The sequence below is a fragment of the Plectropomus leopardus genome, chromosome 22 (genome assembly GCF_008729295.1).
Source record: "Plectropomus leopardus isolate mb chromosome 22, YSFRI_Pleo_2.0, whole genome shotgun sequence".
NCBI classification, from domain to species: domain Eukaryota; kingdom Metazoa; phylum Chordata; class Actinopteri; order Perciformes; family Serranidae; genus Plectropomus; species Plectropomus leopardus.
Window position 1 is genome coordinate 25,061,178 of NC_056484.1, and position 144,179 is coordinate 25,205,356.

The window sequence follows — 144,179 nt, forward strand, 5'->3', positions numbered from 1 at the left end:
TTATGCCCTCCATTTGAGCTACCCTGAGAAGCTAAGTGGCTTCTTTGAATTCACCCAGCTTGTCCTCTTCGATCTTAATGATGGGAGAAAGCAGCTCAAACCTAAGTTACAGGCTTTGAGAAATGAGCTGGAGTAAAGTTGTCAATGGGCTTTATTGTTGAAGGTCAACAGTTTCCAAAAAAATTACTCTTGGCTTGCATGCCACTTGCCAAAAACTGTTTTCTCTACACATAAAAATACCATTGATTGTAATTTTATTTTGTTCTTCATTCTCATTTCTAAGATGTATATGTTGTTTTAGTCACCAGCTTTAGGTTGGACATTGTAACTCGATAAAAACAATTGATCAAAATCTTCGAAACTGGGTAAAGGAAAACTGTTGAAGTATCCTCCTCAATGCACAATTTCTGAGTATGGGCACAGTAACCAACTTAGCTAACGATTGCTGTATATTTACGGTGAAATTCTACAGCCCACTCCCGTTTCTGTGGAATACGGCAACTTGCTGCAAGGAAAATTGCATTCTGGGAGCCTGTGTGGACAACCCGCGCCGATATTTGAATCCACAGCAGAATGCTGTAATGAATTGCAACGTCACAGCTGCTGAAAGCCGTGTAGCCAATCCAGTCTCAAGGAACGCATTTCCCTCCTCCCCTTTGCTTTGGCGTTCGGTCTCCAACCTGGCTCTACCTCCGACAGAGACACTTCCTTGCTCGAATAAAGATTCAATTCAGGTAAGAACCAGACTAATGTTGATAACAGCCAGCATAAAGGCGAGCCTTATGCTACGTTCATTCGGGAATGCAGGAAGCCGCTAGCCTTATGCTGGTTATCAGCATAAGGCTAGCGCGACTTCCCGCTTTATGCTAACGCTTTTACGCTCGCGACAGACTTTCTAGTGGCTTCGACGCTTCATTCACGTCGCGTCTCCTTATACTGCCACACAGCCCGCCTGAGCAGAGTGTGTGCGTGGCGTTGCTGAGCTGCTGCGTCTCTCGCGCGTGTTCCTGTCCACATATACTGCATCTCAGCTGCGTCTCAGCTGCGTGGCAGAGAAGCGCTGTGCCTGCAGAGCAGGTCCTTTTACCGAAGTCTCCACTTGAAAATCACCACATTTATATAATATGTCACTATAACCGTGATTTATATTTAATTTAGGCATTTAATGGGTGTAGTAAACCCACACATATCGGGAAATATTTCTACATTTTAAAGCCTTGTTGAAACAACTGAAGCGACTCAGTCCGTATTTGCAAGGGCTTTTAATTTGAAAAGCATACCGGAAGTGTGTCAATGTTTGTAAACAAGATACGACGTTAATAAACGCTGATAATGTTGTTAAAATGACTGTATACGGGTCGTTTCCGGGTCTGTTTATGCCTGGAGCCGCGCCTCTCGCGCGGAAAAAATCGGCGAGACCTGGAATCTCTAGATGACGCGCCGCAGCAGCTACGCAGGACTCGCGCGACTGTTGCGCTGCTCATGCCGGCTATGTGGACACTCTAACCTGTTAGTATGGACGCCGAAATGAAAACAATGCCGTAACGCCACTCATGCTCTGCTCAGGCGTGCTGTGTGGCCCGGGCCTTAACATCGTTATACTGATCCGGTACAAAGCAAAGGCATGACCGGCACCCATATAGCTTGTTTCAATGTATTTCAGTGGGGTTAAGTATCTTTGGATTTTGTCAGATCATTCATTAACATGTTCCTTTTTTTCCCCAGGATGTAATGCCTGTGGTGTTTTGAGTGACTGTAAGTACACACACACTGCAGTTCAGTGTTGTCCAATCTTATGTAAATGTCCTGTGATGTTGGTCAAGTTTTTATCCTCTGTGTTTGTGTCTTCCCACAGAGCCTAGTGGATCCTGTGTGAGCAGCTATCCAAGACACTTCAAACAGAGAGCGCAAGTTCACCAACATCCCATCAGTTTCAGTGTGTCAGACTCTACTTTAGAGGCAGAGTGAGTACACATGGTACTGACATTGTGGTCATCACTCACTCACAATGACAAGTGCACTGTCATTCAAATTTTCTGGCGAAGTCCGCTCTCCTCTCCATCTTACTGACTCCAGCTTTAATTGGGAAAACAAACCCTGGCATTCTGCGCAGGCGTCAAAGCATGCACTTGTGACACGCTCAGTTGATAGTTGTACATGCATTTTGGAACTTCATAACACACACAATGTCAGAGGCAGTAGAGGATATCGGATTGCTAAGTGCATGTATTTATTTAGTGCATTTTTTTGTGTTTTCCATCTAAAAATTTCAGACGGTTCATCAATATAAATCCTGAGAGGGGTACGAGAGCCAAACAAGGAAAAGTGGTGTCAAAGAAGACTGGAAGAGAAGTGCAAAAGAAGCCACACAATGTCAATCCACACGTTGCCACACACTTCTGCGCAAGCTTATGGATTACAAGTGGGACTTTGTAAATTAGTCAACACGTACCCCCTCTCACACACACACACACACACACACACACACATAGGGAAGAGTTGAGAGGGACAGAGGAGCAGGAAAGGGGAGAGAAAGAAGAAAGGGATGGTGGTGTGAGGAATGTTTAGTTCGTCTAAAAAAATGGTCTAATAGAATGTTTTATATATTAAAAGGGGCGGAGGAGCAGGAAAATGGAGAGAAAGATATCTTATAATAATATCTTAATATGTTCTAATAGAATGTTTTATAGTAAAAGGGACAGAGCAGCAGGAAAAGGTGGAGTGGGAAGAGAGGGAGGAGAGGGACGGCAGTGTGAGGAATGTTTTGTTGGTCTTAATATGTCCCAGCTGAAATCCCTTTTTGCATTTGTTCTAAAATGCTAGAACATTGTCTGTTCAAAAAATGTTTGGTCAGTCAAATAAAATGTTTTATACTAAATTGCATTTGCTCTGTTTTTAAGTAGCTAGATCAAATGTAGTGCTGCCATTAGATTGCTATATTGAAAGCCAAATACTGTGAATTAAATTTACAAGACAGGGCTGTAAATGGAAATGAAAATCACAGAATAGTAGTGTAATAAAAATTACAGTGATAGTAGATATCAATATGAAATTGCTGTAAATGGAAATAAAAATCACAGAATAGTACTGTAATAAAAATTACAGTAATAGGAGATATTAACATGGAATTGCTGTAAATTGAAATGAAAATCACAGAATAGTACTGTAATTAAAATTACAGTACTGTTTTGTAAATGATATTTACAGTAATACTGCTGTAAATTTACAGCAATTAGCTGGCTACTCTGCTGCCAGTAAATTACTGTAAATTTACAGTTAAATTTTTTTACAGTGTAAGATCGCTATTTCTCTAGTATCATTGTCATCATTGACATCATTACTATAGTTCAATTAGCAATTAAAGCAACAAATCTTAAATTGTCTCTCTGACTCCACATACTACAGTGTTCATACATATATATGGGAAATTTGACTATGCATTTCTCAATTATTATTTTTTTTTTTTTTGTAGTGTATTTTATTTTTATTTTTAAGTGTAAGTAAAAGACAAAATGGTCTTAAACTGTTAAACAGTATTAGGATCTTGTTTCCGTCGGCAGTGTCCAAAATGTACACTTAAGCTGGTAATTAAAATGTCATAACAGATCAAAGAACTATTTGTGTTCCTGATGAATACACATACAATATATATTGTTTTATGTCAATTTAATAGACTTTGATCAGAGGCTGCACATAGTGATATTAATGTGAGGGTGAAGTCTCTTTTGATGGGGTGTTTTTTTTTTTCTGAAGACTTTATCGATATAGTTAAAGAGAAACAAATGTGGAGAGAGGAGAAAACTACCTTCTGAGAACTGAACTTTGAAATGTTTTGAAATTGAAGTGTTATGTCTTCAGATATGAATGTTAAGCTTTCAACAAAATAAATGGTTCAAGTTGTGTCAAATATCTAAAGTTTGTATTGTGTTAATCCAACAAATGGTTTAAGGCAATCAGTTTCCTCAAATGAACTGAGCTACACATTGTCAGAACTAAAATGTAATAATTTACTTTAGTAGAAGAAAACGGAGTAATTTTAACTTACTTGGTAACATTTATGTAAAGAGATTCCCTTTAAGTTAGTGTTACTTAATTCAGAGCAATTCAATTAACACATTTTTAATAAGTTGGTAGAAATGTTACATTTGAGTGTAACATACTTATTAGTTTTAAGTTCCATTAACTGAGTGGAATGGTACTATTAACTTCATTTACCCAAGTTACCTTAACAATAAATACTTGAGTAACCTGAACTTAAATCAAAGAATTTTTCATAGTTGATTTGTTTAAGTTAATAAACTTAAATGGTTTAAGGCAGTCGGTTTCCTCAAATGGTTTGAGTTGAACTAACTCATCGGGTTTTACAGTGTACAAGCAACACAAGACTTAAACAGTTAAGGACATTTTAGGCCAGGGAGATTTAAACACTTTGGACTGATTGCAAAGATCTTTACATTTTCACACTGTTCTTTTAAATTCACATTGTAATGTGTATGTTTAATAGAGAACCCTAGAAATGAGTCCTAAAACCAAGAAATGAGCTGACATTTCATCACCTCCTCGTCTCTGTCAGTGTGTTGTTTGAATGTGTTTTTGGTTGGAAGCCTGAAATAAGGTTAACACAAGCTAAAAAGACTTTCACATTTTGTTCTATGACATAAAATATGTCAGTAAATATTCCAATGCGAACTTTAAAGCTTTTATGTGTCTTAACGTTTGTGTCATAACATGCTGTAACATAAATGCATGTAAACAATATAATCACGTTTTGTATTCTGGGACAGACTAAGTTCTTGTGACGACACGCCCTTCAGGTGTGGTCTGACACTGATATATTGTAAATCACATAAAGGTATGCAAAAACTGACACTTTTTTTAGTTAATTCTGTCTTTTTTTTGGTCTATTCATTCCCTCATATTGATGAATTTATTCCGTTGTTTTGGTTAATTTGTGTGCTTAAGTGCAATATTATTAATGTTAACAGAGAGTCAGCACAACAGATCAGCCTTTCTCCCTGAAGCCTGAAGTGGAGTACACCTGCTGGATCAGATTATCCCAGAGAGACTAGCTTCTCTAAAAAAATCTAGTCCAGGTTTGACATTTCAAAGTACAGTGTTTTTTTAAGAGAGACCTGGTCCATTGTGGTCCACATGTGAAAAACACAGTGAAATCTACCTTTTTGCATTTTTTCACAAATAGAAAAAAGATTTCATAAATGTGAAAGTGGGTTTCAGACAACATTGAGGCTTTACTTAAGACATCTAACATGCTCTTAGTAGGAGGTGAAAAAAAGCTGAGAATCAGTTGTTAGGCTTTGCAATTACATTTCCCTTAACTCTTCCCTTAACTGTTGAATCTGAAGCTGCAAATCAGACGCTAAGACCAGCATGGTTTACTTGAAGCAGGTGCACAGCACTTCAGGCTTCAGGGAGAACAGCTGGTCTGTTTTGCTGGCTCTCTGTAAAGTTATATAACGCAACACTTATCTGACAAAAAATGACGTAATCAATTAATCAAAATGAGGAGACGAAATGAATCTCGAGGCCACGCAATAGCATGTTGTGAGCTTAATTTAATAAAACGTGGCCTGGATTTATTTATTTTTTTATCTCAGCATGGCGCCCTCCCAGGTCCACCATATAGGGGAGAAAAGTTACGAGGATTCTAAGGGCCTATGATAGACAGGGCCCTAAATAGAAAAGTATTAAGAAATGTTTTTTAAGATAAGATTATTAACCTGTCATCATTAACAAACATTTTTTTTAGAATGTTCTAACTAATTTTCACAGTAACTTATTTACTTTCATGTTTTTCCCCTGTGTTTTCATGAAATGGTTTCTCTGTCTGTAAAGTCATTTAAAGCGTTGAATGGGTTAACTGGGTTCTGCAGGTTTGGTTACAGTATTTGTGCAGGATTTGCATGGCATGTGGTGGGGGCCAATGAGATATCTTTTAATTGGGCCCAAAATCCCTGGCAGGGCCCCTGCTCCCAGGCTCCAAAGCAGAGCCCATCGGAGAGAGAGGTCACTGTGATTGGCAGGTCCGCTCGGCGCATGAGACAAGAAGTGGTAAACAGTAAAAGAGGAGCTACAGTCAAGAGCATGTGAGATCAAAACAGAACTTTTAATTTTAGGTAAGATTGTTTTTCTTTTTTGAGCGCTTAAGCAGAAACTGTATTGTTTTTGTTAATGTGCTCATCCACAGTGATTATGCTTTGTTCCTTCAACACTGGGTTGTGTTTATGTGCTAACAAGCTAACTAGCCTTGAATCTGTCCCTCTGTCTTCCTGTTTCTCCATTAAACGATGAATTCGGATGACTGGAACTGCTGCTATGGAGAGTTATTTCCTCTCATGCAAGTGTTGGCTGTAGTCCTTACCACGTGTTCAGTGCAACTTTTTGTCAGAGAATCAGATGATGTGAGGTGACACAGCAGTCAGCCTTATCACCACTGTTGTTTGATGTCAGTTTGGCGTGTCTGGCCGTTAAGGCTTTATTCAACAGTTGAGAAACAAGACATGGGATTACTTTGGTCTTGAGGAGGAGCAGTGATTGTTTTTATAAACCAACCAAAACCTGAACTGTATATTTACTACCACTTGACTTGAACTTTACTGTAACCTCCTCTCTGCTTCGATCACCAACAGCTGTCTCTCTCCCTCTCTCTCTCTGGCTCAACCACACACTCGCTGTGCACACACTACACACTGATCTCAGGGGGGTGGGGGTGGGGAAGCCCTGCATGGTCTGCAGTTAGTTGAGTTTGCTTTCACATCTCGACCTGTGTTGTGAAAACACAAAAATAAAATGGTTAGTGAAGCTCAGTCACAGAACTGTTGCTTCGCATCCTTGCGCACGTTTAAGCTTGTATACATACATTCTGGAGCTTTTTTGGTTGATTCAATGCCTGAGTATCATACAGACAACTGCACTGCCCTCTGCACCATCCCCACACAGTGTCACCATGACTCAGGTTAAATGGTCCCGGCAGCAAGTTATTACAGCTCACAGGTCACAGCCCCCTCTGACTTTATGCAATGAGGAAGTGATACAAAAATAAAGAGCACACAGTCACATGTTGCCTGGAACACTGAAATGTCACAGCGGTGTTAACACATTAACCATGTTGGACTTGAAGCTACAACACAGCTACAACTCGTTTATTGACAGCAAATCATTATTACATCCATTTTCCAAAGAATACCAAGTCTGTAGATCATAGGCGGATCACCGCATGGGCAAAATGGGCAAGTGTCCGGGGCCCTAGCGAATAGGAGTCCTTGGCCTCAAAATTTATGATCATTATTATTATTATTATTATTATTATTATTATTATTCATTCATTCATTTTCCGTAACCGCTTGTCCTCGCAAGGGCCATGCAATAGTCTGGCGACAACCTTTCACGCTCACAGTCACACCTACAGGCAATTTAGAGTCACCAATCAACCTAACCTGCATGTCTTTGGAATGTGGGAGGAAGCCGGAGACCCCGGAGAGAACCCACACAGACACAGGGAGAACATGCAAACTCTGCACAGAAGGGCCCCCGCACAGAAGGGCCCCTGCCCGCGGACCGAACCCAATTCCAATCCAGGAACCCTCTTGCTGTAAGGCAACAGTACTACTACTAACTTATTATTATTATTATTATTATTATTATAATTATTATTATTAAAAGACTACTAAATGTGATTTTGAAAATTTAGTATGATTATGAAATTATTTGAATGTTTAAAATCATATAATGTCTAATGACGCTGTTGTCATCACCTGTCGCGTGAAAGCTGTTGACAACAACAGCTGTCAACCGTCGCCGCTGTTGACCTGCATTTGAACTGATGTCATTTTCGCCACGAACATGGAGGAACACTCACTTAGCGGCTCGGCAAAGCGTAAACTTAAAAAAGAAAAAGAAGCAAATGATGTCGCTTACCCTCAATTTCAAAAGTTTTCGCCAAATATCAGGAACATCATGTTAGCAGTGCAGGTGCTACAGCCTTGCCCAACCTGGATGCTAATGCTAATGCCTGTGTGGCTAGCCCCAGCGAATGATACAAGCCCAGGCACAGAGGGCCTGTCGTTGAGGAAAAAGATAAAATGTCGGTGGCTGAAAATGAACCTGACCAGAGTGCAGTGAATCAGACGGGGGAAGAAGACTACTCATGGTGTGAGAGACTTTTAAGGGATCCTGTGCTGTAGGGGAATATATCTAGTGACAAAATAAAAACTATTCTCATTGAGCAAGGGGCTTCTTCGTTTCACAACAATATCCTGCATCAGCAAGAGACTGTTGTGTAGGTGGTCAGGCTCGTTCGTTAAGGAATTACATGTTGTGCAGTCGATTGCCTAATGGACAACTAGCAACACAAGAATGGCTGTTACATTAACCATCATCTGGACATGTATTCTGCTTCGCCTGCAAACTTCTTGGGACAAAAAATAATGCATTTGTGGATGGTTTTTGCTACTGGAAACATCCCCACTGCATTTCTGAGCATGAGAGGAGCCAAGAGCAGATGTTCAACATGCTAAGGCTGATGAAGAGGTCAAATGGTCCTAAGACAATTGACTGAGCCCTAAAAAAGCAAACTTTGGATGTAAGGCAATATTGGAGGGATATTCTACGATGTGGTGTGGCAGTGATAAAGTTTTTAGGAGAAAGAGGACTGGCATTTAGAGGAAAAGACAAGCTTCTGGAATCGCCACACAATGGAAACTATTTGGGGATTTTAGAGTTAATTTCCCAATTTGACCCCTTTCTGGGAGAACACATCAAAACATATAGTCAGAGAGGCAGAGGGAGCATCTTGCACTTATCCTCAACAACAAGCGGAAAGTTGATGTGAGAGAAAACATGGCAAGCAATTGCTTCATGATGTGAAATATTTCTGTTATTGTTGATTCAACTCCCGACCTATCTAATGATGATGAGTTAACATTTATCTTTCGATTTGTTAGCAAGCAAGGTAAGACGGAGCATTTTCTGGCTTTTGAGCCAATTCAGAGCCATACAGGACAAAATTTGGCAGATTGTGTTGTTGCCATGGTGGACAGGCTTGGGCTGGACTTACCTAATTGCAGAGGGCAGTCATTTGATAATGTCAGTAACATGTCAGGGCGGTACAATGCACTACAGGCGCACTTGAAGCAAAGACACCCATTAATTCCATTATGCACCTTGTGCTGCCCATACTCTAACTTAGAGGCCAGCAGTCCAGAGTCCCAGTACACATTCAGCTCTGCATCTACACATAGATGGGAGCAAGTTTTTTACGGAAATTTGATATACATATTGACTTAACATTAAAGTCACTATCAAACACTCGGTGGAGCTGCTGAGCTGACTCAACTAAAGCTCTTTAGCAAAACTACTCTGAAATAAGAGAGCTCTTATCTGCAGATGAAAATGAAAAAAGAGACACCCGAAGTGAGGCCAGCAGACTCGGTGTGAAAATGGATAAACTGGAAACTGCATTTATGGCTAATTTCTGAAATACTATTCTTGCTCAATTCCAAATGATAAGTTTGCAGCTTCAAAAAGTGGACATAAACCTCATGTCAGCAGTGCAGCTTCTTTGGTCTCTGCATGATTTTGTGTCAGCACAAAAAGATCGTTTTGTAGACTGAAAGGGAAGCCATAGCTGTACCAGGTGTGTGCCAGATGTCCAAAAACGATATCCAGCGCACCAGCAAGCACAAAAAATTTGAAGATGACAGTGCAGAAAATTATACTTTATTTGATGGGTAAAGTAAAGTAAATTCCAAATAGAAACACTTAATGTTGTTATTGATAAGTTAGTAAGCTGTCTTGGCCGCAGACTTGATGCATACAAGCACCTATGTGATCTGTTTGGGGTTCTGTTTATGCTAGAGACTGCATCAAACAGTAAATAAATCAACAAAGTGAACAGACTTTCCTCTGCCTATCCATCTGATTTGGACAGAAGTCTTGAGGATGAACTGATTCATTTCCAATCTTTCATTAGACCTGGACAGCACAGGCCTCCATCTAAACTTCTGAAAACAATGCTTAATTGTGGATTACAGTCAACATTTCCCAACGTATACGTTGTGTTCAGACTGTATCTTTCTGACACTTGACACTCTCTGTCAGCATCAGAAAAATTCTCTGAAAAACAGAGATCAGACAGTAAAAGAGTAAGCAACTATCAACTATAAAACAGGATTTTGTTACTGAGTTGCATATTTCTCTCCTCAAATGTTTTCAGAAACATGGTTTGGTCTACCTTTCAACCATAATATGAGATCTGACCACCCACTGTTGTGTCACACAGAACATTCCTTTTTTCCCCTTTCTTTTTAATTTTCTTTTTATTTGTGATTTTTACAACCACAACCACTTTTTTACAATACTTTCAGTTATAACGCCTATGTAGTGCATATGTAGTACAATTTACTGGATAACTGCATTTCTTTTTTCCCTCTACTTTCATTTCCTTTGTCCTCATTGTTTTAGTTAAAAGAAAAAGCAAATGCATAATACTTCCATATCTACATATTTCAATTCAAAATCACATATCACATGGATCATTCTACATTATATTAGGTGCAAAGCATTCTGGTAGTAGTAGGTTTTCTATCTCTTGGGCAAAAGCTTCCTTTCTGTGGTCATCTAGCACCAATTTCAAAAGTAGTTGTGTCTTTCTACGGCAGAGACTACTTAGTTTTATGTAAGGGCCTTCTTTATATCGGTGAATTACTTCTTTAAAGCTCTGGATTTATCGAGGTTGGTTCGGGATCAGAAGCAGAAGCTGCTGCCACAATGGAAGCAGAGTGGCTCGTAAAGATAAGACAGCATCCAAAAAGGACTTTTACTGACCTGCTCCACTGTCCACTGCTGATCCTGTGGGAGCCTCAGGAAGCTCACTTACTAGGTGGTACACACACACTCAAACACACACTAACAAACACACATACACACACACTCCATCCACTTATGCAGATATACCCCCAGACTGTCCTGAGTAAACACTTCACCAGCACAAGCAAAAATCTAATCTCTTAGCCTCTTCCTCCTTTTCCCAAACACGAGCAGACACATACCAACACATGTCCTCACATATACAAACACAGGGCCAACAGCCATTTGAGTTCCATCTTTTAACAGTGAAGACGCCCCTCTGGGAGCAGCACAGCTGAGTGTTTATGTGTTGCCTGCATTTCTCCCTCATGAATATGAAATGAGCTCAATTAGGGCAAGCGCGCTGCATGGGAGCATTCCTTGACATGGCTCTAATTGAAATCAACAGCAGCTTGGCCTCCCTTGCTGAGGCCTGCCTAATGCCATTAGAGGGGATCTGAGGGCATGGTGTGTGTGTGTGCATGTGTGTGCGTGTGTGTGTGTGTGTGTGTGTGTGTGTGTGTGTGTGTGTGTGTGTGTGGTACTTCCACCTCACTATTCCATCATACACTGATCCACATTCACACCCGCAACAACAGCAAGGACACTCAATGAATGACACAGCACAGACACATAGGGTGCACATGCACTCATCCACTCTGAGGACGAGACGCTGCGAACATGTTGAACAGGAAGAAAAGAGCATGCCATGTGCCATCAGCACCAAAGACAACACCCTAACCATCATGCATCCCTCATCAACACCTCACTGTACAGAAGTCATAATGGGCTCTTTCTGTTATTTGCACATTGTTCCCATCCAGTGGAAATTACACAGACTGCAGCAAGGTACACACACACACACACACACACACACACACTCACACACAACATGCCCTAGGTGCAATTAGTGTTAACACTGTCAGTAATGCACTTGCATGAGCCTGCATGTTTGATTTCCCACAGTGAGACACACACACACACACACACACACACACACACACACACACACCGCATGCACCGCTGTTATGTAACAATTAGCCACGTGTTGCCGTGGGAACAGGGAACGAGCAGGCTGAAGGGGGGTGGGGGGTGACCAGACAAATAGAAAGGCTAAGAGTGGAATTATCAAATCAATAAGATGACACTGACATTTCAGTAACTAAGTGAGATCACCTCACAGCACCTTCAAATCACCTCACAGCACCTTCAAAAAAACACACACGTACGCACATGCACACAAAAAACACACACGTACGCTCATGACTTGACTGAGGTGGTTCAGGCAAGGCTAGTAGAGCATAATAGCCACAACAAGGCATGTCACTTCCTTTTCCCACATGGAAACAAGCAGGAAAATTAAAAGATGAGTAATGCTGAACCAGACCAAAATTAATAACATGACGCTGCAATAATCTTTGTTCTTCATACATGAACAAAGCATTAATTGGCTCTGTGTTAATGAGAACATTGTCACTTGTAGTGACAAACCTACAGACAGTTGTCAGCCAACTCTGGAGCTCCCCTCAGCTCTGTGAAGCATTTTAACATCTTTCACTTAATGTTTTGGTTTTCAAACCTGCACATTTCATGAGTGGGTTCACAAACACACTGTGGACTATAAAGCCAGCATTATACATCAGACTGGCAAAGTTGGCAACTAGTTGTTGAAGTCAGAAGGCTTGGATGGTATCACGGTATTACAGTATACCAGGGTATTTGAAATTCAGATGGTATGTTTTTCAATGGGTACATCACAGAAATTTCAGGTAGGTATAAAGAAATTAAATATTACAAAAACCAGAGGAGTAACCTGTTTAGCAGCTAAGTAGTGTGATTTTCTTTCCCCTGAGTTGGTGGAAACCAGATCATGTACAGTATGCTGGACACAAACACCAATCCGCATGAATGCTAAGTGTCCACTAGCTGTGTAAATAAGCAGCTGGTTGATACTTACATTAGCTATAACAACTTTATAAGATGATAATATCTCATCTGTCTGGTGTGTTTAGTGGCAAGCTATTGATATCACAACCTTGAAATTTGCACATATAAGGCAAAAGGTCACTGATAATGATGTTAATAGTTTTTCTGAGGGCTTGTTTCCACAAACTAGTGGCTGTCATAGTTGTAACAGGATGTCGAAGACACATGAGAAGTGGTTACATGTTAATATATTAATGAATGAGAAAGTTATTGAAATCTCAACCTTAAAATGTGTGTATGTGAGACAATAGATCACTGATAATGATGCTAAAAGATTCACGTAGGGGAATTCAAAGACTCTGGAACTAGTTTGATGTCAATATATTCATGTTTGTTTTCTTGCTGAGAGTTAGACGAGTGAGTTAGTGAAGTAACTATGGATTATATTTATTTTGATCTTACATTTATGCTTTGTTCTTCCACAGTGTTCCACATATGAGAGCATTCTCAGAAGCATCTGAGGTTAAAATAATGGTGTAATACCAGGCAGCATGGTGGAACACAACGGCTCTGGCCTGTCCCCTTTCTATTGTTCTGCGTGGAGGAGAGGTGGCAGAACTTTTTTTTGTGGGAATGTCGTGCTCTGCTGTTACATCAGGGAGAGACAGAGGAAATGCTATAAACGGTAAGTGTTCCAGGTCCATTTTCAACAATCTAGGCCAGTCACTGTGACGTAAAAGCCAGGGAGGAAGGGGGGAGCTGTTGCATTGCTCATAAACGGGTAGAGGTGGATGTGGTTGACAAGGAATGAGCAAATGTGTGTGTGCGTGCGTGTGTGTGTGTGTGTGTGTGTGTGTGTGTGTGCGTGTGCGTGCGTGCGTGTGTGTGCATGTGTGTGTGTGTGTGTGTGTGTGCATCTTTATGTAAAAAGACAATATAATGTCAGCTACACCAGCTGATCAAGAGGCTGTATCAAGAGGCTTTCTCACAAATCGAAGTCCTGCGTGTGCTGTTAGTGTGAAGACGCAGGAACCTGAGATGTTGTGTTATTGCTGCGTAACCCTGGCGCAAACGGGTAGTTTGGAGAGATCATCCCTCCCTCCATGCGCTGGACAAAGGCAGATGACAGACCAGAAATGTTTCTAGGATTTAAGGACACTGGGGGCTTAGCTCAGACTTCTGCAGGAGGGTCAGAGGGGAATCCTCATTTTTGATGAAAAAGCTCTGTTTTGATGCCGTTTATATGCTCCTTATTTACCCTGAAAAACTTTTATTTCACTTCAATGATGAACTGTGATGTTAGAAATATTAGTAGTTGTTAGTAATTAGTGCTGAGTAGAAACAGAATACTTTACAACTGCTGTCATTAAACATTTATTGACTAGAGTTGGAAAAATAGTCTGTATTTTTTTGTGGCACAATCAAACTAAGTACATAATGTCAAGCACAAGTATCGAATGATAATTAGATTGTAGGGTTCATTTGTTTTGTTTCTGATACCGGCGCTAAAACTTATTTTTAAGGGTACTGGTGCCTAACTGGTGCCTGGACCGATACTGAAAAAAATTAAAGCAAACCATAACACTTTATGACACAAAAGAATGTCTTTTTTTTTACTGCACAGGCAAAGTTAAACTTTGGAGGGATATGTTTTTTTTTATTCTGGCATCCAACTTTAAATGCTTTTGTATTTCTTTAATAATTTTTCAAGAAAACATGACGGGCCCACAGGTTTGGAAGGCATGTTTTCTTTTCCTTTTTTTTTGAAATAAAAAGACCCTTTCTTTCTTTTCTATTAAAATTTTTGGTGATTTTTTTTTTCTTTTTTCATGATTTCCAAAGAAAGCATGCCTTCCAAACCCGCGGGCCTGCCAAAATTAAAATCCCCAAAATGACCTTTGACCACAGACAGAAACTTTAATAGCAAAAATTACCATTGTATTTTCATATTTCCAATGGTCCTTCTCATGTGGGATGAACACAACGCATTTTCCACAAGTCACTCAGGGAGGCTGAAAGAAGAAAAATAGGCTATCTGTTGCTGTGAGAAGGGTCAAAATAAAAACAAACAAACAGTCAACCCCTCCTATGATGTATAAGGAATACTCCCTTAGACCTGTTCTTATTAACGATATAATTATATAAAATATATAACAGTTTACATAGTTATATACATGTTTAGATTGGGGGCTATTTATAAAACATTCAGGGCTAAAGCCTCGGATGCCCGGAACTGATGACGCCACTGTGACACACCAAAGAAAGGCATGTGCAAACGGACATAAATCCACAAGCAAATACAGCCATGTCAGTAACATGGGAAGCATTGATTGGTTGAACCTTTGGTTTTTTGGGGGTTCTGCTCTTCTTTCCTGTTTATCACCCTGAACTCACACTGTTTCTCTAACCTTGACCATCTCTCTCACCCCCCTCAGGGTCTCTCCTGTTGCCGTGGGGATGTGTCTGACTTTAGTGGGCCTGCAGAGTGATGGCTGTGAGAGAGTGTCAGTGAGAGGACGAGAAGGAGGTTGCTGAGAGCATGCCAGCAGGCAAACAGACAGAGAGACACTGGTCAGAGTTTTGTTGCCACAGGCTGCCATGACACTGTGGACCAGGATGAACTTCCTGTTGCTCCGGTGACCTCAATTAAGAGCTGAACGCCAGCACTCAGCATGGAGAGGCTCCCAGAGTCTGCTGACCTTGAATGCTGGTGACAGTGGGTTGGGGGGGGGGGGGGGGTCACAGCGGTCTCCAGGCCCATGGAATTGAGCACTTCCCCTTTTCAGCTGTGTGGTTTTGGGTGTCATGCACAGACGTCAAGCAGCATGGGATACATGACACACGCTAAGCGTCTCTCACTTTCTCTGTCTCTCTTCCATCTGTGGCTGAACAGGACACTGGAGAATGGCTAACATAGCAGTGTTGGTTCATGTGACACTCCCCTGTGCCTCTGGCCTACTTACCAGAGCTTGTTCAACTACATCCTCACTGAGCCAGCTGTCAAAAATCCAGCTATGACCTTTATGACAATAGCATTTGTCATGTTTGCTGAAACTGACACTATATCCTGATGAGAGAACAAACTTGAAAAAAATCATGTTCCTCCTCATCCTCATAGTTCTTCTAATGGCTTTCATTCCAATCTACTCAACCAATGAGAGCTGAGGAGTCTCTAACACCACTGTCAATGCAGCCTGTTCTCATTTCAAACTTCAAGCGTAAGATTGTGATGCCAAAAGCCAAATGTAGTCTGCACATGAAATTGTGCTGGATGGCATCAGGTCGACCCGCTGCCGGTATTAATTTAATAAGGAGCGTGAGGGTGCCTATAGGGCGTGTGAAAGGGGCGGTGGATGGGTCCAACAAACCCTAGAGAGTTTGGTGATCACTTCCCATCTGAATGTGATTTTTTTTTCTGCACCTTACCATGTGCCTTATTCTAACCATCAGTGCTAGCATGTGCATTTATAGACGTCCCACATTGGTTGCCATATGCATGTGTTGTCTAAACATAACTACCTGCTCCATAATCCCAATATGTGCATTGGTTGACATCACATTAGCGACATCCCAAGACGTTAACCGCAGACATAAAAGAATACCTATAACATAATATGTGATAGGGCTGCTAGATTACAAAAAAATAAAAAATAATAATCAGAAATATTTTAACTGATACTGAAATCACAATTATTTAATGACTATTTAACATGATTCTCACTGGCCTTTAGAACATCCTTCAGTTATTGAACACTCCCGCGGGTTTTTTTTTAACACTGGATGTCCTTTAACTTTAAATACAAGTGAAAAACAATGAAAGGTTTGTGGTGCAGCCATGACTGGGTAACACATCTTGCACATAACTGTAGTTTGTTCAAATTCACGTAATAATAAAACCTAACCCAACTAATACAAACCCCAATTCCAATGAAGTTGGGACATTGTGTAAAACGTAAATAAAAACAGAATACAATGATATTCAAATCCTTTTCAACCTATATTCAATTGAATACACTACAAAGACAAGATATTTAATGTTCAAACTGATAAACTCATCAAATAAAAAACATCAAATTCAAAATAAGTGAATATTTGCCCAAAAAAAACAATAAAGTTTTCAGTTTGAATATTAAATATCTTGTCTTTGCAGTGTATTCAGTTGAACCTATGTTGAAAGGATGCGCAAATCATTGTATTGTTTTTATTTACGTTTTACACAATGTCCCAGCTTCATTGGAATTGGGGTTTATATAATTTAACAAAAAATAACAGCTACTGTATCAATAACAGCAAAATAAATTTTGAGTTGGGATCAATAACTGTTTCACTTACTCAAGAGAGACTCAGCAGACAGACTTCTCTCCATTATCTGTTCAGAAGCAGCTGGGAGTGTCACTACAATGAGAAAAGCTTGTCCACCTTAAGAGTCCACCTTAAGGGAGCCTGGTCAGTTTCCAGTGGGAAGCTAACTTAGCTTGCTAACTTCGGGGGGTAACTTCTGTCACTAATCAGTAGGTAAAAGGCTATACATGAGAACGCGTCTTGGGACTTAAAGAGCTATAGCATTTATTCACTGCAAAACAGCCTCAACTGTTGACACATCACACAGCTGCATTTCACTTCATACTCCTACTTCATGCTCCTCTCACTGTAGCCTCATTGTCACCATCACCGGCACGTGTCTGCTCTCCCGCTCGTGCTCATTGTCACTCACGCTCTCTCTCTTACTGCACACACTGTCTGGATCCAAAATGAGACAGTGAAGTTGAAGAGGTGTCTCTGCTGGACGGAAATATCAATGTGAAGTTGTCCAACATCAGCTAACTTTAGCCACCATGAGCTACAGCTCATACCACAACATGCTCAGTAGTGTATGGAGTTGAGTGTTGTGTTGTGAACTCATGAATTTAATTTCACTGAGGTTGCTATCTGTGACTGTCAGTTTTACAGGGAAAATTATCCGCCTTTGAACAGGAAGTGTAAAAACAGTGCAATTGGGGTTTAAGTGAGCCACAGGAAAACTAGATGGGGAAAGGAACTGTGCATAAAACATGACTATATAACTAATGCTGATTATCAGCAACCCAAACAGAATCTGTGGATTTTTTTAAGTGTTTTGAGCAGTAATCAAAAATTTAAAATATTTTTTTAAAAACTGTACTTTTTTTTCCTTCTTTTTCTGCATGTAATGTTACAGGCAATATTTTTTTTAAGATATACGTATATACTTTTAACAATTTGCAGAACGGATCTGTGGATGGACATTGTCCGTAATTGAGCTGTAGCTAAATGATCCTTCCTTTTGTTATGACATTGAAGAGTGTATTTGGGTTCAGTAGCCTATAACATCCATCAACACCATCCACCATAACACAGACACAGGGCTTTAAACCATGCACACAAGTGCTACAATACACACACATACGCATACGAACTAAAAACATTTATATTAGCATGTCAAAGGATTATTTTAGCACATCTCCTGACTCGTCTTGTCCGTGAGAAATGATCCCACTGAATGGCCAGGAGTTACATATTTTGATATTCACAACAATTTGATGGAATCACCAGGTAAGATCATCATTTACGCTAACAAAGATCAAAAGCAAGAGGCATTACATGGCTTAGTTAACTTCAAACTCTACAGTTTGTAGGTCAAGTTGACAAAATGCCCACTGCTAGTTATGGATTGAATACGATGTTGATAGTGCACACCACCACAAATCAGCCTTTAGGTATTTTTCTGTTGTTTGCTAGCAGACATAAATGACAAGAAGGTACCCTCATGCAATGCAAAGTCTATGGGGAGCGATGAACTGTTTTTCAGGACATGAATGCACTTTGTCTCTCTGCTCCATCTGTGCAATGCTCTTGCTGTATATTTTATGTGTTTTATGTATGTCACTTCTCTTATTCTATGACTTCATCTCTTTTTTTATTTACTGTGAACGTTTTTTCTAATAGGGCGTCTGTGGCTCCGAGGTAGAGTGGGTCGTCCTCTAATCGGAAGGTCAGCGATTCGATCACCAGCTCCTCTAGGCAACATGTCAAAGTATCCTTGGGCAAGATACTGAACCCCAAATTGTTCCCGATGCTGCGTCATTGGAGTGTGAGTGTGTGTGAATGATTACTGAGAAGCAGGTGGCACCTGTGCATTAGCAACAGCCACCAGTGTGTGAATGTGTGTGTGAATGGGTGAATGTGACATGTAACGTTAAAGCGCTTTGAGTGGTCAATAAGACTAGAAAAGTGCTATACAAGTATACCATTTACCATTAACCATAATGTATTAACAATTATATATAATATGCTAATGCAGGGCTGGGCGTTAAAAATATGGCTTTAAAATAATACTATATTTTAAGTCTATCCACAATATACACAATATATATCTTTATATTTTTAAATATCCTTTAAACTAATGTTAACTACTAAAATAAAAAATTACTTAATGAACTACATTTACACCAAAGTTAAAGTAGCTACTGTCATATAATAAAGTTGAATACACTACTGTTGTAATAACATTTAATAAAATTCAGTTATAAGGAAGTTAAAGTACTTTTATAATGACATTTTTATAAGTATTGTTGTAATTAAAGAAATCAAAGCGGGGCTCATAGTGCTTTTTATTGAGCGACCTAGCTGATCTCAGGCTGGAAGTGTTAATGTTTTTGCTGTAGACTTAAAGCTTCCAGTCAACAGTTGGATGTTAGCAGACATTTAATCAGATACAGTGGTGTCTTTAATTGTGAGAATGCATTTACTGTGAGCGGGCAACAAACAGCTCTCCATCCATGAAGTAACTCCTCTTTAAATATTTCTCTCTATATAATATATAATATATCTGTAATATCTTCAAAACTATGGAGCAAATCAAGGATAATGTTACTACCTCCTCAAAATAACCCTCATTTAATTATCTCAGCTCCGTCAGTTTCCTCAAGTAGGTTATCTTTTCACTGAACTTATTCATACATTTCCCCTTGAACTCCTCTTGGACATGCTTCCCAATCTCAATCCTTTTCAGCTATCTTGTAACGTATCTCCCTCCAAACTCTTTAGAGTCTGCTCTTCAGCTCTCTGCATTGTGCTCCTGTGAACACTTCCTGGTGGCAGAGCTTTCTCAGTCACCCTCTGCCATGTGAACGCTAATCAAAGCAAACAAGGAGAATGTGTGTGTTTTATGTGTGTGTAGAAAGTGGAGAGGGGGAGGGTGCTAAGGGAAGAAAAGAAAACCATCAAGAGCTTAGTACATCACTTTTTCTTTTCACCCTCTTTACATTTCTGTGTTTATATTTCGCCCCCACATCCAGTTTTTCTTCCCCATCTCGTCTTTTAATTGCCGTGACCAGCAGGCATATGGACGGTGGGCTGCTGCCAGGAAACGTTACATCTTTGTTAAAGCCCGACCTGACATTCCTACAGTACAGCAGCTCTACTGAAGAGGAAAACAACACACATACAAAGAGAGTTAAGGACAAATACTGCCATGCTAAATTTATTTGTTCCAGATCTCATTATATCGACACCCTATGTCTTTCCTCCCTCATCTCGTCTCTAATAAAGACATGGGAAGTTTTCGCCTCCATTAGCCGTGCCCTGCTGAGGTTTCATTTCACGTCCTCCCCAGGCCACCAGAATGCCAAGCAGCTTGGTGCCAGGCCAGACTCTCCCTGCCAACTCCCCCTCCATCCTGCAGGCTGCTTAACAATGCAATATGCTGCTCACCTCTGACCAGAGCCACTCCATTCACAGTGTGATCACAGCGCCTTGAAGAAGGCACGCAATGCAGTCAGACGCTTTACAAGTCTATACACCACAGGGAGGAAAATACAGGCATCTCCACTCATTACACAATATGTTAGAGATCAGGTCTATATATATATATATATATATATATATATATATATATATATATATATATATATATATATATATATATATATATATATATACAGTGGCGGCTGGTGATAAAAAATTTTGGGGGGGGCACTGGGGAGTGGGGATTACAACACAACTATAAACTCTACTTGAACATAAATTTTGCTCTCCTCTCCTTCAGGCCAGCAAAATTTTTCAATGACTTTCTGATTGAAATCTGTCATTTCACAAACAAGTCTCTTTTCCATGGAGAGCATGCTAATTCTGCCAGAAAACTGTAGCTTCATGCTGTTGTCAAGATGGCTACGGCTACTTTCATGCCGTTTGCATTTTTCAGAGAGATGTTTCAGGTCTCTGACCCCCGTTGTTGTCCACAGAGGTTCAGTGCCAACACTTTGAAAAAGCAAGCAGGGAAAGCAATAAACAGCATTGCTAACTTCACATCCAGTTAGCCAACTGTGTTTAGCATAACACAGGCGGGAGAAGCCCCGGGTGTAACTCCGCCCACGGTCACTTGCCTGCTGCTGGATTTTTAAGTCCGGTTGGTCCGGTCCAAGCTCCTTAATCCGCTTCTTTTCCTCCAGTGAACGCCTCGTGAAATTATTATTTTGTAAAGAAACAACCGAATTTTGTTTTGCTGCCGCCATTGTCTCCTGTCTTGTCGTGACTTGTCCGTTTGCATCCGTATGCGCGGGTCCGTCTGTTGACTGTGTTTGTGACAGATGCGCTCGCGCGTCTACGCTGCCAGGGGTGTGACTTTGATTGACAGGTATCATCAATCAATCAGGTTGGATGAACAATGACAGACAACGCGTTGATTCGCCACGGGCGCAGAGAGCTGCGCCCGAGGAGAATCTTTGAGTAACAAATTAGAGACCACCGTGAAGTCACATGGAAGAAAAGTTTAACGACATACATACACACTCATTTGGCCGGCGTCCCTCGCCTTTGAAACATATGTATTTCAGCCTGCACAAAAAACAACTCTGAATAAACCCAATATGGGATGGGAAGGCTTGAAAAATTAAAAGTCAGACACATTTTCTGAGTGCACAGATGTGATAATTACTTTTTATTGCATGATTTATGTGTACTGTGTGTCTATACTTTTTCCTGTAATTTTGATGGGGGCGGCGCCCTAGCGCCCCCTATTGACAAGCCGCCACTGTATATATATATATTTAGCACATCCATCCATTTAACATGTATCTATATTCCATATTCCACAATCCCCAGAAGATGACTCTGGGGTGATCCCCTAAAGACAACAGGTCAAAGATTCCCCTTAACTTCTTGGCCAAGACTGTGGTCCAGGACGTCTGTCCTAAAAACAAAACGTCCAGACTTAAAAAAAAACTTGCTCTGGTTATTAATAATCCCAAAAGAATGACTCGTATTGCTCTCTGTGACCCCCTGACCCTTCCTCTGGCACCACCATCAGGACAAAATTTCCCAGTTAAATTCAAACAATTTTTGGACAGATTACTATTAAATTTAATGAGCACATTCTTGCTCCCAAGAGGATAAATCAGACACAGATGTGAGTGTGGTCAGAAGACAGTTGGGCTCTCAGTAAAACTTCCCTGAATATTAAAAAGGGTAAAAAAAAATAAAAATAAAAATTAAAGCTGCAAGCAGTGATGAACGGGCCCTCACACCTCTCACCTGCGACTGATGGAAAAGGGCAACACCGCAGTGGGAAAAAGAAGCCAGCCTGTGTGATTGTGGCAGGGCTCTGTGGAGCTGGATACCTGTGAAGTTTCTTTAGAAGGTATTGGGACACTCTCTGACACTCACTCTCTCTCTCTCTCTCTCTCTCTCTGTGTGTGTGTGTCTGTGAGGTAGAGTCAAAGCTACAGCTGCCAGCAATGTGAAACAGGGAAGCAGTCAGCCTGTGTGATTGCTGGAGGGCTGTATTTGCTGTAATCTGCTGCTGAGAGTAGGGGAAACAATGGAAATCAATGGATTCAAATCAAAATGGCCGACTTCCTGTTGGTTTTACGGTATGGCCCCAAGTGACTTTTCTGTAGGTACTGGGGTGTTGCACAGGCCTCCAAAGTTTCACAGCTCTAGGTAAAATGTGCTGCGGGGCTGCTTTGTTGAAAATCAGTATAATTCCTTCAGTTTCAAGATGGTCCTAGCACCATTCTGTGCTCTAAGCTGTATATTTCCAACAGGGATCACACTTAATACATAACTATAATGCACTGTGATAACCAACCAAGCTAGCAGTAAGTGTTGGATTTATCTTCACCCACCCATCCATCCATCCATCCATCCATCCATCCATCCAGTAGGACTGCTCCATTGTGTCAAAAATAGTAATCACGATTTTTTTTGATTGATACTGAAATCACGATTATTTAACGATTATTTCATATAATTACTCACTGGCCTTCAGAACATCTTTCAGTTATTGAACATTAACTCTGGTGGGTTTTAACACTGGATGTCCTTTAACTTTAATAAGAAGTGAAAAACAATGAAAGCTTTGTGGTGTAGCCATGACTTGATAACACATCTTGCACGTGACTGTTTGTTCATATTCGCATAATAGTAAAACATAACCCAACAAATATAATTTGAAAATATATTACAGTTACTGTATAAATAACAGCAAAATACATTTTTAATTGGGATCAATGATTGTTTCACTAACTCAGGAGAGACTCAGCAGACAGACATTTCTACATTATCTGTTTAGAAGCAGCTGGAAGTGTCACTACAATAAGAAAAGCTGGTCCACCTTAACAGTCTACCTTAAGGAAGCCTGGTCTGTTTCCAGTGAGAGGCTACTTTAGCCTGCTAACTTCAGGGCTAACTTCTGTCACTTTAATCAGCAGCTGGCGAGTTAGACATGGGAACGTGTCTCGGGTCTTGAGGAGTTGTGGCATTTATTCACTGACAAAGAGCCTCAACTGTTGACACATCACACAGCCACGTTTCTGTTCATTCTCTCTGCTCCTCTCACTGTAGCCTCATTGTTATCATCACCGGCACGAACATGTCTTGCTCTCCCCACTCATGCTTGTTGTCACTCATGCTCTCTCTCTCGCTGCACATGCTGTCTTGATCCAAAATGAGACACCGAAGTTTCAAAACAACCAGAGAGGCAGTGCATCATGACTTGCTGTTTTCAACCTGTGCTGAAACTTCTATGTGGACTTTGGTGGGACGGGCAGAGCACGAGCAAAGGGTGCACTTGATTTACAAAATAAAAGTCAAAACAGGAGCAACATTTTTTAACGCATCATGCTGCGCAAAATCATTTTTATCCTGATTATCTTGTTTTAAAATCGAGGAAAGCCAAAATTATAATCGAAGTTGAAATTCGATTAATTGCACAGCCTTCTCATCCAGTGCCTCCGTCCATTATTTTATTCTATGGGGGTAAAGATGGTCGCAGCCTTGAACACGAGCAGAGCTTTACAGTATGATGCAAAGAAGCCATAGAGGAGTCCACTTTCAACAACATTACTGTCAGCCAGTGGAGGGGAGTACACTGTCAACCTAATCATTGAGTAAAGTGATTTTTGGCAGATTTTCCCTTCATCACTTCCCTGAATAATACATTCTGTCAGATGGCTCATTGGGCCTTCCATGAGCGCCTTTGAAAGCCATCTTCCCATGTCCATTTTCCATCCCTTAGGAAGCCCAGTGTTTGCTGGGGAAATATTTGAGGAGTGTCCATTACAGAAGCTGTTATGAAAGTCTTCTAACAGCCAAGGAAGTTGGAGTGTGCTCCAGTCCGAGAGGGCAGCCATCCATAGGGATGATGACTGTGGATAGAAACCGGGGAGGCTGGCTCAGAGCTCAACAGCCAAAGCTCCGTACAAACAAAAGCCTGTGTCACTACTTTTATAGTGAGCAGAGGGTAAACACATTTCATAATCAAATGCGCACTTGCCCAACCTACGCAGACACTGACTCATTTTTACTGCCTGTTTGTTTATGGTGGTTTGGGCGGCGATCCTGCAGTCGACAGCAGTAGTGAAGATAGTGATCACTCATTAGTTTCTTTGTTCCTGTCTCAATCTTTTATCTGTCTGTGGTTTTCCTGCCTTTCCCCTCCTCTCTCTCTCTTTCTCTCCCTCTGTCTTTCTCTCTCTCCCTCTGTCTTTCTGTCTCTCTCTCCCTCTCTCTTTCTCTCTCTCTCCCTCTGTTTCTCTCTCTCTCTCAATCCTCTCTGCAGCAGTTTAATGTCTGCAGCTCTCGCCCCTCCACTGCCTCCTGCGTCATTTCCCTTCCTGGTCGGCCGTCATGTAAACACAAGCACACCCCTGCTCACAGGCGTGCTCTCACATACAAGCTCTAACACACAAACACACACATACACCCAGTCACATGGGAGCTGCTAATTATGACCACATAAACCCAACGGAAATACAACTTTCACAGCTGGCTGTTTGAGCTACGCTCACATTGAGGCACATAATGCACAGACAGAAAAAAAATGCATCATTTACTTCAATAATTCAGCAAACGCACAGCAGAGGAAAAAACGTCATGGGCTCATTTGTCAGATTAGTCTGCGATACTGGGGCTTCAAATAGCAAAGATCTTTCTGTGGCCGTGCTGCTGAGGAGAAAGGACTGAGAGCCACAGACAGAGATTTAGTGAGCAGGGTGGAGGGAGGACGCTTTAGCTGCATAAATACAGGGAAGAAGATAGGAAAAACTGAATTTGAATGAAAACAAAACATGCTCATTTCTATCTGAATGAAACAGATGTATTTGATGACACAGGGCAAGCATCAACATCTGACAAACATCATGCACAGCCTGTGATGGGAAAGTCTGTCTTCAGAAAGCACATGCATGCACCCAGAAAAAAACGAATGAATAGGAACACACAAAACAAGCAAGCCATGTTATCAGAACTCCTCGGACACACTCCAGCCATTTCAAGCATGTCATTAATCTGAGGTCCAGGCTCATTGGTGGAATTCCGTGCATATAGCCTAGGTTTGCCAAGTAATGCGCTCAAAGGCGGAAATAACAGCTCAGAGCTGTGAAAGTTCGCTTCAAAAGGCTGATGGATTTGTTCTCGGCTAATAAGGCCAAACACAGCAGGATTAATGCTGGTTAATGGTTAATGCTGCAGGATTATTGAAAATTTCATTATCATTGGAGTGCTGGAGGACACCAAAGCTTGTTTTGTGCCCTGCCCGCACTTGTCAAGGCACACTGGTTGATTTGTTTACCAGGGAATAACAGATAATTCCTTGATTTAGGGGAAAAACATTTGGTTTTTTTGACTAAACAAACAAGGATGAAGGGGCGGGAGTGTGAATTCACAGGTGATGCCAACCCGCAGGTTTCTAGTGAAGCAGGAACCAGTAATAACAAGAATGACTCGAACTGTGCCACAGTCTTATCAATTCCCTGAACTTCACTCACTCTTGATAGAATTCATACTGAGAAACAGAGCTGAGAGAGGCTTGTTATTGGTCCATGATGCATTACAAAGTCACAGTTGCATAATGTCTGTCCTGGATTCTAAAGCTCATAGCACATATTTCACCGTGCATTGGATGAAATGCTCACATTTCCCTCAGTGTTCTAGCAGCAGCAGTGAGTGCTGACCTTTCACACGCAGCCCAAACTCAAAGACTTACTGCTAGACCATATAGGGTTATTTGCCTTTTTCCCATAGGAGAAGCCTTTTTGGTTTCTCATAGAACTTTTTCGAAATCAAACCCTTTCAGAGGGATCTATCTAGAACCTAACATAAAGGGTAATACCCAGAACCATCTATGAAAGGTTTCATTCAGAACCCCCTATGAGAGGTTCTACCAAGAATCCTCCTATGGTGTAATGGTTCCACACAGAACCATCTCTGAGGGTTCTATCCAGAAGCTTGCTACCCTCTCGGGTGCTAATAAGAACCCACCCATGAGGTTCTACCAAGAACTCATATTTTCCCAGGGTTTCATCCAGATTCCACCCAGGGGATTCTACTAATAATGCTTTTTAATAAACCTTTTCCAAAGGTTGCATCTAAAACCCAAGCTGGGGATTCAACCAAGAACCCTTTCATGTTCCAATGGTTTTATCTAGAACACACCCAAGGGGGCTCTGGAAATAGCAACTGATTACATTACCAATACATATCACTCCCACTAATCATGGATTAAGTTCTTAATGGGACTCTTAGTCATACAAAGAACCCTTTCTTCAGAAGCAAACGGTCCTGGGTAGTAACCTCAGCCCTTCAGGATGAACCATTTTGGAACCTTTATTACTAAGAGTGTATGTTGATAGCAAGTTATTCAACATTCAATGAGTTCTAAAGCTTAAAAGTGAACCTTGATAGAAATAACTGTGTTCACAAACTTTTATTTCCATTATCAATGAATATTTCATTTTTTTTCTTACAATAAATTAAAGCTGCTCTAATATTGATGTTTATATTAGCAATGGATGAAATAACAACATTTAATGTGAAGCACCAACAATTCCTCTGTTTTAAAGAGTATTTTAGCTTCTTTGAACTCCTTGTTTTGTTTTATAGCCCTCATCTCACTTCTTGGATTGTGTGCTTTCACCAACCTTGTTAAGCAGAGGCAAAACGTTCTAAAAACTCACCTGCTCAGCAGCAAACAGCAGACAGTCAGAGACTAACTGGTGAACACAGTGGAGAATTTAGCAGTTAAAGACACATATTTCCCTCTGGAGATGATAGGGACCAAACCAGAGCTTAAAGGAGAAAAAAGTATCCAACACAATCTCATCACAACTTTGTCAGTGGACTTCTACATCTACATATTAAGCTCTAAGTGTTCCTCTGCATCTGCTTTTGATGTTCTCAGTTGCCGATGCCGGGATGTCAACAAAAGCACATGGTCGGATTACGCTACAAAAGCATGTGGTTATGTTTAGGCCAGAATCTTATGCCAAAGTCGCTGCAAAAGCGACAGTATTGATGACTTCGGAATGAGAACGGACTGAAATATTGGACTCACATATTTCAGGTCACCAGAAGCATGACTTCAAATGTGTTAAACCTTTGATTCTCTGCCCGCCCGTTAGGAGATAGGGCTGGGCTATAATTTCTCAAAATCCACTTGGGCTTGAATCAGGTTTGCTCCAATTTCCCATTGTTGCTGTTGGTGTTGTATTTTTAAATGCAAACCTTACAGTCTGTTTTCCATTGGAAAATCATGCATGTCTGTTAACTGCATTGCCATTTGCAAGCTTAACTTAGCCTCAGTAGTTTAGCTTAGCCTTACATCTGTGATAGCCATGTGGTACTGTCACTACCTGGCGCTCGCGATTACAGAGCCTGGGTCTGTTGAACTGCACTACACTAATCCTGTCGCCTCTCGGGAGCATTCCTGCTCCCTTGTTTCCTAGTTTTCCCGGATCCTGGCCATAACCTTGACTGTGCCTGACTGTGGTGATAGCTGTGCTGACGCTGTGACCCTGCCTTTGGTTGTGCTCGTGCTGTGGCTGTACTGATACTGCGCCCCCCGCTCGCCCTGATCGTGCTCTTGGTCCTGGTTGCGCCGATGCTGTGATCTTGCCTTTGGACACCTCCCTATCAACATGTGCATGAGACTGTTATTATCTCCCTCAACATCATCATACAGTGCATTTGATAATTTCACACATATCGTTATTGTAATATGACATGCATCTGTTTCTATTATTGCTGTGTCTCTCTCCCCCTCTCTCCCTTTGTCTCACCCTCTCCTCCCCTCTCTCTTTCGCTTTCTTTTTTGCCATGATTGTATTTCATTTGTTATTTACCACATCTATTGCATGTCTGTCTCTCCTGGAAGAGGGATCCCTCATCACCCTGTACCGCTCTTCCTGAGGTTTCTTCCCTTTTTTTCCTGGTTACAGGGGTTCTTTTCTGGGAGTTTTTCCTTGGGTGATGTGAGGGTCTAAGGGCAGAGGGATGTCGTACACTGTAAAGCCCTCTGAGGCAAACCATGTTTTGTGATAATGGGCTCTATAAATACAATTGACTTGACTTGACTATCTCTCTGCAAACATTTATGTCATATTACTGCATATCACTAACTCAGCTTCTGATGCCATGGTCCTGTCTGATGTTGACTACTTCTGCCATTATTATTAGTCATACTCCTATTATTATACACATATGATTATCACTGTCACATACATATAAGTTCTTATTAATATATACATGAAACATGAATACTATTATAAGCTACATCTATTAATATTAAAATTTTCAAGTACTATTGTTATAATCAGTTACTTTTGTTGTTGCTGTGCATCTCTTTCTCTCTCTCTCTCTCTCTCTCTTTCTATGTATCATTTTCTCATATGGATTACTGTAATTTTATTATGTTGATCTGTTCTGTAAACACAACATCTATTGCATATCTGTTCGTCCTGGAGGGAAGATCCCTCCTCATTTGCTCATTCTAAGGTTTCTGACATTTTTCCCCTCGATAAAGGGTTTTTTTGGGAGGGAGTTTTTATCTATTCACTGAAAGGGTCCAAGGACAGGTCGTTGTCGTCTGCTGTAAAGCCCTCTGAAGTACATTTTGATTTGTGATAATGGGCTTTATGAATAAAACTGAATTGAAGTGAAAATCTGAGGGGAGAAATTTTGAATTTAAGAAGCTAAAACTAGATACAGTTTGACATTTTGTTTGATAAATAAAGTAAACAATTCATTGATTATCTAAATTGCTGTCAGTCATTTCCATGACTTATTGATGAACCTGATACTTCAGCCAAACCTCACAGGTTGAGTGTTAAATAAAACACTGACACTGACATTGAGGAAGATTCACCAGAAGTAAAACCACAACTAATTTGCTTACAGTTAGGCATAGATATGAGGGTAAATAAAAGGTGTGTAATTAACTCCATGTGTCAAAAACGCAAACAATGACAAGCAACGGGGTTTCCACCTATCATCAGGTTATTTTACTAGGTTTCCTCTATAACACATTTCTGCTGAGCAGTCACATTCTACATATCTGCCAGCCTTTCACATCAACTGGTGCTTCCTCCAGTTGGCCCAGTCTGAGACACAGCCTCTGCTGCTGGAGAGCTTCTCTGGAAGAGACACTCACATTAACACAGGGAATGATTTCCCCTCACTGCTTGAGACTGAAGCTGGGGCCAAAATTAGACGCTGTTTGAACTCTCTGTGTCAAAAAGGCTACAGAAATGTTATGAATCAGCAAAATGTTGACTGGTGTGTGTGTGTGTTTGCCAGTGTGTGTGTGTGTGTGTGTGTGTGTGCGCGTGTATGTGTATGTTTATGTGTGTGTTTGCGCAACAGCCTGAGCAGGCAGGTGGTTTTCTTGTTTTCCTCGTGGTGAGTATAAAGTATTGAAGTGCTGGCAGCACCTCATAGACACATTTCCAAACATCCCACAGAAACATCGGAGAGCTTTATTAACCCTATAAAACCTAAACAAATTGCTTGATATTTTTCAAAAACATGGGAAAAAGGCAATGAACAATGAATGAGGAAATGGCCCAAAAATTAGCAAGAAATTAGTGAAAAGTACAAGAGAATGACCTGAAATTTGTAATAAATCAATCAATAAATGACTGAATAAAATAAAAAATGTTTTAAGAAATGACCTGGAAGACCTGAAAAAGTGTATAAAAACACATTATTTTTCAGGGTAAGTTCATCTAAATCAAAAGAAAATATATATTTACTCATTAACCTTTGTAACATGGCACTTTCAAATTCTGTTGTACTTAAACAATGATAATAAGGGCTATGTATTCTATTCTATGAGTGAGAAATAGTTATGCAGAAATAGTACCAGTGACAGTGGGCCTCATGCAGGTCTTATCTCAAATTCCTTGTCCTTTTTTCTTGTGCTGGGTTTATATGAGTGTGCAGATTAAGCAAATGCTCCTCACTTTAGTTAACTCTGTAATGAGCTGCACAAACATGAGAACTGCAAGACCTGAGCAAATTGGCTTGACTTCTTTCAAAAACATGGAGCAAAAACAATGAGCAACAACAGCATAAATTACCCAAAAATTAGCAAGAAATTGGTAAAAACGTGTTGGAAAAGTGTTGAAACATAAAAAAAGTAACATCATTGTATTTATCATAATTTTATTATGAAAATTATAATATTATAAATATAGTTTATCCCTAGCTTTTGTCTTTTTTCCCTAGACATTTTTCCCTAGCTTTTTGAAAGTAATTTTATAAATAAACTAATTTCTTGCAATTTGTGAAAAATGTATTACCAAGTTGCTCATTGCCTTATTCCATGTTTTAGAAAGAAATCGCACCACTTTGCTCAGGGATCAGAGGTTTAAATACTTGTGAAAGGCATCTGAAAGCAGCACAAGGAAAGTGTTTCAAAGGGTCACACAAACAGGGGCAAACAGCTGCCTCATGACAGCAAGCAGGCAGAGTTTATCAACGTTCAGTCCCACTGTAAGTCAGGGGACTGATCTGACAGTCAGATCACTTTCAGAGACGGTGTAGTGTGACACCTCTCTGGGACTGACTCCTGCTGAATGATGTGAAGTTGCTTTAAATGTCAAAATCATCAACAACTTGACTTGTTATTGGCATGTGTCCGCACAAGTTGAGTGCTGGGCTTGGACAGAGGATCGGCATGTTTCAGCCTGAAGCCGAACATCAACACACAGCGAAGACCCGGCCCCGTTTACTACCGGCAACTTGTATTTCAATGTGCGCAACAGCACCTGGAATGCGGACAGTGGTGACACTGAGCTGGAGACGCACATGGCTCATGATCAAGATTCTCCCCTGCAGGAGACTGCGCTCTCTGCAATAAAAACACACTTTTCCAACCGCTGACAGATGCGGCTGCTCTCTCTTTCTCTCTCTCTCTCTCACACACACACACACACACACATAACACTCACAACACACACACACACACACACACACACACACACACACACTGACCAGGCAGCGCACCTGCGGCAGCAGCACACCACCGAGCCCACAGCGACACAGCTGTCACACACAACTTGACTCACGCTGAGAGGCGCTCTTCTTCTGCTGCTCCTACTCTGCTGCTCCTCCGCTCCTCCTCTGCTGCTCCGGGACTTAGAGGCGACATTTTGCTCCGATTTCAAAGTGCGTGTCAGAGCTGGCAGGTGCAATTGCAAAAGGTCCCGTCTGATGAGGCGTAATGAGCCCGGATCGGCCCGCCCCGGTTAGGTTCGGCTGGGCTCGGCTCTGTCCGCAGCTGCTGAGTGTGTGTCGGCAGATGACTGCGTCCGTTTGTCCATCAGCTGGGAGCTGAGCGCGCTGTGCCTCCCTCCGTATTCCTGCCTGTTCATGAGCTCATGTCCATGTGACACGCTCAGGCCTCTGTCAGTGGAAACTTAAAGGGACCTCCCACGTGATAGCCGTGCGCGCTCACGGCTGGTAGTGCGCGTCCCGGGAAATAAGATGCTGCACCGCGAATAAAAAGCAGCTCTCACATTAACTGTGTTTACTGAGGATGAAGAGGACTGTTAGAGTGAGGATGAAGATACCTGCTGGGATGATGACAGTGGTGATGATGATAAAGATAACTGTTAATGTGATGATAATGATGGGGGTCATGAAATAAGTTATAATGGGAGGTTATGATGATGATGAGGAGGAGGAGGAGGAGGATGTTTCTTTGTTGGCATATCCTTTCTTTCAAAATGAGCTCATGCTATATGTGACATCATCAAAGGCTGACTAACACTGAGGGGAAACACAGCTGAGCTCATATGAGAGACACCCAGACAGATGTACGGACGGACAGACAGACACACAGACAGGTGTACAGAGTCTGTCCTGTTTGTCTCTCTGCACTCTGTGTTTAAGCTGCCAGTGGAGTTTTCTTTGTTGACCATTTCCTCTTGCTTACATTCCCACTTTCTCCTCCAGATGACACAGTGCATGTCCATGGAGATTAACAGACATGCATATTTCCTGATTCATGAAAAATATTGCATATTGCTTTAAAGACTATGTAATACTTCGGAAATAGCCAGGTGTGATATGATTGTTTTTTTGGGGGTTTTTTTGTTTGTTTGTTTTTAAAAGAGTGCTAAACAAGACAGCCACATGGGCATAGTAAGATTTTGAATGCAGGAGCTGGAGAGCTCTGGAGAGCCATGGTCAGTTTGACACTGTGGGATGAATTCATGCTTGTAAGTGTTCCTCAAAACTATTCCCACTTGAATTCCCAGTGTCATGGTTTACATCCATAAAATAGACCAGCGCTCTTCAATTTGCAGTGAGTGGAAGCAGGGCTGTGCCAAGTGCTGGACGTATACTTTAAGAAAACACCATTATCATTAACCTCATGTCATTAAGAAAGAGCTCCACTCGCAGATGATTCATCTGAAACTTTGAGCAGAATTTTCACCAAATATCAAATCCAAAGTAAGGCTGTCTATCCTGCAGGTGTCTGCACTGCTGATTTCTATCTGCATGTATAGACATGTATTAATATCCTCAAACTATATTTTTCACTATTTCCATGAAACCTGTTGCTGAAATCTTTTTGTTTGTTCTGATACTAGTACAGCAAATTAAAGACTTTATTTCTCCACAATGTCTGAAATACGGTCCTGGCTGGCAGCAAGACCGTGTGAACATACCAAAGGTCCGGGGGTCTCAAGGGCTTGGGGACCCACTGTGCTTTGAATTAGAGCGGATTAATACTCTCACCAACAAAAGATACCTCTCCACTTCCCCCGCCTACGTGTCTGTGCTATCTGCTCCGCTGATAAAGTGACATGACAACTAAACATGGCTTCTTTTGTGCTGCCAGCCCATTGAGAAGGTAGAAAACACTTCTAGTACAGCCTTGTATATAATACAAACAGGCTGAAACACATCATATCATTCTCAGGTCATCTTATTCAGTTCATCAATCTTGTCTACAAAATGTTAGTGATGACAGATGCCAAACTGCATGCTGGTCACATATGTAATCGGATGGTTACCGGTCAGTTGTCAGAGCCACAATACAATTTAATTTATTCCTGACTGAACAATGTGATCACAGGGTCTCTTCAGCAGCTGCTAAAGCTTTCTACCATATCACCCAGAGATGAGATTTTATCAATGGCCAGAGGTTGACAATCAATTTTCTTTCTTAACTTTGTTCATATGAAATAAAAGAAATAGCATACCAGCAAATGTTATGTAGTTGATCATGACTATTTCATCAACATAGAAACTGTTTCTTGTTGACTATTAAATTCTCAAATAGATAATAGATTATTAAGCACTAAATGCATAAAGCAGGAGGTGTAACAACTAATGTCCTCTCTTATCTGGCTCTCATTGTTCATCATTTTTTATATGGCTTGCCATATGACTCACCATGCCAGCTGGACACCAACTTTAAAATAGCTGATATTTGGTTGAGTTTAGGTTGTGATGTCATGTGACTAAAATTCAGGACATCTGATGCCAAGATCACAACATTGAAATTTTGTTGGTTGAAGTTGTGTTGTTAAATAACCAAAATCCAACATCTTCCAGGTGTCTCATACCAACATCATCTTGTCACAGAATAAATACATGAAGCCATAAGGTATGGAGAACAAATGTCTTTAATTCATGATAATGTTAATGTCTGGACAATGTGAAACTCTATTGTCATTAGACATTTAAAATATCAACCTGATTTTATTTCCAACCAAAATTTAAAGTCTCCCCGACATAAGATCTTAGCTTATAGCTTGTACCTTCATATTGAGAGGTACAAGCTAGGGTTATACATAAGAGGCAGGGTGCGAACTACAGGAGCTGGGGAGGTCTCAGCCCCTCTTAATGAGACATGAGATCCCCTGAAAACATGATTTGTGAAATTTTGGGGGGGGTCTCTAAAATATTGGCAAAATGCACTTTTTTTCCCCCATGCATTTCCTTTTTTTTTTTTTTTTTTTTTTTGTATTGTCATAATTATGTATCATGTGTAAAATTAGGCTATTTTTAAAGAATGATTTGCACATGAGGGTTCATCACTATTTCACTTTAATAAAGATGCCAACCTGCATGCAGTTCTTGTCCTCACCATTGAAGTGTGGGGGTGCTAGTCTTAAGTGTCACTTTAAATCAGACATCAGAAATGAAAAAAAAACCCCGCTCTGGATCATTTGCGCTGGAGCCGCTGGACCCGCTCAGTTTAGTGCTGAATTGTATTTACTGCCATGTTTTGCAGTCAAAAAGGGAAACCTACTCGCAAATTTCAAAGCATTTACAGACATTTACAAAGAAAAATAAGACAAGTGACTCTAAAGAGTGGCAACAGGCGAGTTCTTCGGCAGATGCTAGCTTGAGGACAACTGACACCATCGCTGCATCTGTGGGGGCTGTTGCCAGTGAAAGCCCGCCAACAGCTGGGCCCGGACGAGGACGAGCCTAGTACAGAGAATGGGGATGGGGTTAATGAAAGCTCAGAGGTCTCTGATGACGGTGACTCCACCTGCCTCTCTCCCAGCTAACTGGACCAGCCAGTAGTGGAGAGAATGGAATTCCCGCAACACCTGGCTGTTTGTTAAGGATGGAAACTTGGGATGCACAATTTGCAGAGACAGAAGAGACACAAAAACTCTTCTGCTTTCTGAAAAGGTAATTGGCACGCACTTATCAGAAGAGTGGATAAATGGTGATGTAAGCAGCCACACATAAAAAGGGTTACGTAAAAAAACCTATAAACATCGCCATAGCATAGCACACAGAGGGACTGTTGAAGTCCACCACCATTCATCCAGGCTTTCATTCTTTCACACACATACACGAACACACACACACACACACACACACACATACAAAACTTATCAAACGCCGTTGATGCTTTAAAATTCGCAGATGACGCAGCTCTATTCATCAGTCACTTATTTATAAGTAAACTTACTTCTACACTTTCACCCTTTCTGATTGCTCTTTGGATATGAAATCTTGGAATCTTATGAAATCTTTTAGGCTTTGTTCAGACTGCCAGCCCAATTACAATTTTTGTAATATCCAGATTGTATCCAAATTGATTTTATGAAGTCTAAACAGAAAACAACATGAAATCCGATTTTTGCAAATCCAATCCAAACCACATGTGGAGGTGGTTTGAAATGTGATTCAAAATGAATTTCTACAGATGCATCTTCGGTCCGGACGCTCTGGTCATTCAAAACAGATATCAGAACATCCTTCACATCATTCCGACCCATTTCTCCACAGGTACTGGCCGCCTGAAGGAAGTGTCTTGACGGAAAATACAGGGTTCTAGATGGTCACAGAGCCTGTCAAACGTCTGTTCGTGAACTGGCACACCACCTGTCATTATCAAATGTGCAGAGAACGACATGTTCCCTCCGTTCACTGCTTTGTGGATGTTGCCAAATCTCTCGCTGCACAGTGGAGCCCGCCATGAGTGCAGTTCCAAACATCCCAATTTGCAGCAGTCTCCTCCGTTGCTGTGTCTGTCTGGTGCGGCGGGGGATCTCAGCACCGTGACTTGACAATGCAAGTATTTGGATGGCAAGATGTTGTATCTCCATTTTTCCTCCACTCATACACCCGTGCACAGCAGCAGCGCACATAATGACGCCTACGTCGTTACCACAGCAACCCATGCAGATAGGTCAGTACAGAGCGCTTATGTATGGATGCAACAAATCCGATCTGATCTCTTGCAAATGACAGTGTGGACAGTCTGTCTCCTGGATCTGATTGTCCTCATCAGCAATACTCTGCTTTGGCTAAACCACATAGTTTCTCTCTAACCATAGACAGCTCCAAAGTTCCTCCTTCCTCTGAGGTTAAGAGTTTTGATGTCATCCTGGACAGCACTTTGTCCTTCAAGGCACACATCAATAATGTTACCAGGTCTGCATACTTTCATTTAAGGCAATTATTAATCGTCTTTGCCCACCACTTACACCAAACAGCACCACTATTCTGGTTTCATCTCATAGTGTTAATTGCAATTTTCTTCCATTTGTTCTCGAGTGTCCTCATTAACTCCAGCTGGTCCAGATTTCAGCTGCCCATATCATTACTAGAACTCCCTCCATCCATCACATCACTCCTGTTCTTGAGCAGCTTCACTGGCTGCCTGTTAAATATTGAATCAATTTCAAGATTCTGCCGCTCACCTTTAAGGCTCTTCGCAACCAGCCCCTATCTGTCAGAACTCCTTCATATCGACACATCTTCCAGTACTCTTAGGTCCTCCTACTCTACTTGCAATCCAACTCACATCACCCCCTGCCTGTTTGACTGTTCTAGAGCCTTCAGTCACTCTGCCCCTTGCCTCTGGAACTCTCTCCCACAAGACATTTGCAATATTGACAGCTTGTCCACCTTCACATCCTATGTGAAAACATACCTTATCAAGCTGGCATATTCAGTAGGATTTAATAGTTACATACACATCTTGATTTGCTCTACTGATTTTATTATAAAGAATTTAAACCTAGTTTTTATGAAAATAATTTTGTCAAGTTATTTATTAACTTATTACTGTTTGGTAATGATTGTTTGACTTTATGATCTATGGATTCATTGCTGCTTGTTTTTACAAAAAGACAAATAGCAAAATGGTGTGTGTGTGTGTGTGTGTGTGTGTGTGTGTGTGTGTGTGTGTGTGTGCGTATGTGTGTGCTTGGTTTGGTCATATGACGTGAATCTTTTTAGGAGTTTAGTGGCCTAAAGTGACTTGTTTGTTACAGGCCACTCCTGCTGCCAAAAAACTGTGTCGGTCACAGGGTGGGATATTTTTGTATTAAAAAAAATTGGAGGAAGAAAGCTTTTAACTTTATTACTTTTTTCTTAAATACAAAAGCAAATTATAAAATGTAGAGACTGTATTGGACTTAAGGACATCTGATGCTATATAAAATGTGGGGGACTTTATCATAAAAAACTCTTAACATTGATAAATTGTAAATGTTGAGCATCCCTTTGAGAAGAGGATGGAGGACGAGGAAGAGTCGTGTTTGGCACTGTGATAAGTTTCTGTAGAAGAGGCGCAGTTAACTGGAACAAAGCTACGTTCACATTACTCATCAGATGATTCATCCGCCCTGTAAGCTCCGTGACTCGACATGAAGCGAACACTGAGCTCACCCAGAGAGGTGCTTTTAAAAGACAGATCACAGCAGTTGTGCTGTCTTTGTCTCAGGAAGGAACTGCTGCAGTGTTAGACATTTCAATGATCTATAGTTCAATCATGACTACATATGATCTATTAATCAATTTCACGACAAGACATTACACTGCAAGACGAGATCGGACAAACCGAGGCAGGGCTGACAGGAGAGGATGCAACAGGACATGACAGGACAAGCCAAAACAAAATGAGGCCAGAAAGGGCACGACAGGACATGATAGGAAACTTTATTAATCCCTGTGGTGAAATGTAAATGTCACAGGAGCATTATAGTGTACACGTTAGCTCTGAAGACTCTCACTGAAAAGCCAAAAATTGAAATAAAGGGCACAGCAAACACATAGATACATACACAAACCACAGCATACCCATGTACCCATGTATCTAAGTAAAATTCTGTATGTACAATCTATAGATAAACTCATGATATGTTTAAAGATATCGAGCACCGACATAATATCTACACACATGCAGGGTTCCCGCAGATCCTTAAAGTCTTAAAAGGCATTTAATTGATTAAATTTTAAAAAAGAAGGCTTTAATTGGTATTAAAATGTCTTAAATCAATCTTTTAATGGTCTTTAAAATGCACAGACATGGGAAGTGGGCTTTTATGAACCATTTTTCTGTATGTTGCATTATTAAATCTCAAAATGGTAACATCCCTTTTCTAAAACAAGAAATTACAAAATATCTCATTTATTTGTTGTCATACTAGTTAGCTGTCATCCTTAAGGACATGACAAAGTAAAGATTCAGTGCAGACTGGCTTTTTGGTTTTGCATCAGAGCTGAGACCATAAAATGCGTATTTTTTTGCAAAAAGTATTATGATGTGATGTGATCTTAGCAAATTGGGAATTTCATATACAGTGAGAAACGCAAAATCACAAAGAAAACCCACCAAAAAAACCCCATGGTATTTCCCAGTTTAGTTTTACCCTGGATTACGCCATGGGATGAAAAAGAAGTCATGTTTAATGTTACAGTAAAATTTGGCCAAATGTCGGTTCATGTTTCCTTTTTTTCCTGAAATTCTGGTTATTGTGAGACTTGGCTTAAATGTCACCCCAAATGGCCTTAAAAAGTCTTCAAGTCTTCAACCTATCTTGCCTCACGCTGTAGGAGCCCTGGCAGGTATTCATGAGTTGTTCTTTTAAGACCTTCCAAAAGTATTTTGGCACTTTTTGAGGAAACTGTCACCAAAAGTTACTGCTGTGGACACTTTTCAGTATTTTCTCCCTGCAGTAATGAATAGTCCCCAGTGACTGTCCACCAGGGCTGAAACCAAGAGCAGGCAGGATTAAGATAAGATAAGATAAGATAATCCTTTATTAGTCCCACAGTGTGGAAATTTCCAACATTGCAGCAGCAAAGGGATAACAAAATAGCAAGATAACAATAATAATAATTACAACTACAACAGGGCCCCTAAAACCCCAGCTTCACCTCTGTGGCTATTTGTGCACTACTAAAGCTGATGTCAGCTGATGTGATCCACGCCTTAAAGCAGCACTGCTTCATTAGCTGATGATGAGACCCTGTCTTGAAAGTCTCGATATCAAATTTTGAGACCTTTATCCTTTTAATGTGTTTTTAGCTTACAAGAGGCCCAGCAGCTCCTTCTGGCCCCGGGACCTCCAAATAGGTTGAAGTAGCCACGCCACACTCTGTTGACCATCCTTAATATCTGGATATTGGGCCTCATGCAAAATAACAACATAAAACAATTTTCTCAATTTTTTCCCATATTCACAATTTGCTTTTATTTTGTTAGTATCCACTGATTTTTGGGATTCACCAAAGCTCCCTTATTTTAGCTCTTCTCTTAGGTAAGACAAAATTTTACAATTGTTTGAAAGCACTCTTTCCAAGATAAGATAAAAGCATTTCATTTCCACAGCCTGCTGACCAATACAGAATGTAATTGAGTACATTTACTCGAGTACTGCACTAAAGTACAAATCTGAGGAACTTTTACTTGTTTGAGTATTTTCATCTCAGGCCACTTTCCACTTCTACTTCACCACACTTCAGAGGGAAATACTGTACTTTTTACTCCATAACCATTATTAAGTGACTACTTTACAAAGTTTTTTTTGCACACAAACCATATAGAAATATACAAGTGCAGCTGAAACAATTAGCCAATTATTCAGAAAAACTATTTTTTCATGCAACAAAACATTTCATGGGTCCAGCTTCTCATGCTCTCCTCTGCTTTTCCTTTTAATTATTTTGATTTATTTAAACCTTTCTGCACACATAATTTTTCTTTTAATACTTCAATACATTTCCAGCATGGGGCTGCTGTGGCTGTGGTGGAGCTGGTCGTCCTCTAATCTAATGATTTTTATCCCCGGCTCCTCCAGTCAACATGTTAGAGTATCCTTGGGCAAGATACTGAACCCCGATTTGCTCCCAATGCAGCATCATCTGTGTGTGAGTGTGTATGAATGGTTACTAAATGGCAAATGGGTGAGTGTGACATGTGGTGTAAAAGTGCTTTCAGTGGTCAGACGACTAAAAAAGTGCGAACCAAGTGCAGCCCATTTCCCATTCACATTTCCCTAAAATCACATTTACTTTGGGTGCATTCAGAAACCCGCACTCTGAGTGCCGGAACACACACTGGCACAATCTGGGCCACTGGTAAATTTGAAGCACTGATACAATATACAGAGTGCTGCGCTCTGGGATCCAGAGCGCAGCACTCTGGGAGTGGCAGACTGTGCTCTGGGCACTCCATCTGGGGAGACGGAGCAATGCCAAATGGAGTGCATGTGGGATGAACTTAACCGTTCGTTAATTCATGTAGAAGCAGAACACTCTGTTACTGTACTTTGAACAGCAACTCTCTGATTTTATCTGATCTTTCAATACATTTTATTTTCTCAGTTTTCTTGTGATAACAACATATTTCCAGTTGTTTTCTCGAGATCCCGTCTTATTTATGCTGTTATCTCTAGATTATGATGCTCATATTCTCGTGATAACGACTTATTTTTCTCGTTATCTTGGGAAAACAAAGCTGGCTTTCTCGTGATAATGATCGTGATAGCTAATTGACCTAATTGCCTTGTTGAACTTATGAATCTTGTAAGCAGAACTAAATTACGACAGATTTTATTGCCCAACCGACAATTTGAGTTAACTTACGACTCATTTGGGGCACGGAGCTGTCAACTGAGCTCCTCCAAAGACTCAAGGAGACATCAGGAGATCCCTACATAATAGAAATTGACAATTTATGTCTTTGTTGCACAACCAACACGTGACATACCCGCACATCTTCAGACTGTAAGAGAGGACCACATTAACTGATTTTCGTTTTCAAAGTAAAACATACTTTGAAATGTTATGTGGAGGTCTCATACCTACAGAACTGGAAATTTGCTATGCCATGCCAATTTTGAGGCCAAACGCACAAACACAAGCTGTGCCTGTGTGTGTGTGTGGAGGGTTGTGACCCTTTGTAACCCCTGCTAGCAGTGTGCTACACACTGAATGGAAAGACTCTTAGTACAGACTTGCATTTTGATATGCATCTCCTCTATCTGTATCTTAATTATCCTTCCTTTACACTGTTGTGTACAGATGCTATATTGTTTTGTAATCATGCAATTTGTGATTTTCTAATTATACGTTTTGTTGATAGACCATTGGTCATATTAAGTACTTTCATACTTTGTTATAGTTTGATGCTAGTACTTGTATACCTTGACTCAAATAGGGTCTTTAACAAACTTTAATTATATCACAGTGTTTTGACGCCATGGTATTGTACGGTATTATACATTTTCACACATATTCGTTATGTTTGTTAAACGTGATTAATACTGTTTAGCTTAGTTAATGATCTGCCAAATAATTATTTGGTTTTCTCATAAGTGGTATTGATCAGCAGAGGAGAGTGTTATGGTTTCAGATACTGAAGATCTGAAGGCCTGTAGTGAACTTTATCAACACTTTAGGAAGAAATTAGATCTAAACAGTTAAAACAGTAGAAGTGATAAAAGGGAGGAGTGTATTTTTCCCGCTTTGACGGTCAAGCACCACACCCCTTTTTTTCACAGAAGTTATAACCCTGGTGAAGTCGAAGGACGTGGGTCTTTTGGGGTCTTTTGGCTCTTTTGGCTCTTTTGGCTCTTTGGGGCTTTTGCCTCTTCCCCTCCTCCTCCTTTGGGGGGGGGGGGGGGGGTGCCTGCTTGTGCTGCAGCCCTGAGCTGCTGTGAGCTGCTGTTTATCTACCTTGAAAGAGATAACTTTGGAAACAGCCTGTGCTACACGTGTTCTAAATGAGGATTTAGAACCAGAGGACTTTGCACGAGAGAGAGTATGAGACAAAGAGAGACTTCGAATGAGACGAAGTCTATTAGGCTGTCATCGTGATCTCATCTCAGCCACATGAGGTGTCAAAAGATGATCCAGCTGTTCATGGAGAGAGATGGAGGAAACAAACTCAAGCCGAGTTTGCAACGTTCAAACCGACCGATGCTTTTGAAAGATAGGGACACATAGGAAGTGTTAGACCTAAGTTAGGATCTCTCATTAATACAATTATGGGTTATTCTCTGATCAGGCCTCTTCTTTATCTTTTCCTTCCATGTTTTATGAACATTTGGTGCCTCTAGAGTTGACTTCTCTTATATTTTCTCTTACCAGAAAATATAAGAGAAATCTAAGAGAATGTTGCTGCATGGGGCCCATTTCTTCTAAAAAGGGACTCAAACACAGTTTGGTTTTTCAATATTTTTGAAAGCTGTAAATGTAAACGTAAATTTCAAAATGATAGCCCAAATTGGTTTTCTTCTTTTTCTTTTTTTGTTATTCTTTTTCTTTTCTTTAAAGGATTACACTGCTCAATACTGAGAAATGGGCAGGAGTGAATACAAAATGTGTAGCACATTTCAATAAAGTGCATAACAAACAAAAATACTCCCTAGCTCAATTAATTTTGACTTCAGTGTCACTTGCAGCAACTGCATTCAGGCCTCAAAAATCCTGAAAGTGCATGGTGTTCGTTTGTGAAGGTTATCTTCCTGAACTTAACAGAATAGCACTAGAAAAGTTTATTTGCCTCAGAACTTACTTTCTGCAAATTCCACGGGCTTTTCGATGAGGGGACCAGTGTAACTAACTCACAGATGTAAGTGCTCTGCGTCGGCCGACAGTAAAACGTCATCCCTGGAGCCCTCTGTTAGTCTCAAACAGGGTGTACTGTCTCTTTAAGGGCTGTCACCTCTCGCCTCTTACTAGCCTAGCCTAACATCCTGCTGCCTGCTTGTTATTTTCTGCAACAAGATGGCTGTCGTTCCTGAGAGCGGAGTCCTCACTTTCAGCGTTTTTAAATGGAGCTCTTACTCCTCTACATATTTACCTGAGTGAGTAATGCACATGTTTGTTGATCTGGTGTATGTATTAGGTTTTGTGGTCACAGTGGTCTTAAATAACCTCAGTGCATCAGTGTTTGTTCCAGCCGGGCGGACTGGCCTGGCTCGTCTGCGAGCCGAATCAACTAGCGTTAGCTTTGTTAGCGGCCGGAGGGGCGTTTGGTGTTGACACACTGCCGTCCGGTTGACGATGGTCCACTGAAGCCTGTTTTTTATAATAGTAATACATTAAGGACTATTTGTTTGGGGAGTTGACAATTAGGTATTTATATGGAACTTGTAATTAGTAACCAGCGTTATTTAGAACATTCCGTAGATATGAGCCTGTCTGTAATGCTCCGCTCCTCCGTGCCAGGTGCTTTGTTTACGTCTGTTTATCTATTTGTTTCTCTTAAAAAGCGCTGGTTTTGGATCATGTCTTCGTATCGCCATTATTATAGTCTTTTAATAAAAGACTAGCACGTTGACAATTGGTAACCCCTACAGGATTGTGTAATTTAGTTTAGCAGAGTGTTTTCCGGCACCCCAGTGCATCAGAAACGAACGCCCCTGTTAGCTAACTGGACACAGAGCTAAAGTAGATAACTAGCTGCTGTTATCGCACCAAATGCTTTGCTTTTGCAACAATAGGTTCTCAGCTTACTTAACGGCTACTTGGAAAATGGATTTTGAAACGAACCTTCGCACTTTGAGGATGACATTAAAAAATAACGCTCTAAATGTTACAATTTGTGAGTGAATTCACGTATGGTTACAGAGCACTCGCCTGTTGCTGTTCCAGCTCTCATACAGAAACAGCGTAGCGCTTAGCTGGCGTTAATGTTAGCCAGCTAACAACAACCTCCGCTAGCTTCTACTAACCTTACTGTAATAATTAAATGGCGTCATTGCACCTGCTAGTGCGATGTAGCTGGCCTACATACGAATTATTGTTACATAATTACTTTACCGTTACTAAAGACAGACTAACACTCCCATATTTAGTCAACCCTGTAGTGAACGGACATCCCTGCCTACAGTGAGATGTGATGGTGTCAGCTGTGATGTCAAGCTGGGATAATAAACTGTACCTCTGTGTGTGTCTTTTTCTCAGGAATATCTTGGTGGACAAACCTAATGATCAATCTTCCCGGTGGTCGTCTGAGAGCAACTACCCCCCACAGGTAGGTCTGCTGCTGTTCACACACTATATCTTTGCACTTCACTGTCCCCAATGGAGCTGGACATGAGTTTGACAGTGACAGTGTGCCTTAACAACATCATGTAAAGGATAGAGAGACTTGTGGTTTTCATGTTTACACTGCAGATACAGTAGCACTTTTCTATTAGCCAGTACCACCTCGCTAGCCTGGTTAGACCGTAGAGATAACATGAGCTCATCACTGTGTTTGTCTCTCTGGATCAGTCTGGACTCTCTGCCATCACAAACACTCACAGTGGCCAGGAGAACTCGCTTTGACAAACAAACTCCTCTAGCCAGTCGTGAAGTTGTTATTAGCCTCTACTACACAAATACATTGTTAGTTAAACAGTAATAATAAAACAACCCTTTGTATGAGTCTTCCTTGTCTACAACAATCCCCATGAAGTTTTCTTGATACACTGGAGTTGCTGTTATTTTTTGTCATTTCTCATTCAGCAGCCAGCTGCCTCTGGGCTGCTGAATACCAGCTGGCAGCATTCTTTTTGTCTGTCTGAAGCATTGTGAACACTGATCTGAAAGGTCATGATCCCCAGCTTTGTAATGTCTTGTATCTGCTTCTCCATCAGCCAATCAGTCCCCGACAACAATCAATATGGATTTGTGTTGGGGAATACCTTCTTCATCACCAACAGAGCCTGTTAGTAAATAAAGCTTTTCTGTCTGTGTGGCCAAGGGGGCATCTACACAATGCGCACCAAAACAAAAAAGGATGGCGAAGCTAGAAAGTGATACTAGACGTGGGGATCCAGCACAAAACACTGACACTCACTGGCCTACTCAAAACCTACCCAAAAGAGGGGGTACTTCTGTTGTTTGGACATGGTTTGGGTATGAAAATTTAGACACAGAACTAGGAGTGAGTGAATATACAAATATATCCAGATATATCGTGGCTTGCTTGTGATGTATATGATGACTTTATCGTGAATATTGGGTATAAATTGTCTCGTTTTATTTTAGCCACCAGTTTGAGATTTGCTTTGGCGTTTCAGTTTTTCCCCGCCTTCTCTCCTGCGGCTCTCTGCCTCGCACACACACACAAAAGGCAGGGCTTTTGCAGAGCTCCAGACCGTGACTATTAAATTGTATTTTGCAACCACGGAGGACCACAATGACTTGCAAATTACTACTATTATTACTATTACTATCCATCAACTGGAGAGCTGTTAGTTTGTTTCCAGCTCACAGTGGATGTCCCTCTTACCACAGATACAGTTTAATTTTCTGCTAACGCTTACATCCAACTGTTTACCAGAAGCTTCAAGTCCACAACAAAAACACCTTCCTCAGCATTTCCTGCCTGAGACATGCTGGCTCCTTTTAATTAAAAGCACCATGGGTTCCACTTTGATTTATTCAATTGTAATGATACTTTATTTAACTTTACTATACCAGTACTTTATTGCACTTTATACTTTACCTTATTTAAGATTTTAACAGTATTATATTCACATTTATTATCACAGTAGTTTATGTGACTTTATTTTATGGCAGTCACAACTTTATTTGTAACTGTAGCTCATTTAATAATTTTGTGTTTTAGAAGTTTACAGTAGTTTAGAGTAGATTTCAAAATATCGAGATATGTATCATGTATTGCAGGATAGCCCAAAAATATTGTGATATTATTTTAAAGCCATATTGCACAGCCCTAATATCAGTTTTAAAAAGCAATATTGGTATGAGAGCTCAAATGAGTAGCTGAGTAATTCTTCAGTTGATCTTCAGAAAATTAATTAAGTACTGATGATTAATCATTTGAGCCATTTTCAGTTAGAAATGGAAACATTTCTTAGGTCCAGCTTCTTGTTATGACAATCAGCTTCATTTCCTTGTATTTTGAGATAATAAACTAAACATCTTTATAATATTGGTTGGCCAAAATAAGCAGCTTGGAGACCTCACTCTTAGGCTTTGGATATTTTAACGATAATTTTTTTCACTGTGTTTTGACATTTCACAGACCAAACGATTAATTGATCAATCAAAACCAACAGATATTGTTAATGCTGATATGTGGCCTGTCATTTTATGCAGCTTATTCAACTACAACAGAATCAAAACATCCTAGTACTTAAAAAAGTCCATTATTTCAAAAAATACATTTGTGAGAAGTTAAACCTATGTTATACCATGACTGATTCATGCTGACATATTTAAACTAAATATTGTCCCTGATATGGTTGGGCAGAGTTCTGCATATTGGTTTTGGCTAACAAGACAGTGAATCCCTGTGGGTGCCAGGCCCAGACACTACAGAGTTGACTCGGAGAGGGGACTTGGCTGACCGACATCAGTGTCCAGAGTGAAAAAACTCTCAGGCAGGATGTTTAGGAAAGAACTAGTTGTAATTGATCTCTGCGGAAAACTTGCTCACACAAAGTCAATACAGTGATATTGTGTGAGCACAGCTCTTATCTATTTGTTCACAGAGGAACACCCAGTGGTGACTCATGTTATTCATATCAAAGCAACACAACACAAAAATGTAATGTTCCTCCTCCATCAACCAGTTACACCAAAGTGTGTGCCAAATTACAGGCAAGGATCTGTAAATGCTGTGTGGAACGTAAGAGTCAGTGCTGGAGTTTGTCGGCTGGATCAGACTGTACTTGCACATGTTGGCTCATGATAAACTGGGACGAAAAGTCCAGATCAATGCCTGACAGCACAGTCAAAAGCCAGGAGAACTGCTTTAATTTTCTGATGACTGTAAAGGTTGACGATAGGTGTGGGCGATAAGGCTCTAAAATAATATCACAGTATTTCCGGGGATTTTTGCAATAACAATATTCTAGATGATATGAAAAAATACTGAAATACTAGATTTTTAATCTCAAGAACATGCATTTACATGCATATATGTTGACATAAATGTAAGTTTGCCTTCAAATATTAGGTTAGTAAAAAAAATTTAAAAAGTAATATTCTTAGAAACCAACAACTAAATATTCAGTCAAAACTAGACAAAAGTTATTTCTTAATTCCTGTGTTTGCAAACAACAGAAGTAACTCAATGAGATTCAGATTCTGTATAAAAATATTAAAAAATACAGCGAAATAAAATCCACCAAAAAATTACACATCGAAAAAGTTGCCAAATACAAAAACTCTACCCATTAATCTATAAGTTGCATATATGAAGTTTTTTAAAAAAAATTGTCGTGTTTCGATTAAGTGTGTTTTATCTTCACGGTTTTAATTTGTGCAATTTGAGGGTTAATGGAAACCCGCCTAACATCTGTGTCTTTAATGAGTGCATGTGGAGACTTGGCTTTGGTAAATGCCTGCTTTCCAGTGGCAAATTGAATCAGTGTTCCGGCCTAATGGCCACTGGTGATTAGTCATTAGATGTCGTGGCTTGGTAAAGCACCACTGACATGTGGATTGTATGTAATGCCTCTTTCCTGACACAGTATACTTTATACTGTATATATATGTAGTATACTATACCCTGCTGTAGCTGTTTGTTTAGATAATGAGCAAATCTTTCTTCAGTGGCTGACCTGCAGTAATGACAGGCAACTTCCTGCAGTCCTCCACACACCAACAGCATCACAACTCTGCTCGTTACCTTTGGTCCATCTCATGTCTCCTCTCATTTTGTCTCTCTTTCTCTTTTCCTACAGTTTTTAATCCTGAAATTAGAAAGGCCAGCAATTGTTCAGAGCATCACATTTGGGAAGTATGAGAAGACTCATGTCTGCAACCTGAAGAAGTTTAAAGTGTTTGGTGGGATGAGTGAAGAAAACATGACCGAGCTTTTGTCCAGGTGAGATGTCGAAGCCAGGTAGCAGCTTTTCTTGTTGTAATTCTCACAGCTTGTTTTTTTGTTTTGTTAGAATTGGGATTGTTTGGGGCTAAATCCATTCATTTTCATTTTAGAATGTTCAGTGTTACCTCATTCCCACCACAATTAGCGGGAACACACAGATTTTTTTTAAACACAGGTATACCCGCTAACTGGCTGTATTCCCAATGCCACTGAAGTCACTGGAGAGTGAGTCTTCCTTTCTGTCAGCTGGTGTGTGTGTGTATTAGGGGTGTCAACGTTTACAATTTTTTCTACACATGTAAACGGGACTTCTAACCGACATGTACCCGGTTACACGATTTATGATCTTTTTCTATCGCAGTTGCGCTATATAACCACTAGATGGTTCTGTCTCCATTCAAATACCTCCTAATCTCATTAAATCAAAGCCATTCCAGTAGTTAGTTATCGGACAAAAACGTTTATTCAGCGAACAGAACTTAAAAAGTAGGCAATCCATCTCACCATTTAAGGCTTAGACCTACTTATGACAGAGAGTAAAATGAGTTGAAAATAAAATCATCAATTTTGACAGACAAGAAAACGTACAAGTGAAAGCTGGAAAAGGTTTAACCTTCTTTTTTAATCATTGTTTTAACTATTGCTCACTTTTGTACAATATATTTTTTTTAAGCTCTGCTTGTTCATCGCTTGTTGCTTGTTGTCCGTGCGGCCCCGAGTCAACTTGAAGTGACACGACACTGGCTGTGGCTGCGGTTTTTTTTTAATATCAACGTAACATTGCCACCTGTGCATCTATTATGTATGCGGATAACTGCATTAGTGGGAACATTTAAGTGTATAGTTAGTTAATGTTATTATCTTAAGCTTTCAGGCAACATTATCACCCCTAAAAATACTATTGGTGAGAAATGAACGAGGAGGAGGAGAGGAAAAAATGACGTGTAAACGGTTATTGATTTTTCTGAACGGTTATGATTTGTTATCCGTGTACCCGTTTACACGTGTAGATGTTGACATCCCTAGTGTGTATGTGTTGTCTTCTTGATGTGTCCCTACAACGTCACGGACAGGCAGGAGAACAGGTAAACGGCAGACAGCAGCAGGAACAGAGGTCTTTGAAACCCAGTTATTTCTTCTCAATATTTATCTCTTATGTATTTAGTCCCCCTTTCAAACTCGGTACAGATCTGTTTGAATCATCGTTTTAGCCCCGCTGAGGAAGAGAAAGACAGTAGTTAGTGACGCTGCGTCATTGCATCTTGCCGTTTAGGAAATCTTAGGATAGGAAATCCGCCTATTTGTTAAAGAAGAGGACAAATCAAAGCTGCCACCCGACCACACTAAGTTCATTTCCAGATTTGTCCAAAACTTCCCAGCATATGCATTAAGTTGGCATGTTAGTGGAGTTTTTTTAAAACAGCTGCATCATCTCCATTGTCTGTTTCTGTCTCCTCTAGTGGCCTTAAGAATGACTACAACAAGGAAACCTTCACCCTAAAGCACAAGATTGACGAGCAGATGTTTCCCTGCAGATTTGTCAAAATAGGTGAGAGCAAGTGTGATGATGTTGAGTGTCTCTGCTTTCTGTTGATCTTAGAAGAAAGGAACACAGTAAACATGTCTGGATTTTTACACTGCTTGTCCTCTTTTTTTATGTTTTCTCTGCGTCTCAGTGCCTCTGATGTCTTGGGGTCCTAGTTTTAATTTCAGCATCTGGTACATTGAGCTGCATGGTATCGAAGATCCTGATGTGGTTCAGCCCTGCCTTAACTGGTACAGCAAGGTACGTACCCGATGGCAACCTGGGGTCAGAGACATGGATGGGGCTGGATTACAGATACAGCAGGCCTCAATCTGCAACAACTAGCTCTTAACTACTTTAATGTGCCGGAGCATGACAAGTAATGCTACATTCACACTGCGAGCAACACAGCAACAGGCTACTAGTCATTTTTAATGAAAGCTTGTGACGTTAAGTAACAGACTAATGCCTGACACGCTGCTGATGACGCTACAAATCAAAGTTGAACTGGCCTCAACTTTTTTCAGCGCTCCAATGATGCAGTGAAGTGACAATCAGTCATATGTTTTAGTTTTTCTAGCTGTGGTACTCTGCTATTTAGCTCAATAAGCTGATGAAATGCTACCTGTCTGTGCCTCTGTGCACACAGGGATGATAAGGGGAAGCAAAATTAGAAGTAAAATGAAACTCAGACACTGATCAGAAGCAGATATTTTCTTGACTGAATAAATTTCTTTTTTTTTTAAGATTGTTTTTTTTTTTGGCTTTTTCCTGAGGTAAGATTAAGTGTGAAAAGGGGAGAGAGAGAGATTAAACATGAAAGGGGAAGAGAGAGAGGGGATGACATGCAGCAAAGGGCTGCAGATCAACCTGCGGCCGCTGCGGCCGCTGTGGTGAGCCCATGGCCTCTGTACATGGGGCTTCTGGACGCCCACTGAATACAAATTTTAGATGACATTAACTTGACATGCTCTGTGGCAAGTAGCCGACACAAAAACCCTGTGATGACGTAGGTATGGTAACTTGAGCACCTGAAACTGCTACACTGACCATGGAGGCCAAGCTTCCGTTGGTTGGTCTGTTAATTTTTCTCTGCGCGCAGCTCTGCAGCCCTCCAACAAACTACATCAAACTGTAAAAAAAACCCCAATTACAATCAGTTCAAAAATGATTTTAATGAATCCCTCAGTGTACCAGAGGCATGGCAAAGTAGCAAAGCATCCCTGTGTGTTTTTACATTTCACATTAAAATAAATAAATCAAATCACTGCATCCTGTTGTAAAATCAGCCCAGTTAATTAATCCACTGCCAGCTAATGAAGCATAATGGAAGGCCCCCAGACACTGCAAAACCAACTGCATCATCACTTGGTAAAACTCAGTGCACCTCCAGTGAAGCTGCTGCAGCCACACACAGCAAAGACAGAAGCAGTGTTGCAGGTAAAAAAAAAACTGCTCTGCTCTGCCTTCGTGATGTGTTGCGTCCATGCCTCATGTATTTCTGCTGTTAATCTGAACAGCTATAATTTATTGTGACTGCATGATTAGAAATTGCAGTTTGCAAGCATCCATTTTCTTAATCCCCCAAAAACGTCATGCTTTGGGTCAGTTCTTTTAAAGAGGGATTGAATTGCAGAATGCAAGAAAGTTTATATTAAATCAAAGCACCTTTATAGGAGTGGCCCAAAGTTTGAGACTAAATACAGAATGTAAAACCAAAACAAAACCAAGTGGTGCCTCTTGTAATAATTGACAAGCTAAGCAAAGCTGTAGGAACACCGCACTGACCTCCATAATGCAGACTGAGTGCTACAGTTGACTCCCAGGGACGATCACTCTGGGAGCCCAGCAGTTTGCTGGTGGGTTCATGGAGTGGATGATGAAGTTGTCGGAGGGTAAAACTTAGAAATGACCTTTGACTTGACTTTTTGGCTCATGGCCAGGGATTGGCAAGCTATCGACTATCAGGACCTAGACTCTTAATTTCTAAAAGTGCAGGCTGCTGTTAAACTATGTTGTGTCATTTTTGAAGCGTTGTTTCATTTTTCTTTAGACTCACACAAGTAGGCAAAAAAAAGGGAGCATCGCTTCATCCAGGGCTTTTCATTGTGGGGAAAAAACTGCTGTTTATTCTGGCATCATGTCAGCTAGCAGCTTGTTAAAGAGTAAAGAGAATACTGAAAATGCACAAAAACAGTTAGGCTATTGGTTTGTTTTTACAAAACATGCCTGAATACAGACTGTGGGCCAGATGTGTAAGCATTTGGATACTAGAGTGTGGCTTGTGCCGCATGTTCCTGTCCAAACCAAAGTTACTGAGCGCAAGATATTAATTTTTATTATTTACAACAACTGACAAAAATGTAGGGCCTAATAAAAACAAATAACACACCTGGCTGATCACACAGCTGATTGGTTGATCATCAGAACAGACTGACAGTGCAGCACAGAGACAGACCCCTCATCCAGCTGCTCTCTGCTGCTTTTGTTGTTATCAGGGGCAGATTTAGTGATTTGGGGGCCTGGTACCTCAGCCTTGCTTTGATTTCACCCATTCTCTAACTTGGAGTGATGGTGGGCTGTTTGCGGCTAAAGAAGAAGTTATGCTGTTCTCTAAAGCCTCAACGTAACTAATATAGACTAGTGCAGGTGATGTAGAATTGGATGAAATTTGTGTTAAAGTACTTTTTTTAATGGTTTTTGTGCGAGTGTGTGTGTGTGTGTGTGTGTGTGTGTGTGTGTGAGAGAATATCTATCAATCAATCTATCTGTCTTGCTCTCTCTCTCTACATAACATAGTAATTTGAAAACATTTCCATTTGCAAATGTCTATTATTGCTCAATTAATCGCAAGAATAATCGGTAGATTACTCAATTACTAAAATAATCGCTAGCTGCAGCCCTGTGAGATATACTGTATATAATATGAGATTTCTTTTTCATTTAGCAAAATAATCCTTATGTCTGAAATTCATTAGTGCTGTCTTAAAGTTTAGAAGTTTCTGTTTAAAAGTTTAATGGCCCAAAAAAACTGATGCTGAGCCAAGTTGTGATAAACCAGAATTATCCTTTGACATTAGTTTTCCTAAATAAAGTTCAGTAAATAAGAAAATTCTGATTGAAATGAGGCTAAAGCTGATAAAGAGTAAGTAAACATACTAAAAGTTGTCCAAGCTTTTGGTGTTACTTAGTGAACCATTCAGATGGAAGTGAACAACTCCAAACGTGTGGCTGACAGCTGTGTGTTATGTTTGTGGATAGATGTGAGTGTGTCACTTTTCTATATATCAGTGTCCTATCCATTGTTCTCCTGCAGTACAGAGAACAGGAAGCCATCCGCCTTTGCCTCAAGCACTTCCGACAGCATAATTACACCGAGGCCTTCGAGTCGCTGCAGAAGAAGACTCGGATAGCACTGGAGCACCCGATGCTCACCCACCTGCACGATCGGCTGGTGCTGCAGGGAGACTTTGATGCCTGTGAGGAGCTCATAGACAAAGCTGTGAGAGGTACAGTACTTGGCTTAATGAACTGTCTTTTATTCTCAGTAATTCTTACGGAAGCCACAGGGATGCAAACAACTTACCTTTCAGCCAGTGTCACTTTTTTCACATGAAGTTGGTGACTTACTGATAATACAGATCGTCCAAATTGTCCAGTCTGAAGAGGCAGACGGGCAACTATATGACTCTTACAGTGTAAAATAAATAGATATAAATAAATAAATATAAGGAATTTCCTACAGAGCTGGGCAGCCCTGGCCCTGTCTGGGGCCCAGAAAGTAACACAAGAGCCCCATCTCCCCTTGTGTTAAAGCAGCTCTCAACAACTTCGCTGAAAGAATGTAGCACAAATATCCTTCAGGTCACTAGGTTTCTTTTTCTCTTTAAGTTTCTCCTTGTCATCCATGTTTCAGCAGATAACAGATGTGTTAACTTAAGCTTGCAGTGCATCGCTCTCTACTCTGTTAGTCTTGCTTGCCAAGCCGAGCAGTATAATACAGCTATTTTTTACATTTGATGAACCCAGTCAGGCAACAGCGTTAATTAACTGCAGCACAGAAAAGAAAAGATTCATGGAAACATGAGTGCATATGCATTTCCACGAAATGAGACTCAAGGTTTACAGTAGTGATCTCTGTGACCAGTCCAGACACATGGGAGGGTGATGATACTCCTCATTGATGCACATACTTTAAAAACAAGACAACGACAAGGTTTAGTTACAACTCTGGACTAAGGGGCCGTACACATGCCATGTGTTTTTGCACGCTCTTTCTTTTCTATTTCTAATTCTATTGTATTGTTTTCAATGGAGAGGTGCAGCAGGTCCTCTCATAAGCCACGGCAATGCTGTTGTGACGTGTACGCATTCCAAAGCGCCTTTTTTTTTTCATGCTGCAGCGGCTGCACATTGAGATAAACAGAGACCTTGCGTTGTCCAAGACGCAGCATTTACTGCCTCTACTAGATGAAGGAAAGCCATGATTGACATTGACTATTGATTAATTATGAATTTCTACTTGATTAGCTGGTCATACAGGGCAATATGGATGCACATCCCTAATAACCTTCAAGTATTAAGTCAAGCTGTAGTATAAATGTATAAAAGTAAATCTGTATTATATATATGTATTATATACATATTTGATTGACTAAATATTGTTTGTTTATAGCTCTGTTCTGTCCAGATCTGTTTATTATTAGACTTACTGATGGAGCAAACCGTTGTAAAGGAGGGAAGATTGTAGTGGGAATACTGGGCTGTCAGGTTTGACTGTGTGGTCAGGACCCTTAGATGATTTAAGCAATATTACACTTGAAGGTGTGCTTTAATGTCATTTGTGGCGCAACAGTGATGTGGTCAGTCGTAAGCATCACTTAAGTGCCACAAACAATGTTGACGCACGATTCCGATGATAAATGATGATGATAAATAAAAAAAGATTTATGCAGCTGTTTTCTCCGTTTCCATAGAAATACACAGATACCGAATAATGACTTGAAAACAATCAGTCACGTAAGTGAAATCCTGAATTTAATGTAACCTAGTTTACCACGCCAGCAACTAGATTGAACCTGAGTAACGACCCGCAGACACCTTTTCTAGTGCCTGATGAGTTTGCCAGCCAGCTTATGCTCATGCTTTTGAGAGATCTAAATAAATTCATCAAATAAAAACACAAAAAATGCTTAGCTTGCTCAGTCTTGTTGACTAAGATATCTACTAGAAATAAAATAAAATTCCATATACATATTTAGCTATTACACCTGCAAACTTTACCTGTATTTTTAGGCTAGTAGCTCCGTGTCAGCAGCACAGCTGATAGAGGATACCAGAGGATGACAAACATTTCCAGTGACTAAAGAGCATGGTTATGTCCAAAAGTTAAAATTAATGCAGAAAAAGATAGATGTCATCATTTCCAAATTCACAACTATGCCATATTTGATGCCGTTTAGCCTCACAAACACATTTTCACGGCGGTCATACTCACTTAACCTATGTTTCCCATCATGCCTCATGCTGGACTGAGTAGTTTTTAGTTAAGTTGCTGTTTGATGTTTTTTTGTCAGTGTTAATATGTTTGTTGTTTATACTGGTTGTTGTCCTCTTCGCGTCACTTTACAGTTGACACCATTAGTGAGTTGGCTTTTGCACTTTATAATGCCAGCTGTATTTCTTCATTATATTACTGTAATTTATTAACTGTGTTATCAAATGTATCTTGTCCTTTGCCGGATAAATGATGTCTCAATCAAGGACAGAAATCCCCTTGCTTGAGCTAAATATTGAACAAATGATTATCATAATAGCTGCAAAAAACAGACTATCATGAGTATGTATTAGATAATTTATTTACAAAATATCCTAACAGCCCAGCTTTCACTTCTTCTTCTGTTCATCAAAACTAAGTCCACCATATAAAGCCAACTTAATAAAACAATCCATTTAATAATACTTTTGTTGCCTTCTGTATTTTGCTCTAGCTTTGGCAGTTTCAGCATTTCCATGGAAATGGTGGAGTAATGGTGGAGTAATATTCAATCAATTGATCACATTGTAAATGTCTTGTTGACCTATCAGATTGTTTGATTGGAACTACTCGTTAAACAGTCTTTCTTTGGCCCCCGGGAGGCCAAGACCAACTCTCTTTGTCCCAGGGTTTTGTGATATCACGCTGTTTCGGTTGCTCTCTTGTTTCACCGTACATGTGTTTGCATCCCTGATGTCAAATCTTTACTGTCTGCCTGCTTTTTGTCTGAGTTAATGTTGATTTCTCCATATTTGGTCCTCTTGTCTTCTTGCTAGACGGTTTGTTTAACCAGTATATCAGCCAGCAAGAGTACAAGCCCAGGTGGAGTCAGATCATCCCCAAATGCAACAAAGGTACAAGCGCCCAAGAAATCAACCGAGACGACATGAACAGTGAGAGCATCTTCTCAAGTGGGAGATCTTCCCCATCTGTCGATTAAACATTTCAGCAGACTGTGAATCTTTGTGGCATCGTAGCTAAAACCATGCCTCCCTCCCTCCCTCCTCCCTGCCCTCTGCTCCTCCCACCACTCCACCCATTCTTTATCATTCCCTCTCTCACTTTCCACTACGTCATCTGCCACCTCCCACGCTCACACTCCATCCTTGTGTCCTCCTTCCTGTCCTCTGCAGGTGATGGCGACGACAATAGGCCAGGGATGAGGGGAGGACATCAAATGGTCATTGACGTCCAGACTGGTGAGTTCCACGCAGCAAGTGTTATGACTTGGCTGTTTAGCCGATCCTGTGACTCATATCCTCCTACACAGACCCAGAATGCAACCCTCTATTGCTGATTAATAAAATTAACCCTCCCTCCCCGACCCATCCTCCTCCAACCTTCCTCCTAAAGAAAACTGCCCTGAGAGCAGTTCTCCTTAAAAAGCACACATATCACCTCTGTTGCTTTGACACAGACATGCAGCAATTGTTTGTTTTTCTGGATCTGGCAGTGTTGCTGGTGCTGTATTTCCCTGCTGGTCATCTAAAGAACAAAAGCCTGCATTGTGCGTGTGTGTGTTTTTGTGTGTTTTTGTGGGTTTGTGTGGGTTTGTGTGTGTGTGTATATGTGTGTGTGAGAGAGAGAGAGAGAGAGAGAAAGAGAGAGAGAGAGAGAAAGAGAGAGAGAGAATGATGCAGTGTCTGCAGCCTGTGTGAGAGCAGAGACAAGGCCTTGCATCCCTCTGCTGTGTGTCTCAGGCTACACACTGACTTCAGTGTTCTGGTAGCTGTAGTTGATAGTAGAAGTTGATCCAGGAAATCCCAAAGGATTTCTTTGTCTTCAGTCCTGTGTCGCCCTGATCACATTCTCTTCCTTATCCTATTTCCTTGATTGGCAGTCATTATTTGACTGTGCTCTGTAGTGGTGATGGAGTTTGACAGAGAGCAGGTGTATATCTCAACACAAGGATGGTCTTCTGAATGTAAGGCCATGAAAGTTATAGATTGTCATTTTTTGCCAGCTGTGTTCTAACAGTTTTGCTCTCGATGTTCTTTTGTTTCTGTGTATGATACATGGATATTGAGAATTGACCCTGTTTGGATTTTTATGGAGCTTGTAGCTGAGGAGCCTGTGTATGTCTCAGCACACGTGGTTTGCACGCCTCCACGTCAGCGTTAGCCATGGCCAGTGGTGTTATGTTTCTGGGGTGCCTGTCCGTCTCATTTTTGTGAACGCCATAGCTAAAGAATTCCTACAGAGAATTTCTTCTAATTTAGCACAAATGTCCACTTGGATTCAAGGATGAACTGATCAGACTTGGTGATCATAGGATCAAGGGTCAAGGTCACTGTGACCTTGTCTCTCTTTCTCATTCTCATGAACGCAATATCTCAAGGCCACCTTGAGGGATTTGTTTTCAAATTTCCTCCAAAATTCACTTGGACTCAAGGATGAACTGATTACATTTTAGTGGTCATAGTTCAAAGGTTAGGGTCACTGTGACCTTTTCTGTCTCATTTTTGTTAACGTGATATCTTAAGAACACTTCAAGGCAATTTCTTTAAATTTGGCTCAAATGTTCACTTGGACTGAATAATGAACTGATTCGAATTTGATGTTCAAAGGTCAAAGTCACTGTAACCTCATAAAATATGCTTTTGGCCATAACTCAAGAATTCATCTGCTAAAATTTCACACAAATGTCTAATAATATACAATGATGAAGTGCTGACTTTTAATATCTAAGAGGTCATAGGTAAACTTCACAGTGGCATATTTTTCTGCAAAAACACTTTTCTGGCCATTATTCAATATCAAGTCAGGACCATTAGTCAAGTCAAGCCCATTATCACAAAACATGGTTTGCCTCAGAGGGCTTTACAGTGTACGACATCCCTCTGCCCTTAAACCCTCACATCACCTAAGGAAAAACTCCCGAAAAAGAACCCCGTAACGGGGGGAAAAAAAAGGAAGAAACCTTAGGAAGAGCGGTAGAGGATGATGAGGGATCCCTCTTCCAGGATGGACAGACGTGCAATAGATGTCGTAAAAAAATGAAATACATTTGTGGCAAAAAGGAAAGAGAATATTGATTGGGAGGTGTCCAAAGGCATGATAACGGCATTGGCACAGCCAGGACCAAGACCACGATCAGGGCGAGCGGGGGGTACAGTATCAGTGCAGCCACCGCACGAGCACAACCAAAGGCAGGGTCACAGCGCCAGCACAGATATCACCATGATCAGGCACAGCCAGGGTTGCAGTCAGGATCCGGGAAAGCTAGGAAACAAGGGAGCAGGAATGCTCCGGAGAGGCAACAGGATTAGCGGAGTGCAGTACAACAGAACCAAAGTGGTGAGCAGTAAAAAGGATAAGCACTCAATGAGGATCGTAGAGTCACTGATCAGCAATTACGACTTAAATATGAATGCCAGAGAGCAGTAATAGAAAAGAAAGAAAGAGAGAGGAAGCAGAGCCAGAGTGGCAGGTCTGAACGGACTCAAACCACCCCCGCCGGATCGGGCTGAAAGCTCTGCCACCTGAGCACAACTGAACACAAGAAACTTGTGCTCCAAGAATATATACACTAACGAAACTAGGGTCACTAATAAGCTATTATGGCTTAAATATAAAGGTCAGAGAGCAGTGTTAGTCCCACTGCTCTCTGACCCCTATAGAAAGTCCCCAGGCAGGTTAAACCTATGCCAGCCTAACTATGGGCAACCTGAGCCAGCCCTAATTATAAACTTTATCAGAGAGGAAGATCTTAAGTCTACCCTTAAAAGTGGAAATAGTGTCTGCCTCCCTAACCGAAACTGGAAAATGGTTCCATAAGAGAGGAGCATGGTAACTGAAGGCTCTGGTTCCTATCCTACATTTGGAAACTTTGGGAACCACAAGTAATCCTGCATTTTCAGAGCGCAGTGATCTTGAGGGTTGGTAAGGAACTATGAGCTGTGACAGATAGGATGGAGCCTGACCATCTAGAGCTTTTTAAGTAAGGAGGAGGATTTTAAATTCAATCCTGGTTTTTATAGGAAGCAGTGCAATGAAGCTAAAATGGTAGAAATATGGTCCCTTCTCTTGGTTCCCGTTAGAACACGAGCAGCAGCGTTCTGCACCAGTTGGAGAGACCTAAGTGATATGTTGGTGCAGCCGAATAAAAGGGAGTTACAGTAATCCAGCCTAGAGGTGACAAATGCATGTACTCATTTTTCAGCATCTGTCTGGGATAGGATATGTCTAATTTTTTGAGATGTTACGTAAGTGAAATAAAGCAGTCTTTGAAGTTTGTTTTATATGGGAGGCAAAAGATAAATCTTGATCAAATAAAACTCAGAGGTTCCTTACAGATGTGCTAGAGGCCAAGGTAATGCCATCTACAGAAATTACATTGTTAGAAAGGGAGTTTCTGAGGTGTTTGGGGCCAAGAACAATAACTTCAGTTTTGTCTGAATTCAACATCAGGAAATTACGGCTCATCCAGGCTTTTACATCCTTGAGACATGTTTGAAGTCTAGATAGCTCATCAGTTTCATCTGTTCCTTTAAGGCCAATTAAGTGTTCCATTCTGTGCAGCAAGATTTGATGGTCAGTGGTGTCAAAAGTGGCACTGAGATCTAAAAGGATTAAAACAGAGACCAGACCTGTATCAGAAGCAATCAATAAGTCGTTAATTTTTACTAGTGCCGTCTCTGTACTATGATGTCTAAAGCCTGACTGAAAGTCTTCGAATAAACTATTATCTTGGAGAAAGTCACAGAGTTGATGAACAAGTCTAGCAGGCATGTTGATGGCTTAGATGCAGAAATCAGAGTAGAGAGTCGGTGAAGGTCAGTGGGGGAAAAAACAAATAAATTCCAGGCCTTGCTGCCATATCCAAGCTACCTGAGTCTGGGGTCAGACATTCTGTCAGATACTGAGTTTGTGATGCTGATCTTTAAACTGCTGCGGGGGAGAAGATGTGTGAGAAAACATCCATGTTTTCACAGACATGGATGTTAACTGTATATGTTACCACTGTGCAGTCATAAAACTACATGGCATAAAACTGCATGGCAGTATTTCTTGTTAAAGGGGTTAGGTTTTTGAGAAGTCACCAGTCCTGTTCTGATCCTGTTCCTTTAACTCTTTATCCCATTTAATATCCTTAGTAATAATATCTTCATATTGAGCTAATGATCATTCATCATGCATTCATGCTGAAAAGCTGCATCATACATCGTATCTGTCAACTCCCAAGAGGCTTCCTGTCCCGTCCCAGTCCAAACAATGCAGTCTGGCTCCTTGGCCACTGGAGTCTGTGTAATCCAGTGGTTAGATCATACAAGCTGTAGGTTTACCTTTACCTCCCAGGCTCAGTAGACACACATATGGTTACAGAATGAGTTAGGATGAGCATGATGGAGGCAGCTTTTCTAACACTTCAGCACGCGGTTATATAGAAATGTCAGTCTTAAACTAATTAAAATTGCCATCAGTTCATTTTTTTCAGCTATCTTTGGTGTCACAACTCCTTCTCTGGCCCATCCTCTGTTTTAATGTTGTAGCAGTAATGACAGCTTATTTCCTCCTCAACAAGTCTCTGATACAATCAAACCTGCCTTAGCTGCAGTGGCTTTTATTTGACCCAAATCATACTTTCACAATGGAGACCAGCTCACTTAGAAATTAGTTTCCAAAATGGTTTTGAGGATATTTAAAATGGTATTGGGGAGGAAAGTTACAGCTTTGACTATCCAAAAACTGACTGTCCTAAACAGATTGACTGGACTGTGACTGGGGCCAGTCCAGCCATGTTTCTAATGGTTCCCCTCGACCATAGACAAAGCTGGTGACCACTTTTTGTGGTGCTGCCATCACTGAAGTAGGCAGTGCACAGAGGTTGTCAGTTTTTTTCCAAGTTCACAGAGAAAATTGAAGGTCAACATTAGCATAAAATGTAGACATAATTGACTGTTTGACAAATTTACCATTAAGTTTGTCATTGTCAAAAAAAATCATTTCTACAAGACATGTGAGTCCTCATGTTTTGGTTTAAAGAGCAACCATGTTAACCATGAATCAGGTGATAGCTGGTAGTATCTTGTGTAAATGGATGGCATAGATGATAAAAAGATGACTATGTATTTGATATTGAATAAAGTAAAATTGAAGGCTTTTACGAGGACACCTATATGTGGTGGTGGTGTTTTTTATGGGGGACAGACAAAGAGAAACAGTGCTAGTGATTACCACAGGTATCACGGGTATTTATCGCCTCTAGCTCCGATGCTCTAGACCCGGATGAACGTGGCAATTTCAGCTTATTAAGCATAGAGATGCAATGACATGCCAGTGTTTCCTCTACACTCATTTAGGAGTGGCGGCCCGCCACTCCTAAATCCTACCCGCCGCTCCTTCAAATGTCGTTTTTTTTTTTGGTTGTTTTTTTTTTTTTAAATTGCAAATACACCACCGCCGCATCACAACACAGTCCTGCACTGCGCTGGGTGTCGCGAGTGCTGAGGCAGATAACTATCTTGCTCCGTATCTACTCTTTGGGGTAGATACCACCGCCCCCTCCCACCCCCCAACAGAACTAATTGGTGCCGACGTTAATTAGCTACTCGCATCCAGGCATCAGGTCGGAGAGTCAGAGGAGTGTCGGCTTGAAAATAGCGTGCAACTTACTGGAGAAAAGGTAGACTTATTAGCTTAAGAAAACTTATAATAGATTTTATTAGTTAAATAAACATTCGCAAAATATTGATGGCCAGCTAAGGTTACGTAGCTTAAGTTAATTGGGCCCGGTGCCAACTCAACTCAGTGTCGCTAACGTGAGTAAACTAATTGATAGCATTAAGCGATATACACGCCATGATGTATTTTTACATTCAGCCTTTAAAAAGCGATTTTCATGCCATCCATTCAGTTAAAAGGGGCATTATGCTGGGCATAAAACTAAAATCTGCAGTCAAGTGTCATTTGTTTACGCCGCCACGGCTCCCTGGAGAGCCTGCCCCCTCTGCTGAAAAAATTCCTAGAGGAAACACTGCATGCTACCATTAATTACCTTCTGTCTCCAGCTAAGCTGCATGAAAACATCGAGCCAAATTAGTCTGCATCGAGTTTGAAAGAGGTACAGTAATACAGTAAGAGATATATAGGGAAAATTAACCCCCCTAAAGTTTTTACAAACCTCTGTCCATGATGCTTTCTCCTTTTAAATGACCAAAAAAAACCACCAAAAAAAAAGAAAAAAAAACATCCCCATACACACAGAAAGGCATACTCATCGGCTGCAAAGCCGTGTACATAGGTCTGCTCTATTGGCAGTGGAAAAGCAGTGTGTGGCCTATTTTTGGCAGGCTTACCTATGTTTAAAAAATGCACTCTAGTTTTTTTGGAAAAGGGGTATTATTCTCTTTAAACACACATAAAGTCTATTTGCATTCAGCTTTGGAAATGTGCCTGTGTGTGTAAAGGGTTGAGTGAAATGGCTGCAGTGAGGTTTGCATGTGGTTTGTGTGTGGTTTTGAGCCATGTACAGATACATGCTCAGATATCAGCTAACACATAAAAATGCTGGAGGGTGGATCTTTCCATGTCATACCTCTCTTTGTCAGCAAATCTGTCTACAAAAAGTGACTCCTTGCCAATCCAGCTCACCATTGGGAGCTTTCAAATCCTTTATGAAAGCATAACCTTAATCTGATAATTCCCAGTCTGAGTGTGTGACAGTTTGTGGTGAGTGGAGTGATGGTAGAGCACTGAAGTTCAGCTGTCTGCAGACAGGGCTTCCCAGAGCACAGTGCAAATGACAAACAAGAGGTGTCCACTTATTAATTAATGTGTGTTCCCTGTAGAGACTGTTTACCTCTTTGGGGGCTGGGATGGCACACAGGACCTGGCTGACTTCTGGGCTTACAGTGTTCAGGAAAACCAGTGGGCCTGCATCTCCAGAGACACAGAGAAAGAGGTGAGCGGCCTCACAAAACACACCAATACATACCACACACACATTCTTCCTACATCCATGATGGATTCAAAACTTGTGTAAGAATGTTTGCTTCTGACAGACTTCTCAGCATGTTCTAGTCTTCAGAGCATGTCGTTTTTTATGTTTTTATGATAATATTTAGCTAATAAAATTAGCTTGAGTTCAGTTTGCTTTAATTGAGAGAATTTAGGATAAGTATCCTTTGCTGATGTCTTGACGGGAACTTAACTTCATAGTTGTCATCAGTGCCTGAAATTGTCAGTGGTATTGACTGCTCATTAAGAAGAGTTATGTCTTTAAGACACTTATATGTTCTGAATGTAAAACAGTTGCATGTGTGCCCTGTTTACCAATCAGAGCGGTCCGAGTGCTCGTTCATGCCACAAGATGTGTATTGACTCCCAGCGGCGTCAGATCTACACACTGGGCCGCTACCTGGACTCCAGCGTCAGGAACAGCAAGTCTCTGAAGAGCGACTTCTACCGCTATGACATCAATGCCAACACCTGGACGCTACTCAGTGAGGACACGTCAGCAGACGGAGGGCCAAAGTTGGTGTTTGACCACCAGGTAGCTGGATATCATTTCTGTGTGTACCTATCTGACACAGTCTCAGTAGGAGTTTGTGATCAAATTTATGTGGATAATGATGACTAGCTTTGGTTTTACACATGAATAGATCTAAGAGCCTATCACACAGCATGAATAAACTTAATAACAGCCAGTCAGTGCAGCTTCTCTTCTTTCTCTGCTCTGATTGACTGCCTGGGGGGGGGGGGGGGGCAATCCTCCACACACAGAGTGCACAGCAGCGTCACACTGACACTGCCTTTAGAGCGTCAGCGATGACAATGCTTATTATCCACGTGCAACAAAAGGCAGACAGTATGATCACTCTATCAAACACCTGTTAAACAAACACAACACAAACTTTTAAAAACTCTGCCCGCAGTAACGTGCTGCCTCCTCCAGGTCCATATCCACAGAGCTCCTAATGCTAAAGATCTGAAAGCGCTCACCTTATCCTCCAAAGCTGAGGAACTATTAAGAATAAAGGTAGCACCACGACAGTTTGGCATGGGAACATTTGATGTCATGATTATCCCAGCCAAAACTGTTGTCATTATTTTATTCTGCTAACCATCCATCCTCTCATTGGAATATGGATTAGTCCTTTGTGACAGTGAAGTGTATATATCTGGGTTTTGGAGAACAGAAAGCTTTTTGAAAATGTCTCCGCTCACTGTGTCTACACAGGAGGTGTAGTAAGAGCAGCATGTTAGCAGCAGCAGCTTCAGTGCTCGATCTGTGTCGACACAGGATGTGTTCAGTGTATGCCACCTGCGCTCAGAGCCCAACACAGAGTCAGAAACATGCCATCCAGTGCCGAGTTTAATTCTCGTATGAAGGCTGGAGCTGAGTGGCACTCACTCTAAAGATGAGTGGAAAAAGCCTTCCTTGGCCAAAACAAGCTGTTCCATGCTGAAACAGGTGTCAGTGTTTTATCTGTCGATTAAAGTGTCAAAAAATAATGTATTCAGTCAGAAGACAGAGTTAAGTATAAGATGTGAGGGTGACTAATGACTGACTTTGAATGCAAAGCTGTGTATGCATGGAAACCAAAAATCATGTTTCTTTGAAAATGAGCAGCAATGTGGTCACTGTAACTTAGACGTCTCTCATGTTTCCACACAAATAGTGTCAATCAGAAACCCATCCTGCTCCCTCTCTCTGACGTCTGCTCACTGTTCCTCCTGCAGATGTGCATGGACTCTGAGAAGCACATGATCTACACATTTGGTGGTCGCATCCTGACGTGTAATGGCAGCGTGGAGGACAGTCGGACGTCAGAGCCTCAGTTCAGCGGCCTGTATGCCTACCACTGCCAGGCAGGAACGTGGAGCCTCCTGCGGGAAGACTCATGTAATGCTGGGCCAGAGGACGTCCAGTCCCGCATCGGCCACTGCATGCTCTTCCACACGGTGAATGCAGTCCGCCTATATCAATACACATGGAGTTGTGTTTCTGTTACTGTGAGGGTCATCCTTCCTGAACAGCTGAATGAGGTTCAGTGTGTTTAAATGTTAATCATTATTTCTGCACGTCTCTGCTTTTGTCTCTTTGTTTTGTTGGACCTCTTGATCACTCCTCCTGTAACAGAGAAACCGCTGTCTGTACGTGTTTGGGGGTCAGAGGTCAAAAACGTACCTCAATGATTTCTTCAGCTACGATGTGGATGGAGACCATGTCGAAATTATATCTGATGGCACCAAGAAGGACTCAGGCATGGGTAAGATTTATCCTCTTGTCATACACTGGGTTTACCATAGATGGCTAAGGACCTGTGTCCACTTCGGTTTTAATCAGCAGCAAAGCAGTGTTTGGATGCTGGGGAGAGCATCACCCATCACTTCATGAAAGAGCACTCCTAGTGAGCAAAGTGTGCATGTCTGTGAAAGGGAGACTCATGGGTACCCATAGAATTGCATGACATGGTAGGTACCACTGGATTCCTCGGGTTTCACATTAAATTAGAATCATCATTCTAGCTTTAGAACTCAGCCCGGTACAGTCTCTTAAAGATGAGAATGTCTGTCAGCAATTAAAACATGACAATTAATATGGTAATGCTTACAGCCCTAGTAAAAATACATACGCACTAACACACACATGCACTGGTAATAATGTTAATAGGGCAACAGGTTTGAGGTTAGTCATTTAAAAAGATTCTACAGTATCTTCCTGTAGCCTACTTCTCTGTGAGACAGTCCGTGATTTGGGTTTCAAACCAGTGAAGATCATATTAAAGACTGAACAGATGTGTTTTCAGCCTGAATTTGAAAGTTGCCTCCTGAATGTGCAGAGAGGTGGAGCTCAGCTATGTCAGGCTCAGCCAACAGAAGAGTGGATGAATGATGATGTGACAGGCATCAGGGGAACACAAAGGACCTGATGGGAAAATAATGCAGGAGGGAGGGAACCGGTCTGTTTAAAGCCCTCTGGGTAAGAAGGAGGATTTTGCAGTCAGGATGTTAGCCAGCCTTTAGGTGGAGAACTGTTGGCTGAACTGTAACCTTCAAACATTAGTAAACAATCCCACTTCCTTTCTTTCCTGCTGAAGTCAGTCTTCTTTTAAGTGCTACTGTCAGTCTGAGTTCGGGCATTCTTCTGTGTGTTCCTATTTTTTTTAGTATGGTATTTGTAGCACTGGATCAGCAGAGCAGGAAACTCGTAGACCAATGACATGCTAAATCATCACACATGAGGCTTTTCAGCTTATCAAATCAGAGCATTCTGCTGAATATTGCAACCCCAGTGAGTAAGATACACACACGAGACGAGACAAACAAGTCAGACATAAGAGAGGCAGAGTGTTAAGTCATCATACATGGTGTATTTTAAGGATAGAAAAGAAGTCAGAGTGAATGGAGCTTTGAATCATGAATGGACAGACTCTAGCCACATTTATGCTGCCTTTTCAATGCAGGAATATCATGCCATGCTGCCTTGCTGTTCTGCATATAACTGCCAATCGTGGAAAAGAGGGAGCGAGTTGTCTTGCCTCTGAGTAGAATGATTCTGCTGTCATTTGGTTCTGTGTAAAGATGCAAAATGTGGTATAAAGAAGGGTCTTTGTTATGGCCTGATAGCGCCATCTCTGTGTAAAACCTGTTTGTGATGTGTTCATTCCTCCTACGGGCAGTTCAAAAACCAGTATGTCTCATCATATGTTCTGAGACCATTTTTTGAAGCACCACTACGAGTAAAAGCAGGGGGCGTCTTTTGAGTAAACATACCCACTCAGATCCCAACTGAGGGCCCAGAAAATCAAATATTTAATATGGCACCGAATCATAACACAGGTCAGACAACAGACACCTATTGTATAGTACTAAGAATTTGTGTAGTAATACCATGTTCAGACAGAACAAATAGCCAGTGTTTTCCACACATTCATTTATTTGTGGCAGACCATATTCGCTGCCACATCTAGATATTGAATTTTTGGAGTTGCGCGTATTTAAGTGTTATCTATCTTTTTCCAACGTACTTTAGATGAAAACAGGCTGTGTTCCCACTGAAACACAGCACTCAGCTGTCCAGTGCTGGGTCTAACACCATGTCTGACCTGGATGTGGGTGCAGGTGTCAGAGTATTGTGCCGCATTGCATTATATCACACACTCTCCATCCACACTGGATCATGTCATGTACACAAACCACTTACCCATCAGTTGTGCACTCAGAGACAAAAACACTGAAAAGGTGGATGAGAACTTACTTCCTCATTATTCAGATTCACAACAAGACTATCACAGATGACTGATTGATATAATTGTTGTAGCTTCCACACAGTATCATTCCACCATCCCCACTTTGTAAAACAAGCTAGCTTGTTAGCACGACACACATTATAAAAAATTAAACTCGGTGGTGATCTCCCACCAGCAAGATGCCAACATTCCTATCATGCCTATTAACTGGACTGAGTAGTTTGTAGTGGTAGTTTGCTGTTTAATGTTCCGAAACACAAATGTCACTTTCTGCTGAGGCAGCAATATGCTGTTCATTCATCCTGCACAGATGCAATCCAAGTCTTCCACTGCCTGAAATCTGTTCAAATAGGCTTCACCAAGTCCCTGTTAATGTGCACACGGTGCTCTCATGTCAGCCCCCCAGGATGTGAACCTGCTCTGCACAGATGGTGTGAGACAGAGATTCATCATTTTATTCAGCAAACACATGAAATGGAGAGAAATACAACTGACATCACTTCAGGCATTTCTCCTCAGCTCAAATTATGATGTTGGAGTTTTAAAACCTCAAAAACATCCAGTGCTCTGCAGTCACAGGAGCACAATGGCCTCCATGCTTTGTCTCTGTTGAAGAAGAACATTAAAATGAGGAAAACAGCATTTTACGCAGAAATGTAGATCTGTTGTTTTCCTTGAGTATTGACGGGCAAATAAACATGCAAGATGAAGCAGCTGTTGGGAAACTTCCAGATAAACGCTCCCGCTGGTGGATGATGTAATGCAACCTTGTGTTCCAGTTAAATAGTAAGCTAAAACATTTTTCTGATAACAGGCTAGAAATATGCAACTCAGTGACAGAACCCTGGTTTACATTTGATCAGCACTGCTTAGTTTTACTGTTTGAGCTTGTTTTTTTTTGGCCGCAGTTTTCACTGTACAAGACCCAGTATGGCCCCCACTTCCTGTTCACAAACTCGCCATTGCAGCAAAGCAAGGTGTTAAAAATAAACTAATGAAAACATTTTAACTGAGAAATAGGCAGTGCAGTAACACTGCACTTGCCTATTGGTGAGAGTTGGTGAGAGAGGGGCGGGTCTGTCTCTTGAGCCAGCTCTGTACTTTCTGTTTCCTTGGTGACAGGTAACACAAAAATGAGGAAGTATAGCCTGTAGTTCATGCAACAGCCCCAAGAGCCAGTGAAATGGGGCACTTATTAAATGTAGGGGAGTTTATAGTTCATCTACATATACTACCTACAGTGATGAAGTTTCCCTTTTTCTCCAGACTAAATAGATTCTCAAAAACTCCTCTCATTTTATTATCCAATCCGATACAACATGTTCTGATTTTTGCTGTTGTGGCTTATTGTTTTTTGCACTTAGGGCGTCTTTTTGATTTTTGATTTTCTTAACCATGGCTGACTCACAGGTACATCCTTCCAGTGCTTGCTGGCCAGTTCCTTTTTGCCCTTCTCTTCAGTGCCATCACCTGACTCCTATGGTAATGTTTTTTGGTAGCTGTCCTCTCGGTTATTGTTTGAAGTCATCAGACACAGTAGTTAGAGTAAACCCTGCTGCTGCATTCACAGTCTGATGGACTCTGTGCAGCTGGTCTGCCTCTGTCAGAGGACACCTGATAGATTCTCTGCTTTAAAAGCACCGGCAGCAGTCAGACACTTCCTGCCCGGAGCCACAGATCGACTCAGATCTCAGCTCCACCTCAAACACCGCATAAATAGAGCTGTGTCTGCCCACTGCTCACCTCTGCCAGAGCCAGACAGGAAAGAGGATCTGGAAGTTGTGCTAATATGAGAGAGAAAGAAATTCAAATGGGTGCAGCACGGGAGAAGCAGAACAAGATAGAACAGAATGTGTCTTGGCAGGAAGGAAGCAGAAAGAACAAGCAGTTCCCCCTCTCTCCCTCCCTCTCCCTCTCACTCCCTCCCCCTCTCACTCACTCTCTCTCTCTCTCTCTCTCTCTCTCTCTCTCTCTCTCTCACTCTCACTCTCTCACTCACTCTCTCACTCTCTCTCTCTCTCTCATAACCATAGTATCAGCCTATGCAGACAATGCATCCATGCTGGTCAGGAATGATCAGGATCTGCAGGCAGTGGTGGGGGCACTGCAGATTTACCAAAGGGTGTCCTCTGCCAAAGTAAACTGAGGAAAGAGTGGGGCACTATTGTGTGGGGAGTGGAGGAGGCTGGAGATCCCACAGTTACCAGAGGGGTTAGAGGGACTGAATGTTTCAGGGGTGTACCTGGGCTCGGAGGGCTGAGTCGGCAGGAACTGGGAGGGTACCTTGTCAGCCATAACGAACAGGCTGGAGAAGTGGAGGTGGATCCTCTCTCAGGTCTCCTACAGAGTTCGGAATCTGATTATCAACAACTTGGCGTTGGCGTCTTCACTGTGGCACAAGTTGGCAGTTCTTAACCCACCTGTGGGCCTTTTGGAAAGGCTACAGAGGACTCTGGTTGATTTCTTTTGGTCTGGTCGTCATTGGCTCAGGGCTGCGGTGCTGTATCTGCCAGTTGATGAGGGTGGCCAAGGACTGGCTGACTTGGGGGTCAGAGTTGCGACCTTCAGGCTCCAGGCAGCCGAGAGGCTGCTGTAACATGCTGATATGCTGGGGAGACCCAACACGGGCGCTGCTGCAAAGGGCTTGTGGCACTGGGCTGGACCGTCAGCTCTTCCTATTGAAGCCGGGGGCTGTGGACATCATGAGGCTGCTGCTGTTCTATGGCGCAGTCCTAAAGTACTGGTGGACATTCAGACACTCTCGAGATGGGGGAGTGGGGCCTGGACCGTGGCATTGGGAGGAACCCATCTTCCACAGCCTTTTGATCTGGCTTGGCAGCACCTACTCTGGGACCCTGCGGAGCTGCTTTGTGAGGGCTGGCATTGTGACACTGGGCCACCTGAGACAGACAGACGGGCTGGACTGGAAGATGCTGCAGCAACTGTCAGAGGAGTCAGGTGTCAAATCTCTGATATGTCTAGAGAGGTTTAGAGGACAGGCGTTGGGCTCGCTGTCTCCGTCAGTCCTGGGCTCCTTCAGTAGGATGAGGGGGGAGCAGCGTCCACTTTTCCCAGTGCTGAGGTTGGCGGCAGGTCCAGAGGGTTGGCAGGAGGAAGGAAAGCTGCTGTTCTTTGCTTCTCCGAGCCTGGGTAGTTTTGACGGTGTAAAGGGGAAAGCTCTGTAAACAGCACTGGTGAAGGTGAAGAACTTTGCAGCATTAAAGGAGGTCAGGGAACATCAATGGCAGCGCTGCCTGGAGGGACCAAAGATGGCAGGGTTAGGTGGAGGGTGCTGTATAAGCTCCCTCTACCTAAGAGGTCAGGAGAGCTGCTGTGGAGGGTGTTACATGAGCAACAAACAGCTGTCTGTTTTAAGTGGATGACAATGTGGGGGAGGGCTGTGTATTCTGTAACATGTCTGAAACTGTGTATCATGTGTTTGTTGAGTGTCAGTGTCTGCTGCCCCTCCTGTCTTTACTGTCTGCGGTCTGTGGGAAGATGGGTTTGGCCTTCTCTGACGGGTTGAACATACTGGGGCCCAGGTATTCTGCCCGGACCAACTACACCAATGTTTTGATGAATTTCTTGTTTGGCCAAGCTAAACTGGCTACTTGGCTCACGAGGCGTAACAGGTTGCAGGGTTCAGGGCTAGTGGACCCTGAGTTACTGTTTAAGGGGTTAGTCTCTGCATGCCTGAGGGCTGAGTATGAATACCATAATGTTGTTAATGACCTCCAGGTGTTTCAAAAGATGTGGTGTGTAAGCGGGGCTGTTTGCAGTGTGGTGGGGACTGGACTGGTGATCTGTTTGTTTAGGTTTTTTTTGTGACGGGAATATTTTATTTTATTGTGTGTGTGTGTGTGTGCGTGTGTGCATGTGGTGGGTATAGGGGTGTGTATGTTGTTTTTCATGGTACTGGAATGAGTGCTTAGTGGACATGTTTTAATAAAGGTGGTTAAAAAGTCTCTCATAACAGGTCTCACATGCTGATGTGTGCTGTGGCTCAGCACTGCAGGAGCACAATAAGCCCTGGAACCGTTTTAAATGCCCAGAATCTACATGCTTTGATAAATTGATATATTTAATCTGAAACAGTAATGATAGGTCATCTTTAGTCTAATTTAACAGATTGTTTTTTTAAATATGTTGCATGAGATATTTCCGTAGTGTTTATACTGTAATTTGGTTGTGTGATTTCTATTTCTATGCAGTCAGATTAACAAAGAATCATATTTTTTTCTAGACTTAAAAATTTCCTTCTGTATTATTACAATGGATTTATTATAGATATTTCAATGGAGAATTATTCATCCATATTGCCTAACAACCTTATTATTAGTTATTAAAGTGAAAGAGATTTAAAACTTGCTTCAATTGACAAGATGAGGGGAGTGCAAGGAAAAGAGGTGGTCAGTTTGTCCATTGAACCAGAGGATCTATAGAAGTCACAGTCACAGTGAAAAATTAAGTGGTTTACACCGGGAATGGTTTGTTTACTTTAAGTAAACATAAGGTGCCAGAGTGCATAAAACTTAAAATAGTCCTTATTTAATAAAAAAGTGCTAGTCGAGGATTCCTTGCAGCCTCCCAACAGAGGTCCGAGCTGAGCCACTAATATCCTAAATCCTAAACTTTTTCCTAAAAGCCTAGAAATGTCCTGAAATCCCAGAAATGTCCTAAAATCCTAGAAAAGTTCTAAAGTCCTAGAAGTGTTCTAAAATCCGAGAAACATCCTAAATCCTAGCAACATACTAAAATCTAGAAATGCCAGAAAATCCTAGATAGTCCCAACACTCTAGAAATATGCTAAAACACTAGAAATGTCCTTAAACCCTAGAAAGGTCCTAATATCCTAGAAATGTCCTAAAATCCTAAAACATTCTAAAATCCCAGAAATGTGCTAAACTCATAGAAATGTCCTTAAATTGCGGAAATGTCCAAAAATCCCTAGAAATATCCTGAAATCCGACAATTGTATTAAAATCCCAGAAATATGCGAAAACCCTAGAAACATCCTGAAGTGTTAGACACATGTATGGGGCTGCTGTGACTAGCGCCTGGCCTCCTGACATTTTGCAAAAGTGCCCCCCATAGGAAAGCAAGTCAAGTATCCCTGTCTGACAGGGTGAACATGCTTTGGTCCAACAGGTGCAGGACATGGACGAGGAGATGCTTGCACGATCACATGTGACAAAATGTCCTCAACATGACATAATGCTTCAGGTGTGCGACATAAAGGCAGAATGTCAAGTGACATTTTTTTCTTTTAAAAATCTGTCATTTGTGTTGAGTGACACTCATCCAAAGCTCTGAGCAGCCAGCCATGCTTCAGTCTTAATGCTGAGTCAGTGGAGGGTTGAGCTGCTGCAGCTTATAGTGAATTTCAGTCTTGTTCTTGTGCTTCCTCCTCTGTGTAAGCCCTTCATGGGGAAAAATGTAGCACTTTGGTTTGACTACTAGAGCATGGGTCACTGTTTAACATGTTAAAGCTTTGCTGAAGCACTGGTACAGTATTTATTGGAAATAAAATGAGTCTGGATTAGATATGAGGTTTCTGATGAACAGATGTGTGACTGGGCACAGCTTTCAACTTACACATTACACACTCCAAGTTAAATTGTAGAGAAACATAACAATACAGCAGTGTTGAACAAAATAACTGCGGTATGAGCCCTGTATGTAAACATCCTCTGTTTACATTTGATCTGTTGTCTCACTGAGGCTTTCATCCATGTCATGTTTGGTGCAGTGCTCTAATCACAAGAGAACAACTGTGTGTGTCGGCGTTTCTCAGTTGCACTGGGCTCTGTTTGCATGCTCTGTCTTTGCCAGGCCTTGTTGCCATGGTGCTGTGGTGCTGCGTTATCAAGTAGTTTGCTGTTGGTTTATTTTTTGAAACTTTAAATTTTTATTTGGTGAGGAGGATTATTAATGGAGCTTGACGAACTCCTGCCTGTGTTTACACACACATGCTAATGAGAGCTAGTAACGTGGATAAGTTTTAAACATCTTCATGTTCTTATCTCAGCTGCTGGAGGAGTAAATGTTTTGATGTCTGTTGATTTATCGTGGCTGTTTTTGCCCCCACAGTGCCGATGACGGGTTTCACCCAGAGAGCCACCATCGACCCTGAGCTCAATGAGATCCACGTCCTGTCAGGCCTCAGCAAAGACAAGGACAAACGTGAGGAGAATGTCCGCAACTCCTTCTGGATCTATGACATCGCCCGCAACAACTGGTAGGAGAAGGGATTAAACATAAACATATACACACAAACACACACACTGAGGTTTCCGTGAGCAACAAGGAGAGCTCACACTTAGGAAAAACTTTGATACACAACAGCTCATTGTAGCTGAGATGTTCACCACTGCAGATAACAGAGGGCGTGCACGTAAACGATACACACTTGTCAACATTTCAATTAAATATCATCAGCACAGATAGTCACAGTACTAAGCAGTTTCTGACCTCTTCACACAATCCCAACCACCAGAGAACAGCATGTTCCTGTGTGTGTGTGTGTGTGTGTGTGTGTGTGTGTGTGTGTGTGTGTGTGCGCGTGCCTGTGCATGTGTGTGTGCACCTGTGCGTGTGTGCGTGCCTGTGCGTGTGTGTGTCTGTTATACATGACAAACTAAATTTGTTAAACAGCTTTTCCCTGAGGGCTTCAGTAAGTTATGTTTCTCCCTCACTGATGTGAATTTACTTCCTCCGCGTTCTTTGTGTGTGTACGGGCGTGCGTGTGTGCGGGCGTGCGTGTGTGCGCGTGTGCGCGTGTGCGCGTGTGTGTGTGTGTGTGTGTGTGTGTGTGTGTGTGTGTGTGTGTGTGTGTGTGTGTGTGCCTTCACCTTTTCAGGTCATGTGTGTATAAGAATGACCAGGCAGTGAAAGAAAACCCAAGTAAGGCTCTGCAGGAGGAGGAGCCATGTCCACGCTTTGCACATCAGCTGGTCTACGATGAGATGCACAAGGTAACACACACACACACTCACATACTCGTATTTAGTATCACACAAATAGTAACACTTGAGAACAGTTTTTGAAGGCGAGCTACGGCTCTGCTTTCTCAGATTTGTCTTCATGCAGCATAATGTGAACATTTCTCCTGATGAGCTGTGGGTTCACACACCCGGCTCTGCATCTCTGTCAGAGCCATCTTTGCTCACATCAGTACTTTAAATGAGCCTTTTCACCGGTTAGCACCGCAAAAACAATGGCAGAGGATGGAGGCACCTTACAGTCAGACTTTGTAAAACTTGTGCCAAATGACTTTTCAAGCCATTTTGTAAACAGATTTTGGCTCAGAGGTAGATGAGGTCGTCCTCTAATTGGAAGGTCAGCAGTTCGATCCCCAGCTCCTCCGGGCAACATGTTGAAGTATCCTTGGGCAAGACACTGAGCCCCAAATTATTCCCAATGCCACGTCATCGGACTGTGAGTGCGTGTGAATGACTGCTGAGTAGCAGGTGGCACCCTGACATGACAAGGAGGTAGCCTCGGCCACCAGTGTGTGAATTTGTGTGTGAACGGGTGAATGTGACAATGTAGTGTGAGAGCGCTTTGAGTGGTCAATAAGACTAGAAAAACGCTAAACAAGTACAGTCTATTTACCATCTTTGGTGTTTTTGCATTTTTTTAAACTTACTTGTGCATTAGTGAGACTGTTGAATACAAATTGTAATTGTGTGTGTGTGTGTGTGTGTGTGTGTGATTGTGTGTGTCTATGTTTGTCCAGGTTCATTACCTGTTTGGTGGAAACCCTGGAAAATCTTGTTCTCCTAAGATGCGTCTGGATGACTTCTGGTCCCTCAAACTGTGTCGACCCTCAAAGGAGTACCTCCTACGCCACTGCAGATACCTCATCAGGAAATACAGGTGTGTAGCAGCCACTGCCATCATGTGTGCTGCGTGTGCTTTTTTTTAAGAGTCCTGGTCAAACAAAAGGAAGATATTCACCTTTAAGAACAAAGAGACCAAAAACACAACAGCATAAAGTTCAAACAAAAGCCCAAAATTTTCATAAACAAACAAGAGACTCAAAAACAAACAGCCAATACAAAACAAACAATTAAAATTAGCAATGTTCAGTAATTGGACATGTGCGTTCAGTGGTCAAAAAGTCCTTAATCCTGTTTTTAGAAACATCCATGCTAACAGAGTCTAGTTTAAGGTGACTCAGTAGCTGACACCAAGATGATGGAGCACAAACTTTCAAAGCACTTTGACCAATGACGAACAAGACTGCAGCTACTGTTTCGACTAGAGTTTTAGGAGTCAGTAGAGAACATAAATAAGGAGGCATTCATACAATTTGACCTTATGAAGAAAAGTGTACCAGTGTTCCATTACTTGTTTGTATAGAATGACAAACCAACTTTCTCATACAAGCTATACTGATGTGTGTGGAAACCTGAATCAGAGATAAATGGCAGCGCAGCATGGTACACTGAATCTTAACATTTTCAAGCCGGATGAGTTTGCTGCATAAATGCAAGTCAGGTCAAGTCAATTTTATTTATAGAGCCCATTATCACAAAACATGGTTTGCCTCAGAGGGCTTTACAGTGTACGACATCTCTCTGCCCCTTAGACCCTCACATCACCCAAGGAAAAACTGCTGAGGGATGAATGTTACCATTGGAAACACTGGGTGTTTTTTCAACTTCAGCATAAGGCTTGTGATGTTTCTTACAACTTCAGTAATTTGTGCTGTCTTGTGTTCGACATACAGCTCTGCTGGCTCACCAAAGCAGCTTCAATCTGTTTGTCTTTGCTCATCAGAGGCACGGCAGTCTTTAGTGTTGATAGGCTGTTACTCAAGACATGTAACCAATCAGTTAATGCCGCAGGCAGGACATTGAGAACCAGAGTAATGAGTCCTAAAACTCAGAAATAAGTTCATATTTCAGCGCCTCCAGTTTACTTGTCAAATCAATGGGTTTTTGGCTTGAAGCCTGAAATAAGGTCTGTGGTTAACACAAGCTGAAGAGACTAACGTTTTGTTCTACAACATAAAATGTGTCAATAGATACCCCACTGTGATCTTTGAAGCTTTGATGTGTCTTAAAAAGGCAGTTGCTTACAAGTAGCTAAATGAGACAACAGAATGTCATCACCCTGAACACGGCTTTACAGCCTGGTAGTAGTGGTGATGCGACTGTAGTGTAGTTTGTTTTAGCCTTAGCAATAGCTTTTTACTTCTGGCAGCTGAATTTAGGCTCCAAAAATCCTGAAAATGGTGTTGATTAATCAAGATTATCTTGCTGGACAAATGTGTAAGCATCATAAACTTAAGTTTACCACAGAGTTTATTTTCTGTAGTGATGTTGATGAGGTTTGCCTTAATGTAATATCTCTAGTCTCTTTCTTCATTTGTTGATGAATGTAACATAAAGTTAATTTACAGTGAACACGTTGTGTGCCCAAATCACACCAAATTGGACATGGCGCATCACTGGGTCCCAAGAAATACATTTGCCAAGTGTGAAGTAATTCAGATGAACGGGTCCTGAGATATGCGGAGGACACACAAACACATTTATTCATTTAGTTGACAGGCATACCACGTGTAGAGGATTTGATCCTTTAAAATAAAATATGCATTTTGGGGAATGAATGTGAAAGACCTTTTATTCAGTAATGTTCAGTCACAGAGAGGCCCCAGAATCTTCTATCCAAGTCATGATGGGAATGCTGACTGCTGAGCTGTGGGATTAGTTTTGCTCTGTCTACATCTAGTGTTTTAGGCTGTGACTGCAATCCCACTGAGTGCTTGTAATGTGAACCATCAGTTTGCTTTGATGGCCAGGTTCGAGGAGAAAGCCCAGTCGGAGCCACTGAGTGCACTGAAGTACCTGCAGAATGACCTTTCACTGACGGTGGACCACACAGACCCTGATGAGACCAAAGAGGTACTGCATTTGCCTTCAGTGCACACTGTTCCAGTAGTAGTGTAGTTTTCAGAGGAGAAAGAGAAAGAGGTGATAAGAAGAGATCACATGAATGGAGAATGTGAATGGAAAATGAGAATGCAGGCACAGGTGTAGAGATATGATGTAGAAAGTGTTGGAGTTCAGCAGAGTTTGATAGAGAAAGTGAAAATTCTGCAGAAGTCCTTTTCATTTAGAGCGGAGCTGTCATTTTTAGCCTTGGTGTGTCCAGACGGCGGTGTGATCAGAAGGTGTGTTGTGCCCTCGTTTGTATGCTGAGGGTTCCAGCAGCAGCAGCAGCAACTTCACGTGCTGTGGCTCTCTGTTTGTTCACCACTGTGTAATGTTTCAGTGACTCAGATGTTTGTGTTGCGCTTCAGTTCCAGCTTCTGCCCTCGGCTCTCTTCAAGTCCAGCTCTGACTTCATCCCTCTTGGTAAGAACCTGATCTGTGTTCATACAGAACACCATGTGCATACCGATAGGAACAAGAGTTGGAGTAAAGGAAAACTTTGCCCATTTTTAACCAGCTCTGTGTCAGGGCAGTGTGGGGGCTCTGCTGAAAGCAACATTTCATCTGCATACACTGCCATGTTAACAGAGCTGCTTGGAAATGACAAGGTTTCCCTTTTGTTCAGTATTTAGTGTGTTGGCAATAAGAACTGCCTGATGTGTTTAACTTCAGAGAGTATTAGTTGATTTTAGGAAGTCCTATGTGTCAGATGGAGGATGGTTCAGAGGCAAAACTTCAACAATAAAAATAATTAGAATTAAATGATACCCAAATTCACACCCAGCAGCAAATAAAATTTAAAGCCAGACTGTTTACTGCACCTTCAAATGAAGAAGTGATAAATTGCATTTTGTTCAGTGAACATGTCCTTTTTCCCCATTCCTGTGAGTCAATGACCAGTCATATATTGCACTTTTACACAAATCAAAACAAATCATTAGTCCTGGCATCATATACACGATGAAAGTCCTCCACTTTTTCTTCGAGCTTCTGCTATCTGCAGCATCAACATATATATATAGACTTCATATTGTGTCAGACCTTTGCAGCAATATGTCAGTGTTGCCTCAGTTGGATAGTACGAGACTTTGCTGTAAACAAATAGAAGTGAACATCTGGGCTACAGTTGTCCTGGATAAAAAACATTTCTCTACTGTTTTTAATCACTGCTGGAGGTGCAATAGAGGAATGTGTGTTAGACTGATATTAAATGAATTACTGACCAAAATAATATAACGTCATTAAGAATTATAAAAGCTTCACTTGTCAGGTATGGATTTGGCATATTTTACTTAGTTAATACATGTAAGATAAGATACGATAATCCTTTATTGATCCCCAGAGGGGAAATTCAAGTATTGCAGCAGTACTAGGGTAATAGAATAACATATATTAGGTAAATAGGTTAGATAGAGATGTTGCACTTCTTTCTTGTTTATGCTCTGATGAAGGCCTTTGTTGGTTGAAACATGTTGGCTTTTTATTCTGTTCCTTCATGAACTTGCCTTTACAAAGCAGCTTTTTATCAGAGGAAAAGTGCCTTGGTATAGCTCCTCTTTTTTCTACTATCTTTATTTTTTAACCAGAGAGCATCTTCTTTTTTTGCTTTGATGCTTCACCTGCCTACAAAATGCCGAAGCCCTCCTTATTTGTCTCTAGTGACTGTGACCTCATCTGTCTCATTCTTGTAAATGTTGATAATTCAGGAACAGCTCAAGGGAATGTTTTTCAAATTTGGCACAAATGTTCACTTGAACTCAACAATGAAATGATTTGAATGTGGTAGGAAAAGGTCAGGGTTACTGTGACCCTTAAGACCCTTTAGGGAATTTCTACAATTTTGGCACAAGCATTAGTTTGCACTCAATAATGAGCTGATAAGATTATGATGGTGAAAGGTCAAGGTCACTGTGATTTTGCATCCATCTCATTCTCTTGAATGTATTATCTAAAGAAGAAGAGGGAATAACTTCAGATTTGGCACAAACATTCACCTGGACTCAATAATAAACTGATTTTGAGGTCAAAGGTCAAGGCTACTGTGACCTTGCATCGGCCTCATCCTCATGAAAACAATATCTCAAGGAGTTCTGTTGGTGATCTTCTGTCTGCCTCTGAGTCTCCTGTCCTCTGATCTTGCTCAGGTTTCTCTGACGTAGACCAGACGTACGCTCAGCGGACACAGCTCTTTGACACGCTCGTCAACTTCTTTCCAGACAGCATGACTCCACCCAAAGGCAACCTGGTAGACCTCATCACGCTCTAGCCCCCACCCCGTCACCTCACCCACTGGACTGACTGCACACCTGCCCATCCATGCACCTGATGGGATGCAGGAGACAGAGACCAGTTATTTTTCTACTCCTGAGCGCTGCTGGTAGGATTCCACTTCATCTGGGTCTCCATCAGACATCCCTCCTGCTGTCACAGTCTGTTACCTGCTGGTGAAGGTCCTAAACACAAACACAAACAACACTGTGCTAGCTGGATATGAGCCAAACTCCACAACCTGAGGTTATGTGTTTTTCTTTTCCCAAGATATCTCCTTGGTTTTTTTCTTGCTGATGGAAATTTCTAGGAGCTCACAGAGGGCCTCTAAACTCTGCCAGACATCGCTTTTTTTCATCTTCACAGAATTTTTTTCCCCCAGCATTGATAAGGCCAAAAAAAGGATGCGCACACATTTGTTTGCAGAAGATTTTTCCATTGATTTTTAAAAAAAAAAATTTTATGTAAGTGTTGAATTTGTGCTTTGTACCCACCCAAACACCCACACAGTTGACCACAGGTATCCATCCATGTTTGGAGCAAAACAAATAATGAGATGACATCTGTTCAGCCCAGATGATCAGTTCAGATTCACTGGGTGTAAAGTTATTTGAAGGCAGGACGGTGTGACCGTGACGCAGGAAACTGCTCAGCTTTCCATGGCTACAGGCTACTCTGTTCTTTCGGTAACATGAACGTTAAATCTTATCTTCACTTCAGTTTTGATTATTTGATTCACTCTCTTTTCTGCAACACATGCCCCCAATTATGTTAGTGATGGCTATGCAGAGGCAAAAACTATTGAATAGTGTTTTAGTAACAAAAGAGAAATGATTCTATGAGATAAAGTTTAGTATATATCTATCTGCTTTCTATGGGTTGGGGTTGTTATCCCTGTAAAACTGGCTGGTAAAAAGTTGCATTTACTCCACTGAGACTCTAGAGAAAGTGTTGTGATTTTCCTCACCAGTTAACAGACACTTGGACTCAGTGGTTAAATAGTGTACAGAATATGTAAATATACATATACAGGATACTTTAGGATTGAACCAATTCTGTGCCGGATCATGTTTACGTTCCTCTTTATCGAAAAATCAGGCTCCATGTATAACGTGTAACTTTCTGGCTCACATTATTACTTAATGGAAAGAATGTCAAATGCTTGTGTGTGCGTATGTGCATGCACTGTGCTGGTGCCACTATTCCAGTGGGAACAGGCATTTTGTGTAATAATGTGCGAACAAGATGTTGCTTCAGTGTGATGAATTAATGGGTGATAGGATTAGTGTCTCCCTGAAAAGATTAGTTAAGTAGACAGCAGGGTTAAACAACTTTGTTGTTTTGTTTTTTTTTCAACATGGACCCTATATTCCCATGTTTTTCTTAGTGAGAACAACAGTTTTTGAAGTTGGTGGAAACAGCTGCAGTGTAAGCACTCAGGGCATGTGAGCACTCTCAATTCTTGTCCATTACACAAGTGACTGACAACACTGCAGAAAGGACTCTACAGACAAATGAAAGTTTTTTGTTTTTATCAGATCTTTCACTTTTCTGCTCCGTTGTTTTCAAGTCCTTCTCAAGGAGAAGTATCATTCTGAAATCTCACAACAGCTGACTTGTTGCAGGAAGAAAAACACTGGAAACATTAAAAAGACAAAACAACACCTGCAGCCAGAAAGGACAGCTCTTTCCTCAACTTCAGATTCAAAATGTTTTCATATTGGTGCAGTTTAAGTCTTTTTAGTAAACTAACTCTGAGTGCCATGTTTCCCTCTTCCCCCCTCTGCTGAAATGTGATCTCTGTCATGTTAGGACACCTGCCACCTGGATCGGTAGTAAACTACACATGACCTCTATGACACTAGTACGTTTAAAAACATATTATATTAATCACACTGTCATATTACTTATTACTAATGCAATTTGACTTGGATTTAGTGCTGTGACTGAGGCTACTTTTAAAATTGCCAAAATGCATCAAAAGGACAAATGCCGGTTTGCATAAATCAGAGTGGTTTAAACCTGTACACCAGATGGGCCAGAAATGGACCCAACTCTAGAAACATTAATAAGAGCTGCAGAGAGGAATGCTGATAGTAGTGTGATGTGTTGGAGTACAGAAAGTGTATCTCATGTAGTTGGATATTTAGCTCATTTCAAGAATGTGGAAAAGTCTGAGATTTCACAATGGGACTTCTCCTTTAATGTGACATGGACACAAAGCTGACCAGAGCAATAGAGAGGAAAGGAAAAGTAAACCACTCTAGAATCTTCTAGTGATGTTATCGGACGTTACTAGACATTACTAAACAGTCTGAGCCTGTCAGAGGCAAAAACAAGCACTTTTAATAGCATAAACTGATGTTGTGTTGTCATGGCAGGGTGTTTTGCTGCTGAAAGCTACAGTGCTTTCACGGAATACTTTTGGAAAGGCCCCTTGAAAGTCAGAGATTTGAATTATCAGTTGGAGACCATCAGTCAACAGATTGCTTCAAGTCAAGCAGTCCATTTTTTTCTGTGCAGTTTACATCTGAGGATGTTTTGTTCCCCAGATTTTGCTGTGGAGTGAGTGCTCTTGACTTTCAAGCTGCTCTCTTGAGAGCTGCAGACCTGCAGGCAGCGGCACAGAGGATGAGAGAGGAAAGACCTTTTGCTGGAAGTGGTAAATTTACAGCTCACAGCAACTTAATATGCTGCTGTCTCTGCTGTTTGTTTGATATGTAGTGTCAGATAAATGTTGCACATTAATGACCGCAGCTAGCTTGTTTAATATACTACATGAATTCTCCTGTCACACTGATTGCCCACTAAACCCATTCAAACTCAAAACTGTGTGGAAAACAAAATTAATCATCGATTACTCATATTGAACTGCCAAATATGATTTCACTGACAAAAGTCTGAGTCAGGTACAGCCCTAGAGTTTAGGGTCCGGGTTGATAAATATCAAAGCTTCCCTTAATGCAGAAGCAGCCTACCCTCTGCAGAATCCATTACAATCATGTCATGGACAGACTTGACAGGTATTATGCCACAAAATGGTCTTAATTTAAAGGCTTATTTATTATATTTGAGGATGACATGATCCTCGACTTACTCACAAAGGAACTGCAACTTCATGTGTCAGAAGACTGAAGAAGGCAGAACACCATATGGCTCCTACCAACACAGTAACTTTGGTGTGTCTTACACAGTTTTCATGTCACCAGGTGTCAAATATTGGTTGTGACATTACTAAAAACAAAACTGCACCACCGCATTGGGGGTAAAGAAAAGTGTGCTGTCTATCTTAAAAGCAAGTTTCTAATGTCTGAATGAGCAGAAGTGGTCAGGGTGATGGTTGTTTCCCAGCACACAGGTGAGCTCATTTCAGAAGTCTGGCTCATCTACAGATGATCAGGATGAGCTGTAAGTCTGGCTGCAGGAGCCCCTCCCTGCTCACAGACTGAGGTGTTGACCAGTTGCATGCTTTTAAGTTGAAGTTGAAGAGTTTCTCTCTGTTGTCAGCAGGTCAGTCTTGGGGTCCATGTGCACTGGTGCTCTCTATGACGCGTCAACATCTCTGTCACTTTTCTCGTTCATTGTCTTCAATGACTCTCAGACAGATGCTAACAGATTTTTCAGTGCACATGTGATTACTTACATCATCAACAAATGCTATTGTTCAGTGGTCAGATGAGCTCACCACATGATTGTCTCTTGCATTTCTACATTTATTACAACACTGCATCCCCAGTGATCCCTGGCTCATCTTATGCCACTGTTAACCACAATCTGTGCATCATTAGTTTATCGGGTCAAGCCGCTGTGAACATTGTCAAACTGCTTTCATATTAAGCCAAACACCGCTCAGTGTCTACACTGATCGCTGGTGTATCAGTGACACTAGTTACTCAATTAATAAGTGTACAAACATGATATCATATTAATCACGCTGTCATATTGCTTATTGCTAATGCAATTAGAGTTGGATTTAGTGCTGTGACTTTGGTTACTTCTAAAATTGCCAGAATTTGCCATAAGGACAAATGCCAGTTCAGCTGGTTTGCATAATTTTCAAACCGAAAATCAATCCAGCTCTATATATCAGTTCTGTCACTTGATGGTGAATTTAAAGATCCTATTTTACAGTATTTTGACTGAAGGGTCATGTTAAATCAGAGTGAACTCCAGTGTTTGAGTCACAACACTAACTCATCAGACATGAATGATGTGGATATTTTTAACTTTGGACTAAGTGAGGCTAGCTCTTTCCCCCTGTGTCTACTCTTTAAGCTAAGCTAAGCAGCTACTGGCAGTTGCTCCAATCTTCCCATCAAAGCAGCAAATGGACCAATATGTCCAAATGTCTTTGTAAGGGTGCATGATTTGTAGCAGATGAGCTGGAGTTTGCAGAAGCAGAATAAACACTGGGATGGTCCTTTGAGTTTCAGACAGGAGCTGAGTCTGACAGTCTGAGCACAAGTGTTGATGTTTAAATGCACTTCATTGTGTTTGGTAAATTCAGCTGGGATGCTTCCTGACTTGTTTTTAAACTCATGAGTCTGAAGTGTTTAAGGCCCTCATGGTGCTGTGTTTGCAGTGCTAGTGGGTGAAGAGTCCAGCTGCTGTGTTTCACTCCCGCTGCACATGAGCTCCTCTGTCAGACAGTTAACAAGAAGCCAGTGACAGAAGCGCCCTGCTGCTCTCACAGACTTCACTAAATTCCCTAAATTGGCCAGTGGAGGAAAGATTTCACCCATGTTGCTTGATAATTCTCTTAATATTTGGTGGTTTTTATGTGTCAGTGTTCTGTTGGAGGGTGATGCCGTGTGCATTATGTGTCACTTCATGTATGTTGCCCATGCTTCTGCTGCCCTGATCTCTACCCAGTGGAAACACATGAGTTATGTATAAAGTGTGAGGGATAATTTATGATACTTTGACAATATGTAAGACTCATCATGCTTGCCGTAGCATTTATTTTTATTTCGTGCCAGAAGAAAACTGAAAGAGACTAATTGAAAGCACTTTTGTAATGAAAGAAAAAAAAACTCACACCATGCCAAATACTACTTTTACTTTTGCTATTTTCGGGTAAATCTCCTCCACAAAACATTTGATGGAAGGGATGTTATTGTTTAATTTTCTGTCTTTTACTCCTCCCATCAGGCCCTTCTCTTGACCCCTGGGTGGGACTCAGGAGTCTTGAGGCTGGTACTCACTGCTCTTTGGATACAGTGAATGTGTAGAAAGCCTTGTAGTATTGCATTGTATGTACTGTATATAATGAATAAAGATTGTATTTTGTTCAGGTTTTCTTACCTCATGTCTCTGTGCTGTTTCTGCCCCCTGGTGGCCATGTGCAGCTGTTACTGACAGCCCAACATCACAGGACAACAGGTGGAAAAACACTGCCTTTATTTGCAAATCTCAACAGGTAGAACAACGAATTTACAGCTTCCAGTGTATCAGACCCCTGCTGTTTGCCTTCAGCAGCAAACAAACCATAAATACATCAAATACTGCTAACATACTTTGGTGAAAATATCACAGCTATAATAAGGTGAGTGAAACTGTAGACACACACACAAATAATACAAAGCAAACGGAAGGTGGATTGGAGTGCCCAAGGTGACAATTTACTTGTATATAAGTACATATATATTAACTTCTTGAGGGGTTTAAAAGGAAGAAAATTGTTAAATTGAACAGAATCCAAAACAAACAAAAAAAAATTCATACAAAAAGGTGCCCAGGCTTTGCTGTCAGAGGTTTAATATTGCTCAAGATGTCCTAAAATCTCATAACTCCACCCCTCCACAGCAGCAATGGTGACAAAATAACAACTATTTACAGTGTTTGCCTTATACATGGTTTTAAAAACAAAATCGTCAACAAACTCTATTTTTCTTCTATGCTCCTAAAAAATCTCAGCCTGCCGTGCAGCTCGACTGAGACAGACTGAGAGAAACGTTTATTGGTATTGTTATTGGCCTCAGAAAATACTGTAATTTTGATGTAGTTTAAGGTTAATTCTGCATAATTATAACCTGGTCGTTCTACTATCTCTGCGATGTAAAAATAGTTACATTGTCCAGCAGGGCATTAAGCATTAGCTGACCTGATATTTCAATTTATCTGGAAGAGAAAAACAAATGCGCACAGAAACATCATCACCAAACTGTCTGTGGTAAATGGCCACAGGTTAAATACTGGAGGCCTTTTTACTCAGTCTCCAACTGGAGATCTTTTTCTTTGACTTCGAGACAGATGGAATAAGGGAGAGCAGGGTCGGTGGAGACACTTTGGTAGTGACATAAAATAACCGTCCATTACTCACAGACTACTGTAACAGCAATAGAAATAGTTGGATCCCTGAACGGGTACAGTTCAGTACCGTCAGTACCCGTTAGTACTGAACTGTGTTGCTTTACAAACATCGATAAACTAAATCAACCTGCTTGAAAGCTAAGCGATTTCTTGTTGTGGACAGGGCCGCAGCAAAACATATTATAGCCACCTGAAATAAATAAATACCAGTTTAAGTGTTCAGAATATTTGAATATTGTCTCCTCGTTGCCTTCCACAACTGTTGATAGAGGCAGTGGCAGAGCAGCAGCTCCGCCGTTCAGTGGAGTGAAATGACTGAGCCTGTTGTTTATGTGAGAACGGCTCCAAATCTCCGACAGTCTGACAGCAAGGTAAAGTGCTACTCTAAATAGAGCGTACACTCAAACTGATATATATATATATTTTTTTGGTGGCTTAAAACTAATCAATGAAGGCAGAGTTAGATCAGCGCCGTTTGATTATATGTACGTGACGGTTTTCTACCCGCATGTTGCTGTAAATAAACATTATGATTGAGTGTATAACAGACAGTGGGTCTCTACATCCCAGGAAGGCTGAAACTGAAGAATCCGTTGGGACGTTTTGTTTGGGGGAAAAAATGATTTAAAAAATCGTTAAAATTGAAAAATAAAAGGTCTAAAATTTGAACGCCTCATATCCACGGTGTCATTTGTCTACGCATCTCTTTTAAAAAGGCATTTTTAAAAATATTATATTTTCATAAATGACTGAGATGGGAAATATGTCTGTGTCCAGTCTTCATTTCAGTGGCTGCTGTCAGCCCAGTGTGATCACCACAGACTGCATGTGGATGATAAGTTAATGTAAGCTCTTTGGTTTGTTTCATTTTGGAAAAAAATAGTAAATTACAATAACCTGACTTTAAGAAATGAAACACCTGAAGCTTACACAGTTAAAATATGACCCGGGGCTGAACTGCAGGCCTTAATGTATGTTATGGTAGAAGAAAAATAACAATAGATCAAAAGATTTACTTTGACCTTGCAGATGTCAGAACAGTGAAAAAAAGGTGAGGAACAGGTGAAGGTCTCCACAGTGATGCTGACAGGGAACGACATGGGTACAGCTTTCTAACTTGCCAGAAAGTCCCTGTCCCAACAGACCCTGCTCTCCGCTATGTAACATTTTCTCGAACAGCGCCCTCTGTGGTGTGATGTGGTAAGTACATAATAAAGGACAATATATTTCCCTTTATTTCCTAGCATCCTCAAGTTGATAGCTTTCAGACATTTTTGCCCAGGCAACCTGACAGAGAGCAAGCTGAATGTGACCACAGGCAGGATACAGCATACAGATTGTGTCTCCCGGAGAGGCATTTCCTCGTTTATTCATGCTCACATTCATATTCAACCATGAAAGACCACCAGACCAGACCACGGTCAGATCTATGTAAGACTATTGCAGCAAAACCCCAAAGTGATCAAGGCTTTTTTTATTGCTTATGAATCTGAATCTGAATCTGAAAAAACAAAAATAAGATGTCAGATATAATAAACTGGAATGATATGTTTCACCCAGTTAAGTCATAATGTGACTTTAGTTTTGGGTATAAGAAGGTAAAGCTCTCTTAAAACATCATCAGCTGATTTTCACTTTAAGAACACTGAGTGATATTATCTGTGTTCAACACGTTGTCATCCCAACTTGTCACATGTTGCCGCTTTAAAATGAACTTCCACGTCTACATATGACATTTAAGGTATCCCTCTGTGTCTGCTGTTTACATTCTGGGATGCTGCTACCATGATGTCAGCACAAGCACGTGGGCATGTGAAACTTGCCCTTTGGCGTTGGGGCTGTACACCAAAAGCACTGTCAAAGCGGTAGTATGTAATAAGTTCAGAATGAGAGCGGGCTGCCATGTGAGGAAAGCCAGAGGGGACAGAGATGAAAAAAACAGCTGAAGCAGGCTGGAGCCCTTTCTCTTGATCAGATGAAAACTGTGAGTTGGTCACATATCAAGAGATGCAAAGAAAACACAACAGAACACAACACATACGTGTAATATGTCCCCTCTAGCACTCTGCACAGCCTCCAGTCAGTGTGGCATTTTGGATTAAAAGCTTTCGGTTGAGTTATTCTACACAGCCAGTGTCTTTGTGGACACTGGTTTCTTCTGAACAGTGCAGCCATGCTCTTGCACAGCTGACACACACTAGTGGAAAATCACCAGGATGCTTAAAAGTATCCTGAGGTCATCTCTATCTAAGATCACACCTGCAGAGTCTGCTGCCTTTCTGATAGTTACCTGACCCTCCTTCGCTGGCACAAAATCATATCAGAACGCTCTCTCTGCAGGTGCTTGTGAACATCATGAAAAGGCATTTTTCACAATAACTAAATCTGTATTGTGCTTTGCAGGAAGTCACTTTTTGAAAATATCAAAATAACATCTAAGGCACATAAGTGATTGATTTAGTCAACATGTTGGAGCTCCCAAGGCCACTGTGTTCTGTTTCACTGGTGCTTCATCCTCTAAGTGATTGTTTTTTTTTAATTGACATTTCTTTTTCATACCAAACTAAAGTAGAAACATCTCAGAAAGACAGACAGACAGCTTTTGTGGGGGCTGTGGGGGTTGTTCTACAGGATCTAAGTGAGAAAAGTCTTGATGGACAAAAAAATCCAGGATCAGGATTTGCAGGTGAGGGCTGTCATGAAGCAGGAAGTGTGGATTATTTTGTTTGTTTTGGTGTAGCTGGAAGTATCCAGATCCTGTCGTTGAGAACCTCCTCTTCTTCTTCTCTGTCTCTGGTCGTGTCTACAGGTGAGTGTCCTCCTCGTCAGGTATGTCCTCCTTCAGCAGGTTGTCTATGGGGACGATCCAGCTGTCGTTGAACTCTCCATTGAGCGCCATCTTCTTCTCCTGCATCTCCGGCTGCACCTCCATCACCTCCAGTGTCGGGTTGTCATGGTAACCGTTCTCCACTGTGTGCAGCTCCTCCGTCAAGTGCTGCTGTAGAGACCAAAAGGACAAGGTCTCTGAATACAGTGTTTTTATGTCTTTGTGACCCTGCACTGTAAAATATGACAAGTTGATTTCACATTTAAAAATCCAGGAAACCGACTGCCTTGAAAAATAGTAAAAGTAAATATAACTATTAATCTTAATTGATACTTTATATCTAATTGTTTAGTTTACTTAAAATTTAGTTATCATTTCATTTGACATCCTTAAGTTGGAACAGCTTCCCAAAATTAAAGTAAAGTAAATACAGCTAAATTTTGAGTAAACTTAACAACGATATAAGTAAACATAAATGAAGATTAATAGTTATATTTACTTTACTATTTCAAGGTAAATGGTTTCCAAGATTAAGAAAGGAACGCCTTTGGTCCAACAGGAGAAAGCCTTTGGAAAGCTCTCCACGTACCTGATTCTCATTGTACGGTCTGCGGTGGTGGGAGGCGCACACAGCCAGGATGACGATCATGATGAGCAGAGCTCCGCAGGAGGCCAGGATGACTATCAGCGTTTTGTTATCTGTTGGTTTCTTTGAGTAGAGAAAACAACACGACAATGACTTCTTTAAACACCACAGTGCCTGTTGGAAATGTTTCCGTGTTCTGATAGTGTGACATGTGAGCCCTTACTTTGGTGATTTCTTCATAGTACTGGGTTGCCAGGCTGGTTATCACTGGAAGACACATTGTAATGTGTTTGTTAGCAGGTAGTTAATTAAACAGACTAACATGGTTTTCCTAAAGGGAGGGAGGTGCTGTACCTTTGCCATTTATCTCCACACAGTCAAACTGTATTTTGCCATTGTGGTGCTTCCATGTGAGGGTGCAGTTTCCATCTTGCAAATTCACCATCAGCCGCCTGCACACCTCCACCAGATCTTTCTCCTCCTCTTTCTGAAGGTGGATGACAGCTTTAAACATCTCAACTCAATCACAGATTTGACAGTCCAGAAATGACTCAGAGCTGATGAGCATCACCGAGAGCACTCTGTCACAGTTTGGACAGGAAGGTCAAAGGTGACAGTTGAGGTCGTATCTTTCTGTGTTGTGATGTGTGGAGTATTGCTGGTGTGTTATGGAACAGCACAGCTGTGCAGTCAGTCAGTCAGAGAGAGGCCGAATATATGAAAGAGGTGTGGGAATGAAGGAAGCTAGTGAAAAGCAGGAAGGGTTCCCACTAAGACACTTTTTCCACCCTGTGACTGGAATCCTTTTTTTATAGCGAGCTTCACTGCTTCCTGTCCTGCTGCTGGATCCACCCAGAACCTCCCTCACTGCTGGTGACGCACTGTGGTTTTCAGTTCATTTCAGTTTGAGTTAGCTGAGTGGGATAGCTTCTTTCATTTCAGTTTTTTGTTTTAATATAGGAGTATTTGTCAGAGGCAAGGTATCTGAAGTTCACCACAGGTACAAACACAGCACTTTCCTCACTCTCCTTGTAATATGACTAAAGACACGTCCAGTATGTTACAATTTTTTCTCAGGTCTAGTTTTTATTTTCTATGTCAGTTAACTTCAATGTTTTTTCATATCTTTCTTTTGGTGAGCTATAATAAGCTTGTTATTGGATATATGCATGTCCTTTATTCACCCTGGAGGGACATGACGCCGCTACGCCTTTTACATGTGTAATTGTTCTTATTTTTCCTTCAGGATGTTGCACAATTATATTTGCACAAATAATTTATTTTGGGGGGTAAATGTCAGTGAGGAAAGGAGTGGACAGGGTGTGGGCCTGCCTGCCGTGGACAGGACAATAGCAGAGGCTTGATGGGAGTCAGAGCAGGAACTGTGTTTATTATCACATGTATTGTTTGTTTGAACAGAAACAGTTTGATGCCTCCAACAAATTTAGAGATGCAAAAAGTAAAGCAAAACCTTACCTCATGTCCCGTGTTCAGAGAATACTGCATAAAAAGGCCATAAAATAAGTATGTCAGTCAAAAGCACTTATGGAAAAATGTTGATCCACCCCGTCCCCCGGCTCTGTCTGCTCCCTCTTACCAGAAACGTCTTTGGCTGAGCTGCGGTGGTTGTGGTGGTGGTGGTTGTGGTTGTAGTGGTGGGTTGCGAGGACATGGGGCCTCGTCCAGTTTTGGTACTAAAGGTCTCTCCTGTGGGTCCTGCCATGGTCAGGGTGGAAGGGGGGGTGATGGTCCCTCTGTTCCCAGTTGGCTCTGGGGCCTTTGATGTTGTGTGCTGGTGACTTGTAACGGTCACTGTTGTTTGCGATGTACCTTCAAGCAGAAACACAGTGACAACCAGTGAAGACATGGTCCCCTAATGGTCCCCTCAGAGAAGAAAGCCCTCTGAGCCACCAGCTCTGAGCTATGTGGGACACTTTGTCACTGCAGGGTCATTCAGAAAATGCTGGAACACAACACTGAAATTATGAAATGAGGAATTATGAACTGAATTCTGAGATTAATTTTGCAGGTGAAGTATCGCCTGAAGAGGTTATGGATGCTAAAAAGAAAGGACTTGTTCTTATTGTATGTGGTATAAAAAAAAGAAACATGAGAAGATAGGTGGATTGTCTCACTCGTCCTCACTGAAAAAGACATTTTAAAGTTTGGCTGTAAATCACTGACAGGTTCTTCTTTGAAGATTAACATGTGAGCAACAAGTTGGGCAGCTGCTGTGTCAGTTTTGTCATCAGTTCTGTGGCTGCAATCTCTCAAGTGCCAAGACATTGGGCCTCACAAATTTTCCCTCATTTTTGTTCATACCCACAGTTTGTTTTTATTTTTGTTTTTAGTATTCACTGATTTTTGGGATTCACCAATGTTTTAAGCTTTTTTTGCTGTTTAAGAGAAAAGGATGGAGTGGAGAGTTGACCAAGATATGAGAAAAACATCTCGTTTTCACAGTCCACAAATTGTTGCCCAGCACAAGGCAAATAACTTTTACATTTGAGCAACATTTAAAAAAAATGAATCAATGAATCAAATTTAGATGATGTTTTAGAGTAATTATAATGACTGATCATCTGTGCGTCCATCCAAGTGCAGGAATGTAACTGAGTACATTACCTGCACTTAAGTACAAATCTGAGGAACTTTTACTTACAAGAGTATTTTATGATGGTGCTGTCTACTATTATTAGAGAACTACTTTACTTTTGATATATATTCTATGTATGAGGACTTGCTGCTTTTCCTTTCGTTATTTTGATTTATTAAATTAATTAAACCTTTTAACATGCATTCTTTACTTTTAATACAACAATACATTTTCCTTAAATCACATTTAATTTGTTTAAATCTATTTAACAGTAGACCTATATATGTTTAACTAGTGCAAAAGTTCTGGTTCATAGTGTCATGTCTCCAGTCTTAGCCATGTGGGTATTTGCACACGGCACGACACCTGTCCTTATATAGTGTTTAGGGGGTGTTACCTGTGCTAAGTGAGGTGATTTATGATCAGTGAGATTCATAATTGAGCACACCTGGTCAGACCAGATTTGGATGCTTAAGAAAATTTGATGCATCTGGAGTTGACTTCTTTTATATTTTCTCTTACCAGAAAATTAAGAGACTCCTTTTAGTTTCATTAGAATTGGACAGGTGGACTCTTTAAGTAAAAAAATGGACCCTGCTTCAATTGGTCTGTTCTATTTCAATTAGGACAATATGTGTAATTAGTTATCTAAGTATTTTTAAATTTTCTTTTCCTCATGACTTCATCCAAGTATTTTGGGTGAGTTCTGGAATTTATGAGTTTGAAATGATGTGTTCTTTTCATGTTGGCATGGATAGGATTCACAGGGGAACTCACCTCCTCTGCTGTCCACGCTCGTCGTGGCGATGATTGTGCTGTGAGTCGTGGACTTTTGCCCAGGCGTAGGGGCATCTGTCACGATCTTGGTTGTTGCCATATTGTCAGGATTTCCTGGCGTACTGACAGACGCTTCAGTCCCAGAGGCTTTGCTGGTAACAGAGGCTGCAGGGGTCTGAAGTGTGGCAGGACCGGGGTGCGCTGCTGAGCTGCTGCTGCTATCTGGTGTTGTCGCTGGGGTCAGGATCTTTGTTTGGCTTTGGGTAGCAGCAGCAGGAGAGGCAAAAATAGGAGGGACATAAGTGAGAGGTGCTGATGGTTTTTTGGTGGTACTGGGCTGCTGTGGTTGGGTGGGGGTTGGCTTGTCAGGACGCTTGGATGTAGCCGCCACTGTGAGAGGAGGCGAGGTGACCTCAGTAGTTGACCTTGTGGGTGCTGGTGCCTGCGTAGGTATGTTTACAACATCATTTGGTTGTGCTCCAGATGTAGCTGTAACACCTGTATTGTCAAGAACTGGATCAGTCTTGGATGCATCAGATGGCCCGGCTAACAGCCCGGGTGTGACAGTAGCATCGTTCTTTGTCGCTGAACTGGAACTCAGAGTGTTTTCCTCCGAACACACGCTGTGGAACAGGAAGCCTGGAAAAGAACAAGCATGACTGTTAGCTACCGATCACTGCTGAAGTATGACGACAAACTGATTTACTTAAACTTAAATTTATTGATTTTGTGGCCACTTGGGGGCAGCAGAACAAGCTTAAAACACAACATTGATATATTATTGCTTTGCTTATGGTATAGCTCCATCTTCAACATGGAACAGCAACATCTGAAGCTGTCCAGCTTGATCCCACTAGAGGATTGTAAACTTATTTGAAGGGCACTAGAGAAGCATCTCTGGAAATCTGTTCCAGTTTTTAGTATTTTTAATTTGCTTCCACTTGGCACTTTCACTTAAATGTTGTATGTACTGTACTGATAAATCTGTCTGTCTGTAACTAATTGTTGTTATATTTTATGTTGTCCAAAACAGGTCTCTCTTGAGATAAGATTACCTTTATTTATATAAAGGTTTAATAAAAAAAAATAAATAAATAAAAAATAAAGTTGTTATATGTTAGCAAACAGTTCTTTGCACATACAGCTGACATGAGACATTAGCATTTATTAAAAGTTGTGCTTGTGTCACCTAATGAATGTTAGTTCAATATTGTCTCTCTTTTAGCTCTGATTGTTTATCTCTGTGTTCACCAGCTGGTCTCTGATGGTGTCTCTGTGTGCTGCTGAGCAGGTCGTGTGTCATAACTTTTTTTTTTTTCAGCTGGAAACAAGGTGTGATGAGACTGAGTCTGAGACATTCACTACATTTACATGCTGTGGGATAAAGTGGAATTATTGTGTTAATCCAACTAAAACTGGACTTTTAAAATCCATGAAAACATATTAATCTGACAGAAACTAGGCCAAATCAAATTTCTTGAAATCGGACTAACACACCCAGATAATGTGACTGGAAGTTGAGCTATTCCGTCATGTAAACACCTGTCGAACTTTAAGTGGACTAGATGTTCTGCGCATGCTCCTCGTCGCTGTGCTGGTCTCCCAATGGGGTTAGTTAGAGAGACTGTTTGTTATGTATGAGGGGGGAAGGGGTGCTGCAAAACAGGTCAGGCCATTTTTTCCCTAGATTTTACTGTCATAATGTTGTGACCTTCATCTTGAAATTGCCATTATTTTTTCCTCAAAGTGGCCCTAAAACTCTCCGTAATGGTGATACGTCTGTGAAGGTTCATCACTAAATGCACCCCCTTTCATATTACATTAATCAGTTGTTAAAAAAGTGCAGTTTGAATCTCCACTGATGTCTTCTTAAATGGTGAAAGTGAGGACTGGTCGACCTGTGCTTTCCTGCAGTTTGGACAGCTGTTAGCTTCAGCCACAGCACTCCATCTTCTTCTGTTTCTCTATTTATAGTGTACAGGACAGGATGCTGTACACAATAAACTTGGAAACACCACACCCGCGACAACGGCCCATTTGGAGTGCCTTGTGAACAATCCTCGCCTGACTCCACAGCCACAAAACAATGGTTTTATCCACACATCCCCCCTACGCTTTCTGACCTCCACCCACCTCCAGTACATCCACACACAGCCCTGGGATTGTAAGCATGCATGTGTGGTGACACATGAACTTACAGGTAGCTGATCCAAATGACATGGACATTATGTAACACTTCCTCAAAGGACCACAGTGCTGATTGAGCATGTTGGGGTTGATTTATTGCAAATCACACACACTTTACCTTATTGACAGTCATTTTCTAAACTACACTGTTTTATTTTAGTGTTTTTGCTGAACCTCTAGTCAGTCTATGATAATGAACATCAACTTGCAGTGGCACTAGAGAGAAAGAAATTAGGTCTACTAGTTGACCTTACTACACAATTATAAAGAAAGTGTAAAAACAGACGCGTTAACTGCCAAATCTACCCCCCCCCAAAGGGTGCTAGGTGGCCCCTCAACCATTTTCTAATTCACAATAAAAATGAAGTGATTCACACTGGGAATTGTTTTTGTACTACTTGTATACATAAGGTACCAGGGTGTCTAAAACAGAACCAAAATAGTGTTTGTTTATTAAAGAAAGTGCCAGTGGAGAATCTCTCGGCGCGACAAGAGAGACGGAGGTCATAAGCAACAGGACGGAAGAAGCGACAGGCAACAGGTGAGAAAGGAAAGCTCACCCCTGGGGAACAATGCGGATGCAGGCTTCGAGGTTAAGTAGTAGAGGGCACTGGCAGCCCGGTGCCAGAAGCCCCAAGGAGAGTGAACCAGTGCAGTAGCAGATGTCATACATCTGGGGGCCCCGACATCTCGGTGCCAGATGCCCCAATGAGAGCGAACTTTCAAAATCACTGTGGATGTACAACTGGGGGCAGCGGCATCCCGGTGCCAGATGCCCCGGCGAGAGCGAAGTGGTGCGGTTGCTGAGCGTGCACAGCCGGGGGCAATGGCATCCCAACGCCAGACTCCCCAGCAAAAGCGAACCACTGCAGGCGTCGATGTTAAGCAGTAGAGGGCACTGGCAGCCCGGTGCCAGATGCCTCAAGAAGAGAGAAACGGTGCAGTAGGCGAGGTCGTACGGCCGGGGGCACAGCCTCTCGGTGCCAGAAGCCCCAACGAGAGCGAACTGTCAAGGTTGCTGCAGGTGTACAACTGGGGGCAACGGCACCCCGGCGCCAGATGCCCCAGCGAGAGGGGTGAAATGGTGCAGTTGCAGAGAGTGGCCAGACACCCCAACAAAAGCGAACCACCGCAGGCGTCGAGGTCAAGCATAGAGGGCACTGGGAGCCTGGTGCCAGATGCCCCAAGGAGAGTGATTCGGTGCAGTAGCCGACGTCATACAGCTGGGGGCCCCGACATCCCGGTGCCAGATGCCCCAGCGAGAGCAAACTGTCGAGGTCACTGCGGATGAACAACAGGGGGCAGTAGCATCCTGGTGCCAGATGCCCCAGCAAGAGTGAAGTGGTGCGGTTGCCGAGCGTGTACGGCCGGGGGCAATGGCATCTCAATGCCAGCCTCCCCAGCAAAGGTGATCCACTGCAGGCGTGGAGGGCTATATGTCGGGCTCCAATATGAGCGGGCTGCTCAAATTGAGGAGGGAGAACAGTCGAGGGTGCAGGCAACGTCGAGAATCCCAGTTGAGGTGAGCTGGTGGGAGTGGAAGGGTGCCACCAACACATCTGACGCCTCAGGCAAACCTGACCTCCACGGCTGGCGGGACCGAGGTGAAGTGACTGCCGAAGCCCCAGTGCCCCGCTCTTGCTGAGGTTTCTTCCTGTTTTTTTTTATTTTATGTTTGTTTGTTTTTTGGGAGTTTTTCCTTGGGTGATGTGAGGGTCTAAGGGCAGGGGGATGTCGTAAACTGTACAGCCCACTGAGGCAAACCATGTTTTGTGATAATGGGCTCTACAAATAAAATTGACTTGACTTGACTCGCCCGAGGCAGCATGTCCCCACTTCCTATTCAGCATGGTCCGCCGGAAGTGGTTGAAGACGAACCGGCCCTTTAACAGAGGTGCTGACGTTATGGCGCACGACGGCGGGAGCCACCGCGATGACGTCACCTGGAAGAGCGCCGATGTTGACAGAGCCGCACTCAGATGTCAGGATGTCAAAAAGCTTTGTTGTCAGTTCTGCGAAATGGCATTCCCCGGTCTTCAAAGGCAGCCGGCAATCGGGAGACCTGGAGTAGGAGAACCGTGGCGGCGCAGGGCTGCACGGGGGTGACCGCGTCCTCTTCTTTCCGCTGAGGGTGGCGGACCAGGAGATGCAGGGGAGCCATTGGCTGAGCCGTACATCTGAATGGTGAGCAGAGAGGAGCCGGGTGGAACATGGACCATGGAGGGAACCGAGGGGCTGGCGGCCGGTTGCACTGCCAAGGTCGGCGTCTCCGGCACAGATGCGACAGAGAAGTTGTCGGCGTCGGACCCTGAGGACGCCTGCATGGCCAGAAGGAGACAGTGAGGGCCATCATCACAACTTCGACCAAACAGGTCGTCATCCAACGGGGACAGAGAGATAGAATCCATAGTAGAGGTGAGTGAGCGAACCGCAGTCGACTGAGAGCGGAACGCTACCTAGTGTGTTGGTACACACTCGTGCAGAATAATGAGAACGAAAGGGGGAGATCGGGTTAGGAGGATATTTAAGCCGGAAGAGGCGCGGTTGAGGTGTGGTCGAGGTGTGGTCCTGCTCCTGAAACTCTGGCTGTGGTTCTAGTCACACTGATCTTCTTGGGATTCCATGCCATCCCAAGAAGATCAGTGCCATGCTGCTCCGTGCACCAGGCTGGTGCTTAGGTGCTCGGCAGTGGCTTCTACTCTCAGGCCACTCACTGCACTCACTGCCGGCTTAGGGATCCCAGTGGCCGCCACTGGGATCCCTAAGCCGGCAGGATAATGTTTCACTATGATTATATCTGGTCAATAAAGATTGATTGATTGGTTATTGTATAGGTTGTTCCTCAATAAAACTATTTTTTGGAGTTTCGTAAGAACTGATCATTAACTAATATTTAGCTCCTCATTCATCCCTTACTAGTTACATCACTAATTTCTAAATTAACTCATAATTAGCCACTGTCTGGTATCTGAATGGAAGTTACTCAAGAACTGACCATTTATCAACAGTTCCTGATTCGTTTCTCATCAGTTCCCTTGCTCATTATCAGTTAATGAATTAACTAATGATTAGTTACTTTATGACATTTGATTGGGAGTTACTCAAAAACTGACCATTAACTAATGATTAGTTCCTCATTCATTCCTCATCAGCTCCCTCAGTCATTATCAATTAAGAAATAATTAACTAATGATTAGTTTCTGTACGACATTTGATTGGGAGTTGAGTAACTCAGTAAGGTCAGTAAGAACTGACCATCAACTAATAATTAGTTCCTCATTCGTTCCTCATTAGTTTCCTATTAAGTAATGATTAGCTACTGTATGACATTTGATAGGGAGTTACTCAAAAACTGACTATTAACTAATTATTAGTTCCTTATTCATTTATCATTAGTTCCTCAGTAACTACTCATTTTTGTGTGTGCCTTATTGTAAAGTGTTACTGGTGAGGTTGGAGTTGAGTGTGTTTTGACGATGAAGATCACGATGTCAGGCAGCAGATTGACACAGCAGGTCTTTGCAGTGTCCACATCTTTTCTGCAAAGCATACTTATCTAAGAGAAATTTCTTTTGAGGTGTCCTTAAAATAAATTATTTTCTTCTCCCAGCCTGCTCTCTGTTTCGCTCTCCCTCCCCCAGGTGTAGCGTCTTGTTTAGCGTGACCCCCGCTGACTCCAGCTATCAATGACACATCTGTTTCTTATCGGGCAACAGCGCCCACTAATTCCTGCTGCTATCTGTACCAGGGCTGTTTTACTTCACCCACTCATTCCTCACCACACTGCCTCCATACACACACACACACACGCACACAAACGTTTGTTTACGTCTTGGGATGCTCCCTTTGGTTATTTTAGATAACTGATATCTGAGAATAACTTCATTCATTATTAGCAGAGTAACATCCCAGAAATAGTCCAAATAACCTCCAGACGCAGCCTGCCCGCTGCCTTCCAGCAGCAAGCAGGCATTTTTAGCAGAACAAAGCTCTGATAAACCCATTTTGCATTGCCTATCCACCACCAAACAGCAGACAGACACAGTTAGGGACTAGCTTTTGAAAAAAAGTGGAGCAATTAATTGCTAAACAGATATTTTTTTCTCAGGAGCTGGTGGAAACCAAAAGCAGAGCTAAAAAGAGAATGGCGTGAATGTTGGATTTATGTTCACCAGGTCCTTACTTCATTTAGATAAAAGTAGTAACAACAGGAACAAGGGTAAGTTGGGAAAAGATGTGTGTTCACAACTTCATCCACTTGCACTAAATTGCAAAGCAATCTTTAAGTAAAATATATGAACAATAAACAAATAAATGTGAGGCTTTCTTTCAAACAGCATTGTGTTATATGCAGAGATCTGAGACTTGATAAAAACTCTTGGAATGAAATTCTGCCTGGTGACAAAGATTGTGTCTAGGAACCTCCTCTTTAGGTCTTAAAGTTTGCTAATAAAAAAAAAAAAATCAGCAACAGTGAAAGTAACTGCATTGTTGCCAGATGGTCTGCCATCCTTTTTTAAATGTGGTTTGTTTAGCATTTTTAATTGCTGTGTTTCTATGTGTTTCTGTGCTGTTTGTTTATTTTCTTGTAAAGCATGTTGTGCCTTGTTGTTACAAGGGCTACAGAAATAAAGAGTATTTTTAAAATGTACACAGCACAGTAGGTGTGGCTCAGAGGTAGAACGGGTTGTCCTGCGATCGTAAGGTTGGCTGTTCATCTTCGGCTCCTCCAGTCAACATGTTGAAGTATCCTTGGGCAAAATACCAAACCTCGAATAGCTCCTGATGGCTGATCCATCAGTGTCTTCTTAAAAAAAAAATGAGTAGCAGGTGACAACTTGTATGGCCTTGGTCACCAATGTGTGAAAGGTCTCTACAACCACAGAGACTGACTTGTGTAAATGCTTTCTTGACTGTGAATTTAGTGACCACTCTGACCTCAGTCTGCTCGCCGACTGCATGCATCTGGCAGCTGACTGTACCTCAGCGTGCAGACACTGTGATATGTTCCTATTGTGGTGCTGTTTGTCTCATGGTGTGACCTGATCCAGGGTCAGACAGGGTGTGAGAACTGACCTGCTGTCCTTTCCCTGGCTCTTCCTTCTACTTCTTGGCTCACTTGAGTGACAGGAAACACTTTTGTTGGGCCTGTGTGGGACTTCCAGTTTGGTAATAAGCTTCAGCTAAATGGACTTTACTTGGTCTTCTAATGGTTGTTTCTGTTTGGGGGTTGGGGATGTTGATTTAACTCCTGATCCCTTTTTTATCATCATAAATTCAAACAATATTTCCAGTCCTCTTTGTACTGCTCCTATTGGCATTTACACAAATCCATCGCGGCTAAAGGAAAACAACCAATCAGAGCTGAAGAGTCATATCAGCCACTGCTTAAACTGCGGTCAAACTAACAAACTAAGCAGCTTTGATTAGATATAAATCAAAACTCTGTTCCTGTGACCTGACTGACATGTTGAATTCAGTCAAGCTTTAACCAAGGCTTTTCAGACGAGGCTGGGACATGCTCTTTGACCTTATGGGAGCTTTAGGATATGACACATGCACAGTGTAACCAGAACTGTGATGTTAGAGGGTTACAGAAGACAGCGTTAGAAATAAAGGGACGGTGTCTGTTGAGATGCTCTTTGGGTGCACTATTTGTAGTTTCCTTAGGTACTCTCAAAGTGATGGTGGCAGATATACAGAGTGTTTGCATATAAAAAATGTGTTTATTGTCTTTTATTATAGACTTTTTTTGTTTTGTGTTAGTTGCACCAGCCATTGAGCCTTTGGGCAACTGCAGAGCAGGTTTCACTGTGCATGTGTTGCACCAACACGTCCTCATCCCAACTCATTACATGTTCTTGCTTTCTCAAGGGACTTCCGCGTCCGCATATCTGTTGTGAACAGCAGATGCAGAAGGATACCTCCCTCTGCGTCTGCTGTTTATGCTCCGGATGCCGCTACCAAGATGTCAACAAATGCACATGGTGGGATGATACTGTAAATGGTCTGTACTTGTATAGCGCTTCTCTTTTGACCACTCAAAGCGCCTTCACACACACATTCACACACTTGTGGCCAAGGCTAACATACATGGTGCCACCTGCTACTCAGTAACCATTCATACACTCTCACACTGGATACATCAACATGTTGACTGGAGGAGCCGGGGGTCGAACCACCGACCTTCCAATTAGAGGAATACCCGCTCTACTTCTGAGTCACAGCCGTTGTATGTGGTTATGTTTAGACAACGTGAGCACAAAGCAACAAACCCTGGGACGTCAGCAAACACACATGCTGGTTCTGATGGTTCGGATTAGGGGAAGGGGGCACATGATAAGGTGCAGAAAAAAAAAAATCACATTCACATGGGAAGCAAACATTGGACTCCCACATGAAAGTCCAACGTTTGTGAGGCCCATTCACCTGCCCTATAGGAACCCTCATGCTCCTTATATTACATCATTACTGGCATTTCAACCTGATGTTGTCCTGCCACGTGTCATATGAATGCAAAAGGTGCCATCAGGGTGTCTGCAAGTGAATAAAACTACCATGCCTGGTTTTGTCCAGCCGTGTTCTCTTTTATCCAGTCATGTGCTTGGTACTTTACAAACAAAAGCATGTCTTATTAAAACATTACTATTTAAAACACTTGCAAAAGTAATTTGGATAACATAGGCAATGGATTTGCTGTTGTCACTCATGGACATCAACTTCAACTCCATGACTTCTACTCACATAAATGTTATTTTTGTGAAGGCACAAGAAAAAAAAAAAACAGTATTCTTCACAAATTTAACATAACACGGGTTGATTAAGATTCATGACTTTATTCAGCCTCCACAAATCACACAGTCTAATGGGTCTATGAGGAAGCGGCCATTTGTGCCAAAAGTATGAACTGTCTTCACATGAATGTGTCCTCAGTGATCTGATGTACTTTTGAAGCAGTTCCTGCAGTAACCCTGTGGAGTGTGACAGTATACACAGCCTGTATTAGCTGAGACTAATGGAGATCCAGAGAAGGTCAAAGTGTTTCCTCTGTCTCCCTGCCCTCCCTTTATGGGGTCCCACTGTTTGGTTGTTTAGTGTGAGAACCACCATCCATATGCATTGACAGTATGGTCAGAGGGTGGAGACTGCTTGAATTGTCTTTCCTCCCAGACGGCCATGTTGTAAATAAATGTCCTGAGGAGCATGGCCCTCACTCACACTGCAGCCTGCACAGGATCAGACTGCAGAGACAGAGGGACAGAGGGGACATTTGATTGCTCTCTGCCTGAGCTAATACTGTTCATACTGCTGTCATTTGCTCCCATTGAGCCACAGCAGCATTAGTGAGTCCCACACTGGCTTGGGGTGATGAGGTCTGGCTCACAGTCAGTGTTGCTCTTCATCTCAGTGGTTTAGGATGAGGCTGAGGTTTGTCAAATTCTTTCACAGCAAACTGGAAAAGCATTTTTTATGTAGCTGGCTTTGAGCATGGTTAAGATGAAGCAGGAGTTGTCTGGATACAGTTCTCAACATGAAGTTGGCTAAGCTGGTGGCTAACAGCAAACAACTAACTCCATAAATGTGCATGCACAGCCAGACCAGCTTACAAAAACAAACCACAGAGAAGCTCAGATTAAAACACACAGAGGAAATGTGACTCCATTCTCTGCTCAGGATGCCATCACCTCACTATATCTTTGCAGAGACAGTAGTGGTTTTCTGCTGTATAAATGCTCTGAAGGTTGCAGACAGGTACTTTACATCATAGTTCTGAAGCTATTAGCCTAGCTTAGCATTAAGACTGACACTTCTGATTTGTCTTAATAATTAATGCTGTATCTCAATGTTTATTTGTACACAAGCTAAAATAACAATTTGTGTTTTTAGGAGTTTGGTTTTAGTTTCATTCTGTAACTCTGTAACTCCCCTCTGCACCCAGCCTGATCCCATTACCAAGTTGTCAAATACTGTCACTTTTGCAGTGCTTTCAACATCCGAAAGCCTCCTTGCGTGTGCATATGATACACTGCTGGACAGCATCATTTCAGAACACAGTCTGTCAGAACCATTCGCAGTGGTATTATATGCTGCCAGGCAGCACCTGAGGTGGTAGCTGATAAGTGGACGATCGGGATCAGTTGAGAACGCGACAGGATGGCACCTGTTGCATCCACATGATACGTCACTGGACAGTGTCAGATTGAAATGCTGTCGGTAACAACGTAACATAAGGAGCATGAACATCCGGGCGGGTATGAGGGGTGTGGTGGATGGAACAGACAAACCCTTGACTTTCGTGCTCACTGAAAGCTAGTCTTGTGAATAGCTCAGTTAGTTCAAAACAGTTCAGTTAGTTTTTATAATGAAGATTTCTTTGTTTCCCTGGCACAAAAGGGGAATTAATAACACATACAACATACACACACACACACACACACACAAAAAAAGCAAACAGTATCAGTATCTTCCATCTACCAAATTGTTACTTTAAACATCAGTATCGGCCCAGAATTTCTCAACTGGTACAAATATGACAGTGGTACTGATCCTCTCATCTCACTCTAAACAAGATAGTAATTTTTTATTTTCTTTCAGATTTGACCTTGTTATAACAAAGATGACTAGCCAAAAAGCAAACCAATTTATGTGTCCATATACTTGCAATTAGTATAGATACCTCACATCTTTTGGGGTACTCACACATTCAATTTTTGCAATCAAATCAACTTGATATAGCTGTACTGAAAATGTCTACCTGACACATCATGAAAACTGCAGGGGGTGGACTAAATAACACGAACAGCTGAACCAAAACACTGGTAACACACTCACAGTGGATGAACTTACTGAAGGATTACTGTATTAGGACTGCATCATGCTGTCAGACCATCATGTGTGATAAGTTTCATAGCACATTTTTTCTGTGTGTGTGTCTATAAGTGTATGTGTGTATGTGTGTATGTGTGTGTGTGTGTGTGTGTGTCAGCTATCCAGCCAGTCATCCGTTCAGCTTGCCAGGCCCCCCGACAGTAACCCTGGATTGATGTGCGTCTGAGCATGAACATACACTGTACCGGCCAAACGGAGGAGAGTAAATAAATAAATGTAGCTGTCACTCCAAAGTGCTGGCGAGACAAAGCCGCCCCGTTAGCTTGGTGACAGCCCACACAAAAGCCCCTCTGGCCCCACGTGTGGCCATGCAAGAATGGGCTCCTCCCTAACTGCAAACCCCTGCTGCGACCAGGGCCTTTCAGGGCTTGAGCTGCCCCCATCCTTGTCCCATTGAGAGCTAATTCAGCTCTCTGTGGGAATGGGAAAGGGGGCTCTCTGCTTTACACTGTGCGCTGAAGTGAAGGGAGGTGAGGAGCTGTGAATGTAAAAACACTCGGGAGAAGAAAAGAGAGACAAGTGAAAGGGAGGAGAGAAGAAAGGGGGGTGATAAGAAAGAAAGCATAGAGGGCTTTGAGACACCGTAAATCTAACGGCCACACACACACACACACACACACACACACACACACACACACACACACACCTAGTTACACTCACACCCTTGCACACATTATCCACACTCCCTGTCAAACAATACACTCCCTGTCCTAGGAGACCAGACTGGTATGTGTGTTTATATGAGCTGTGGGGTGCTGCTGATGGTAAAAGCTCAATGTTACATTACACACACACACATACACACCCACACACACACACACACACACACACACACACAAGCTTATACAAACATGCACACCCCTCAGAGTGGACAGTAGTCTGCTCTGCTCTCTGAAACCATTCCAGCTGTCTGACGTGTTATAATAGACTGATGGCCGAGGCTACCGTACAAGGTGCCACCTGCTCTCAGTTTTTTATGCATTCAAACACACACACACACACCGATGGAACAGCCATCAGGAGCAATATGGGGTTCATTATCTTTCCCAAGCATACTTCAGCATGTTACTGGAGGAGCCAGGGATCAAACTGCCAACCTTACGTTCAAAGGATACCCGCTCTATTCCCTGAACCGCCCTGTGTAAAAACAAAGTATTGGATTGGTGATAACGGTTCACAGTATGCTTATTAAACAAGCAAACAAAAAAACTGACCAGAGTGAAATGTTCTATCAGTTTACAAAGGGAATGATAGAAAAACTAGTAAAAGAAGTATATTCAGCAGTGGGGACAAAAAAAATAAACAAGATAATTTGCTAAATTTTTGTCTGGAATAGATTATGCTGATATATTTTTTTTTTAACTATTTGCAGGATATCATAAAAAAGATTTGGGGTTTTTTGTACTCTTGGTGAACCAAGCAACCAGCAAGAGAATGAAGAGGTGCTCTTCATTCTGTAAAACACACACACACATGCATTAATGGAGCAGCAGTGTTTTCCTGAATCTGAGGAGTGAGAAGTGTGAGGGGAGTTCACTGATTCAGCTGATGAGGCAGATGAAAAGAGTGCTGAGAAAGTAAGAAGTGAAAGATGAAGGGAGGAGAGGAATGAGGAGGCTCTGGACGAGGGAGAGGAGGAGGTTAGTAATGTTCTGTGACGGTACCAGTCGCGAGCCTGATTAATGGATACCTGGTTGTGCAGCATGGCATGCTGGGTATAGGGAGGGAGTGTGAGGTTACAGTAGAGGTGAAGGCGAGTAGCTCTTTATCAGCAGCATCAGACAGTGATGAAACGCCGAGCACAGGGTCCTCCCACATGCCAGCCATGCCTGGCCTTTAACAACAACATCCACAGCATGTTGACGCTACACACAACTCCTACGAAGGCTGCTCAGACCTTCGGGAGGTCATCAGGACATTGGAAATGTGAGCTGCACATTTCACCTCCAATAGGTCTTAACAGTAGGAACACAGAATAATGAAAGACTTAGAAATGACTCTGCAGTTTTCTCCCTGTGCCGCATGACTTCTGCTCTAAAATCACTAAAAGAAATGCCAACTACAAACCATACTCACTGCCAGCCACGGTCCAGAGCAAACCAGGTTCAAACCTGCTTTCAGTGCCTGTGAAGATGTGTTTGCAGAGAATGAAATATTTACATTTCAATAAACAGTGTGCAGACTGCTTTGAAAACTCAATCTCAAATGGAGCATTTAAGGACATCAAACATTTGATGTTTATCTCTTGACAAATATTCAATGACAATGATTTTTTTTAAGATTCTTATTTTTTGGCTTTTATTGCCTTTAATTGACAGGACAGTGTGAGCATGAAAGGGCTGACAGAGAGAGGGAGAGACATGCAGCAAAGGGCCGAGGCTGGACTTGAAGCCGCGGCTGCTGCAGCGAGGACACAGCCTCTGTAAATGGGGCGCTGCTCTATCCACTGAGCCACCAGGCACCCCAGCAGTGAAAATGATGTAAAAAACCCATAGACAATGACATCTGAACTACAAGATGTCCCCAAGACCACTGAGCAACTCCATCTGATTCAAACCATAGATAAGGTTCAATTCTCAAAATTTAAAGGCAAAACATGACTTCTCCAAGTTGAACAAATCTGCTTCACAGTGTTATAACCATAGCAATATAATGGTGTAAAACTTACATTCCCATTCAAATCAACGTAGTGGGATGCAAAGATCAGTAGCCATTTTACTGTGTAACGTTGCCATTGCAACTGTAGTGGGCATAACTTCCAAATAAACAAACCAGCTTGCAGGAAGTTGTGAACTTGCAGAGATTTTGCAATTAATAACCAAAGAGGCAGTAAGTTATATATAAGTAAATTATCAAATAGCTTTAGCACACATCAATGTGACACATGGCCCTACTGATGTGTGCTGTCATCAAATTAACTAACAACAATCATCATTATCACTTGAACTAGTTAAATGACCACAGCCAACACTTCAATGTCCATTCTACTTATTAGATTTCTATGGTCATAACTTTTTTGTCCTGTTAAGTTATGTTCACATGACTCAAATCAGTACATTATAACTATAAAAAACCCTAACTGGAATTTCATTTTCTCTCATTTCTAGATTGTGTCAAGTCAAGCTGTATCATCCAGCTGTCATCTCTAGCTGAAGTGTTTTTTTTTTTAGCAGTCTCAGTCAGCTCCACATCAGTGCAACTGCTTTGTATCCTGTATCATGGCAGTGGAAACCTCTTTGTATCAGCGGTGGTAATCAACCCTGTTTTACTGTTTAGGGAGCCTTTTTCCACTTTGCTCTGGTATATTATATTTCTGCCTGTTCGTCCACCCTCCAGCTGTCTGATAAGCCTCACCTGGGTGGGGGGGCACTCAAGGCCATTTTCTGTCGCCACACCCTCCTTGGGAACTGGGATGTTGATTACGTTTTTTTCCCATCTATTGTTCTCCGTTCTCTCCCATGCTGGCCAGCCAGCACAGACAGCAGACAAGTGTGCCAACAGGCAGCGTCTCAGCGGGCTGCTGTTGTGTTGACGGGCCAGGAGTCCTGACTGCCTGTTATCTTGTAGGAAACGGACAAGTCATGAACCCACAAACACACAGGAGAGATGGTCTGCGTAGGGGTCAGGAAGTCCTGGAGAGTACTGATAACTGATGATCCTGCCTTCTTCTTATAGTCCACTCAGTTCAACTCTGGCACCACCTTCAAGCATCTGATGACTCAAATTAAAGCGGCACATTTTGAAGCTCTGATGTCAACATCTTTACTGTATTTTTACCCTTAAGATGCTCGTAGATGCAGTGAAAAGTCTTGCTCAAGAGCAGCCAATTACAATCCATTCTGGCCAGTCAGGGATTCCCACTGTAGTTGACAACATAAGCAGCCAGTCAGGGACTGGGTTGTAGTTAAAGACGTAACATGAGTCCACTGCTTGCAGAACAGTAATGGCTGCTCCCACAGCAACAAGTACACAGCTATAAGTGAAGTTAAATCAGTAACAGAGACGATAACAAGAATTAAGCAACAACAAGAGGATGCACTGGAAGAGTTTCTTTTAGGAAAATACTTTTTTTTGCCATTTTTCTGATTGGATTAGACAAAAGCTTGTTTTACTAACTGGTTGGTGATGAAGAAGATGTTCACCGATACAAATCCATGTTGACTGTTTGGGCACTGATTGGCTGATTGAGGAGCAGATATGAGGGGCTTTAAAGCTGGGGATCATGACCGTGCAGATCAGTGTTCACAATGCACAATTAACTCATTTTAAAAATGAAGTTGTGAACCTGCAGAGGTTTTGCAGGCAGTAAGTTATTGTAAGTAAGTTACCAAATAGTTTTATTTAGTATCTTGGACTAGTCAGTGTGACACATGGCCCCACTGATGTGTGTTGTCACCAAATTAACTAACAATCATTATCACTTGAGCTAGTTACATGACCACAGCCAACACTTCAATGTCCATTCTACTTATTAAATTTCTATGGTCATAACCTAGTTTTACTTAACTCTGATTAGAGCTTATTTTAGATTAAATTATTCCTTATTGGTGCAACCCAGCCTTAATGTGAGCAAAATGAGAAGAGTGGACCCACTCTCATATCTGCGCAGCTGTAACCACGTTTAGTTAACCAGCTGCTGGTTGCAAACTTCTTTAAGTCTCAGCTGGTTGCTTGGAAACTTTACTGTGATGACCTAACTCAGGAAGTTACAGCATAAAGAAAGAAAAAATCTTGCATATAACCTACTGTCAAACCATAACCTGTTTATGTTGTATATGTGTCCACAGCCCACATGTACAGGACTGCCACTTTTCTCATAAACCTGCAGCAAGGACATAAATACACTGATTTCTCAAAATGTCAAAACTGTTTCCTTGAAGAACTACTCAAATATAAGTACAAACGTGGCTCATTGTAGACTGAGGGCCAACTCCTTGGTTCTAGTATTGTATACTGTATACTTTATATATACTGCTGTGAGAGGAAGGACCAATACCTGTCGTTCAGAGGTGACCATGTTTTCTATTGGAAAGGTTTCCCCCACAAAATTTTATAGGAGCAATGACCACAAAACTGCAGACTGATCTGTACTGTCTTTTCAGTTATCAAGTACACTAAATTAAATCACAATCGTTTATTTTAAAGAGATACAGTCACAAAGTTGACTGGAATCACCACTGCACATGCTTTTGTGATAACAGGCTGTTAAACATACAGACACAGATGCATGTTCACACACACAAAATGCTTCACTTTTATTTTTAGAAAAAAGTACGGACAGCCTTCAGATTGAGTTTTGTGGCCGTGTCATGTTCTGTTTTTTTCACACGCTCAAAAAATAAAGGCCTCCTATGTGAATCCAGCGGCTGTAGTGGTGAGAGAGCAGCAGGTGCACGATTAAAGAAAAAGACTTTCCTCGTCTCTCAGCCAGGCAGGGAGGTCAGGGTGCACTTCATTATGCAGCCTCTTTGGTCCACAGCTATTAGAGTGTGTGTTTGTTACTGTGTGTGTGTGTGTGTGTTTGCATGTGTGTGTGTGTGTGTGTGTGTGTGTGTGTGTGAGTGAGTTTAGGGGGGGCTACTGGGGAGCCCTCACTGTGGGCTGGTGGGAGGCGGAGAGGCAGATGTTTTAGCTCTGACTCCCACTGTGCCATTACCGCTCTCCTACAGTCCCAACAGCAGCAGCGGGCATGTATGCTTCCCAAACAGGTCAACTCGGACAAAAAACGAGCGGACAAAAAGCCTGTGAGTGGCAGTGGCCCTGGTTGCAGCATGCTTCAAGTATGGCATTCCTCCTCAGGCATGAACAAACCAAGCACAAATGGAAACTCCTCCTCCCTTTTCCTTTTGGGATTTTATATTATATTTTATATGCAGTATTATTTGTGTCTTTATGTCACATACAAAATTGCAACAAAGATTTGTATCTTATGGAATATGACATTTATGTCAGAAAAAATGAAGTTTTGGGGAAAATAAACCATCACATAGGCTTATGTGACATAAACCTGCACTGTAGATATCCTCCTCTAAACTGTTGCTGTACAGAGAATGATCTGTTATGTGGAGACAATTCAAACTATAAAATGACCAACACTTAAAGACAATGCAAACATGTTTACTGTTGAAACAAAAAGTCCTATTTTTAAATCTAGAATTTAAATATCACACAACTTACGTTTACTGACTACTTAAGTTTTGAGGTACCTGTCCTTTACTACCGCTACTAAGATTTGGTCCATGAAGCCTTTCAATTAAACAGTCTAAGTAGCATCAACTCAGTCTCAGGTCAAAGTGCTTGGGTCAACAACAGACAGCACAAGACCTCAACAGAATAAGAACCAGAGACCACTGGCACCAGTAAGTCCAACAATAAATTAACACATAAAGGCCATTTGAATGCATAGTGACATTGATGGAAAGTAAATTTACTCAAGTACATCAGCACAATATGAAGCTGCTTGCGGGCCACTTTACTTATTATGTTTCTGCATTCTGTCATACTTCTATTGTAGTACGTTTAGAAGGAAATACTGTGCCTTTCACTCCCATTCTATATGATAAATAACACATTGAATACAATACATTAATCATCAGCATTAAAAATACTACAATGACATAATGATCAGTCACAGGGGGCATTTTGGGGTAAAGCAAGTACTTTCATTTTTAAAAGATATAGATCTGGGAAACTGAAATATAACTACTAGTTCTAATTTATGCTTATTTCATACCTAAATTTTAAGTTTGCTTTAATTTTAGTTGTATTTACTTGATTTTGTTAAGTTGTTGCAACTTCAAAATGAAGAGTGAATTGGCTCATTCTTTCTGAGTGAGAGCAAATCATGTTAGTCAGACTTAATGCAACAGTTTTATGTTTTACTGAATCAAAGAGAAAGATTTAGTTTGAATATTTCTAGTTTTCTGAAACATTTTTAAAGTCGATTTCTTTTGATTGTTTATTTCATTTGTTTCGTACAAACACTGGTGTTGTCTCAATCCTCCAGGCTAATCATTCTTTGTTATCAAACACAATCAGTTCCCTATGGTACTGAGGAAACACTACTGTTCAGTAACATTGGACTAACTTGGTCTGAATATGGTGCTATCACTTAGAAAAAGCAAGTTCATTTCTTTTGTCAATATTAAGTTTACTTAACAAAATGAAGTAAATACAACAACATTCTGAGTAAACTTAAGTGAATATAACATAAGAATAGTTAAATTTACATATTTAGCTTTCTCAAGGCAATCTCTTCCCTAGATTTTTGAAGATAAGATCAGCTTGTCAGACTTTACAGTGTACATTGTTGCATATATACTTGACCTTAAGTAAAAGCTACTCCCTCCACCACTGCATGATGGGAACTTTTCCAGCTGATAGTTTAAATTTTATACTGTTACAATACTTCTGCATTTTTAATGAAGAAAATCAAGTACAGAACTTTTGTTTGCAATGGAATGTTTCTGCAAGAATATATGGCTACTTCTGAAATATCTGAAAACATCTTCCATCACTGACTACAGCTGTAATCAGATGAGAGGTCAGATTATTTGAACAGTCTCCTGTGTGCACCTCTACCTGCATCATACTGCTCACATGCTCTGTTTAATAGCATAACAAAGACACTTCTACTACTTTCACTCGCTGAATGACCCTGGACATCCTGTCATAAAGTCTACAGGGACATGATAATGTAGTAATATCACAGGGACAGCACGGTGACCCAGATCATTCTGGTTGTCTATGCACTTTTATGTAAAAGTACTCACTGAGTGAAAGCAGCAGACACGTAATGCTCATGTTGGTTCTCATCCTGTTTCTGCTGGCTTCTTCTCTGGGATGGATTTGTCCTTCATGCAGCACCGTGCAACAGTTCGCCCCTCAGAGATTGGAGAAGGATGATGAAGCTGCCTGACGCCGTCCTGTCACGCCTTTCCCCTTCAGTTTTTTTCTCAAGAAAATGATCTTGCCCAGTGTATTATTCAGTCTTTTCTTTTTCTCTCAAACTGAAAGCCAAGAATGCCTTTGTTTGTCTCTGCCGTCTCTGTGTCCTCTGTTTGGGGTTTTGGGGGGATCTGCGGTCTCCTAGGCTGTAGGGCTGTTGCTTAGTCTTTCTCTCTCTCAGTCAGTGGCTTGATGTTGTGTGTAGCTGTTTGCAGCAATGTAGCAGACAGAGCAGGAGCACTGCCCTGCCTCCCTTATCATGAGGAACCAGGGGCAGAGCCAGTCCGCTCCAATCCCAGAGCTGTGGACTCTCTGCTGCCAGGACACTTTGAATAACAAAGGAAGCAGTGAGACAATGTGTTCCCCTGGTTTTGATTCATTCCTGAAATGGTCCATGACTCAAGGACGCAGGGTGAAGTCACACTGGCTCTGATGTTGTTTGATTACAGGAAAGGCCTGTTAAGATTCACACAGTCGGCATGTCTTCATGCTAACTTCACCTCAACACTTTGCCTCACATAAAGACTGAAGTGCTGAGTGCCTGCACAGCCACTGTATCCAGGATGAGGACTTGTTGAACTACGACTGCAGCAACACATGTCTCCCCAGACTCCTGACTTGCAGATGCTCTTCCTGCTGACTGTGATGCACACTGACAGTGGATAGAAAACAAGCTGTTTTCCAACTATTCAGGTGTTTTGGTGTGGATGCACATTGTCTTCACATGTGAGAATATGGACTTAAGACCTGATGTCAGACAGACTTGAGATCTGACTTGAACCTTCCCCTGAAGTAGAGCATCCCATTCATCATCAGACAGTCACCTGGGGAAGCTTAAACCTTTGAAACCAAAACACATTGTCTTGATTTCTTTCAAAAACACAGAAACAAGGCAATGAAAAACCAAAGAAGAAATGACCCAAAAATGACTCAAATGTTTTGAAAAAAAAAAAGGTTAAAAATGATAATACATCTCTGTGATAATCATGTTGAAAATTAGCCTAATGGCACATTTATTGAAATGTTGATTGTGTGTTGTCTGTATAGATAGATAGACAGATAGATTGGATTGATAATATGAAATAAAATAAAATAAAATAACTTTCAAATATGCAATAACAATAATTATAAATATATTGTTCTTTAGCTTTTTTATTTTCACAATACTTTTATTTCCTAGCCCTTTAAAAAATAGTTTTCTAAATCTATTACAAATTTCTTACAGTTTGTAGTACATTTATCACAAACTTTTTTTCCCATGTTTGTGAAAGAAATTGCACCAATTTGCTCAGGGCTCAAAGGGCACTTTACCCTCAATATTAGTTATTCAGCCTGCTACGTTTTTCTCAAATGCTTCCAAGCAAAATGGCGAACTGTTTGACTGGGGACTACATATCCATGTAAAACTATATCAAGATATTCATCTACAAAATCTCACACGACTTGTGCAGTACAATCAAAGTCTTATGTATCTTGACATACTTCAGAGTCACATTCTTTCTCACTAAAATGTGATTTAACATACTTTGGCTTACTAAGCAGCGTGACCTGCTCATCTGAGATTGAAACGGCATGTGTTTGAGCATCGGACTGGATAAATGAGACTTGGATTGTACAGCATTAGTTGTGAGAGTTTGTAAAATATGTTGTGATATAGTTTTGCTGATGTTAATATGGTCTCTGTTGACCTAAATTCATGAAGAATGTCTGCCCTGCAAGAAAGCAACAAGTTATATGACATGCAAATGGTCATTTTGCAGGTGAAGTATTACTTTAATAATTAAAAGACAAATGAAAAAACAAGACAGCACTTAAATATCTAACTTCACTTAAATTTTTATTTCAGTTTCAGCATTAACATTTTTATGCTTTTGCAATAAAATAAAGATCAGCACAAAAGTCAATTGATTTAACACTCCTTATTTTAGAATTGTCATGACAGAGACTTTAATGATAACTTGTCCAAGCCATGTCTTTTCTCATGCTGGGAGTTTGAAATGAATATTAATTCATTCCTTCTATAGACTTCATTCCTTCTCTATTGGCCCACAATGACAGTTTAATTTACTCCAGAAATGGGCACATTGCTCCAGCTGGCGTTGTGTTTTACTTTCGGATTAAAGTCAGGCAGTTTGGCCAGATTGTTGCCCTGCAGGAACCATCGAGTTGACCCAGTCGCTTGTAGTCATGACGACAGATATTCAAAAACGTCCCAGGAATGGCTTTCAGGGTGCTTTTACTATGCCTCCATTCACTTGGCTACAAATCTCCCTTGACAGACAGCTTGATTTAATCCAGATCCTTCTCTGAATGCAAAATTCGACAACAAACAATTCTTTTCTTAAGACTTTGTAATCATCCAGCTGTTATTGTGCTTTTAGAGATGTGTTGCAAATGACGCTGCTGATGGGAAGTCTGGGAAAAAACAACAGAGATAAGATCAGGGGTGTGGAGGTTTTCCTGGGTGTTTCCTGCTGCTGGAACAGTTAGTATTCATTAATAACAAGCTGCAGAAAGTGAGCTTCAAAGACACCAAGATGCATGCTGCACTGCACAGTTCCAAACTGACTCTGAGTGATCTGACTATGTGTGGACTTGTACATGAGGATCATTTATTCCGTAAAGTGTACATACACTGTTAGTATGGCCCTGTATGTGTGACTGGGTCCACCTGTTGGTTCATGGATATTTGTTTAATTCTATGTGTTTGTTGCATGTAAGGAGGAGATTTCACAGTTACAGTTATTTTCACTGACTTGTTGACAGATGCACCTGCACTGTTTCCCCTGGAACATAGCTATAGGCTTAGTTTTTCTGCATGAACACTGAGCTCAAATTATGTGACAAATGGATGAATCAGTTTGTCCAGAGTTTTGTGGGCTGTCTTTGTGATTGTTGCAGCCTGACATGTCTGATTTTTGCGGCAGCTTTTTAAAAAAATGTGACGCAAGTTGCAATATTTTAGCCTTTTTTTTCATAAGAGTTACAATTACAAAGGATGCAAATCATGATATGATGCATTTTCAAAGCCAACATTGGTTTGAAATAAAACAAATATTTCGGAAAATCTTTGCTCTTTGCTGGTCCAAAGTTTTCTTTGTCATATAAAGTGAGAAAGTGTTAGAAACAGTGAGATTAAAGAGGATGGAACAGGCCAAAATGATTGTAAACTCAGTGATGGACAGGAAGAATAGACGGCATCACCAATGAGACACAGATATGAGACCTAAACCATCAGGTGAAAGCTCCAACAGTTACTCAGATTTGTTAAAATTTGCTCAAAGTTGCAGAAATGTTGCAGTTAATAGACAAAATTGTAAAGTCATGCAGAATTTACATTTACATCATTGCAAAATCCTGAAGGAGTTAATGAATAGTAAATTTACTGGAGCATATGACAGGAGAGATGTGGGGCTAGTATTGATAGTATGTTACAACAGAGCTGTTTTTATTATAATATTACAATAATGCTCTTGGATCTGTGATACATTGTGTTGGCCTTGGCAAAACTTTACATACTGTCCAGCTGGCCACTAATGTTACACAATGAAATTACAGCAGCTACTGGCAGGCATACCAGGAAACCAGCGGGGCTCACAGACAACAAGAGGCTTCCTTAATAACAAGTCATTTTCTTTTTATAAAGCCCATTGTCACATATCTAAGTTTGCCTCAGAGGGCTTTACAGCATATGACATCCCTCTGTCCTTAGACCCTCACATTGACTAAGGAAAAACTCCCCACCCCAAAAAGACTTGTAACGGGGGGAAAAAATTGTAGAAACCTCAGGAAGAGCGACTGAGGAGGGATCCCTCTTCCAGGACAGACAGACATGCAGAGAGAGGGGGCGAGATGCACAGCAATAATGATAACAATAACATATCATATAACAATAGTGATAGAAATAAAATTAATAAATGCAATATATGATAGCATTTGATGTTACATGCAAATATCATAGGCGCTGATAAGAGTCCAAGGCCACGATCCAGGCAAGCCGGAGGTACAGCATCAGTGCAGCCATAGCTCGAGCACAGCCAAAGGCAAGAACACAGCATCAACACAGCCATCACCAGGATCCAGGCACAGCCTGCTGAGCAATTTACAGTACAAGTTTCACAAAAAGCAACATAAAAAAAACACAGCTGGCCACATCCTGACTTCTATTGTCATGATGCAGCTTGTGGACCTACAACTGAAGCTAGCTGCATTAACCACGCAACATGCTAACATTAACACAGACAATGCTGCAAAATAAAAATAGTGCAAAAGGCAAAACTTTCAGCTTCCAAGCTGAAAGTTTAGCCAAAGACAGCTGGTATTGGGCTTCAGTTTTGACATCTAACAACTGTGAAGAATTTGCTTGAAATTTTTCATCCATTTTTGTCCTTCAATTTTCTTCTGTTAACTTTACTACCTTATGTCCTAGCCCATTCTCACTCCAAACTTGTCAAAAAGTGCCGCTCTGTCAGTGCTTTCAGTGTATGAGCTTAATACTAAAAGCCACCTTCCGTGTCCGGAACATAGCTGGGCAACAAATGAGAAACACTTGGACAGAACTGGTGGCATTGATATTACATGCTGGCAGCCAGCCGTATGGCACCGAGCATGCCCATATGCAACGGCATCACTTGAGAACACGTGGGGATGTGAATGGGACTTTTGTGTGGGAGTCCAGAGTTCACTTCCTGTGTCGGTGTTAGTATGTATTTTTATGATTATGCATCCTCCATCCTCTATGTCTACCTCAAGTAAAGAGCTAACTATATATGGTGAAGTCTTAGTCCCTGTAAGTTATGCTTGACCATGGATACCTGAGCTGCACCAGTGCCAGTAAATTTAGCAACACAAATATATGCCTCATTCCTCAAAAGAAGTCTAGTACTTGACATGTTAGTAATTGATACCTACCATCTACGTCACAGCATTGTATAAATACTACTGCCTTTCTATGTGATCAGTGTCAGCCAGCTTTCTATATACTGTGTCAGTTAGTCTGCGTTTAGTCTCGTCTCTGTCTGGGTTGACCCGAGCACTCCTCTTTGTTGTACTTGTCCTCATTTGTAGTCTTCATCTTAGTTCATCTCTGTACTCATCTTCATTTATGTTGTACTCGTTTATTCTACTTATGTTTGTTGTAATTGTAATTTTAATTGTATACTCATACTTTAACTCATATTAAACGTGTGCTGATTGAAGCTTCAACAGGTGTCTCCATCCTTCGTAAGTCATGACAGAAAACTCATACTATCAGTCGATGAGAGTTTTTTTTTTCTACACCTTACAATATGCCTTTTGCCTAAACCAAACTATCCATGACTTTGTTGCCTAACCTTAACCATCTTGACAGTCCCTGTTGGTTGCAATGTTCTGTTGTGTAAATGGTAAACAGACTGCACTAGTATAACGCTTTGCTAGTCCTCTAACCACTCAAAGCGCTTTCACACTACATGTCACATTCACCCATTAACACTCTGGTGGCCAAAGCTACTGTACATGGTGCCAGCTGCTACTCAGTAATAATTCATTCACCCTCACACTCCAATTAGGCAGCATTAGGAACAATCTTGCCTAAGGATACTTTGACATGTTGACTGGGGGAGCTGGGGATCGAACCGCTGACCTTCTGGTTAGAGGATGACCCACACAGTAACAGCATCCAGGAGTGTAAACAGCTAATGCTGATATCTAAATTGTCATAGGTAGATGCGGAAGGTCACTGACAGAATGAAACTATGTGAGAGTTGGAATGAGAACATGTTGCTCTTCTCCACATTTACTGTTGATGAGAGGTGATAGCTAGTCAGAGAGCTTGTTACATCCCATGCATTGTTTTACCTAATTTTTCATGGAAGGGCTTCATGTAGAGGTTAACAGAGGAAGCTAAATAACCTAGCAAATCCAACGGAAAAGGAGCAGGGAAATGGAAAAGGAAATTGGCCTTTTGAATGCCTGATTAAATTTGTATTGAATTTAGGAATCCACTTATTATTATTTATTTTGCTTTTTAAATGCATTTTCAAAAAAAAAATTCAATTATTAATTTATGAATCATGAATTGAATTGAAATTAATATGAATTCTGTATTTATTGACTGTTTAATGCTTTTTTAAAATCCCTTTTTAATTTCAAAATAATTGATTTGATTAATATTCCATTTGCTTTTTATAATTTCTCCTCTTGTTGCCCATTTAATTATCAAATAATGACATACCTTTTAATTAAGCATATATTTACATATTATAAAGGCATATTTTATCACAACAATTAGTTATAATGCATTATTACAAGTTTCTTGACAATTGTGTTCCTCCATACAAGTGAGCCATGCCAACTTGTAACAATCATGTTTTTAAACATTGAAGCTGGATGTTTGTTTTATGAAAAGGACAAACAGCCTATTTGAAGAACAATGAACACTGAGCAGATGTATATATATAAAAACAGATTAAAATGAAACTGCAGTGGCACTCAAAATGTTAAGTGTACTGGTATTAGTGAAGCTGTCCAGCAGAGTTTCAGGAGCAGGACCACACCTCAATGGGGCCTCTTTTGGCTTAAATACCCTCCTTACCCTCTCCTCCTATTTCATTCACGTATTCTGCACGAGCATGTACCGACACACCACCGAGCTTCTCCTCTCTCTTGTCGACTGCTATTCGCCTACTCACCTGTTTCGCCGTATGAACTCCATCTCCTTGTCCCCTTGGATGACGATCTGTTTGGCCAAGGCCAGGACGACCACTCTCAACGTTTCTGTCGGGCCGCGTTGGTGTACCCGGGATGTGACGCCAAAAAACTTCTCCATCACCTCAGTGCCAGAGACGGCAACCTCTGCCGTGCAACTGGTGCCCGGCAAGCAAGCAACTCCAGCGTGTTGCCACAGGGTTTCCTCCATGGTCCATATTCAGCCTGGCTCTTCCCTGCTCATCATACAAGGCTACAGTTCAGCTGGTGACTCCTCCTCTTCTCCCAGTCCACCTCCCTCGATGGGAAAACAAGGATGTGGTCACCCGATGGCAGCCCTGCGCCACTGCGGTTCTTCCACTCTCGCCGCGGGGGATAGCAGCAGCTTCCCGCCATTGTCCCGACTCCGCAGACTCCGCAGCTCGCCCTGCGGGCAAGGTCTCCCGAGTGCCGGCTGCCTTCAAAAACTATCCGACTGGACAGTGGCCATCCTTTAAAAAGCACTGAGGGATAGGGTAATCCCATTTCACAGAACTGACAATAAAGCCAAACTTTTCAACTCTCTTATGTTGGCTTGCCATGGCCGCTCCGTTAACATCAGCTGGACTGCCGTTGCCCCTGGGTGTACACCCACAGCAACCTTGACAGTTCGCTCTCAATGGGGCATCTGGCACTGGGATGTTAGTGCCCCCAGCTGTACACGCTCGGCAACCGCACCACTTCACCATCGCTGGGGCATCTGGTGCAGGGATGCCGTTGCCCCCAGTTGTACACGCACAGCAACCTCAACGGTTCGTTTTTGTTGGGGCATGTGGCACCAGGATGCCGGTGTCCCCAGCTGTGCAACCTAAGCAACCGCACCGGTTCACTCTCTCTGGGGCATCTGGCAGTGGGATGTCAATGCCCCCTGCCGTTCATCTACAACACTCGCAGCAGCCAGCCTTGACTGGGGCTCTTGCCTTCATCTCCCAACCCGGCTCGGCAGGGACTGTTGGCAACGGGATGCCACCAACTTTTCCCTCTCATTCCATGCACTGCGTCGTTCCTTCCCAGGGTTCTGGCTCCTTTTTGATCATTTTACGTTGTGGCGGGTGTTGTCTGCCTTCACCCTCGCCACAGCTAATGCTCCCATCCACCATCCTAACGCTTTCATCTCCTGTCTCTCTCCCGTTCCCTTACAATCTTTGTAATCATATTATTGATGGTTATTACATAGATCTCGCGTTTCTTTTCTTGCCTTCTCTTCACCAGCCTCCTGGGGACAGATTTCTTGAAGGCCACGAGGAGCTCCCCTACAGACTGGGAACCACCCGGTCCAGGGTGCCCTTTGACAGAAAATGGACGACTACTTGGCGGTCATACTCACTCTGGTCCTTCGCTTTGGCGGCAGGGGTTTTTACCAATATCAAGCCGCGGCCTGTCTTCAACAATTCAATGGAGACACTTACTGGTGCGGTCTGGAAAATGAAATTTACTGCCGCATCTTTGCTGCTCGTGCAGCCCTGCAATGCTCCCTATGTGGTGCTCCCTCTTAACCAGACAAACTTCTTGCTCCATTCCTGTCCACACCGGGCTCCTTTCCCTCCTGGGCCACCTCAGTTTTTCACTCCGCACATTCCCCAGGGGCCGCTCCTGGCTCTATCTTCTTTGCAGCTGGAATGGGATCTCCTTCTTCTATGATGACCACCTGCCTCACCCTCATGACATCAACCTATTCCCTGATGTGGCTCCATCTGCTGGTTTTTGGGGGCTTTTATAAAGGAAGATGGTTTGTAGGTGAATTGCCCCTGGAGCTGGAAAGAGAATGCCAGGTCACTTCATCTGGGGCCTCATGTACACCCAACTCTGGTTCCTCCATATTCAGCCTTGACTTTCAACGTCTAAATCCGGCTATAATGCCCCTGATCATAGAATCCCAGAACTCCATTATCTATGCCCTGTCCCCTGCAACTCTCTCATCAAATTGGTCTGCTTGGAATTGTTTCCCCCACTTTCATGACAGGCATCACATAACTTTTCCATCGTTTGATCTCATCACCATAACCTGCTTTATCACCCACGCCCGTTCTGCCTTGGGAATCAAAACCCAGACCATCAAAGTCTACCTCAGTGGCATTTCGTTTATCTCCAAGCTCCTAACCCGTCCCGGCCCAGCTCGTGGTCACCTCCAGATAACCTCACTGCTTAGAGGCCTCTCACGCCAATAGCCAGCCTAAAATCCTCATCTACTTCCACTAACTATGGATTTGCTGTCACGCTGCATTTACACCATCCACTCCGGATATAGCATTCCTCACGTAACCCAAACTCTAGAGGCCATGTTCGTTTTCACCTTCTTCGGTTTTCTCAGATCCTCAGAATTCACTGCTTTGACTCTTCACTACGATCCATGTCAGGACGCCTGCCTTTCGGACCTTTCCTTTTTCTCAAAAGACAGTTTATTACTTTAATATAAAACAAAACCAACCAATCTGGCCAATCCACTCCTGTCTTCTACTTCAACATTCAATCAGTACAAAACCACTTCCTAATTCTCTCCAGCTACTTACATTTCTGGATGTCCCAAAGCACATCCAGGATGATCCTCTGTTTGCCTCGGAATCAAGCCAGGTGGTTACCAGCTTTTGATTCCACCAACACTTTCGTTATGTTCTTTCTTAGTCTGGCATGTCTCCCATACACTACTCCGGACACCTTCAGAATCTGAGCCGCCACCTTGGCTTCCCACAGCGGCATCCCAGAACACTTGATTCAGATTATGGGCCGATGGTCCTGCCAAGCCTATCACCATTAAATCCGTTCTGACCTAAGAGATCTCAAATCTGCTTTGTCCACTCTTAAATAATGTGTGCCTTTGGGGGTCTGTTGTAACCGGAAGCCACGGCAGATTCCCCACCAAAACTTCCCCACACGGCACTCAACCATCCGTCCCACTAATATTAATTCATCAATCCATGTTCATACCATTCCATTCATGTGAATTAACTGTCAAACTGATCTGAAGTGAAACTTAACCGTTCAGCCTAGTGGATCTAACAGTTTGCTTCAGTTTCTCTGTAGCAGTCCCTCCTCTCATCCCTTGATCTGATCTGATCAGCTGTGATCAGATTGACTGACCTGTCATCCAACCTGCAAATCAAACTGTTGCTGAGGAAAAACAATCATGAAGACTTCTGTAAGACACACACGCATAAAGAGAAGGAAAGTTTGCAACTTTAGCATTGCACTTGATGAGAGTGTGGGTGAGAGAGACATACCACGTTTGGAGGTCATAGCAAAATGCTGTGATTCGACTTGAAGGGCGGAGCTGCCTGAAACAAGAAAAGGTGATGACATAGCCGAAGATATAACGGAGTAAAAAAAGCACATGTCAAAAAGGTTGCTGACCCCTGCTTTGGAAGAAGAAATAGGTTGAAATAATGAAAAGTGATGAAAAGTGTCAGTGCAGCTGGTCTGCTCTGTGTACTTGTGCAGGAGGGTGGCTGAGGAGAAGTGAGGGAGTTATGTCAGCTGTGTTTGCTCTCACACAGTCAGATTAGCTGTGATGAACGCAGAGAGTGTGCCTGCATGCATGACTGCCAGCAGCCATCCTAATCCCTGCAGCTGGTTACAGGAATGTCATGTTAGCTTTAGCACTCGCAGAGTGGTTTGATCCAAACGCTTCTCATTGATTTCACCCTCCATTAACTCCATGTGGCCTGATGCACCTCAGCTGGCCAGCTGGATCACAGCAGTGAGAAAATGACAGATGGAGGAAGGGAGGGAGGGAGGGGGAGTGCAAAGGATATGTCACAAAGCTTCCTGAATGGGACTGACTTTGCTCCTCCTGTCACTGGTCTGTCTGTCTGCTGTGACTCAAAAGCAGGAAGGATGTTCTTCATCTACTCTGCTGTGAACTTTGGCCAATCACAGACTGCTGATCACAACTACTCTGTGTCCAACACCACTCATTGGCTTTTGTCACTGCAGGTTGTATGAGTATTAGAAAGATGACACAGATGCTGATATTTTGCGCTGCTATGTTCAAGAATCCCCAGAGCATTTTTTCAGTGTGGAAAAAGACTACATGGAGAAAAAATAAAACAGTTTCTCAAGCTAAAACCCAGTCTCTCCTTAATAGTGAAAGGCTGTTTGAGGCAATACTCAGCATCACTTTGTTTTTTACACAGAAGTAATACCTCTTATCAGGAGCAGATGGACTGTATGCAATATGTACATGCACTGTAAACTGTATGAAAAAAAAAGTTTAGTTCCCATTCACATTTTGTTTTTGGGCATGTGGTGGCATTGAGGTTAAAATACACACAACTTCGTCTCCAGTTTCAATTCCTATTGGGACCTTGGTTACATGCAATATGGGAGCGTGGGACATTTCACATCATCTGGTGGATTTTGGCTGGCTGATGGGCGGGGAGCTCCAGGAGTTGGCATCATAGTAGGCAGGGGGGGCTTTATATCATTCATATGCACACACTCCCCACACTTCGACAACGCAGACCTGGTTGAAAATTTTGAATGGTGATTACTGACAACCGCCATCTGCTGGTATGGAGGGGTATTTCCTCTCACACAGGTGCAGAATAAATGTGCTGGCTGGCTGTCAGTTTAGTTTGTTCCTCTGCAACGTTTTGGCTAAGACACAGTGATGTGAGGCAATGCAGTAAGGGGCTTTCATCGCTGCTAGTTCTCGGATACTGGTTTGGTGTGTCTCATGCTAAATCACATGGTGGTTTCAAAACTACTTGGTTATATTTGGAAAAAAAAGGTTGTGTTTTCAATTAAAAGGACTTTTTACACCACAAAGAGATGTAACTATGTCCCATAATGTGAGTACATAAAGTTTAAGACAGCACACATAGACTAGCTGTGAACACAATGAAGCATTTAGCAGCTAAACAAACAGATATACCCCTCAGGACTTACATAGTGAAGATTTTTTAAAAGAAAATCAAAGAGAACAAAGTGAGGAATTATTGGATTCATTGGGTGGCCACATGCCCTGTAGTCCTACCAAGTGAGCTTTTTATCTCTTTGCCAATGCAAAATGGTGGAAATGTGCTAGCCATGGCATGCATCATGTTAAATACCACTGCTTTGACAGTGCTTTTCATGTACCATCCTGACGCCGAAAGGCACCTTTCCTGTCTGCACGATACGCCCCTGGATGTCATCTGGTGAAAAAGTGACAAGACAGAGCCTGTTGTGCCCTAACCCTAACCCACGAAATGCCACAGAATGGTGTCAGGTTGAGAAACTACTCGTGATGACGTAATATGAGGGGTGCCTGGGCACCTATAGGGGGGCATGAGGGGAAGTAAGGGTCCAACAAACCACAGACTTTCATGCTGGTGTCCGGTGTTTGCTTCCCATCTGTATGTGATGTTTTTTATCTACACCATACCATATGTTTTCTTCCCCTTATCCTAACCATCTTTGTCAGCATGTGCATAAGCTGATGTCCCAATGTTTGTTGCTATATACTTGTGTTGCCTAAATATAACCACATGCAGCATCATCCCACCGCGCGCATTTGTTGACATCACATTAGCGGCATCCTGGTGCATCAACAGGAGATGCAGAAGGATACGTAAAGATGATGAGAGTTCTTACTGGGAGGAAATCAACAATCTTGCAGAGTGGTGCACAGAGAACAATCTGCTGCTCAAGGTCAGTAAAACCAAGGAGGTGATTGTTGATTTTAGAAAGAAGGAGGCAAAGTCACACACCCCTGTCTACATCAGTGGAGCTGAGGTGGAGCAGGTGAAAAGCTATAGGTTCCTTGGAATTACTATCACTGAGAACCTATCTTGGTCATCATACATCACCACCCAGGTTAAAAAAGCACAGAAAAGGCTCTCCTTCCTACGTAAACTTAGGAAGGCTAAATTCCAGAGCAAGATTCTGGTTAACTTCTACAGAGGAGCAATAAAAAGCATAGTGACCGGAAAAATCACTAACTGGTGAGGTGTATTATGCTCTGTTTATAGGGGTCTTATCTTGAGATCAAAGGTTAAGGGATGGTTAGGCCTTGGGGTCTGATGTCTGGAGTACGGACACCTGGCTTAAATTACATGGAATGTGTCCCCTTGGGGTTTTTGTGGTTGAACACAATGGGTGACTGATAAATGTGTAGATGCTTGTACCTATATAAGAGACATGTATGAGCTGTAAGAGAGAGAGATTCACATTGGTCCCGAATCCTCTCCCAGGCAGACCATGGTGCCTGGTGGATGCTGAACTTTGTTGTAATAAATTGGTTCTTATGCAACTAAGTCAGTGTCAGCGGAGGTTTCTTCATTGTCTACACATCATTGCTACTTAAGAAACAACGACACTGGCATAGTTCGTGCATGGCCCAGGACAGGAAGGCTCTACAGCGGGTGATTATAACTGCCCAAAACATCACTAGTTCCCATCTACAGAGCATCAGTAACCTTGGTGAAGTGAGGTGTCTGGACAGACCCCAAAGGATACTGAAAAACTGCAGTCACCCCAGCCACAGTCTGTTCACCCTGCTGTCATCTGGAAAAAGATACAGAAGTATCCGCTGCCAAACCACAAGACTACAGAGCAGCTTCTTTCTGTGACAGACTGTGACACTCCTGTGACACTCCTTAACTCCTTTAACGCCAAAAGATATAGCAGGATTTAGAGTCTAATTTTAATTTCATATTTTTCTTAAGCTACGTTAAGGAAAAATGACAAATAAATCTACCTTCTACCCTCTTAAAGCTGTTGTCTGTATTCATCATCCTAATCAACAACAGCACTTGTAGGTGCAGCAGCCAAATCCTTGCTACTTTTTTGCTATATTTTGCTATTTTTTCTGGGTTTTTTTTACTCAATGGCCCCTTCTGCTGAAACAAGACTTTTCTACAATAGAGATGTACTCAACAACACTGGGAAAAGTTATGTGGAGTTTGGACTGGATACAGCAGACCGGGAGAAGAGCCCCACAAACGGCATATGCCGAGCAGCCAGTTCGACCAGAGGGGAGAAACGAAACCGAAATCGCTGGACAAAGAGAGGGGAGGAGAGCAAACATCAGGACGAGGCTGACCCGGCTTGGGCCGAGAGCTGATCAGGAGAATAAAATGGATGAGATGTGACTGAGGCTCACTCAGCAATGGGAGATCAGAGACTGCTCTGCACACATCTTCACAGAGATAGGGTTTACCCCCAACATCCGGGTGCCGCTGTACTGGATGGGCAGACTTTGTTGGCAGAAAAAAGGACACGACTCTGATGCAAATTCAAAAAATGCACTGCAGAAATTGAATGATGCCACCAGCAGCAACATGCCTGAGCAACCAGATGGAATTTTCAGAGTAGCTGCTGATGAAGAAATATCACACAAAAGGGAATGATGTTGTGCTTGTATATCAGAACGGCTGTGATTTGGTCGTCAGCACGAGGCTGCAGGCTGAGTGCCGAAGATAATCACAGCCGTGATAATATACAGCAGAACACATGACCTTGAGTGTGATATTGCTTTTATACAACAGTTCTGCGAGCATCTTTCAACAACAGATTATGATTTGCTTGTTTAATTAATGATTTTTTTTGGCTTCGACAAAACAAATAGTTCCACAACCACTGGATGTTACAGCTGTTGCCTAGCAACACATAAACATTTTCCTGCACACTACTTGCTAATCTGTGTTAACTTGGTCTTCATGTTATGTACAGACCAGCTGCTTAGTATCATGGACATTTATCTCTGTGTTTTCAGTGAAATCAGAGTCTGTTAACAGACAGTTTGGCCACCCGTGAGATTCAGATGAGTTAGTTTGATCAGACAGTTCGTTGCTCCCAGTGTGTGTCCACTCACTGCTGTGATCTCCGTCACCTCGAGTCCCGTATCAGACAGCGTGTGTGTGTGTGTGTCAGTGTTTCTCAGGCTGTGGACAGTGTCAGACAAGTGTGTCCCTGTCTCACTGCACATCCTTGTAACAGCTGGTTTACCCTCAGTGAACGGCAGTTTACCAAAACCCGTCCTACACAGCTTCCCCCTCTTGGGCTTCCTCATAACTTTTAGAAACTCGGAACTAACTCCAACTCCTAACTCCTTCAACTCCAAAGATGTAGCAGGATCAGGGAAAAATGTAATTTCATTTTTTAAACTAGCATTAAGTTAAAAAATAAAAGAAATTGTCCTCATAAAAAAATAAAAGAAATTGTCCTCATAAACCCCCCATATTAAGCAAAAAATCTTTAATTTACCACTTTTTTACTTACAGTGACATTTCTGAGAACTCCACCTCCCATGCTTTTACTTCTTGTCAAATAAAAATGCTTTGCTGGCTATTCTACCTGAAGGTCTGTACATAGCAGTAGTAGTCATGATATTTTTTGGTCTTTAAATTTTCCTTTCAGATACAGACATGAAAAAAAACCTAAACCAATAAATATTTTGATTTTCATTTCAAGTCCAAACATCAAATATGAAAAACAAAATGTTTTTAGGGGATCAGAAATGGAATAAACAGAACATAAATACCACCTCGGAAACCAGATGTTGTCCTAGGTAAAAAAAAAATTAAAAAACTAAAATAGAAAAAATAAATTTTAAAATTAAATAAAATCTGTATATTGCATTTCTGAAAAAATCTTGTTTTTCATTTAGCATTTTTTTTGGATTTTCAAATGAAAATCAAATAACTAATTGTTTTCTAAATCCTGACCAATCTGAGCTATTTTTGGGATTCTATGACAGTTAAATTTTCCATATAACCAAACCAATGACTTTTAAGATAGGCCACTTTAATGGAAAGACAGAATGGAAATGGAAAGACAGAAAAGTGAAAATGAAATACATAGTTTTTCTGTTCAGGAAGGTATGTCCGTCCTTTCAGCAGTGGATGTCACGATTGTCTGCTGTCTGACTTTTCACACAAGTGCAGCATCACTCACACTGATACACTCTGTGTGTGTGTGGTGTGTGTGCGGTTAGTGAGCTGCTGGCACCAAGCCTGGCCCTCTCACGTCCGGCGTTTGGAATTCCTCAGCCATGAGCTCAGCTCCATGCCACCCGGCGCTCTGCTGGTTTTGTCCTGTCCCTGGGCCCAGGGTGGCCAGTGCTCCATCCCTCGCCTCATTAGCCAGCTACAATGAGGCGGGCATGCCAGGAATGTGAGAGTGCATTCTTCCCCATACCCCCCCCAACTACCCACCACTAACCTCTTCAGCACCTTCTGGGTCTCCTTTAAACACTCACTGCCCCCCAACGCCCCTCCTCTCTCTCTCACACACACACACACAAACACTGCCACTCCTCCATAACCCACATAGCATCCCCCTGACACATCTCTCTCCACCGTCTTTCCTCCTCACCAGGCTTCTCTGCTTCTCTCCCAGACCATCACGGCTCTCTAGAATCCTCCTGAGAGCTGGTACCAATCACAGGAGATAAGATTCTATCCCTCCCCATCATTTACTGCATTTTTTGTAATAGCTCAGAGCAGATTGAGTGCAGCTGGCCAACATCCATGTGCCTGGGTGAAAGTTTTCCTTGTATTGTACAAATCTGACTGAATGCTGTGTGACACATACTCAGAGTCTGCAGTTTGTAATTCAGAAAGTTCTCTGAGTCACAGCTGCATGGACAGATTTTCTTTCAGTGAATACATAGCTGAAGACAGTGCTTTCTATAAATCATTATGGAAGCAATTGTACATTCAAACCAACAGAAACTCTGTAGAAAACAACAGCCTAAACATTAAATATTTTACCTGGACTAAGAGAGCTACAATATGTCTGCCACTCTTTACAGTACAAGTCTGTGTGCAGGGACACCACCAGGGATGTTGGGCCTCATGCAAAGACATCACATTGGGCCAAACCACCGATGGCCACACAAAGACCTGGAGCAACTATGTTGATGAACCTTTTGTTAAATAGAATTTACGAACAGTAGTTACATAAACTAACCCTTTTAAAGTAAATTAAGCCAATTCTATGAGCTATAGTTACAAAAGTTCTCATTTTAAACCATTTAAAATTTTAAATCTTTCTATCTCAGCTTTATTTGATTTAATTAAGTAAATGTAACATTTTTGGTTGAAACTGTATATGTAACTGAAATACATAAACTTGATTTAAGACCTTATCATTTCTCTGTGTGTAGATTACTCTTGGATGCGTGCTGCTTACAGTCTGGCACCTGGTCACTTCCTTTTTATAAAGTCCTGACCTCACATGAGGGCTGTGCCCAAGAACATCAAAATATAAAAATATGCTACAGAAGCAACAGAAAAACATTACGCTGCACCCTGAGAATGGCTCATAAGTGATGACATCTAAGAGGACTTACTTCTGTTTCAGTCTATAAAATAATCTTTTTAAGGAAAATCCTGCATTCTGTAGTATGTCTGGAAGGATGAAGAGTTCCTTTACACTTTGTGACTGTAACATAAATAGTATACCCTGTTTCAGACTGTTTCAACTTCATTAACCATCGAAAACTTGAGCAAACTGATTTCTTTCAAAAACACGAGAAGAGGGCAACAAGCAAATGGCCAAACAAGAAAATAGTAAAAAAGTTACAAGAATCCTACCTGAAAATAATAAACAAAAAAGATGCATAAAAACAAACAAAACCAAGTACGCGTGAACACACACACACACACACACACACACATACACAAATGACCTTAAGAAAGTGCTAAAAAAAAGATAAATATTATAGAATAACATCTTTTTCTGCAAAATAATTTTAGATACAGAATTTAAAGAATTATAAATGCAGTTTTCTGGACATTTTTCAATCATATTTTGATAATTTCTAATGATCAGGTAATAGCCATCTTTTATTATTTTGATGTATGTTTTTTATGTTTTAAAAGAAATAAAACCAATTTTTACAGGTTTCAGAGGTTTAAATTCCAGTGAATGCAACACAAGAAAACTGATGTTGATCCAGGTCTTAAGGGGTTAAAGCTGTATGATGTTCACACCAACTGACATGTTTTTTTCATGGATGCATCATCTGATCAAATGGAATCCCTGCACCCCTTTGAAATCTTAGGAATCTGCTCTTGAGTTAGAAAATTAGTTCTCTAGCTTTGTTCTGCGTGCTCCTCTACTTTCAGGCAGTTATTTCCATACAGTGAATAACTTCCTAACTAAAAGCCCACCTCCATCATCTTCACTGGACACATCACAGCAAACTAGGGTGGATTCCAAGTTGCACTCCACTGCACTCAAAAATATTCTTGTCTGTCAAAATATGTAAAAACACCATTTCTCCAGCTTGTTGTGTGAACACACAATGTGTCCTGTGTCCATGTGGTCTCCAGCTCCTGGCGGCAAGGAATATTTGCAGATTTACATGCTAATTGGCTGTAGGAATGAGCATTATCTGATAGGATGATAGCTGAAGTGAAAATTTAAAATCTTTCATGAGGAAAATGGTGTTCGTTGTTTGCTACTCTGTTCTACAAAGCATGCGTGGTGTGGGAGGAGGCCTGACATGAGAGTAATGATAGCGCGCAGAACACTCCACACCTTGTTATCAGAAGCCTGGTACCAAGTGGAGCTGCATCTGGAGCCTTAAGTACAGAGTGTGTGTGTGTGTGTGTGTGTGTGTGTGTGTGTGTGTGCGTGTGTGTGTTTTTCTGAAAGAGAATTTGGAAAAGGTTCAGTGTCAGCAGGTTCTGCTCTGTGTAAAAGCCTCTTTCCTTTGCTTTGATGTTGAAAAGCTTTGTTGGTGACTGCTTCCTTCAGTTTACACCACCACGCTATCTTCTTCCCCTTTTAGAATGGATGGGGAGGACAAGGGGTCAAAGGTTAAAGGGAGGAAGGAGGTGACGTAGGACAGCCTGAGAGTGGAAGGACAAAGGATGGTGTGTGTGTGTGTGTGTGTGTGTGTGTGCGTGTGTGTGTGTGTGTGTGCGCGCACGTGTGTGTGCCATGGGAGAAGCTGTAGGGGCCATGGAGCTTCAGTGACAGCAGGGGTTGAGCTGACAGACAGATACCTCTATCTGGCTCTGATAGGACACACAGAGCATAGACTTATCTGCTACTATGTGGCTACCACTTTGACTGACTCCACAAACTGTAAGACAAATCCACAGCACACCCCTACCATCCCCTGTTTTAGCAAAGAAATATGCTAAGGTCATTTTCAACTCACCTTCTCTCTGGCAAACATCAGCAGGATGTGATTCTTCATTTTGAACCCTGTATTGAGGTTTAATATCAGTACACATTTCAGTTTGGCCAGATGCAGCATGCTCTGTCAAAATCTGTTGGATATCGTAATGGCTCATTTCTAGATCAAAATTTGAAGCTTGTATGATGACAAGCACAAAGCAAACACTTGTCAGCCACACTCTGGTCCTAGTCAGCGCTGCTCTCCTTCTCTCTTAGTCTTCCTGAAATTATGAATTAAAGGGTTAACATAGTTGTAACAAGGGTATGCACTGACAGTGGCTTTTTATCTGATTTCAAATAAACAACGTCTTGGCTTTTTTTTAAATGTTAAAACTCCAACACATTCTAATCCCACCTCGTCACATATTGCTGTTTTGCAGTGGACCTCTGCGTCTACATATTACATTTTAGGTATCCTTCTATGTCTGCTATTTACACCCTGGGATGCCCCTACCATGATGTCAGCACAAGCACATGATAGGATGACGCTACACATGGTTATGTTTAGGCAACATAAGCACATGGCAACCAACGCCGGGACATCAACAAAAGCATGTGCTGCCGCGGATGGTTAGGATTAGAGGAAGGAGGCACATGGTAAGTTGTAGGCAAAAAAAATATAATATTCAGATGGGAAGTGAACACCGAACATGAAAGTACAGTGTCTGTGGGACCCATTGACCACCCCTCCCACCTGCCTTTTAGGTGCCCTCGTGCTCCTTCTATAACAACAGTAGGGGCAGCATTTCAGCTTGACTCCGTTCTGTGGTGAATCATGTACACACACTAGGTTCCGTCTCTGGCCGCATGATGATTAAACCTCTGTCACTATGGACATGCTCCACATTGTTAGTTAAGTCTTCAAAATGTAATGCTCACTTCATATGCCAGCATGGTAAACAAAAGAAACTAAGATAAAGAGGTGACTCTACCTTTAAAGCCGTTCTAAAGCTTGACGTGTTGACGTGTCAGCCCTCTGAAAGTTTGGTGACTTGTCCAAGGTGTACCCTGCCTTTCGTCCAGGGTACTCTCAGCATTGCTCCAGCCCCCCCTACGACCCATAAAAAAATACCAGTTATGGCCAATGAATTAATTAATGAATTTGGAATAAAAAATCAACACTGATATCCCCTTTCCAACAGTGTATGTTTCAGGGTCAATGCCTGAAGCCAAGATAGCATGTCACATAAAAACAAGAGCCTTTACTTTATAATGAAGTCCAAAAACTGCTTCCTGCCTCGTCTTCTGTGAAGGGCAATTCCTGGCTGCAGGCATGGTTAGACAATACAGTCCACAGCACCAAAAGCACATATCCAGGAACAGAAGTGGCCATGTACCAAATAAAAACAGAAGCAGTGAATGTGTTTAGCCACATTTGAAGAGCAGACATAAAAGAACTTAAAACACAGTCAAACAATAAAAAGGTGTAGAAACTGACAAACAAACAAACCAACACTTCACCAACACCAGCCAGTTGCCATACGAGCAGTGCCCTACACACAGATGTTTGGGTACTCAACACTCAACAGAAATTAAGAGCACCACAACATTTCCAATTCATGCCTCTGCAAAATGTTTCAGTCATCTCCATGGTAGCCCGACACATCCTGCATTTCTGTACAGTCCAAATCTGCTTCTGTTGCACTTAGTGAAGCGTAATCCCCACAGACAGGTGTTTCAATCAAAGAAATATTCTGCTGTTTATGTGATTTTAATTCATATGTGCATATTTATTGATTGAGAAGCTCAGTCTGTCTGTGGGCAGCAGATTCTCTTCACTCTCTACTTTGGCCTGGGAAATAAATTCAACAAATACAAACACTGTTGATTTCCTCCCATTGGGCCCTACATTAAAACTATTAAGGTTCAGCAAGTAAGTCTGTCAGCCTGGTAGAGACAGTTTGACCAGTAGCTGTCCTCTCAGCTCTGCAGGGGCTGCTGCTGACAGATGGCTGCCTCTGTAGACAGAAATGCTGAATGCAGGTCGGAGTTGGTATAGATTGAAAATTACCATCTCCATGGTGAGGATGGTATTTATTTATTGCATTGACTGTTTAAGCTTTATGTATCTATTATTTATCAATATTATAGAAAAATAGCAAAAATGATAAAGTGATTGGCCAGGATACATATGATATAGCTTGATGATATATTTGATATAGCTAACAGTTGTTTCATAACCATGGACAGCACTGTTTGTAATATGGATAACATATGGGTAGGTATTTAGGGTATTCAGAAACATTTCACTTTGAACAACATCAGCATTCTTTGAGCACTACCCTAAAGCTACACGTACAATGGATTTCCATGATAGGTGCTGTTGTTTGTCATGTCACTGTGAGTTCAAACTTCTCTCCACCCAGACACAATCATGCTTCCAAGAGGAGAGTCCCTTTAAAATTTCGCGATGGTCTTTTATCTAGTGCAGGGGTAGGCAACCTGTGGCTCTAGAGCCACATGCGGCTCTTTAGCCCCTCTCCAGTGGCTCCTGTGTCTCTGATAAAAAACTATATGGAAATGAATGGCGATTATTTTTTAAAAAGATTTTCATTCAATTTTTCAATTGCAAAAGTATGTAGCCTGTACACAGAATATGAAAATGTATTAGCATTTCATTAACTAAAATATGCATCATATTTCTGTGGCCTTGGTGCCTTTTCTGCTTAATTTTGCCAAATTTCAAAAGCGGTGGATGCTCCTGAATCAAAAAAGCTTGACTAGCTATGGATTTCATATCCAAGATAGGATGTGTTGTGTTACCTGCAGCTCCAGACAGATTTTTTTTGTTTGTTTTGGGCCAGAAATGGCTCTTTTGATAGTAAAGGTTGCCGAACCTGATCTAGTGCCACCTTCATAACAAAGTTGACACTTTAAGCACAACAGACGGTTCAAACAGCACACACAATAATGTATGTCTAGTCTTGTGACTTTAAACTTTAAGTTCTTCCCAAAATGTGTAGTGTTTCAAAATAAAGCCACAGTAAAACTTGAACTTGGAGTCTCAGTCTCACAGGATTTTTGTCTCTTATTTATAGTGTCTTATATATAACAAGGGGGATGGATATCCACAGACAAGGATGAACAGACAAATGGGTTAAACTGTAGAAGAGGAGGAAAAGGAAAGGGAGGAGGCTGGTTTGTGTGTATGTGCCTTTGTTGGTAGTAGCTTCTCAGACAGAAGATCGATGTGCTGCACATTAATTGTGAGAGTGTGTGCCTATTTATCTGTCCATCGAGGGCTGTGGGACACCGCAGTGTGCTGTTTATTCACAGAGCAGGGGTGGCTCAGGAAACAGTCAGGAAGAGAATCAGGAGCTTCCCGGGGAAAAGGCTTGGGGCGATCTCCGCCTTTCTATAGTAGGAAATGAGTCACGTGGGTGCGGGCCTGACGGAGACTATTTCCAGCCCAGGGGCCCAGGGGTGGGGCCACCTACAGGAAATATGCCATTTTACTTTTACATTACGTGTACATTGAGGTATTTAGCTTATCAAGAAGGACTGAGAACAGCAAAGCCTCTGTCAGAGACAAACCAAGATTACAAGCAACAAATAACACTGCGTGAATGGTTCACAGCCTAAACACTACTTCCTGTTACTCCAACATGGTATTTAAAGGAGATTGGAAAGATTGTTAAGGATGGACACAAGTCACATTTTCACCAAAGCATGTTAGAAACACTGCATCTACAACTGTAAATTTACAATAAATGAAATGCTACTAGTTGTATTATTTTCACAGTACATCCTATAAAATCCTAGAAATAATTAATAGTGTACAAAAATGCTATCTTTATTTCCAGGATTTTACAGCATGTAACTGTAATATTTCACAATCAGTTTCTGTAAAAATAATACTATGATACAGATAGAAAGATACTGAGATTATTTCCTGCGTTAGACAGGAAGGACCGGTTCTAGACTGCTTTGAATGGGGGGTGGCAGTAGGAGATGTCTGGTGGGTAATATGAGCTATTCTTTAGGCACATATGCTGAACTGTTTCATGTATTTATGCTAAGCTTTTTGATAAACAAGCTCGATTTTGTGTTTTTTTATGAAAATGGCAGTGATACTCAACTAGTCAATTCAAGTCAAGTCAAGTCAATTTTATTTATAGAGCCCATTATCACAAAATGGTTTGCCTTTACGGTGTACAATATCCCTCTGACCCTCACATCACCCACGGAAAAACTCCCGAAAAAGAACCCCTGTAACGGGGAAAAAAAAGGAAGAAACCTCACACCCCCTGTGTTTGAGTGCTTGGGACTTTCTGTGTGGGTGCTGGGGTTGTCTTTTCTGTCTGTCTGTGTTGCAGGGGCTGGACGTGGCTTCCGGGTGCTGGAGCTCGGGGCACACTCTCTCACCTGCGCCTCATCATCAGTCAACCTCTCACTGCTTATATACTGGGACTTCACATCTCCTCAGCGCCAGATTATTTCCCGCTCCACAAGTGTGCCTCCCGTCTCACACTCCAGCGCCTCACAACCCTGCCCCACGTCTTAGTGCTCAGCCACCCGCTCTGGATCTTCACAGCCCTTCGCCACACCAGCCTCACCTGCCTGCACCATACCTACCTCACCTGCCATCCGTGTCCACATTGTTCCCCAGCTCCCTTTCCCCCTATTCCTTCTCATCACATTTCCCTCATTAAAAGTTACACTGTTCAACTTTTCAATCCCTGTCCGAGGGTTTGCTCGAGGGTCCTTCCCCAATCATGGTGCCCACGCCGTCACAAGCGGCAGAGGATGATGAGGGATCCCTCTTCCAGGAAGGACAGACATGCAATAGATGACGTAAAATAACAAATGAAATACAATTGTGGCAAAAAGGAAAGAGAAAGAAAGAGGGGGGAGGGGGAGAGAGGTACAGCAATAGTGGAAACAGACGCATGTCATATTACAATAACGATAGGTGTGAAATTATCAAACGCACTCTATGATGATATTGTGGGTGTTGATAAGAGTCTCATGCATATAGGGAGGCATCCAAAGGCATGATCACGGCATCGGCACAACCAGGACCAAGACCACGATCAGGGCGTGTGGGGGGTACAGTATCAGTACAGCCACAGCACGAGCACAACCGAAGGCATGGTCACAGCACCAGCACAGATATCACCACGATCAGGCACAGCCAGGGTTGCGGCAAGGATCTGGGAAAGCTAGGAAACAAGGGAGCAGGAATGCTCCGGAGAGGCAACGGGCAGTTCAACAGACCCAAGGTGGTGAGCAGCAAAAAGGATAAGCACTCAATGAGGATCCTAGAGTCACTGATCAGCAATTACGACTTAAATATGAATGCCAGAGAGCAGTAATAGAAAAGAAAGAAAGAGAAAGGAAACAGAACCAGAGTGGCAGGTCTGAACGGACTCAAACCACCCCCGCCGGATCGGGCCAAAAGCTCTGCCACCTCCCCCTCCTGCCTGTCACACGGACTGCGATTTCAACTGAGCACAAGAAACTTGTACTCCAGGAATATACACACTAACAAAACTAGGGTCACTAATCAGCTATTATGGCTTAAATATAAAGGTCAGAGAGCAGTGTTAGTCCCGACTGCTCTCTGATCCTTACAGATAGCCCCACAGCAGGTTAAACCGATGTCGTTTATAATTAGGGCTGGCTCAGGTTGCCTGGACCAGCCCTAATTATAAACTTTATCAAAGAGGAAGGTCTTTAGTCTACCCTTAAAAGTGGAAATGGTGTCTGCCTCCCTAACCAAAACTGGAAGATGATTCCATAAAAGAGGAGCATGGGAGCTGAAGGCTCTGGTTCCTATCCTACATTTGGAAACTTTGGGAACCGCAAGTAATCCTGCATTTTCAGAGCACAGTGATCATGAGGGTAAGGAACTATGAGCTGCGACAGATAGGATGGAGCCTGACCATTTAGAACTTTGTAAGTAAGGAGGAGGATTTTACATTCAGTCCTGGATTTTACAGGGAGCCAGTGCAACGAAGCTAAAACAAGTGCATGTATAAATTTTTCAGCATCTGTCTGGGATAGGATATGTCTAATTTTTTACGATGTTACACAAGTGAAAGAAAGCAGTCCTTGAAGTTTGTTTTATATGGGAGGCAAAAGATAAATGTTGATCAAATAAAACTCTGGGGTTCCTTACAGATGTACTAGAGGCCAAGGTAATACCATCTAGAGAAATAACATTGTTAGAAAGGGAGTGTGTTTGGGGCCAAGAACAATAATTTCAGTTTTGTCTGAATTCGAGCTGCTTTTATGTCCTTAAGACATGTCAAAAATAAAGGCCCACAAGCAAAATATGGCCCCCGATAGGGTGCTGGGTGGCCCCTCAACCATTTTCTAATTCTCGAGAAAATAATGTGATTCACACTCGGAAATTTTTTTGTAATTTTAGCATCTTAAAACTACAAGTACTTTCCTATTTTAGTGTCCTTAAATCCTAAACATTCCTGATATCGTGAAAACATTCTAAAATCAGAGAAATGTCCTACAATCCTGACGCGTTTTAAAATTCTAGAGATGCCCTAAAATCCGAGAAATGTCCTGAAATCCTAGAAATGACCTAAAATCCTAGAAACAGGCTAAACTCCTAGAAATGTGCTAACATCCAAGAAATGTCTTAAAATCTTCAAAATGTCCTTAAATCCTAGAAATATGTATGTATGTAATATGTATGAAGCACTACAAATGTGCTAAAATCCTAGAAATGTGCTAAAATCACAGAAGTATTCTTATATCCTAGAACGGCCTTAAATCTAAGAAATGTCCAGTGACGCCCCAAATGTTCCACCCATGTCTAGAACTGGCCCATGCCTAGCACCAGCCTAGACCATAGGTTGGGCATTTTAGCATAATGACCAAGGGAAACATCCATTGAACATTTAACCTAGGGTAAAAAGCATGCTGAGAACATAAAACCTTTTGGAAGGTCTCCTTGAAGAGTCATGTGAAGAGGATAATGAAATGGGGAACACAGGATCCTTGGAGCAGGTGGAACACTCCACAGCCACAGTACAGCCACACAGAACTGCTAGCTTGCTGTTGAATGTTTAGTCTTATTAAGCGGTGCAGTGGAGTTGCAGCAGGTAAGAGAATCGTTAAGAATCATTTATATTTTCAGCATATTTTAGCTAAATTAACATGTGCATTAGAGCATGATATTGGATTATCTGCTGTTAAATTAGTAGATTTACAAAGCAATAACAGATATGCTAACGTTAGTAAACTGTACTGTATATACTGAACACATATGTTAGCCACTAACAGCCTGTTTGTTTAAAATGTCCTGCTCTTGAGTAATTTCATCTAAGATTAGGAAGTTAAAGGGGAGAAAAGGCTTGTGTGATCTATTTTACAGCTTAGTGTGAGTTACATGTCAGCTTTGTTAAAGATAACATGGTGCTTGATAGCTGAGTGCTATTGTACATATTGTACATAAGTATTGATATGATCTTGATATTGATGAGAGTGCATATTTGAGTGAACAATGTAAAAAATATTTCTGTAAACAGAAACATAATTTAAGGGTGAATGTTTTTAGCTTTGTGATACTGTTGACTCCATTTGTCTATATTATGTTACAGCTCAGCTGATTTTCCATTGATGGCAAAGGGAGGGAAGCTGAAAGACCTAAATGAGAACATAGGATGTCATTTAAAAAGGAAACACACTGGGCTTAATGGGGAATTATTCTAAACACTGACATTGTTACTCATATTCATTTGAAGTCATCTCTCTGAATTTGCTTGGAGGGCTGAAAGGGGCAAAGTGTGAAAGCACCCTATTTAAAGTGAAGAAATACATCATCATTAGCCCAGTCACCTGAAGTAAATGCTAGTACATTTCTGCAAATCACAAATACGTTATATTTGTAGTTTTCAGACATCAACATTTCTAAAGTAATGTAGTATATAAGCTGACTTCATCATCAGGAGGTGGAGGGGGATGGTTAATAGTGACCATTCAAGACCAACAAACACCAAAATGGGTGTTTTTAGTTCCCAGCAGCTTTTCAGTCACCAAAATGTGTGTGTGTGTGTGTGTGTGTGTTTTAGCAGCATGTCACTGTATTTTCAGCAGGGCTGGTGCACTAAAATGCAGTTGGTTTTCACTGAGACTGCATTTCCAACCTGGATTCGCAGCAAAACCAGGTATTTTGAACCAAAACATAGTGTGTGTTCCAGCATCCTGTTTGTCCTGGGTACCTGAAAAGGGTTCTGTGGGAGCAATTGGAGACTTGGCCCTCCTGGCTCAACTCACCCTGGGCCTGATGGCGGAGGGCAGGATGTGGTCACCTCAGAGCGGCTGGGCTTATGCCAAGGCTGTGAGTTCCATCCAAAGTAATTTTTTTGTACCACACTCTAATATAAAGCGTAACTTTTGGCTTTATTAATGGCAAATAATTGCTTTATAGCTCTATTAGAAATCATATGGAAGAACACAACCAGGCAGCTCCACATTTGCTTAGTTATTGACTTATTTGGGTGGCTGTGGCTCAAAGGTAGAGCGGTCGTCCCCTATTCGGAAAGGTTGGCAGTTTGATTCCCGGCTCCTGCAGTCAACATGTCAAAGTATTCTTGGAAAAGATACTGAACCCCAAATTGCTCCTGATGTTCCATCAGCGTGCGAGTGTGTGTGAATGTATTTAAACTGAGTAGCAGGGGGCACCTTGTACGGTAGCCTCCAGTGTGTGAATGGGTGAGTTCGAGTAGTGGTATGAAAGCGTTGTCTGCGGTTGAAAGACCAGAGAGGCGCTCTAAAAGTGCAGTCTATTTGCAGTCCATTTACTTATTAAGGATGTATAACCATGAAGACGTGATTTTTTTCTTTTTTTTTTACTACCCATGCCACCGTGCCACAGTGCTGATCAGATATAAATCAAGATTATGTTACTGCACTGCCTATTTCTCTTCTAAAATGTTTCCAGAGAGATATTTATTTTTTAAAAGCAAGAATTTGTGAATAGTAAGAGGGCATTATAATGCTTCCTGCACAGTGAAAACAGAGGCCAACTAAACGGAGATCAGACATTAAAACTAAGTAGGGCTGATCAAATAAAACTAAGATTCTGCTAGGGTTGCATATTTCTTGTCTCAAATGTTTTCCGAGACAGGTTTCAGCTTACTGTTTAATTGTAATATGATCACCAGCCACCATTGTTTCACTTGAACCAGTCCACATTATGTCACCCATCAGCAGAAGCTTGTGGTGAGGCACAATGCATTCTGGTAATAGGTTCTCTACCTCTTAGGGAAAAGCAGGGATGGCCTAGTTTTATGTGAGGACTGTCTTTATATTTGTGAAATATTTCTTTTTACCTTGTTGCCTTATTTCCAGTGCTTCTGTGTTGTTCACTGATAGTGTGTTTGTGCTGTTCTAGAGTGCTCAGCCTGGTTAATTAGGGCCCAAGTACCCAGAGGTACGATGACCCTCTTGGAATGCAAGGAGTTATTACTTTTCCGCCAAATAAATCGCATTTTTGGAGGCCTAAACATGCTCAAAAACTCATTAAAAGTTGTATGCTCATCCGGCCTGGCGAATAATTTGGTATTTTGGTGGTTTCAGAAACGGTCGTGGCATATTGGCCTGACAGTGTCCCCTAACATGTAGCCCCAATGGCCAGTTTCACCTACAATTATGAAACTTGGTATACTTATGTATCATGCCCAGACGCACAAAAAAGCCTCTTGGACCCACCCCCTAAACCCAACAGGAAGTCGGCCATTTTGAATTTTGTGCTAATTTTTGGCGATTTCAGGACTCATACTTTTGCCATCTTGTCCTACAGGATTAATTTGATCGACTTCAAATGTGGTGTGTCCATTCTCAACCCCTTGGTGATGAAAAGTTATCAAAGGTCCGCACAAAACTTTTACGGATTTCCCGTGGCTTGGCATACAATTTTGATTTTGAAAACAGGAAATTGTTGTAACTTTAATGTACATTGTCCCATCTGACTGAAAGTTAATTTGTTTGATAAGGGTCCTGGCCTGAACACATCTCTATGACAAGATTCACTAGTCATTATAGCGCCACTTCGTGGCCACAAGAAATCTAATTTTTTTTATACACTTTTGAACTTAGCCTACACAAGTAATCTGATCCAGTTGAAATTCTGTCTGTATGATCTTAAGTGCTTCCCAACTGAAAGTTATCAAAGGTCTGCGCAAACTTTTACGGTTTTCCCATTGTGGGGGGTTTAATTTTGATGTTTCGCAAGAAAACAGGACATTGTTGTAACTTACATGATATTTACATGGTTTGGTCTACAAATGAAGTACACCAAGATGACATGGAATTTGTGTCCCCTCCGCTGCCACCTCCACTGGAAGTACTACATCATGTGAAATTGCTCACTTAAGGGTCCAAACTCTCTACATTATCCGACTTTTACAGAAATGTAGGACCGCTTTAGCTGGAGTCCCACCACTACCCCGACATACGTGGGGGTGCGAGGGCCCTTTTATTGCTGCTTGCAGCTTTAATTTTGTTTTGTTTTTCTCCATTACTGCTGCTAAATACCTGCTATAAATTTAATGTCACACAAGTCCTGTTCAGGTACTCATAGCGCTCTTCTTCTTTTAGCATTTCTTTCACTAATCTCATAGTTGATTACAAGATATTTGCTCTGTTAGCTGCTTTTGCTTAGCAGCTAGCAGTGGCTTCCTCTCTCCTTCTCACCCTCCTGGTCTCTCTTGCTTGGTATATCAGATAGCTATTTATCTGGCATCCCCAGTGCAGCAGGGAGGTTGGGAAACTGTCCAAGGAAGATGTAGCTCTAAGCCTGGAATCAGAGCAGGCAACGCTAAAACAAATTTAATACTGCTGGCTAAAGATAACCTTAAATAGGCCGAAAGTAAGATTGTTATTCACATCAGCTGTAATGACACCCAATAATGCTAATTGCAAGTCAATAAAATGAATGTTGAGTCAGTGTGGGCATATCAAAAGACAATATCTGACTCAGTAGTTTTCTCTTGACCCCTACCAAACCTCACCAGTGATGACATGCTAGCCACATGTAACTGCAGGCTGTCAAGGACGTCCTGTCAAGGATTTTGAATGATACTAATCATGTAGAATATGTTTAAGCTTGCTGAAAAGCTGACGCTACACTGCGATGCTTGCTTGAATTTGTTAGGAGATGGTGAAGTAGTATCAATACCTGAAAAAAGTATGAAAGAGTTTTATTAGTATGATTGTCATTAAAATGTTTAATAGAACTCATCATGTGGAACATCTGAAAGCCTGTTAACAAATGTCAACTTTTGTTGACATTTGTTAGAAGATGGTGAAGAAATAGGAGTTGAAGTGTGTAGGAGCCTAATTAGTTTGAATATGGTTGAAATATTGAATAATATCTACAAAATACACAGAACGGTGCCTTAAATGTGATGGTTTAGGTTCAAAACTGCTTACAGAGCAGCAGGTTGTTTGATTTTGTCTGTCGAATGTGCCAAATCCTGTGTGTGCGTGTCTGTGTCACAATGTTGGTGTGTCTAGCAGGCCCAACAGGTCACTGCAACAGGTACTGCTGGGTGAGGTGCTGGATCTGCCTGTTAATGTCAGAGGTGAACAGCCACTCTCAAACAAGTGGCCCTAAGTCGATGATTATACCTCCAGGACACTTCAGACATATACTGTTAGAGAGAAAACAGCCAATGGGAACATAACTGTAAATTTTGTGTCTGAAAAGTGTAACGTGACACTGAGCAGAGGCTAAAGAGCGGAATGAACTGTTGCTCTGCAGAAATTTTTGTACTAATTTTTTTCATTGAGTTATATGTATATATATTTTTCCTTTCTGGCCGACAGTAGGAGCTGTGTAAATCTGATTGGTTCCAAAGTCAGATTGTTTGTTATAAAGATATTGAAAAGTTGTATCGTATTTGTATGAAAGACATGATGTAGAATATTTTAAAGGTGGACTGAAATTTGAAGGTATGAAGGAGGAGAAGCGTTTTGAAGATGCTTGAAAAAAGGTGAAGTTTGTCAAGGTTGAACATTCTTTCCCATAGACATCAATGTTAAATCTTGAAATTCACATTTTTGACAAAGTTTCAAACACGTGTGAATATTTTGAAAACTATCAAAGATATTTGAAAAGTATGAAGGAGGAGAAGGGTTTTGAAAATGCTTGGAAAAAGTTGAAGTTTTGGCAAGTTAGAACATTCCGCCCATTCATTTGAATGGGGAAAATTCAAATTATGATTATTTTTCCCTTGTCCAGAAAATGCATAATCCAGCTTTAATCAAGCCATCAGTGACTTAAAACCGCTGATACAAATAACAGATTTTTCATGGTGTTGTTTTTACAGGTGCTGGAGGGCCATGGGCTCAGACCTCTCGTGCTGCAACCAAAGGAGGTACCAGGTTTAATTCTCAAAGGAATAGCGAGCTGAACTGCTCGCAGGCCATTATTGGCTGTACAAGCTATTATTAATGTTATCTTGACCACACTTGCTGTTGGTTTCACAGTGATGTTTGGTCATTTTAATTTAAAAGGTTAAATTGGGTGCAATTAAGGAACTGGAGTGCAATTATGTTTTTGAAATTTGATTTGATTTGATCTGAAGTTTGAAATTATGTTTTCAAGTGTGCTCACATTTGCTTTTACTTTTAAATTAAGTGGTTTTGATAATCTGGCAACTACTACGATAAGCTTGTTCACAAACTGTCTGATTGTCTAAACGGCTTGTGCTTGTACCCTGTTGGAACTTTTTTAGTGATACTGTGATGCTATGACATCACATCAGTTATTTTGTCAGGTAGCTACATTGTTTTTATCATAACTAATATATCTGATGGGTTAAACTACAAAATTACCAGTTAAAAAGCAATACTTTTCCTGTTATGTATATTTTAATTTGATCAATATGGATTAGTGTGATGACTTGTTGTTGAACATGGAATTGCTTTGATCAATGGGACTCAGCTGATATCATCTCTGGGCGCAGAGGCTGTGGAGCGAGCTCTGGGTGTGGCCAGACAAGCTGGCATCATTGCTGCCTTGAGTTTGGAAGCCCTGAAAGGCAGCACCCTGTAGTTACCACACTGGTAACTACACTGGTAACTACAGGAGACTTTTAATTTCCCCAAGTCCTGACTGGGAGGCAGTCAATCATGTGTGTGGCACTGTTTCTGCTCTGCCTGCTCATTTCCTCATGCTCTAACATCACTGATATGGTGAAAGCTAATTGTTGAAATTGAAAGTTTCAAATTTGTTACAATGACAAGGCATTCAAATTCTACAGAACAGTAGACCAGCAGTTAAGCATAGCTTAGAATATGTGGACCAAATATGTTGCACCCCTTGAGAAGGACTGGAAACCCTCTATTATGAAATCAGTGGATAGGACTAACATCTATACGGGAGGTCAAGTAGGCAAACTTTAAATTACATGTGCTGATCAGTCATTTTAATCACATCTAACTGGGTTAGACATTTCTGCTTGTCCTAGGAGAAGTAGGAGGCCTAGGTGTTACTGACATTAGTGATGGCTCTGTTCCGTTCAATATTGGATTGACATTCGTCAACTGGCCAGACACAGGATGGCTATTGTTTGCCTACATATTTTCAATATAAGCTTTATAAGAGGGCTCTATAAAAAAATATTTT

At 41.7% G+C, this 144,179-nt stretch overlaps 2 protein-coding genes across 3 annotated transcripts; one reads left to right on the forward strand and one right to left on the reverse strand.

The window, feature by feature from the left end:
- The first annotated feature begins 43,050 nt into the window (after positions 1 to 43,050).
- mkln1 (muskelin 1, intracellular mediator containing kelch motifs) lies at positions 43,051 to 87,299 on the forward strand. 2 transcript variants are annotated; one of them, XM_042511152.1, is made up of 18 exons: positions 43,051 to 43,163; positions 44,266 to 44,335; positions 48,006 to 48,148; positions 49,612 to 49,700; positions 49,828 to 49,937; positions 52,993 to 53,185; positions 55,989 to 56,105; positions 56,346 to 56,411; positions 63,003 to 63,115; positions 63,494 to 63,706; positions 64,897 to 65,118; positions 65,297 to 65,426; positions 73,500 to 73,647; positions 74,269 to 74,383; positions 75,148 to 75,287; positions 77,221 to 77,323; positions 77,722 to 77,776; positions 79,498 to 87,299. In XM_042511152.1, the coding sequence occupies exons 1-18, from the start codon at positions 43,084 to 43,086 to the stop codon at positions 79,617 to 79,619; spliced, it is 2,229 nt and encodes a 742-aa protein (XP_042367086.1). In that variant the 5' UTR covers positions 43,051 to 43,083; the 3' UTR covers positions 79,620 to 87,299. The 2 variants fall into 2 exon arrangements, with proteins under 2 accessions (XP_042367086.1, XP_042367087.1); XM_042511153.1 differs by having other exon boundaries at positions 55,989 to 56,066.
- Positions 85,005 to 112,066, reverse strand: podxl (podocalyxin-like). The gene is made up of 8 exons (XM_042511154.1): positions 111,568 to 112,066; positions 92,720 to 93,358; positions 90,944 to 91,176; positions 90,823 to 90,846; positions 89,701 to 89,833; positions 89,570 to 89,613; positions 89,350 to 89,469; positions 85,005 to 88,931 (listed from the first exon to the last, which is right to left on the reverse strand). The coding sequence occupies exons 1-8, from the start codon at positions 111,608 to 111,610 to the stop codon at positions 88,737 to 88,739; spliced, it is 1,431 nt and encodes a 476-aa protein (XP_042367088.1). The 5' UTR covers positions 111,611 to 112,066; the 3' UTR covers positions 85,005 to 88,736.
- Positions 112,067 to 144,179: the final 32,113 nt, after the last annotated feature.

Excerpts from the sequence above, each read along its gene's own strand:
- mkln1 (XM_042511152.1), top strand. The coding sequence starts at position 43,084 with ATGGCTGTCGTTCCTGAGAGCGGAGTCCTCACTTTCAGCGTTTTTAAA. Across the intron at positions 65,119-65,296 it reads ACTGCATGCTCTTCCACACG|AGAAACCGCTGTCTGTACGT; the intron begins GTGAATGCAGTC and ends CTCCTGTAACAG. Across the intron at positions 73,648-74,268 it reads GACATCGCCCGCAACAACTG|GTCATGTGTGTATAAGAATG; the intron begins GTAGGAGAAGGG and ends TCACCTTTTCAG.
- podxl (XM_042511154.1), bottom strand. The coding sequence starts at position 111,610 with ATGAGAACCAACATGAGCATTACGTGTCTGCTGCTTTCACTCA. Across the intron at positions 93,359-111,567 it reads GTGTCTGCTGCTTTCACTCA|GCTTCCTGTTCCACAGCGTG; the intron begins GTGAGTACTTTT and ends GTTCTTTTCCAG. Across the intron at positions 88,932-89,349 it reads GACCGTACAATGAGAATCAG|CAGCACTTGACGGAGGAGCT; the intron begins GTACGTGGAGAG and ends TGGTCTCTACAG.